At 47.4% G+C, this 129,077-nt stretch overlaps 1 protein-coding gene across 1 annotated transcript; it reads right to left on the reverse strand.

Moving 5' to 3' along the window:
• Positions 1-15,195: 15,195 nt before the first annotated feature.
• On the reverse strand, positions 15,196-84,559 carry PXYLP1 (2-phosphoxylose phosphatase 1). Its single transcript, XM_082839330.1, has 8 exons — positions 84,486-84,559; positions 82,977-83,122; positions 82,154-82,405; positions 47,045-47,176; positions 31,653-31,811; positions 30,173-30,299; positions 22,232-22,371; positions 15,196-17,555 (listed from the first exon to the last, which is right to left on the reverse strand). The coding sequence occupies exons 4-8, from the start codon at positions 47,121-47,123 to the stop codon at positions 16,618-16,620; spliced, it is 1,443 nt and encodes a 480-aa protein (XP_082695456.1). The 5' UTR covers positions 47,124-47,176; positions 82,154-82,405; positions 82,977-83,122; positions 84,486-84,559; the 3' UTR covers positions 15,196-16,617.
• Positions 84,560-129,077: the final 44,518 nt, after the last annotated feature.

Below are 129,077 nucleotides of genomic sequence, written 5' to 3' on the forward strand. Positions count from 1 at the left end.
CCTGGTGTGTCTTTTGTGTGTCCAGATTCACTCTTCTTATATAATAAAACCAGTCAGATTGGATTAGGAACCACTCTAATGGGCTCATTTAACTTAATCACCTTTTTAAAGGCCCCATCTCCAAATATAGTCACATTATAAAGTAACAGGTGTTAGGGTTTTAACATATGAAATTTGGGAGGATATGATTCAGCCCATAACCCCACGCCTCCACCCCCTGAAGATTCTTGCTGTTTGGTTGCCCTGTGATTCACTGTGTGGAAAATAGCATGAACCACAGAGAAAGCCAGTGACCATAGGGCCCTCTACTTGCTAAAAGAACGCATGACTCAAACCAAGAGAGAAGAGAAAGAGATCTGCACGTCCTTATGCATACCTACACTCAATTGCAGAGAGAGCCTTCATTCATGCCCTCCCAGGATCTAAAGCAACTTCCCAAGTTTTAAGAGTGACAGAGGAAGTTTCTGCAGCTGAAATGTCTATTTTGTACCTAGGATCACGTGGGAAAGAGTCACACCTTTGACGGTCAGACAAAGGAGTCTTCAAAGATCTCAGCTGATTTAGAGGCAAACTACAATGTAATAACAGAGCCAAGACAAGAGGAAGTAAAAGAACTCTGCAAGGCACAGTTGGTAGAATTCTGAAAGTTAGTGTTTCCTGTTTGCGTCAAACCTCCTTCTTCCACAGGAGCCTTGCTCAGTGTTAACAGGTCCTGTTTGCCAGTGGCTCTGGGTCAATTCACTGAAAGCCAGTTGTTTCCATTTTACCTTCCTAGTCCCTGCCAGTTTCAGCCGTTCCCCTGAAGAAACTAAAGTTTCTTCAGTTGTTTCTAATACGTCTCAGTCCTCCCACTGCCATTTGTTCTCACTTCCCCCAGTCCCTTCAAGCACCTTTTGGTTCCTCCAAACCCTCGACCCTTTCCCCCTCACCCATCAATCCCAGTCTGGCCAAATCACTCCCAGACCCACAGATCCCTCCCCTTACACTCCAGTCCTTTAGCCCCTCCCACTATGTCGTTCCTTAGCCTTCCCCACTCTGTCCTAGCTCCCCCACTACCTCAAAGGAAACACAAGTGTTTTAATGGTGATTTTTAAAATTTTTAAAAAAATTTTTATTTTATACTGTAGTTGATTAACAATGTTGTGTTAGTTTCAGGTGTACAGCAAAGTGATTCAGTTATACATATACACATATCTATTCTTTTTCAAATTCTCTTCCCATTTAGGTTATTACAGAATATTGTGCTATACAGTTGGTCCCTGTTGGCTATCTATTTTAAACATAGCAGTGTGTACATGTCAGTGCCAAAACTCCCTAACTATCCCTCTCCCCCATCCTTTCCCCTAGTACATAAGTTCGTTCTCTGAGTCTCCTTCTGTTTCATAAGTTCATTTGTATCATTTTCTTTTTTAGATTCCACATATAAGTGATATCATATGATATTTGTCTTTCTCTGTCTGACTTACTTCACTTAGTATGATAATCTCCATGTCCATCCATGTTGCTGCAAATAGTATTATTTAACTCTTTTTAATGGCTGAGTAATATTCCATTGTATATATGTGCTACATCTTCTTTATCCATTCATCTGTCAATGGATATTTAGGTTGCTTCCATGTCTCTGCTACTGTAAACAGTGCTGCCATGAACACTGGGGTGCATGTATCCTTTTGAACCATGTTTTTCTCCAGATATATGCCCAGGAATGGGATTGTTGCATCATATGGTAGCTCTATTTTTAGTTTTTTAAGGAACCTCCATACTGTTCTCCACAGTGGCTGTACCAATTTACATTCCCACCAACAATGCAAGAGGGTTCCCTTTTCTCCACACCCTCTCCAGCCTTTATTGTTTATAGATTTTTTGATGATGTCCATTCTGACTGGTGTGAGGTGATATCCCACTGTAGTTTTGATTTGCATGTCTCTAATGATTAGCGATATTGAGCATCTTTTCATGTGCCTCTTTGCCATCTGTATGTCTTCTTTGGAGAAATGTCTATTTAGGTCTTCTGCCCATTTTTTGATTGGGTTGTTGTTTTTTTTTTTTTTTGATATTGAGCCACATGAGCTGTTTGTAAATTTTGGAGACTAATCCCTTGTCGGTCGCATCATCTGAAAATATTTTCTCCCATTCTGTGGGTTGTCTTTTCATTTTGTTTATGGTTTCCTTTGCTGTGCAAAAGATTTTGAGTTTAATCAGGTCCCACTTGTTTATTTTTGTTTTTATTTCCATTACTCTAGGAGAGGGCTCAAAAAAGTTATTGCTACAATTTATATCAGAGTGTTCTGCCTATGTTTTCCTCTAAGAGTTTTATAGTATCCAGTCTTACATTAGGGTCTTTAATCAATTTTGAGTTTGTGTATGGTGTTAAAGAATGTTCTAATTTCATTTTTTTTACATGCAGCTGTCCAGTTTTCCCAGCACCATTTATTGAAGAGATTGTCTTTCCTCCACTGTATAGTCTTGCCTCCATTGATGTATATTAATTGACCATAGCTGCGTGAGTTTATTTCTGGGCTTTCAATCCTGTTCCATTGATCTATATTTCTGTTTTTGTGCCAGTACCATACTGTTTTGATTACAGCCAAATTGCCTACCAAAAATTCTGTACCAATTTTCACTCACATCAACATTGAACTCTATGAAAATTCTTGATGTCAGAAACACCTTCACCAACCCTATTACTCTTTTTAACCGATATGTTGTAAAATTAAGCATATTCCTGCTGTCATAGCTTGTATTTATCTTGTATTTTCTACTACTAATGTTGAAAACCTTGTCAAATGTATTTCAGTCAACTGTATTTCTGAATCTGTGAATTGCCTGTTTACATTCTTTGTCCATTTTTTAACTAGGTTGCCTTTTTCTTGTTGATTTACATATGTGGGCTATGGCTTTTATCTTTTATATGTCTCATGAATATTTTCTCCTAGACATCTCTTCTCTTCTAACCGGGCTGTGACAGACTGAAGAGCCCTTAAAGTGCTGTTATGCAGATATAATGGAATACTGGCCTACTTAGATTTTGGCCAGTATTCCAAAACCTTAGAAATGTTCAAAGGTTGTTTTAAAAATTCCATCCAGGGCTTCCCTGGTGGCGCAGTGGCTGAGAGTCCGCCTGCCGATGCAGGGAACGTGGGTTCGTGCCCCGGTCCGGGAAGATCCCACATGCCGTGGAGCGGCTGGGCCCGTGAGCCATGGCCGCTGAGCCTGCGCGTCCGGAGCCTGTGCTCCGCAACGGGAGAGGCCACAGCAGTGAGAGGCCCGCGTACCACACACACAAAAAAACAAACAAAATATTCCATCCAGTATGAATTGCTGTAAATTGTATAAACAGGCAAAAGCAGCAAGTGAATATGGTGCATTGATCAGTAAATTGGGTTTCAGCAAATGGGTCTGCTTCCTCTAAGCATATCTGTCTCAATACCTCAAAATGTGGCTGCATTTCTTTGTTTTATTTGTCTATTGCCCCTTCATATTCATTACCTTTATTCATTTTCTTTTTTAGTCACACAGCAATACACTTTATTGTAGAAAGATTTAAAATATACATATATATGTAGACAATTGTAGCAGACATGTTTTGTACCTGGCCAATAGGCATTCCCCCTTCACCCATGATAGCCAAGCCCAGATTTCGTTCAGGTATCCACTCAAACCTAATTGGATTGTTTAATTCTCTAATTTACTACTTGATTCATGAATTTCTGAGAAAGTTACATTAAGAGGAGGGGTAGGAGAAACCCAGAAACCAGAGCTATGGTTTCATAGCTCTAGGTCCTTCAGTGTGACTGCGGGTTGCTGGAACCACATGGGTGGCCACACTGGGAGAGGGTCCACTCACTCAACAACGGTGTAGTGAGCCTGCCTTTGTACCTGTTGTGGGTTCCATTTAGAAGGTGCTCATACAAATTCTAAAAGGGGTCTAAAGTGGATTCAGTGTGTGGTAGTTTGCAGAACTGGTGAGCTGGCAAGCCCAGTTGATACCTACTCTTGTAAGGGCCTTAGGTGAGAGAACTTGGCAAAGATGTGATGCATGACAGACCTTGGTATCCTGTTTGACCTTAAGGGAGAAGAGACTAAACCAGAGCAGGGAAGGTCTTTTTATGAGGGACTTTGTACAACTTGAACTGACAGCCTTGTGAATGTGGTGAGATTGCGTATGTGGCGAGAGGTCTGGGGACTCTCAGGTTACAAGTCAAATATCACAAATATGTTGTTGATACAGGCTCAGAGAGCCATGAAACACACACAAAATTCTTCAGAGCCCAACAGTGCATACTTGGGCCCAATATACCAGATGAATATGCTGCAAAACAGACACAATGCTTACATAGAGGAAGAGGAATCTTCTCTTACATGTGTTCTTTTAATTTTTTGGTTATAAAATATTTCACATACAAAATAATTTAATATGTAAGAGATAAAGAAGGTGAATAAATATCATATATCAATCATCTAGCATAAGAAACAGAATATTACCAATGCCTTTGAAGACCCTATGTATGTTTCCATTTAATACCCTGACCTGAAAACTGAACACAATGCCTACACCTCACTTCATGTGTCATCGGCCAGAACTGCACCGCATGCCCATACTTAAACATGTCATTTCAAGGGTGACCAGGACCACTGTGATTGCTTAGACAGTCGTTTTCAAACTTTTTGGTCTCAGAGCCCCTTTACACTCTAAAAATTATTGAGGATGCCAAAAGGCTTTGGTTTATAAGGATTTTTTTAAAAGATTTTTTTGATGTGGACCATTTTTAAAGTCTTTATTGAATTTGTTACAATACTGCTTCTGTTTTATGTTTTGTTTTTTGGCTGCAAGGCATGTGGTATCTTAGCTCCCTGACCAGGGATCAAACCCGCACCCTCTGCATTGGAAGGCAAGTCTTAACCACTGGACCACCAGGGAAGTCCCCTGTTTATATGGATTACATCTATCAGTAATGACCGTATTAGAAATTGAAACTGAGAAGATTTTAAAATATTTAAGTCATTTAAAAATTACAATAATAAATCCAGTACTTGTTAATGCAAACACACACACACACTCACTTTTTAAGAAAAAAACAAAAATTAATTACTGAGAAGGGCTGTACTGTTTTACATTTTTGCAAATCTGTCTGGCCTAATAGAAGACAGCTGGATTCTCATACTTGCTTCTGCATTCCAGTCTGTTCTATATTGTTTTGGGTGAAGTATATGAAGAAAATTTGGCCTCACAGAGATAAGTAGTTGGAAATGAAGGTAGTATTTTAATAACCTTTTCAGATAATTTTGGATATTCTTATTTGATACTATACCAAAACTCAACAAATGATAGCTTCTTAAAGCTTAGTAGCTACATCAATGAACTTTTCATACTCTGTTACATTAAAAACCAGCTGGGCTATCTTGCAATTGAAATAGATTTTTTTTACCCATGCATCATGGTTTTGTAACATCATGCATTGGACATTTGGAAAATATTGGCTCACTAAATGTAGTGCTATTAAAATATGTCCACGTATTCTTTGGTCCTCCTCCCTTTAGGAGGTGGAGATTAATTTCCCTCTTCTTGAGTATGGGCTTTACACATGACTCACTCCTAATGAATAGAATGTGGTAGAAATTACAGAGTGTGACTTACAAGGGTAGATCATAAAAGACATCAGTGCGTCTGTCTTGCTCCCTCTCTCTTGGATCACTTGCTCTGGGGGAAGCTAGCTGCCATGTTGCGAGGATACTCAAAGCCCTATGGAAAGGTCCACATGGTGACAAACTGAGTCTCCTGCCAACAGTCATGTGAGTGTGCCACCCTGGCAGCAGACAGTCTAGCTCCAGTCACACTTTCGAAAATGCGAAAAGGTGAAATCGGCAGTGGGGCCCAGACAGGCGTTGCTGGGGTCTGAGGGATGAGGCTGGGACTGGAGGGTCTGAAAAAGGAGGCTGACTTTCTCCAGAATCCAAGCAATTAAGGACATGTGCTGGACGGACCCTATATAGTCATAAGGCTGGGGCCACAGGAAAGTTATCCTCTTGGGAACGGGGACAGCAGGTCAGGAACCACAAATTTCCACCCCCCCCCCCAACCCCGCTACTGTCCACACCTGTCCCCACTGCCCACAGCTTCGACTCCTGCAGCTACTGCTGGAAGAAGCAAAACAGCTGTGGGACCCACAGGGAGAGCCCTGTGGGTTATGCCCTTACGGCCAAGGTCTTCACTTCTTCCCAGTGGAAGACAGGCAATGCAGGATTGGGAATAAGGGGTACCTGAGACCATCTAGCCTTCGGCCTCTATCCCCAGAGACGTCCAGAGGTGGGAAGAGAGCACGCAGCGGCGGGAGGGCGACAAAGCCGCAGCGGGCAGAGCGCAAGGCTGCAGCGGGCCTGACCATGCGCGCCAGAGGGAACTGAACAATGCACTGAGGGATCCCGCCAGGTCCTTTCCTTCTGAAGTCCCGGTTTCTCTGACTCACGAACGACCCCTGGAGGTAGACAATACTCAAAACCTCGCACCGTTCTACTCCCTCCGAAACCCATTCCACTGCCGGACTCACCCTAACTTCCGCTTTCAGGAAAAGAGCGCAGTTCCGGGGTGGGCCCCGCGAGGCTTTGTGGGAAATGGAGTGTTGGTCAGGAGGATTCTGGGGGTCGTAGTTCCTGTTGGTCCTTATGCGCACGCGCATTTCCGTCTGCACGTTCCGGCTTCCAATGCTTCGCGGCCCGGGAGAGAGACGTGTGCACTTGTGCGTGGTGGGCTTCTGACCTACGGCGGGCTTCTGACCTACGGCGGCTTAGGCTTTGTCCTGTGGGTAGGGGACCCGAGGTGGGACGTGACAGACAGACTTGGGTTCTCTGTCAATTACAGTTGCCAATTGTAACTGGGCAGTTGCAGCAGCAAGTGATAATCTCCGCGATGTGAGGGTTAGGAGCAGGGCCTAAGGGCCAAAGCTCGGGGTGTGGCATAGGACCAGGCCCAGGGGCGACGCATCTAAAGCCCGGGGCCTGAGAGCGCAGAGTTCCCAGTGAGCAGGGCTACGGCCATGCAGGGACCCTCGAGTCACACGGAGGAGATGGGCGTTATCCCCCGACAGTGTAAATCTGTTGTCGGTTTCGGGTGGGGCGCACTGCCATCCTAACTTCATTTTTTAAGGTCACTGTGGCTGCGGTTCGGAGGAGTGGCGAGGGGAGGGCATTGAAGACCGAATAGTAGTCCAGGGCGAGGTGATGGGAGCCGATGGTGACAGTGGACTGAGGGGATGACGGGGGTTCAAGGATGGGGAGGAGCAGAGGATTCCCAGATTTCTGGTGTGGGCTGCTGGCGTGTCTGTAGATATTCTCACTTAGTGAAATTCTTACCAGAATGTTTCAACCTCCCTTAAAGACTTGAGGGGGTCCACAAGTGAGCACACATGTGTAGATAGTCACAAAACTATTCAGGTGTACACTGACCCAAAGGATATTCACGCACATAGCAACACGGCTCTGTTAGGCCCACCCTTGTGAGCACACTGGTGTGTAAATACACACAGCCACATAGCTCGTAATCACACTCTCCCACATACTCCCTAACCCAGACAAAGGCCCTAGTAAATGTATCCTTTGTCTCAGCTCAAAGAGTCTCTGCCCAGAGCGAAGGGTGCCCAGCATCTTGGGCTAAGGGTAGCCTACAAACCAAAAGGACACACATTGATATCCTTGGGCCTCTCTCTGGAAAATTCACACACAGCTCAGCCTTTATTCTTCCACCCTACTATATCCATGTCCACTATGACTCTCCCAGTCTTCCTAGTTACCTTCTTGCCACCCTGACCCGATGTGAGAGAGAAATGGGGCTTGAATTTAGGTAAGGGCTTTGCCTATCTGAATGTGTTTGCTGAGGATCTTCCCCGAGCAGTAGTTCTGAAGATATCTGTGTATGCTGGATTCTTTTGAGAATCCTGTGAAAGCTGTGAACCCTCTTCCAAGATAGCACACATCTTTATAGCCATGCTATTTGGAAAACAGAATTGAAACCCATCTGTGGAGCCCTGGTTAAGAACCTCACTAGAGGTAGATCAGAAGGTCAGTTTCCTGGTTGCCCCTTCTGCAGTCTTCAGGTGGCTCTGGAAGGGAGAAGAGTAGGCCCCCAAGCCCGAAGAGGAATCAAGGTATGAGGAAGGGGCAGCCTCTCCTCCCAACCAAGTGTTAGCCCTAGTTAGAGCCAGGCTGTCAGTCTTGCCAGTCCTCTGCTGGTTAGTGGGTGAGTCATCCAGGCAGGCAGTTCAAGCTTATCAGGTGTAGGGAATTCTCTGGTGGTCCAGTGGTTAGGACTCTGTGCTTCCACTGCAGGGGGCCCGGGTTTGATTCCCGGTCCGGGAACTAAGATCCCACAAGCTGTGTGACCTAAAAAAAAAAAAAAAAAAAAAAAAAAAAACTTATCAGGTGGTGTTGAGTTATTTAGGCTTAGTAGGTCAGTTAGACTGTAGGTCAATCAAATGATTTGTGATTTAGAAACTTAATCAGCCAACCAGCCAGTCAGGATTAATTTTTCAGATGGACAGTTGTCCATCAGGGAGCCAGTTATGAGACTGCTAAACAGCTGGTTCATCAGTTAGACAAAAGGGCAGTTGGGGTGAGACCATATGGAGACAGTGTGTCTCTACTTACATCTTGAAGACTGTGGACACAGGTGGAGAGAAGAGTTGACTCCTAGGCCACCAGAGGGAGCTTCAGTTTGCTGGGAAAGAGGGAAAACTGCAGAACAGGGCCAGACGGAGTTGCCACTAGAGGGCGTTGTGGCGCCCCTTCACGGGCACAGGGTGCCCCTGACCATTTGTGGAAGCCCCCGTCTCTGGCCAGCTTCTGAAGAAAGGCTCCTGAACATGTGGGGAGTGCCTAGCCAAGACACACTTGGCTCTATGCTAGGAGGAAGCAGCCAGCTGCCCACCAGGAAAAGGACTTGCCGTTCCTGAGCACTGGGGAGGAGGGAGGATGGAGAAGGAGTGCCTCACTGGTGGGCCCCAGGAGCAGGGACGGGTGCAGTTTCCTACAGCGGAGCCACCCAGGGCAGGATCTGTCTTCTGTCGAGGTGCACGTCACTTCCCGGGCTGCTTCTCCTTCAGTGCCTCGAGGGGCCATGGAGGGGCCAGACCAATGGCCTAAAGCCTCCAGACTGCCATTCCTTTGCTGAACGCTGTGCTCAGCTGCTGCTTCTGCAACGGACAGCCACACTAACTAAAGCAGGAGGCTGGAGGTTAGACATAGATGATGACAGAAACATGAGGAAAGGACGAGCAGTGAGCTTCCTTTCCCTTGAGAAATAATGGAGATGTTTATATAAGGTGCCAAGTACGACACTGTCACAAAGGCAGGACTCAGAAGATTCAGGTTCTTTCCTCTCCCAAAGAGAAGTGCATGAGCTCAGGGAGTTGTTATCTCCCAGTTATGCGGAGAGCGTGATGCTGTGCCTCCAGGCGGGCTTCCTGGCTTTAAAAAATGGGAAGGGACAATATTCTGGTGCTAGCTGGTTTCGGTGACTCTGCACAGTTAAAAGGAAGCGTAAGTGGGGGCAGTAATGGAGGCTCCATTGTGGAGGTGACCCACGTGTGCGGGGCTTTACCTGCACTCTCTCGTGGGAGATGCCATCCTGGTTTACAGGTGAGGCACCTGAGGCCTAGAGAGACTAGATACCTTGCCTGAGCCCTCATAGCCGGGAAGTGATACAGAACTGGGTTTGAACTCGGTCTGTGTGGTTCCAAAGTGCTTTCCTTTTTTGGGATCTGGGGAAGAGGACACAGGCGGGGAAGGGGAGGACGGTGAAGGACTGGGGGTTGCTAGGTCCTGAGGGAGAGTTGCTGGGAGTGGCTCTGGACAGGACTGTGCCTTTCAGAGACTCTGCAAACCTGACATCCCACATGGTGATACAAAGACCCTTTTTCTCTCTCCCAGGTGTGCAAAAAAACACATCACAACTACCCTCTGTGGACAAGCCCTTCAGTCATGTACTATTGCATAAAACTGAAGTGCTAAGTGGGAGGCAGACCATGAAGGGCCTGGTGAGTCACCTTAGGGAGCTTGGATTTTCTCTACAAGGCAGTGGAGGGTTTTTAACAAGGAGTGGCATGATTTGATTTGCACTGACACAAAGGTACAATCCATATATGGCAGAAATACTGAGTAGGTATTTAGTTCATATTAGTAAGCACTCACACATACTTCACGTGGGGCTCCAGGAGGCATGTTTAATATAACGGTACAGTGATCCTGAGCGAGGGCTCAGGGGTCAGGCTGGTTTGACTCCCGGTTCTGTCACTTCCTGCCTATGAGGCTTTGGCAAATGACCTCTTCTCTGTTTCTTTCCTCCTCTTGCAAATGAGAGATGAGAACAATGATTTCTAAGCCACAGGGTTGCTGTGAGGATGAAACAAGGTTATGCTTGTGAAACACAGCACAGAGCCTCGCACATTAAAGCGCTCAACGAACGTTGGCTTGTCTCACCCTGTGCATCGCCTGCTCCAGTTCCAATCCTCTTGGCCTCGTGTCTTTTCCCAGCCACTGTGTGACCACCAGGCCCTGCAGGCTTTGATCTGCAGCACTCCTTCTCTTGCTTCCTGCCCGAGGGCATCTCAGATGCTCAGGTGGACCCACTCATGCATGTTCCACCCAGAAGCGAGGGGGAGACAGCTGTGGACAGAGCTGAGGGTGACCAGTGAGGAGGTGCATTTCACAGGGCTTCTGGGAGGTCCCTCGGCTGGATGGCCTATCACCATGGCCAGCTCAGTGTGCATCCTCGCGCTGGCTTTCCCCTCCCTTTTCCCCCTCTCTGTCCTTCACCTTTGCTCCTGGGGACCACATTTCCTATTGAATACCTACACTTAAGGTTTTTTTCTCAGACTCTGCTTTTCAAAGGAACCCAGGCTAAGATAACCAGTATAAGATGATCCTAATTTCTTTGAAATGCTGCATTAGAAACTGCTAGAAACATGAACATCTGGAACAGCGATCATTCCCTGGGGTTGGGTAAACTCTTGCCTACACCCCAAGTTCCCAGTTTTACTTATTCACTTGTGTGAGGGTAGAGGAAGGGGTGAGCTAAGGAAGCTGGGAGAGCTCTGTAGTCCAGCCCAGTCCTGAGTCCGCTACTCACTAGTGGCTACGCCATCCTAGGCAGGTGTCTGCCTCTGAGCCTCTGTTCCTTTCCTGTAAAACGGAGATCATAGATGCCTACTCATACTCGGAGACCGAGACTCTGTCAGTTGAGTGCTTGGCCCAGTGTCCAGCCCCTAATATGTGCTCAATAAACGGTGAGTTTTACTGTAACAGCCCTCTGTCTCCTGTCGCTTCACGTGTGCTTACTTAGCTTCCGCAATGACATGATAAGCCTCTCATAGGCAGCGATAGAAGAAATTTATGATCAATAGCTACATTGTCTCTTTCAGATAAATGACTCCAGCTTTACTGCCCAGACTAGCAGAGCCCTTAGTCCCTAGGATTTGCTTACCTTCCACTGCAGCTCAGTTCCCAGGAAGCAGACTCTGAGACAGATGTAGATGTAGGAAGTTTACTGGGGAGTGTTCTTGGGGTCGACACTGTGAAGGAGGGCAAGGAAGCAGGACGGGGCAGAAGAAATGGGCTGCAGTGCAGTCCCAAGGCCTAAACAAACCCCGTGGGGAGCACCAAAGCTGGGATGGCCCTTCAGGGTTGTCCCCAGGTCTTTCAATCCCTGCCCTGCCCAGTCAGTGGGTGTGGCTGCCTGGGAAAGAGGCACTGCCAGCCTGCACACTCCCAGCCACTGGGGAAAGAAGTCCTGAAGTGGGGAATCTGGGTAGGATATAGCATCCACCACACTTCAGTTCTAAGGGGTGGCTTTGGAGAATGTGACAGTCACTGCTGGTTCTCTAACCAGTATCCACTTTTCCCCTTCTTCCTTATTAAGAAGGCCTGATTTGCTTGAGACAGCAATGTGCCCAATAAAAATACTCCCTTTCCTAGACTTTTCTGCAGTGGCAGTGGCTTACAGGACCCCATTCTGGCCAGTAAGATGTAGATAGCAGCCTGGGTTCCTGATGACATGGTGGAGCCACTGGAGAAATAAAGCCACTGAAGGCTTTATTTGCTTAATCACTGTAGACAGTTTTCTGTTGCATGTGACCAAACAGTCCTGGATGGTTCAGAGATGCGTAATCATATTCTGCTTAAGAACATGGGCCTTTGGGTTAATGGACGACAGCTTTGAGCCTCAGCTCTGCTGCATACAGCTAGCTGTGTGAAACTTCAGAGAATTCACTCCATCACACTTCCCTTTTCCTATAAAAGTGGAAATGACAGTACCACCTAATGCGTGTCTCATGTAACACTAGGGTAGCCAACTTGTCCCTGTTTGCCTGGAACTTGCCCACTTTTAGCACTGAAACTCCCACATCCTGGGAAACTCCTCAGTCCCAGGCAAACCAGGACAGCTGGTCACCCTATTAAAACATTTCCCGAAATACCTACCTCCTTTACAAATGGAAGACTGGGTCACGAAGTCTAACAATTATATTTGATGCTGCCCCCTAGTGGCTGAGTATAATATAACATCACTGCAAAAATGCGTTTGTAAAATTATTCATGTAAGTAGTTTTTTCTTAACAAAAACTGTAACCAGGTTTTGGTCAGAAGCAGAGTTGGAATATTCTCCTAACCATTTAGATTTAAATTTTTAGCTGATGTAATCCCACTATATTTTAGTACTCACTGATACTCGCCAGCAAATATGGTATATTGTAGGGTTATTGGGAGGATTAAATGAGTGTAGGAAAGCCTCTGACACGGTGTGTCACAGTCCATGTGCTGTAAGTTTCACTGATGTCATGTAAACTTGGGTTAGAATCTGCACTTTGACAAGTGACTTCACCCTGATGAGACTGTTTCCTCATTGAATTAGGAGTAATAGGACCTCCCTCGGAGGGTTAGATTGATAGACAGATGCTTGTGGGGTGGCCCTCCCTGAGGGAAGCAGGACCCCCCAAACATTGCCTTTACTACTGAGTTCTCCAGAAGCCAGGCCTCAGGCCACCCCTCCGTGAGGGGCTCTGCAGCCCTGGGAGGAGCTGTCCCGGGGATACCTTCTCATCAACGCCACTCTGAGCTGGCTGTAGGGCTTCACAGGCCCGGAAGGCCTGACCGGACGCTCTGATGAAGTGTCAAGCCTGAGCTGGCCACTGGGCAGGCACTGGTCTCCAGGGTGCAACCCAGCGCTCAGTTCAGGGGCCTCGAGCCATGGGAGCTAACTGGTGCCCGGGCCAGAGCTCTGAGCGAGCCCCGATCAACGCGGCCTGCAGCGTGAACCCCAGCTGTCTTCCGCTCTCTACTTACGTTGTGTTTAAACACGCTTAGACTGCTCCACCTGTCCAGAAGGCTTTCTAAAGATTCAGAGAAACGGAAGCATCCCTGCCTATCCCGTGTCAGTCTCTGTGAGTTCTAGAAAAAAGGAATTACTCAAATCTTTCAAACATCTAATTCTGCTATAGCTACAAAGACCCTCAGATCGGCTTAACAGCAATTAAGGATTGCTGTTCTTCATTTCAGTTCTTCATTTCTATTTCTAAGTGAATTTAGAGAAAAAATATGTACTCTACTCATATTAATCAACACATACAATTGCTGGTCTCTCTACTTTGTTCCGTGTACCTCAAAAGCCTTGTAGTCCTATGTTAGTACCTTGGTGTTACATTTTAATTTCATGCATTTTTAATGAAAATTTAAAAATATGTCTCATCTATATCATGAAATCATGAATTATGCCTATAGCTATAAAAGAGCTGCCCAGAGCTGCCCACCTTTCTTTCTCCTTCCTTCCCTTTCTTCCTTCCTTTCCTTCTTTGTTTTCTCTTTCTTTCTTTTCCTTTTTCTTTCTTTCCCTTTCTTTCATTCTTCCTTCCTTCTTTCTCTCTCTCCTCTCTTTCTCTCTCCCCCCCTCTCTCTTTCTCCCTCTCTCTCCCTCTCGCTCTTTCTCTCTCTCCTCTCTCCCTCTCTCTCCCTCTCTCTCTCTTCCCCCCTCCCCCCCCACCGTCTCTCTCTCTCCCCCTCTCCCTTTCTCTCTCTCTCTCTCTCCTCTGCCCCACCACCCTCTCTCAATGTGGAACTCTCCAAGATATACTGTTATGGGAAGCAGCTTAATGAGAAATATATCTAAAAGACATATTGTTAAAGGAAACCTCAGCTGGGTGATCAGTGTTTGTTTATGGAAATGAAATGTCTCAGAAGTTGATATTGAGGAGGATACTTTAATGCCATGAATACCCAATGTCTTAGGAGGCAAAACCTCTATCTACACTTTTAATGTTGGCTCTTATGCAAAATATCCACCTTTACCAACAGATGTTGCGAACTGACTTTTAAAACATCTTCTGATTCACCTTTATTTTTAAATCTCAAGCTGTGTGTAGCAGTTCTGATTCAGATAGACTGTGAGTGGGAACAACAACAAAAAAACCCTGCTTAGGCTTTAAATACTCGAGAGATAACACACAATTTTCAGCAATAAAAGCAGCTCTGGGGGGCTTCCCTGGTGGCGCAGTGGTCGGGAGTCCGCCTGCCAATGCAGGGGACACGGGTTCGTGCCCCGGTCCGGGAAGATCCCACATGCCAAGGAGCGGCTAGGCCTGCAGCTCTGGGGATAAATTTTCACCCAGTCCAAGGCCACCAGCTGTGACACATCCTCTTGGCCACCGAGCCCTGATGCTGCTGTCAGAGAAGGAAGCTGCAGCCCCTCTGTGGTCCAGTGCAGGACTGCTGTCCCTTCCCATCACCCCTGAGGGCCCAGCTTGGCCTGTGGCTGGCCACACTAGGCTGGGGCCTGGCACTCCCTTACCCACATGTACTGTAGAGCAGCGGTCCCCAACCTTTTTAGCACCAGGGACTGGTTTCGTGGAAGACAGTTTTTCCACGGACAGGGTGGGGGGATGGGGGATGGTGCAGGCGGTCATGTGAGCGATGGGGAGCCATGGGGAGCGGCAGGCGAAGCTTCCCTCGCCTTCCCGCAGCTCACCTCCTGCTGTGCGGCCAGTTCCTAACAGGCTGTGGTCCGTGGCCTGGGGGTTGGGGACCCCTGCTGTAGAGCTTTCTAATTTAAAATGCTTTTGTTTATTAAAAAAAAGATAAATTAAAAAAACATATGAACTCACTTGAAAGGAAATAGAGTGACTTACAGGTACAAACCATGAGTTGTGTGTACGAGTAATCTTCAAAAATTTATTAATAGAAACGGATGTATTCAAATGCAACACTGGACAAAAAACAAACAGAAAAGGCTGGAATACCAGCGACATCGGGGAATCTCACTTTATATTTCTTCGCACAGAACTAGCACCAGTTTAGTCAGAAATCACAGACTTAATTATAATTGCTTCTAATATATAAAATACCTTATAAAGATTATTTATCTAGTAACAAACTTCTTCCAAAAACTTATTTAAAACTCAATTCAATGTACCATTTGAAACACGAAAATGGTTTAAAAATCGATCCAATTCTACTGCTCGTCGAAGGCAATGAGCCATAATTAGTTTTACTGGAAGAAAGTGCCTGAATTCAGCTTCTGGCTCCCTTCTAACCCCCAGGCAGATACAGTAAACTGAATATTTCAGAGGAATCAGAGCACATCTAAAACTCGTCTTAGAAAATATTTCCCTAGACTATAAAAATACTAAATGGAATACAAAAATTTCAGCATGTACAGCAAATAGACTACAGCAGACAAATATTTAAGACATACTCAGAACTATCTTATACCATAATCATCATGAACATCAAGTAATATTCTAATAATTTTTCTATGATTCATTTTGACTCAATGTTTATTTCCCCTCAAGTTGTGTTACAATGTCGGATACAGACCAGATTCTGTGTTTCTAGCAGAAGTTACTGGAGGCACCACTGAATAATTCTGGGTATTCAACTGGTTCTCTCGCAAAGTGCTGAAAGTGCAATTGTAGTAGAGCCTAGCTTTTAGAACAGGGATCAGCAAACTACAGCCCTCGGGCCACACCTGGCCCAGTGCCTGTTCTGTGCGGCCTAGGAACACAGCCATGCTTATTCATTCACATGCTGTCTGTCGCTGCTTTCAAGTTACAAGGGCAGAATCGAGTAGCTGTGACAGATGCTATATGTGGCCTTTGGGTCCACAAGGTCTACAATATTTACTATTTGGCCCTTTACAGAAAAAGTTTGCCTACCCCTATTTGAGATAAATCACTTCAGGAAATTGTTCACTGAACAAGGACAAGGTAAGACTGTCCCAGATGAAGAAGCTTCTGGCTGAGGTTTGCTGGTTCCATCATACAGTACCAAGGCAGATCAGAAGAACACATATGTGGACTGGCAGCTTTGCGTACTGACGCACTGTTCTGGCATCCTAAGCAAAGTCTGGCTATGATAAAGTACCTTCCTTTCTCTGTGAACTGGCCATTGTGTACCAAGTAACTCAAGTACCCAATTACAGCAACATATTCACTGTTCAACCCTAAATCTATGTGGCCCCCAAGCATGATTTCCGGCCTTTAAAAATCACCTTGTACCCTTAGCAACCAAAAGAACTAGAAGTGGACCTTTCCCATCCCTCTGTATTGGCATAGATTCTGTTAGCGCCGCACCACGTACCTTTTAGGATCCTTCCCTGTGACACGCATCAAAATAATTAGTGCTACCACTACCCAGGGCCACGAACATGTCCCTTTTGACAAAGCGGACGAAGTTTTCGAGGGGGCACATGGGCTTGGGAGACCGCTTGTGGTGATCCTGGCAGAACGAGGTGTGGAACGTGACATCGACACCGTCGTAGAGAATCCGGACGGAGTGCTCGCCGGGCTTCTCTCTGTCTTGCCAGAGCTCAAAGATCAACCTGGCCGCGAACCTCGGGAACCTGGCTTCTGTAAGGCCCAAGGCACTGAGAATCGGGGCCAGAGTGACGTCGTGAGCAGAGGAGAGAGCAAAGAGCTCTTCCTTCCGGCCCTCTGCCGCGCGCCGCATGCGGCCCACGGTCTGGTTCAGGATGGGGTGGGCGCCCAGGAGCGCGTACCCCAGATACAGTTTCTTCTCCCGCCTCTCGCTCTCGTCCTCTATCTGATGCCTCTTGATCACCTTGAAGTGCTCCATGTTAACACAGCCATTCCTGGTGCAGGGGAAGCTGACGTTGTGGCAGAAGAGGCAGAGCATGGCGTCTATGGGGTTGGCGGCCCGGAGCTGCTTGGTGGAGGTGTCCACGATCCTGGCCATCTCCTCGTAGGTCCTCTCCAGCTGCCTGTTTTTCAAACGCAACAGGTACTGCCGACGCTGCTCCTTTTCTAGGTACTGGTTCCTCAGCGGGCAGTAGCAGTTCCCAGAGCAGAACAGAGCGCTGGGCTGGTGCCGGAAATAAATCTTCTTCCAGTCAAAATCTGGGAGAAAGCCATAAAGCAGAGCCAGCCCACTCTGCAGCGTCCGGCTTTTGCCAGTGGTCTCTAAGCGAAGCTGCTCTGTGGACCAGTCACTGGGCAGGAGTCTGTGTTTCTTCAGGTAGACGTCCCTCAGCAGCTGGCCATTCTGCAGATGCTGCACAACCCCTGAAACACAAGAGTGCCACACGCTTGCCTTGCTACCAGCTTAGCAGAAGGAACAGCACGGGGAGTCGAGGCCCGTCCAACTCTGGAATGCTTTAGACGGCGAACGATTACGTCCTCGAGCCTGGCCCCCAGTGCGTGGAAGCCCCGAGAACGGGCTCACGTCAGCGTGCCAAGGGAGCCCCTCAGGGTTATCCACAAAGGGACGAGCAGAGCGGGGCCCGGTCCTCTGGACCCACGCCTTTCTGGGAAGCACAAGGACCATTTATCTGCCTTGATTCCTCCCTTCTGACTGGTCCCTCCCCTGGAGGAGGGATGTGACTGGCGGGGCTCAGAGGGTAGGAACCATCGCACTGGTGGACGTCTAGGAGGTAACTGGCAGGGGCCTAAGGAGAGCTTTCTCCCTCCTGCGCTGGGACAAATCATTCCTCAGTGTGCCCGGGGAGTTCATGGAAATCTGTCAGGCAAGGAGAACAAGTCACTTGCTGGCTGCCTAGTCCCCTCACCCTGGGGACGTTCCCTCCTTCACACCATCCTCCCTACTGTCCCAGCTGAAGGCTCTCTGCTCACCTTCTGGGTACATTCTGCCCAATCCTGCTAGGGCTTTACCTGCTCATCAGCAAGGATACTGTCTCTGTATGGATCTGGAATGATCTCCCAGATACTCAGAATATTTGGGGAAAAAAAAAAAGCAAACTGCAGAACAGTATGTTTATTATGCTGCTTTTAAATAAAAATGAGGGGAAAATAAGAACGTGTATTGGCAGCTGTCTGTGTTTTGCATAGAAAAATTTTGCGAGGATGCACAATGGTTACCTGGGGATGATGGGGGCACAGACATGGGGGGGGGAGATGGAACATGGGTAGGAGCGTGAATTTTAAGTTTACCCTTTAGTTGTCATAGTTTCGAACTACACACAGGAACTATACCACAGTATAGTATCTTGAAAAAAAAAAAGGAAAAAACTGCAAAAGTCTTATCTTCAAGCAGGAGAAGGTGGTCCAAGATGAAAGCAAGCTCACCCTGCAGCCAACAGGATGTTGGGATGGAATTTCAGTGCAAGGTCTGCATTCTCCGAGAGTGTCAATCACAGGCAGGCCCTATGACCAGTAATGCCACTTATTCAGATGCCCCACCACAAAGATGAGAAGACCTCAGGCTGAAATGCGTGAGACAGAGGGAACGGTGTTGGCCCAGGAAGGGGAATAGCTCAGGAAAAAAAAAAAAAGAAGGATGTGTAGGTCCTACTTTGAATGAAGAGTATTGACAGCAGAATTCCCTGAGAGATCTGGGCTGGGGTAGGTCTTCGCATTTCCAAATGACCCGCATAAAGGGACCAGCCATGAGTGACAAACATCCAGAATGTGTGTCTGCCCCCGTTCCCCTCTGGGCCTACCCTGTATTCTGAGGCTATGTACGTTAAGGCTGGCGCGCTTACTGTGTGCCAACCTTTCTCCTTTAATCCTCACGAAAACCCAGCAAAGAAGGTATATTATCATTATCCCCCTTTTCCTTATTTTACAGATGAGGAAACTGAGGCCCAAGTCATTCACAGTTAAGACGTGGCCGAGCAGAACTCCAGCCCCTGCCCCGGCCCAACCTTGTGCTCACGTCACCTCCTCCCTACATGTTCCTGCAGAAACACTACCCATTCAGGGCTTCTCCTTCTCTCCAAACACGGCCTGCATCTTCATGCCTCTGTTCACGCCCTTCCCTTTCTCTTCCCAGTGAAATCCTCATCCTGGCTCCAATACTACCTTCTCTGTCTCCCTCCTCCTCCCCCGCTCCCCAGAGGTCCAATTAATCATTCCCTCCTGTTCGCACAGGCCGCTGGACCGCTAAGGCAACAGCTGCATACATTGAGCCTAGCATATGCTAGCACTGTGCTGGGCGCTTTACACATGCTGTCTACTGCAGCTTGCCACCAGCGCTGTCGGGAAGATGTTATGAGCTCCGTTTCACAGGTCTGTCTACTCCTAAACCCGTGTTTACTCTGTAAGAGCCTGCGACTCGCAGCAACACCCTCAGGGGTCTCCATGCGCTGTACCACTGCAGCTGCAGGTTCCTTTAGGACAGCACCTCAGTCATCCAGCCACCGCCCCTCCCCTACATGCGGCAGCTGCCAAAGCATCTGGGGACAGAGTAGGCACTTATGGTCAGTCGCATCTTACACAGCTCCTGTGCGGTGCCCAAAGTGTGCCACTTACAAATGATGATTCTAACAGCGATGTGAAATTTCAAATAGAAGATAAAAGTGACCACCAAAAGAGAACGCGGGAATAGGAGCAAACAACCGCAAAAATGATTTCTAGGGTAATACTAATTTAGAAAACGATGATGATCACAGGTCAATGGGGAAGAAAGGTTAGAAGGAATAGCTGCTCGATGCAGTTACCCTGACTTCCTAGCCAGCTGACGGACACTGACCCTCAAGGACCCCGTCAGGTTCCCTCAGGAACTTGAACGTGTAAATTCATCTCTACACGTGGCTAGGACTGTGTTGACAGACACACAGCAAAACCACAGAGGTAGGGACAGACAGCTTCTTTATTGCTGGTACCAGTCTCTGGAGGTCTGGTCATATTCTTGCCCTTAAGAGTCTGTGAGTCACGCTGAATCTTTATAATAAATGTCCTTTTTCCGCTTGAGTTGGTTTCTATTACTTGCAATCAGTGGTTCTAGACAAGCACGGTTCTGCCCTCAGGGAGGGTTTGGGTTGTCACAATAATATGCGGAAGTACGTTCCCCCGATCCCTCGTGGGTGGGGTCCAAGGGCCAGACAGTCTTCACAAGGAACTGTTTTCTGTTCCACGTAACTTTTGAATGTATAAGACATTCCCTCATGTGAAAACCCTGTTTAAATACTTCAATCTCAAATCTGGTTGTTTGTGTCTATAAACACAAAACCATTTTTGCATAACATTAACATCCACTGAATTTTCCAGAAAGGCAATATAAATTAAGGGACACGTGTCTTTTGTTTTGATCACAACTTGTCAAAAAAATCATGTCCTGACACGGAGTAGTAGTCACCAATACACATCCCTTGATCAGTCTGCATTTGTAGCTGTGACACACTTCAATCTACACTGAAGTGCAAGCAATTGATCATTTCATCCTATTTTCTAACAAAGGTGCGCTCAGGCGTTTATGCTGAGATATACAGAATTATATAATAAATTAGTTTCCTGTTGTTTCTACTTCATATTACAATTAGGGTGCCTGACATAACTGTTTTTTAAAATTATGTATATAGAAAAGTTATACTCGAATTTCACTTCAGGATAGTTCAGGGAGCACCACAAAACACTTGTTAATAAAAGGGGGTGCTGGATCTGGTAGGAGGAGAACTCCTGTTTTAAACTAATGCAGAGCTTGTGCACGTGAACTAATTAGCCAAAGCTTTTGACAAAACTCCTTATTCAAGGCTTGTCCTCCAGAGACTTAAGCTCGCCCCACTCTGTCACTCTGTATCCCCAATAATAATGGCTTTCAAAACATGGCGAAACCAACAGGGCCAAGTACAGGACAGAGACCTTCCTTCCATCAAAGCTGAGGTCCTAAGATGCTGGTGGATCAAGAAACAGAACGTGGCCAATCGGTCGCCTTGATTCCTCCAGAAAGGCTGGTGGCCACACAAAAGTCCTTTAAGGTCCCAGACTGAGGAAGTAGGAAGCTGGAACCTCTTAGGGGACCACCAGTTCCTTCTCGTACCGACAAAGGTGACCCCACTGTTAATCACCAACCTATGCTGACAGTGAACTGGCAGCACAACCGTATGAACAGGGCTGCGGAGGGAGAGATGGGTTTCTGTGAGGCACACACAAGCCAGACAAACGCCATGCTCAGTGGGGCTCTGCCATTTGCGTGTCTCCCTGAGATCTGCTGCATTAAAACCTTTCAGCTGTTTTGTCTGAAGTAGCTAAGAACATGGGACTGGTTACATGAGTCATGGCCCATTCATAGTGGAATAATATGAAGCTGTCAGAAATGACATTGTTGATGAACATTTATTGATAGGGAAAGATGATCTCAACATATTGTTAAGTGAAAAAGTAGGTTACAAAACAGTGTTTAGGAAGATACCACCTGTGAGAATGAGTGTGTGTCTGTGTGTGTGTGCACGCCCACAAGTGCATGCAGATATAAACACAGGAAGAAAGATTATTCATTTCTTTGGTGGGATTATGAGTGCTTTAAATTTTCTTCCTTTTGCTTAATTGTCTTTCCTGCTTTCTCTTCCATGAACACATATAGTTTTTGTAATAAGAAAAAAGGTTTTTTTTTTTTTTTTTTTTTTTCGGTATGTGGGCCTCTCACTGTTGTGGTCTCTCGCGTTGTGGAGCACAGGCTCTGGACACGCAGGCTCAGCGGCCATGGCTCACGGGCCCAGCTCCGCGGCATGTGGGATCTTCCCGGACCGGGGCACGAACCCGTGTCCCCTGCATCGGCAGGCGGACTCTTAACCACTGCACCACCAGGGAAGCCCAAAAGGTTATTTTTAATATTTAGAAATCACATGTTGAATCAGATACCTTGGTGAGCACACAGTTGCTTGAGGTGCTGGCCCTACTCACCCCTGCACCCACAGCGTCTTTCCCAGGAGGCCCCGATACACGCGTCCGCCAAATACAAGAGCGGGTGGGAGACTGAGTCGGGGAGGGGCAGCCCCACATACCTGTCTGTGTGAGCTCTCCCATCTCACACAGCTGGTGGCTGGGATAAAGAGGCAGGGAGTGCAGGGGGCTTTCGAAAGAGGCTCCAGATCCTTTGGACATGTGACTCACGAAAGCCTCCAGTTTAGGGTGATACGGTTTCCTAAAGAGGCAACACAGAGAGAGTTAGTGGTTCGCGTGCTCCAAAACCGTCCGTGGCGATTTCAGCCTCAGCAAGCAGGATCCCAAGTGAGCCAAGACCTTTTTCACCCACAATAGTAGTACAGTCCAGTTTCAAGATTACCTGCCCGCTGCCACCTACACATAAAATCCCCACTCCGAAAGGCCAGCCCGAGACCCCGCCCTCCAGCGAAGTGTCCATCATCCTCAGCACCGTGGGAGTCAGCATTGACCTCACCCACCCGGTTCCCCAGGCCGCCCCACTCCTGTCTCCCCCTCCAGGAGGCCACCAACCCCCGGACCCGAGGCAGCCAAGCGGAGGCTGCGGGTCCTCCTCAATTTCTCCCTCCCCTGCGCCCTGCACATGTGTCCTCCTGGGCTTCTCTGCCCCTCTCTCCTGTATCCCTGCATCCCTGAGCAGGGTCTGCCTCAGTCAGCCTCTGTCTGGATGGCATGGGCCCCTCCTTGGCCTGCCTGCAGTCACATCTTGCCTCCTCCACAGCCAGTGAGGTCGACGTAGAAGGCAACCCCGACTGTCACTGCTCTTCCACGGTGCCACCTTCCCAAGAAGCCACGCACAGCCGTCAGTCTACTCTGGCCCTGCCTCACGTTGAGGCCCAGGGCTCCCTAATGCTGTGCTCTGGCCACGTACAGCATCTGCCTGCAAACCTGTTCTTTCATGCTTCCAAGACTTTCCACATGCTGCCTCTTCCTCCTAGAAAATGCATCCCGACCTTCACTGGGGTAACCCTTAATCCTTAACTTATGTGACCTCTGGAAAATCTCCTGTGAAGAAAATTAACTGATTAAGATAACCCAGATCTCTACAGCTCACTATGCAATTTGCACATATGGTATCTCATGGCATGTGGGGTGGGGATGAATAGTGAAAAAAAAAACAACACAGCAGGTTATTCATGAGATCTGACATTACTTACATTTCTGCCATGAAGTACACATGGTAAATCAAGATTTATTGTTCTAGTCACTAAGACACAATTTCCCTGAATAATGAAATGACCCATGAATATATACACATTTTCTCTGAATAATGAGATGACCTATGGGTACACACACCTTTTCTTTAAATAATGAAATGGCCTATGAACGTTTATACATTTCCAGCTGAACAGAGGTGGACAGATAGAGTAGTTCCCGACTAAACTAAATCAGCACGAAAAGAAGCAAAGGTACATTGTTTAACGGCAGACCCCCGCTGCCTGAGAGCCTAATTAACTCTGGCAGTGTTTCACAATGGCTGCCAAAATGGGTTTATCTTTCAAAAACATAAAGCTAAAAAAAAAAATCCATTCCAGAAATATGTTTTAAAATTAGAGGATGCTAATCCTGACATACAGTATATAGTCTAATAAATCACCCTGGATTGCTAGAGGGCATTATGGCTTTCCATAAAAACAGAGAATGTGTTATTCTCCCTGAGGCTAAAACACATAAATATTTGCAAACTCTGAAATAAAATGTCCAGACTGATGATGAGGCCGCCAAAACAAATCCACATAAACAAAGGCTATCCATCAACAGGAGTCAAATGTTCTGCTCCGGGCCATTATTTCAGGTTGGTGATGTTTGAGGGGCTAAGAAAAGCTTTGCTACCAGTTTTAGAAATGAAATTTCACTACTGAAAGTTTTCAGGGAATCTGACTCCTTAATGGTGCATTAATATCTAACTGTATTCATGGAAACTCGTTTTTGATATGGAAAGATGACTTCACTTACGGAAGAGAATAACAGAAGACTTTTAATCAGGAAGAGGACCAGGTAACCTGAGTCCCTGGGCCTGTCCTGGATCTGAATGACCAGACCCTGAGGCAGGAGACAGACGGGCCCCAGGCTGCGCAGCTGAAGTCTGTCCCCTGTGGACAGATACCCCAAGATAAAGACAATGGCGGGAGCCAGGAGGAGCTGAGTCCTGCTGAGATCAAAGATAAAGAGACCACATATTTCTCATTCTGGAGGTCAAGGAGACCCCCAAGCTACGCATGTGCAGAAAGGATCCTCAGGGGAGGGGGTGCTAGACCATAATGTGTTCTGTCAACTTCTCAGGGAACCTAGCGCCCGAGTCCATCTTGGCTAAAAGATGCACGTGCACCCAGGGTAGGGCCCTGAGCCAGACAAGATATGGACTCAAAGCCAGACAAAGCAAGATGATTGGAAACGCAGAACTGCCTCCATATAAGTGATTTAACCCACCCCAAAAGCCCACGGCTCTCTTTCTCTCTCTCTGAGCCCTCCCGTGCTTTCTCCGCGCGTATCTTCTCTCCTAATAAACACTTTACTTGCCTCACTACTTTTTGTCTCTTTGCTGAATTCTTTCTTCAAAGCAGGCCAGGGCAGCACTGTGGCCTGGGTTCAATCCCCCGTCAGGCAACTGAGATTCCCACTTCAAGCTGACACAGCCAAAACCACCCGAGATTAGTCCCGCCTACTGCATCTACTGCTCCATCCCTGCAGTGGAGAGGGTACCCAGCGCACGGTAAATACCTCAGAAGCACACGGAAATGATTTCGACTGGGAAGTGCCCAACCTTCGATGCTTCAAGAGAAGTCCAAGCCTTCTTAATCTGTAGCAACGAATATGGCAAGTTCCCATAGTGTTTATTAAAGTATCCAGATTTTGATGGAAATATTAAAAATAAAGGCTGTGGTGAGTGAGACTGTTACTTGTAACAGACTCTCTTTGACCAAATTTTCGTCTCCTCTGAACCCTCTTCCCATCCAAGCCTTGACCTCTGGACTTTCATTTTCTTTGGATTTATATCTGTCTTTGCATTGCCCGTTTTCAGCAAAAATCCTGCTAAGTCTGTTTAGCCAGACTCTCCCACTTTTGATATCTGATCACCCTTGATACGTGATCAAACTCCTCACCCCCGGTGGTGTCTGATCACCCTGGTCTGCCTTCAGCAAGAGTCCCGTGGAGTGAGTTTAGCCAGAACCCCCTGACCCCTGATGTCTCCTCATAGTAATTCCCCATCCACTGACCCACACCCTGCTCCTGGGCTATAAAACCCCACTTGTCCATGCTGTATTTGGAACTGAGTCCAGTTCTACCCTTCTGCATTAACTCCTGAATGAGATCTGTTTTTACCACTTTATCTGTTCTCTGGCTCTGTTTTTTCTTTAACAGCTATATACTAAAATCTATCCTCCTCTTCTTGGCAACTTGGTTAGAGCCCATTTCTGAAGTCCTAGTGGTCAGGCAGAGCCACGTGACTAAGTATTCTCCAGTGGAATGGAAGGATGTATGCCAGTCTGTGTTTAGGCTTTCAGATCACGGGCGTGCCCCCTTCACACTCTCTCCCTTCCTTCTGGCCGCTATTCAGGCACTGCAGCAACCCAGGTTCAGTCACGTAGACATGCCTAGGGCACGGTGGGAGCAACAACCTGGAAGGAACCTGGGGCCCTGAATGACCAGGCAAAGCCAAGTTATACAACCTGGAACACTCATCTCAGACCTTCATGCAAGAGATGAACTTCTATTATCTAAGGCAATGCATTCTTGGTTCTCTTTTTTATTTTTTGGGCGCACCACACGGCTTATGGTTCACGGACCAGGGACTGAATCCAGGCCCACAGCAGTGAAAATGCTGAGTCCTAACCACTGGACCACCAGGGAATTCCTCCTTGGTTGTCTTTATTATAACAGCATGCAGCCTAGCCTTACCCTGACCAACACAGAAATGATTATATCTGTGATGATGAATTTTTCTTCAGGAAAAACCCACGTTACTGTATTCTCATTGGAAATCTATTTTCATATTGAAAATGGAAAGAACCAGCAGTGCTACCATCTTAAGCCTTCAAACCATTCACTTCAGAGGTCTTGTTTACATTTTTATATGCATTTTTCACACGTATTTATGCCACAAAGCATACGTGGAACCCCAAGGCTCATCTACACACCTGTAAGAAAACTTATTGTGCTTTAGCCATAATCTGAGCAACTACTGAGCTCTGTACAGATCATTAAGACGAGCAGAGAAGAGGGATAAGACCAGTGACACTGTTACCAGGAAACACAATTCAAAAAAGCTTATATGGCTAGAAACCATAACAAGTTCATAGCATGGATTTTTACAATTTATGCTAATTAAGGAATTTATTATTTTACATTATTAATAAAACGAAATTCTAAAAAGATAAACTTAGTATACCTTTCTCAGTCTTTAGCTTTCTGGACCTTTTCGCTCTGTTTGAGGTGATTACCCACCCCCTCCCCCTTCCTGAAACTCTGCTTCCTCAGCTCTCATAACATCACTCTCCTGCCTCCTTCCTGTTGCAACTTCTCCATCTCCTCCTGGGACCCGCCTTTCTCTCCGCGCTGTAACTGGCTGGTGCTCGTATAGGGCTCTGTTTTTGGCCCTTACCTCACTCCAGAGGCTCTGTATGGGATACCGTTCAAGTCCACAGCTTCGGCTGCCATCTACATGCTAAACTCTCAAGTCAACCTCCACCTCCCGGCCAGACAACGTTCCTGAGCCCCACGACTACTCACGAGGAGGCAGCTTCCACTACAAAGACTCTGAGAGTCGTGGAAGGTGTCCTTAGGAAGGGAAACACTGGGGTGTCCGGCTCCTGCTGGTTCAGCTCACTGCACGCCCGCCGCCAGCCCAGACAGTGTCCTTCACCAGACGGGAGTAATGGGCACAATTCAGGACGCTCCGCCTTTGAGGCGGCCATAAAAATTAATAATTCGTGAAGCCGAACTGGCACCTGGGAAGGCAGCAGGCACAGCTGGTGACCCAGATCCCACAGTCCCAGGGGGTTCAGAGGCCCAGAGTGGGTCCCCTTAGCTGGGGGTCCTGCTCACTCTTACACTAAATGTGCGTTTATAATGACAAGTCAACTTCTATTGTTATAAAAGATGGAATTCATTAAATGCCATTAATTAATTAAACATGCATACTCCACCCACTTTCTATAAACGATTCAAAGTAGCTCCTAAAAATACAGAATGTATTTGTATGAAATAGAACTAGACCAAAAGACCAAGGCCGGGGGGAAATGAGGCAGAGGCAGCAGGGGCAGCTGGTCCCCAGGAACTGCACCTCTCAGCTGGGAGCTCCAGAAGTGGCCCCGTCAGGGCTGTGGCAGAACGAGGGACCCCGGGACCCGACCTGGCCCTGTGACCACGACCACTCAGAGAGGAAAAGAGGCCGGGCCTGGGAGATTCCAGGCTGCTTTGGTAAATGAAACACCATTTCTCAAGCTCTCAGTGGGAACCAGGCTCTCAGCGCTTTACTCCATCACCTTAGTAGACTTCGCGAGGATGTTTTAGGGGAGGTACGGTAAGTCCCCTACATACGAACCTCCAAAGCTTTCAAAGATGTGAACGTACGTTCGCATGTCCGATCACGTAAGTTAGTTCACGTGTCTGGTGTCATCTGTAAAACTTGGGTACCTCGGCTAACTCTGTTGGACTTACGAACAAACTGGACTTACAAACGCGTTCTCAGAATGGAACTTGTTTGTATGCAGGGGACTTACCGTATTACTATCCACATGCTCTCAGACAGAATATTGAGGCTCAGAGAGGTGAAGGGATTTGCCCTACATCAAACCGGTGACAACGGCCTCAGAGGATTTCATGGTCAAGACTCAAATCTCCTATGACAGATACACGATAGGCAATGATGACCTGTGATTCTCACTGGGCTCCTGAATTCATTCTGCAACCAACCCAGTCGAACAACTATTACATGCCAGGCTCGGGCTGGGCACCAGTGATATGGAAGGTATGAGACTCAGTGCCCTGAGGGGCCGGTGGTGCAGGCAGAGCACAGACAACGATGCTGAGAGGACAAGTCATCGAGCACCAGCAGGCCCACTGGAGGCCTGCACGCCGCCCAGCGGCCCTGCCCACTGGGCCCTTCCCTGGGAAGAGCCAGGTGGCCCTCGAGGCCTCGCGGTGCCTCAGGGACCTCTCCAGCAACAGCAGACTGGCCTGGGGGGGCGGACCCATTCTCACGCCTGGGTACCCGAAGCCCAGCCAGAGAAAGGGGAGTAGAAGCTGCGAGCTGCCGGCTGAAGCGTGGTACCTCCCACAAAGCCCTTGAGGCTGCTCTGGGTCCGGCCAGCTCAGCGGCCTAGTGGCCCGCCTGTCCCTGGGCTGTTCAAAGTCCTGTACAACGGCAGGACTGTGCCAGTTGTTAACACGCTGACACTCCGCTGCGCCCGAAGGAGCAAAGCCACTCCCCCCAGCTGCCCTCCCTGTGTCCTCCCGCCACCCTGGATGCTCCAGCCCAGAAACTAAAGGGCTAATACCCAGCACAGCAAGTGGCCTCCACCCTTGCCTAGTCCTAAGCCAGTTAAGGTCTGGTCGTTAAGTATTCTGTTCTGAGATTCTTCCCTACGTCCCCCTTTCTCAGGTTGACTGAGGCAGTGGTGGTGCCTGATACAAGCAGAGAATCCCTGCTGACGCACTGGGAGAGGTCTCCTAGAAGGCGTACCATCTCAGGGGGCCTTGAAGGAGCTTTGGAAGGGGGCCAGCAAGCCAAACGGCAGGTGCAAAGGCCTGAAGGGTGAGGGGCTGGCAGGCAGTGGTTGGCAGGGGCCAAGGGTCCCAGCAGAAAGGCCAGCACAGAGGGCTAGAGACGAGGAAGAAAGCCAGGGACTGCCCGGTGCTCTGACACGGGCTGGACTCCATCCAGGGTGTTTCCCAGCCCATGGGACACAGGGACATGCATCCGTATTTGCTGAACACAGAAAAGAAGACGTAAATCCCCAGGCTGCGAGGCTCGTGGCCTCCAGCAGGAAATGAAAGCCTAGAGTCACGTGGTATTTCGTGATGTTTTTACATAAAGTGGTTCACTTCATCTTCCCCTTGATATTAGACAGCAAGAAGGCTGAGATGCAAAGGGTTAACCTGGAGTTCCCGGGTCCACACTGCAGTCCACTGTGAAGGGACAGCCTGGCTGCAGGGAGGCAATCCATGGTTCCCCCAGGCTGGCGCTGCCGGGGCGGGCTGGCACCCAAGGCATTCCATCAAAGGAACGTCATCCCCACAGAGCACCTCCCCCGCCTCCGCTCCGCATTCAGTAAACTCTGCTTGGGAGGTTATGCGTCCCCTGACACATTTGCTGAGGCCTGGCCCATCACTTTATTGCTAACTGTGCCTCGCATTGTAGAGCCATGCCATGTCCACATGCACAATTTCTACTCTCTTTTCAAGTATTTTTCATCGTAAGGGCTCTCAACCAAGGGCAGGCTGTCCCTACTCCTGTGAAAAATGAAAAGGTTGAAATAAATGTCTTCCGGTTGTGGCTTTGCAACTGGTAATGTGCATCTCCTTATCAACCCACTTATTCCTCACCCCATCCCTGTCCAGTCAGCAGCGTCATCCCCATTTTAGAGACAGAAGGCTGAGGTTCAGAGAGCCTAAGGGACATACCTGCTCCCCTCAATGGAACGGCCACGCCAGGGTCCGAGGACTCCTAACCCAGTGCTCACTGCACCCTGTCCCAGTTGTCTCTCAAACTGAAGACTAGCAGGGTGGGAGACTGCAGATAGCAGGCTGGCCTGGGCTGAAATCTCAGTTTATCTGCTGTGTGGCCTTAGGCAGGTGTTCTCACCTCTCTGGGCCTCTATCCTCTCAACTGTGAAATGGGATTCCCCTGCAGGAGTGTTCTGACGATCTGACTCCTGGCAAGCAGTACTCACTGGACAAGTGTAGGCCACTCCCCGATTCTGTAATTCTCCGGTCAGCCTTTTAATTTCAACAGAGGCAACAGATTCTTGAAAATGACTTTTAGGAAAACTGCAATTTACCTGTTAGCCACCAGAGTGCAGTCAATTTCTGGGCGCTTCGTTTTGGGAATGACATACAGTGGGTACCTGTCCCCGTGTCGAATGAACACATGCACTGAGACCAGCTTAAAATGATGCGGAGCGTGACCTGCGAGAGAGAAGCACACGGTCTGGTTATCACCCAGGAGATGTCCATCCCTTTGACCTCGCAGAGGAGGGGAGGGGTGACGGTGGTGGAAGGGTGCTGTGCTGGGTGGGAGGCCTCTGACCAGCCTCACGGGGCAGGGCACAGGAACGTGAGAGGGCTGCTTATGCCCCAGCCCCCTGGAAGTCATGGGGAGCCTCTGGGGTGTGGTGGGGGTCACCTGACCTCCAGTGAAACGTGGGCAAGACTATTCATGTAATGGATAAAGAAGATGTGGCACATATATACAATGGAATACTACTCAGCCATAAAAAGGAACGAAATTGAGCTATTTGTAGTGAGGTGGATGGACCTGGGGTCTGTCATACAGAGTGAAGTAAGTCAGAAAGAGAAAAACAAATACCGTATGCTAACACATATATATGGAATCTAAAAAAAAAAAGGTCATAAAGAATGTAGGGGCAGGACAGGAATAAAGATGCAGACGTAGAGAATGGACTTGAGGACACGGGGACGGGAAAGGGTAAGCTGGGACGAAGCGAGAGAGTGGCATGGACATATATACACTACCAAATGTAAAACAGATAGCTAGTGGGAAGCAGCCGCATAGCACAGGGAGACCAGCTCGGTGCTTTGTGTCCACCTAGAGGGGTGGGATAGGGAGGGTGGGAGGGAGACGCAAGAGGGAGGGGATATGGGGATATATGTATACGTATAGCTGATTCACTTTGTTATGCAGCAGAAACTAACACAACATTGTAAAGCAAAAAAAAGACTATTCTTGTAGCCTCACACACATCCACAGACTAGGGGAGGCCCCCAGAAGTACTGGAAACAATGACTTCTGCTTTAAATCTCACTCTCGTAAAACACAGCAGGCCACAAACAGATAAATATTCAACATCATTCTTTGATACACTTTCAACAAAGCAAAACTCAACATAGAAATCATATTTTCCTACACCTTCACTTCAAGACACCAGCAGGGCATGCTGTGGAGGTCCTAAGCCTAGAGAGCCCGTCCGGGAAAGGAGTTAGCTGAGGATGACACCCTAGGGCCAGCCAAGGCCACCTTTCCATCTCACTGCTGTCTCACTGATAATCAGGATGATGGCAAACATTTGTGGAGGGCTCATCATGAGCCTCGTGCTGTTCAAAGAGGTCACTTAATCCTCCCAAGCAGCCCTGTGAGGAGGGACGGCAAGTTATGCCCATTTTACAGACAAGGAAACTAAGACCTGGAAACTCATTCAAGGACACAGCCTGGTGGCAACTGCAAGCTTTGGGCCCTAGCCGTCTAGCTCCTTAGATGCTGGTTGAAGATGGTACCACGCTGGGCAGCGCAGCCAGGCCTACCTTCCATGCTGCGCTCGGCCACACGTGGAATGTTGCAGTACAAAAGGGCTTCGTAAACGGGGTCCGTCACGGGGGGCTCCGTCACCGGGTCGGGCATGATCCTCTTTCGATTCTTGCTAGTGACTCCATTCTTAGCTGCCGACACTGGGATCAGGTGGACTGCAGAGAAAACAAAGCAGGTCACGACACACATGGTCCTGGGCGGGGGGCGGGGGGCGGGGATAGGGTGTACAGGCCAGCTAGACAGGCCCAGAGGGCAGGTGGATTTTCACCGTAACTATCGACTCCCTCAGAATTAGGCTGGACTTCAATGTAGCAAAAAGTCAGCTTCAACTGTTTCTTGAGCCCCCTCCAAGCCCTGCCTCTTTCTCTCAATGCCATTATCCTTTCCTTATCAGTAATTATCTACGCAACACCAGGTGGGCCCCCCAGAGAGAGGGGGCCTCACCCATGGTGGTAAAGGAAGAACTTACACACTAACTTCATGCAACCCGATTACTTCGTTCTGGACAGCCTCTGAATTCTGGTAAATACTAAGGAGGAAAACCATCACCTATTGAGTGCCTACAAAGTGCTGGACAGGTGTCTGACGTATCTCATTTAATATCATCTGCTTTGCACTTTGTGGGCCCCTGAGCCCAAGCACAGGCATCCGCTCATTAATCCTCAAGAGACCACTTTACAGAGCAGAGAGCCAGGGATCCAAGGGGAGGCTGAGGCAGCTGCCCAAGGTGTACACGGTGGATGGAAAGCCATCTCAAGCTCACCCCTCTGCCTCCAGACCTGGTTCTCCCCCACTGTCTGCTGGACCTGCAGTCTGTTCTGTTTGTCCATCTACTGCTCTTTCTGTTGGTGAACCACTCCTTCCCTTGCATGTGGTTCGGGTGAACTGTCAATCACATCGTCCTGCCTCCTTGAGAGAGGTACACTACAGACACGGGGAAAGGGGCTCCTTTTCTCCCGGACGCTGATCTCTATGAATGGAAACCTGGGGCTGCCCCAGCCATCTGTCGCTCATGGGCAGCCTCTGCAGTGGAAGAAAATGAGGCTAAGTAGAGATAAGCCAGACCAACAAATGAAGAGAGTTATCAGAAAGAGGAAGGAAGACCTGAGGACATCCACCCTTCGAGCCCCTGGGTCCAGAGGTGGTCAAAGTGTCCATGAGATGTTCCGGTTCTGTAAGTCGAGAAAGTCGTCTTATTTCAGCTGGTTTGAGTTGGGTTTCTGTTACTTTCAACGAAATGAGTCCTGGTTCATACACTTTATCAATTATTTATAAGCAGATGTAAGTCCATCTTCTGGGTCAGTGGTCCCCAGTCTTTCTAAGAGTTCCCAATTTGGAACTCCCTACAAAATAACAGTTGGACTTTTAGCATCGCCAACTGAGGAAATACACAGAAATAGGTGTGCCCATGAATCATTTAACTTCTAAAAGGCTTATTAATCATCATATAATATATATGCATACATTTGAACGACAGCTAAAACAGGGCCCAATCCCCCGTCTAAGTCCACTTAAATTCCCTAGCTACTCCTACAAATTCTTCTGTAAATATTTAAAACTTCCCTTTGGCAAACAGATGTCATAAACAAAAGTAAAAGATAAGCAATCCACTGAGAGGGAAATATTTGCAACATATATTACAAGTTATTCATATCCAAAGTGCACAGATCTACAACTGAAAAATCAATAAAGGATATAAGCAGGCTAATTAAAGAAAAATAAATACCAGTGGCAATAAACACATGAAAAAATGTTCAACATTATACATACTTAAAGAAATACAAAATAAAACAATAGGATATGATTCACCCCCACCTCACCAGACTAAAAATTCACATTTTAACAATAATATCAGTACTGGCAAGGGTGTGAAACCTACATTTCCATATACTGCAAGTGAGAGAGGAAACTGGAAGGACTTTTCGGAAGGAGTACTTGGCGGTCGCCACTAAAATGTTACATGTGCTGTATCCATGACCCCATTATTCTACCTCTCGGAATCTATTCGACAAAGATATCAATTCCCATCACCAAGACGTATGGCCAAAGAGATTCACTGCAGCGCTGTTTATAACAACAACAAAAAAAGGGAAATGCCCTAAGTATCTTTCATCAGCAGAACAGAATGTTACATCCACAGTGGAATATTCTGCCACAGTTAAAAAGAATGGAAAAGCATCAAAGATAAATGCAGTGAATAAGCCAAGTCACTGGATATCTATACAAGCCTTTTTGTGGAAAGAAAAAATTAACCATAAACGTATGAGTCTACAGGCACTCTTATTATGTAAATGAACAGAAAAATGTCTACAAGGACATCCATCACAATGCCTTTGGGGAATGGGTAGAATGGGGTGTGAAGAAGTATTTTCACTTGTTTTTCTATAACTGTCTACATTGTTTTACAAATCCATGCACGTACACATGTAGATATGGGTTAACAATAAGCATATGTTACATATATTCTATAGGTAGAGAAATATATGCATATTTCTATAATGTCTCGATATACTTTTTTTTTCAATAAGCATATTTTCGTTCATTACTTATGATAAAACAACAACCACAGAGCTAGAGTTGGCCCTTCCACAACTCAAATTAGCCCTCTGACTGGTCCTAGAGGCACTTTCTTCCTAACAGCTAGAAGGCCCCAGAACTGCTAATACTAGCTCTGGTGTCCAGAGGTCATTTACCATGGGAGGATTTGTGCCAGATCAAGAGAATGATGAGAAGTAGATGTCCTCAGGCAGTATGTCAATGACCCAGCCCTTCCGGCTGTGTGGCACCCCTCAATCCTTTACTCTGCTCTGTTACAAAGTGGTACCAGGTTCTGGCCCCTTGGCCATGCCTGTGGGCACACTCCCTTTGAGTCTGGGCCAGGGAAAAGCGAAGCTAAGGAGACATGATAATAATATGAGTGACACAGGGACAGAGGGGCATGGGTCCCTGCACATCCCAGAGTCCCCACAGTTTGCTGGCTTATCTGAGAGCACATGGGGTTAGGCTTGTTGGGGCTGCCGCCTGGGAACTGCTATAAGCTGAATGTTTATGTCCCCCCAGATTCACATGTTGAATCCTAACTACCAAGGTGATGGTATTTGGAGGTGAGGCCTTTGGGAGTGATATGGTCAAGAGGGTGGAGCCCTCATGAATGGGATTAGTGCCCTTATAAAAGAGACCCCAAAGATCTCGCCCACCCCCATTTCTGCCATGTGAGGTTACAGCAAAAAGATGCCTTCTAGGAAGTGGGCTCTCACTAGACACCAAATCTGCCAGTGCTTTGACCTTAGGCTACCCAGTCTCGAGAACTGTGAGAAATAAACTTCTGTTGTTTGTAAGCCAGCCAGTTTACGGTATTTTTATTTAGCAGCCCAACAGACTAAGATAGGAACCACCCACAACTCAAGGAAGCAATGGTTTGAAAGCCACAGGTAAAGAAACCTTCCATCCAGAAAGTTTTTATCTGCTGCTTCCTCTGGCATCTGGGCCTGTCAACCTCGCCCACTAGCTGTTGAAATTACCTTCCACTGTTTCGCACCTTCCTGAGTCACCAGGACACAGCGTCAGTCCATGTGGGGTCCTTGGAAGGGTCCTCGAGATGCCAGACAATCAGGGGAAGTTCTGATGCATAGAGGCCATGGGGTGAGACGTCTCCCCAGTTCCATCTCCCTACGTCCCCTCCCCTACCTTGGTTCTCATTGTCCTGAACTGCTCAGAGCTGCCCCCATTCCCACAGGATGCTTTTCAGGATGTTTCCCTCCTCTTGCTTATGCCTCTAACCTCACCCCAACCTCTGTTTCCCAGATCTGGCCAACTCCATAACTCATCCCAGGGGTCACCTCCTCCAGGAAGCCCACCCCGAATCCCCAAGTAGTTTGGACATCCCCCTTCTATGAGCCCAGCTGGTTCTTGCTGCCCTCCTAGCTCACACTACAGTACATGTAAGCAGAGGTGTCCACAGTTTATCAACTCGCCAACCCAAATGTCTAGAGGGCCAGAACTATGTCTCTTTCAAGTTTATATTCCCCCAGCAACCAGCACAGGGAAGGCCCTCCATAAATACTTGTTGAATTAAAGGTCTGCCCTGAGCCAGGCACTGTGCTCCATGCTTCTGGTGAAATACCTTCTTGAATCCTCATGTGGGAACACTAAGGGAAAGCAGACACCTGACCAGCCCGGGGGCTGGGGATCGTCCAAGCAGGTTTCCTCGAGAAGACACCCAAGCTGGGACTGAAAGGCAGAAATGAAGCTGGCAACACGGGGAAGAGGAGAGGAGGCGGAGGGAGGACAAACACAGCAGACAAGAGGCAGCAGGCAGGATCGAGATACCTCTGAAGCCCGGTCCAGTTGGTCCCACCAGGGCTGACGCGCAGGGATCCGGGGAGAGGTCGGCTGCAAAGGAGCAGACCTGGGCTGGAGGCACCTCTGCCCCCGCTGCTGCCTGACTTGCCTATTAGGAGTCCTGGGCTTTCCTTGTTCATCTCAGAGGGGGCTGTGGGGCAGACTCGGGGGCTGGGGAGCAGATTCCACGCCTGGGGCCTGGTGCTGCAGGATACTGCTTCTCCTGGCAGGCCTCCCCAGCTCCCCCGATGCCCTCAGGACAATTAGGAGCTCTGCTGATCCCACGCAGATGACAGCAGCTCAGAAGAAAAAAGGACTGTGGGAGCGTCAGAAGAACAGCGGGCAGGCAAACAGATGGAAGGATAACAAGTTTCATCATGTAGGTGTAAAAAACCCCATGAACCTAGATGAGTGCCCTGGGACCCCAGTATCACTGTGGCCAACATGAATTACAGAATAGGAGACGCCTTTAATTGATAATTAACTCAGCACCAGTGGGCACGCAATTTCTTTGTGGTGCGATTTCCCAGCAGAAGAGAACACTTCATAAGCTACCCCGTGGATACGAGTCTCTCCCGTTTACGTCTGCTTTACCTGCTCATCTCACCTACAGTCATGTTCATCCTGTCTCACATCCATAAACCTTCTTGTATACGAAGATGCCAGCGAGGTCTCAATGTCAAATAATGGCCGAGAACATGACCTCTAAAGCGGTTCCCTGGGCCCCCTCACTCGTAAAGGCAACCAGCAAACTTCTTAGGAGCACAGAGTAAAACCATCAGGTGCTGTTTCACGCAGGCCCTCCCCGTCTCACCCGCACCCTCCCCAACGTGCAGAGGATGGGTCCATGTGCCTCATTAGCAGACATCCCTGTAGCTGTGACTAGAATTCGAGCCAACTGGCCCACGCTGCTGTTTCCAGCCTTGGACTTCATCAAGGAAGAGCAACCATCCACCAGGCAATGGACCTCAGGCAGAGGCAGGTCAAGGGACTGGCCTGGGGTTCCACAGCCTGTAAGCCAGGCCTGCTGACCTGCCAGGCCGGGCGTTTATGCATCTCCCATCCAGCCATCCAGCATTTATGGAGCACCTGCTGGGACGTCTTCAGAGAGTAAAAGGCTACGGTCTCTGCGCTTCTGCAGGAGCTTACAGTCCAGCTGGGGAGGGTGTTAAGAGTGCTCGAGAAGAGCCTCAGGTGAAATACGGCCTACCAGCAAGTCTCTGCCCAGCAGCCAATGCTATGAACGTGTCTGGAGAGAGATGTTTCATCCAATGATGATTTGCTTCTTTTAATTTTTATTTATTCTATTGACGGCCCCACGGAAGAGAGGAAAGGAGAGAAACAAAGAGTCCAGGGTCGGGGTCAGATCATGACTTAATTAGCACAGGCCGCTAGGCAGAGGGCTCCTTCCTGTCTGGCCTCGGGCCTCAGGCCCCCTTAGTTACTTCCAGATGCCCAGCGATGCACACAGTCAGCGGGTCATGTTACAGCCAGGTGTGTGCAGCCAGCTCATTCCCTGGGAGTCACTCTGACTTGCATGAAGACAGGCCAGTGCCTCTCCTCCAGGGCACTAAGCCGGTGCCCACGGCCTCCAGCTCTTCACTCCATATGGGGGCTCTGGCCCAGGGCAGAGAACAAGAATCCACCTGCTTCCTGGCCTTCTCCCAGCAGCTCTAGCCTGAATAACCCGCTGTATGCAGGCCTTTACAGGAAGATTTTGACGGAGCACTGTGGGCCCACGCCTGGATCAGGGCACCACCCCTCCTTCCCTTCAGTGGGTGCCTCCTCTCCCATGCCAATCCTGTGCTGTGGTGGGCGTGGTCATGCCCCTCCTCCAGGACCCTCCCCTTGCTATCCTGATGGCCCCAGGGATGGGACCTGGCAACTAGCCCACTGTGCCAATAAAGGCCCTTTCCAGGAGAGAGAACTTCCCCATGTGGAAGACTCAGTTTTACGGGGAGTCAGGTGACCTCGGAACCGGCACCTCCTGCCATCCCTGCCTTAGTTGTTTAGTTATCCTGCTGTTGTTTAGTTGTCAGCTCTTCCTCTGATTACACAGACACCCTGGCACGTTGCAGACAGGTGTCAGGGATCCACAGGTGTCCCAGGGCAGGTGGGCAAGTGTTGGCTGACCTCTGTCTCCACGGCTGTGCGCTCAGCTGCCCCAGAGGTCTCACCACTGACTGCGCCGGCAAAGAACCTTGTGGGGCCGACGTGTGGCCCCAGCACCTGCTTTTCACCTTCCTAGCTCCACAGCTTGCCTCATGCCTGCTGGGACCTCAGCCCTGGGCTGGTCACCTGCCTAGGTGACTAGAGTCACCTCTTCCTTGTGCCACTCAAGTCTGTCCTCAGTCAGCCCTGGGGCCACAACTCCCTTAAATAATTCTGCTTATCCAAGATGGTGCCTTCTCATAAGTTAAACACCCCTAGTCCTATCACCCGATGTCTCCGATTTCTTCCTATCAATAGTCCAAAAGGCTCTTGAATTCTCTCCTTCACTGGCCTGCCAAAGAAGAATGATTTGCTCTGACAGGTAATTCCCACAATTCCTTTTGTGTTCCTCAATCCACTAAGGCGTCTTTAATGCCCTTTCTGTCTCCAGCCTGCACTGAATATAAAAATGTGTGTAATTCTCAAATAAAAACCAGAACTACACCACCGGAGCCCGCAACAGGGTGGGGCCTCATGCGGCTGAGGACTCAGTTCCTGTCCTAGGCTGTCTGCAAGCTCTTATCTCCTCCCTGCCTGACCTCCTTCTGACAACTGAGACCCAAGTCCACAGGACGGCCAGACTGCAGGGGCAGGAGACCCACTGCGACCTGAGCCTGAGCCCAGCTGCGGACTCCTGGAGGAGCCAGGAAACCTCACACTCCTATGGGACCACTGGTAACTGGCCTTGACCTAACCGGGTCCCCTGGGGTAGACGCTGCGAGCACCAAGGACAAATCATGACAGAGACTAGAAATCAAGAGAGATGTTCAAGACAGGTCCCCAAACAGAGCTACGAAAAGAACCTCAGACCTCCTTACCCAACTCAGGGCCTGGATCCCCTCTACCTCACCTTTGAGAATCTGATAAGAGCTACCGATGATCTTCACCCTTGAAAAAGGACTGCAGACACTTACTTTTAAATTTGATTTCTGGGGGTTCACAGCACCCCTGAAGCCATGTGAGACAATGCAGATATCCATGAACTCAGGCTAAGAACTCAGTGTACCTGGAAGTAGGTTTCCAATGTCAACGCCCTCGAGAAGAGATTTTTCTCTTTTTATAAAATGAAAAGGGATCTTTACAATTCATATAAACCCGTGTTCATCCTAAAATAGCCATCGATACTAAGGTATAAAAAGAAGTGAGTCACGTATATTCTTCCCACCCAGAGAACCCACAGTGAATGGTGCAGTGTGCGTGTGGCTGCATGTCCTGCCAGAGGTGAAACTGTGCTCCTGTCCCTGCTCCGGTGGGAATGGTGACAGGGTCACTATGGCCCAAGGACACTGTTCCCCCTTCCCCAAGAGCAGAAAGTTTTCTGTGTCTCAAAGGTCTGCACCCCACTGAGGCCACCAAACCACCTGCTCAGAAAGGTGGGTCAAGGCTGGTCATTTGCTTCTGTGAAAAGGGTCAAAGGGAAGAGCCGTCAGGTGGGTGGGAGAGCCTTGGGGAGGCCACCTCAGTGAGAGACCACACACTGCGGGGGGCAAGGGGGCCTCAGGTATCTGGACGCTGTGGAGACTGGCCATCTCACTCTCTGCTAGATACCTGAGACCGGGGAGAAGCAGAGCGGGGTTCCAGGTTCTCCAAGAGGTAAAAACCCTGGCCAGTGGAGTCCAGCCCCTCAGATGATACAGAAAAAAGAGGGAGGGAGACAGGGAGGGCAAGAGGTGATGCCGGAGCCCAAAACAGTTAATTCAGAGAGGGCCCTGCATTGTGGCGAACTCCCTGTCCCTCCCACTCTGGGCGGCCTGGCTCTGCCGGGCCCCAGTGAGGCGTCGTGTGCCGGGGCCACGCTGGCAGGAAGGATGGTGAGACTGTTCCAGAGCTCTCTCTGTGTGCATTCCTGACTTCACCTTCTTATTTGGGGTTCAGATTCTGTCCCCCAAGACCTCACTGCTGTTCAGTCTCAAAAACCTCCCCCTCCAACCCCTTCCCCCTGGTGGGATGCTACCAAGATCACACGGCTCTGCCTCTGATGACCACTTACCTCACTTCAAGTTTCTTTTTGTTTAATGTCATCAGCTTGGAGCCCTGTTGCCAAGACAACAGGAGTGGGGCCCAAGCTGATCAGTGCAAACTCTACCTGGGCAGACTCCCACTGCATCCCTGGCTCAGCTCCACTCAGTGGGTACTCCAGTGTCAACATCCTGCAGCTTCCTTTCCTACTTTGTCTCTCTCCTCATACAGTCTTGGCGATTGGCACATGTTCTCCTGAATTCACTGACTCATTTTACTAACACTTCCTAGTTTTACTAACTAGCCTGGATAGTTTCCTCTCCTCTAAAATGGGAGATTCCCCTTCTTATCAATATTGCTGACTACACACACACACACACACACACACACACACACACACACACACACACACACAATACCACATGTCCTTTTAGTAGATATATTATGGACAACCTTCCAAGTCAATATAGACAGGTCTATGTAAACATGGTATAATGGATGCAGCAGTATTTCCTGTTGGACACTTTGGTTGTCTACCCCTTTTTCCTATTATAAGCAGTGATGCAATAAACATCTTTGAGCATACATCTCTGTCCTCTGTCTATTCTTAGGAGAAATTCTCTAAGATCAGAAACAAGGAAGGAGGGAAGGAAAGAAGGAAGAAAGGAAGGGAGGGAGAGAGGGAGGGTGAGGGAGAGAGGGGGAAGCAGTGGGGGAGAAAGAAAAAGAGAGAGACAGAGAGACAGAGACAGAAACAATGTTCCCACCCCGGAAGAAAACTAGAAAGAACCCACGGACATAAATGTGTCCCATTTTTAGTTCGTGGAAGGGCCTGCGTGGTACATGATACTCTCACCTCCTCCAATAATAACCATGACATGAGCTTAAGATGTTATGATAAAAGCTGATTTGTCAGACTTAATTTTGTCATTTACCTGCAGAATTCTTCCTACCCAAAGATATTTAACTCTATGTGGTAGCTGGCCATGAAACATTCAAAGAAAAAGCAACATTAAAACTCTCAGAAATCAAAGAAAATAAATCTCCAAGAAAAGGATCAAGATTAATTAAAAAAATACTAAATAAAGAATTTATTGAGATCCTATGAACCCTTAGGTTAAAAATGCAAGCCCTAAAAATGCAAGAATTTATTGCAAAAATGCAAAGAATTTATTGCAAAAATGCAAAGAATTTATTGAGATCCTATGAACCCTTAGGTTAAAAATGCAAGCCTAAATTTCTCGTTTTTGGGACTTCGACTCACCAAAATAAAAACCCAGCAGGAACCTTATTGTGTTTTTTAAATACACAGTACGTTAGAGCCTTGGCGTCCTAAGGGTTGCATCCCCAAACCTTTGCCACCAAAACATATCAAGATCTTCATGGATCCCCAAATTTACACACGTCACCCGGACACATGCTTTCCTCCATAAAATGTACACGGGACAGAGAAGAGAGAATGACAAGGCCCCGCAGCTCTGCAGGGTGGGACACAGCCCAAGGTGCCCACTCACAGCTGTGATTATGTGCATTTGTGCCTCAGCAAGATCCCCGCCACCACACGCCACGGACCTTCGGGGGGGCCCACGAAGAGCTGGAGCCGCAAATGCCAGCAGCCGAGCTCGAAGGGCAGCAGGCGGAGGCCCCAGCTCTGCGCCCTGCTCCGCTCCCACCCGGCTGCCTGGGCTTGCCCTGCTTCTCCACTTGCTCAGACTGCTCTCCCCGGGCCTCCTCACCCACTGCCAACAGCTCCACGCGGGCTACCTCCCAGAATGTGCGCTGTGTACCGCCTTCGGCCTTCAGCACACTTAAGCCAGGTGGAGGGGCCGTCTGTGTGAGCAGCTGCGCGGATGCGTGAATGAAGGCAGCGCCCGCTGCACCACCTGAGCCCTACACGGCGTGGCAGAGCCTTCCCTTCTCTTTCTTCACCCTGGGCCCGCTGCACCGCCCGACCGTTTAGCTCCAAGTCCACAGAATCACCTGATGCTCTCGGCTTTGCTCCTTCCTTTCGGGGCCAACACCTTCCTCGGAGCCACTCCCAGCCTTTAACTGGAGGAGGAAAGTGGCCCCGAGTGGTCTCTCAGTATCAGCCTCCCACCGGCCTCTGAAAGGGCAGCACGCAAATTCTGTGTGCATTAGAAGCCCCAGGGAGTTCTCCTCCCACAGTTCTGATTCTCTGGGGAGGGGCACAGATGTGCTCTCTTTCTGGTTTTGGAACACGCGTTTTAACAGACGCCCGGGGCTACTGTAATCAAGGGGCCCAGGAGACCGCTCTTCTGCAAACACTGTACCAGACTGTGGTCTTTCCCAGACAAATCTAATGATATGCTGTCTCCCCTGCTTCAGTGGCTCCCCATACTTTCAGGATATAACACGGTGATGGAGGTGGCCTAGGCCTTTGTCCACCTTCACAGCTACCCACCGGTGACTAACCTGGTCCTGCTCTCTCCTGCCCTGCCTTTGCACACCCACCTCCATCTGCCAGGAATGCCCTTCCCAGCTTCCTTTTTGGACGACTCCAACTCATCCCTCAAGGCTGAAGCTCGGATGTCACCTCCTCCGGGAATGAGTCTTCCCTGACCTCCTACGCTGGATCGGCTTCTCGTCCCTCCTCCGCCCGTGTCACCCTGTCATGAGTCATCTCTCCTTCATGTTATTTAACAAACATGCATAGAGGGATTATTATGTGCCAGGAACTGTTCTAGGTATGTTATAAATATCCTTTACCAACCCAATGAAATAGGAACTCTCATTATCCCCATTTTACAGATGAGGAAACCGAGGCACGGAGAGGGTAGGTAACGTGCCTGACCTCACATAGCTGGTAGGTGGCAGGACAGGGACTCGACCCAGGCAGTCTGGCTCTGGAGTCCACGTTCTTTCCCACTTCCTCGTGGGGCTGCCTCTTTCCTGTCCTAGCATATTGTGCACTGTGTTCCAAGTATCTGCTCAGGATTCTCCTCCACCAGACAGAGAGCTCCTATGGCTCCTAGGAGATGAAACGCCCAGCCCTGGCCCAGCACACAGTGGAATGTTTGCTGAAGGACAAAGCTATGCAAACTCATGGCACTGGATCAACAAGGAAAGATAAAATTCCCAAAACCTCGGAGTCTGAAGAGGTTTTCAATGGGATCAGGTCCAGTGACCTGCCTACTGTCCTATTCTTCATAGAGCGATGCTCCAGGGTATGCACACAGCCCGCTCCACCTCCGCCGGACGATGACATTCAGGAAGCTTCGCTTGATGCTTAACTAAAATGTGTCTCCCTGGCCACCAGGCCACACAGAGCTGGTCTCACTCCTCTTGCAGATACTAGATAGAGACAGGGCTCTGCAGATACTGAAGACAGCCTTCACTCTGGCTTTCACTTTGGCAGGTTAACCCTCCCCTCTTCTACCTGGGGATCTGCGTTTCCAGTCCACCTGGGACATCTCCCTTAGAAACGTGCCCTGGTCAACCAGGGCCCTGCCCAAGATACATGTGCCCAGTGTAGACTGACTCCTATCACGGCCAATGAACTCTGATCAAAAAGAAAGAAGTGCATGATACTGTTTCAAAAGCTCTCTCCACAAGTGGCTGAAGCAGCCTTTGGGACACCAAGAGCCCTGGATTCTGGTGATGATATATCATGACAGGACTCTACTGTTCACACTGACTGTGCTTCCCCGAGTCAAGGGTTTTCCCACAAAATCTCCGTTCTCACGCCAAGGTTTCAAAGTAGCAACAATGAACTCCATTTTACAGAAGAAGGAACAGAGGCTCCAGGAGGCCACACCTGCCGAGGGCACACAGCTGCTAAGTGGCAGAGCAGCATTCAAACCCAAGGCTGTGGTTCCAGGGTCTGCGAGCTGAGCTCCTGCCACGCTGCCATTTTGGGAATGGTGGTTGGAACGTGGTGAAATGAGCACAGGATAAGCATGAAGGAAAGGGTGGGTCGTGGCAGGAAAATGGACGATTACAAACGAGCAGAAAAAGCAGCAAAATAACGAATCATCCACAGGTTTTCATAACCCAGTGGTCTCTTCCTGTCGCACTGAAGGAGTCCCTCAATTTTAGAAGTTATTTTTTCACTTGCACACATTTTAACTAGAATAACTAATGATGTATATACCTTACTTGTTCCCTTCTTCGATTTGAATATCAGGAATCTCAGAATCCCTCTATTTCCAAAGTCAAAAACATCAAGGACTTGAAAACACAAAATGAATGATTTTCATTAGTGTCTACTACCATACAAGGAGTCATCACTACCATTTAAAATCAACGTAGTTTGAGAAACTATGAACTGTATTTTAATCTTTTTTGTATCCTTTCCCTACCACCTCTACCCCGACAGTGTAGAAAAATATCTAACACACATAAGCACTTAATAAATATATGTGGGTTCACATACACACTTTCTGTACCGAGAGGAAGAAATGCTTTTTTTTAAACAACCTGATTTTTTTCATTGTAACCTGGGTCATAACTTTCTCATATTCAAAACATCAGAAAAAGAAAACTATCAACAAGACAAAATAAAATATACAATCATTTCAGAAAACAAATAAAACAATATTGTTCATTTAAAACATGAGAAAACCAAGTTCTATTTGATTGTCTCAAATATATCACCTAAGACAATTATATGAGCTAATCCGGTATTCAAAAGTAAGTCAAAAGAAACGGTAAAGAAAAAGTCCATATATTTCAGGGTAAGGATGAAAATATAAGCTTTACTTAAGCAGACACCTTTGTATTACGAATTAGTCCAGTTTCTTACACCATAATAATTAGCAACCAATAAAGCAACTAAAAAATAAAGCAATGTAACTCAATTTTCACACGGAAATAAATTCCAAAGTTACAGTTTACCTAGAAGCAGAAGAGCAGAAAGAATGTTCATATCTTAACGTCTTCCCGAACTCCAATGTATTCAAGAATAAAGACCTCAGACCCAGGCAGGCCAATTTACCCTGCAAAATTTTCCCGAAAAACAGTACGGCTGAAAAGCGGCTCTCCTAAAACAGAAGGTACTTTCAGAAGAGTTATATAAGCGAAACACACAGGCCAATTGAGTGATGCGGAAACCACCTCCAAGAGAAAGCCAGCAAACACAAGTAACCCACGTTCACGTCTCAGAACCTGTCAGGGTCTCAGAATAACAATCAAGGTTGATGGTAACATCCTACCTCCCCAGTGACAGGATGGAAAGTTTTTAATGAAAAGTTATAAACAACTAAATGAATGACAGTCCTAACTTTCTGGAAAAGATTCTTTCTTTTTTTTTAAACAGTTTATTAACCATCTGGAGAACCTTTAAACTTTACACAAGTATCTTCTCTTGACCTCTTTCCCTATTCTGGAAGGACAAAGTGAGTATTTTTAATTCTCTTTACTGCTAGAAGTGCGGGTCATATGCACTAGATGTGTGCATGGAATGTGTCACAGAGTGGAGGGGAAGCGGAGAAACTTGCTCAAAGCCTCTTGCCTTCAAACCACTTATTCCAAATGCCAAGTCTTTCCCACGTCCCCCAGCACACTCGGAACATCCTGCTCTCGCAGCCACTGCCCTTCCTTCCATCAGGCAGACAGTGACGGCAACGCCACCTCCTCCCAGAGATGCCCCAGGCGGTGATGGAGGCCAAGCCCTTGTTTCCCACCCATCGGGGTGAGGGGGGAAGTGGAGGGCAGGTAGGTGGCAGCAAAAACACAATTGCCGGCATTGCCCAGATATTTTCTCGGCTTCAAGTACACAGCACCAGAAGGACAGGGAATTAGGGTCAGCCTGCTTTCCAGAGCAGGTGTAGGTTCATTCATTCACGTAAACATTCCTGAGACACCTCCTGTGTGGTTGGCAATGCTGGTTCCCGTGATAAAGAGGGAAACAGATGTGGGTCCTGCTCTCAAAGAGCAGACAGTCTTGTAGGTGGAAAAGACACAAGAACTGAAAAGTATGATGCCGCAAGGCTAGTGCAGGAGGGGAGCAGGTTCGGGGCACCCCAGAAGTAGAGCCAAGAAGCCCAGACCCAGTTAGGGAGTCACGGGACGTTCCTGAAAAAGAAAGGGCTGAGTGAACCATGTGGAGGAGAAGATGGAAGGGAGGTGAGGAGGACAGTCCAGGCGGAGGGGCCGGCAGGATCTGGGCACAGAGCACAACCTGGATGGGCAGGGAATGCCAAGCCGCTCGACAAGCCTATGGCGTAAAGTTCAAGGTGAGAGAGGGGCCCCAGGAAGGCAAGCGGCCTCCCGGGGACCCACCAGTGAAGGGTTACAACCAACAAGGTACCAGACCAGATCTGTTATTTGAGGACAAACTCCCTCAGGGAGCAGTGTGGCACATAGATTTGGGGCCCAGCCTGAGCACAGGCTCCCAGTGAAGGGCAGAGTGCAGGCGGTGAGGCCCATGGCCTGGCTTCCTCAGCTGTGCTTGCCATGTGGGGTTTCCCATGCACGGTCCCTGCTGCCCAGGGGCTGCATTTGGTACTGGGACCTAATCCCCCTACCCTCCCTAATAACGGACACCCAACCCCCAAAGAACCAACTGGTGGGCCAGGCACCTCTGCTGTGCGACCTGGCACGAGGACACGAGCTGACCACTCACTGTCTTCGCCTTGGGAACCTGAACTAAAGATCCAGGAATAACCAGGAAGTTTAGGAATCCAGGGAGAAGCCAAAAACGCGTCACGAGGCGTAGTGATTGCTCTTGTTCCTCACAGGCACAGAATCACAGCCTCCCACCACTAGGGCCAACGGTAAAAAGACTGGGTTGTTTGAAACCTCACTGTTCACTGAAAGAACAAAGGCTTTGGGACCTACGTGCTTCCTCCCCATGGGGCCTTCTATTTCAGAGAGAAGCACTCCCCCAGCCGGGACCCGCCAGCCCAGCCACACTCACAGAACTGAAGGCTGAGGCTCACGAAGGCCAGCAGCGCAGCCAGGGCCAGCAGCAGCACGAAGCGATTGCGGAAAAGCATTATTATCTGTTTTATCTTCTCTTCATGGTTTCACCTCGAATCAGGAACACATCCTGTGAAGAGAGGAGAGGCAAGAAACATGTGTTCCAAGGCGGAAAACCAAGTTTGTCAACCGGAAATAATCTAATTAGCCCCATCCTCCGGCAGGGAAGCGTGAATCCCCTTCGGAGAACATTCCTGCGCTGTTGCTGATGTCTTCGCCCCCAAACTAGCCCAGCTGAGAAGGTGCCCTTCAAATTAACAAGTGGGAACAGTCTGTGAATGCTTCGTTTATCTGACCTCAAGAGAGAAGGAGATTTTACAGCATGGCCTTTCCAAAGAAACACGGACAGGATGTTTATTGAGCACTTACAGTGCGCCAGACTCAGGAAGTCTTTACAAGGACCAGCAAATGCTCACCCCATTCTGACCCCCGACTTCTAAATCTTCAACCGTTTCTGATGAACACTTCGCTACAATGACCCTGCTTCTTTAACTTCGATCGTTACCCTGAATGTCAATCACTGCCTCATGCCCCACTTTAATGCCTTTAGGGACAGCTGGGCTGTGTCGAGGATCTGTTCCTTCGCCAAGTAGGAACATCTGCTAATTAGAGACCTCCCCCGATCCTGGACCACTGGGCCTATTTCAGCTGCATCCATGGGTCTTCCTGCAGCCCCACTCACCATTCTAATTTTCTCTGACCATGTTAGAACTGTGCAAAAGGACTTTAAAAAAAACGCTGAATGAGGCGCTAAATGTCCCTTCCTGTGAAAAAAGTGAATGGTTGCTATGGGCTTTACCCCATCAGTCTTAGATACCAAATTTATTTCCTGATTCTCATTGGGGCTTAAAATAGAACTTGAAAAGCACAGCCTCTTCACAAAAGGTTCTTAACCACTGCAAGATCATAACAGTTATTTCAAACCTGATTTTAGTGGCAGAATCTTTTTCTCCTTCAAATACAATAGAAAAGCAATCAGATAAAAGCTCACCTGCTAATGTGGTGAGGGCTGCACAACTCTATGAATATATTAAAAACTACTGAATTATACCCTTCAGGTGAGTTGTTTGGTATGTGAATTATACCTCAACAAAGCTGTTTAAAAAAAAAAAAGAGCACATGTGCAGGGAACGACGCAGGAGCCAGAGCCCTGGGGTCTCTTGCTTCCCAGCTGCCCTCCCCCAACTCACCCACCTCCACACCCAGAGCCGTACGAGGGAGTTTGAGAAACCACTCCTTTAAAAGACCTGTCAGACTTTCTATCACAAGGGAACAGTGGCTAAAAGACTGACGAAAATACACTTGCACCTCGCAGTTGAGCCTGTACGTCCAGCGTCCGGCAACTCTGTTAACAAATGGATCCCAATTTATACCTTCAGATGAGCACTGCTTCTGTCCCTTTAGTCACCGCTCCTATCCAGGGGCCAGTACTTCATGTCCCAAGGTGATCTATCCTCCTGGGGACACTCACCTCCCTGCCCTGATGGGGACTCACCAGCCACGCAAGCTCTCTGGTGTTTCTGGCAAAAACAACACACAACCCTGGTTGATCCCACCCAGGATTTAATATAGTTAGGACCCCAAATAAATGTTTTCTGTTTCCCAAACTCAAACTCCCCATGGCCTCCCCCTGGGGGTGTTTGCAAGGACACCCACAAAATCACCAGAATCTACACTCACCAGAATCTACACTTGGTGAGAGGCCAAGGCCAGGACTTCTGCACTGAACCCCCAAGGTGGCTGAGGTCACAGTGAGAGACAGGATGTGGGTCCACCTGACTGTGGCCCTGTAGCTGTTCCCTCTTGAGGCAACAAAGATGGTGAAGCCTTCATGTGGACAAACCCCAATCCCAGACGTAAAGCATCAAGGCTGGGTGGCTCTGGGCCGCTGATCCAGGCTGGCGAGTTCCTTGCCTGGGGTGTCTGGGAGGCGTCATAGTCTACTCTCTCATATCCTTGACCTTGGGGGTGTCCTTGGCAATGCTCATCTGATGGTTCAACAGCAACCGCCCCCCTCCCCGACCAAAGGAAAACAACCTAAGTCAAATCCAAGTCACAGTCTCTCTACCCCTCACCCTGGACAGGTTCTGCTGCCTGGCCAAGCTCCGCAGGGATGAGCATGGAAGGCACCGACATTCAGCTGCAAACACTGGCCAGTATTTCCAAAATATACCCCACCCGGGTGGAATGTCAGCGTTCCCCCGGAGCAGCCTCCCCTGGGCAGCTTCCAACCTTTGCTCCACTCCTCCGGGAACCAGGAACTTCTAACTTCTCAAAACCATCCATTCCCTTAGGATTCCCGTGACATGCCCTGAGGACAGGCTTGGTAATTTCTAACATGCAAGCAGAAAATCGAAGCTCAAGGGCACGAGGTTATTAAGTGGTGATGACAAGATACGGAATGAGATCCGTGCCTCTAAAGCTCTTTCTTATGCCTTACAGTGTCATCCCCACATGTCCACATACTGATTCTAGTTGCAACCCGTGTATCTACGCAGAACAAGTTAACTCTTGGCGTGTGCCAGCTTCTTTGCTACCTGAGGACGGCTGGCTGCTTCTGGCTCACCAGCCTGTGGATTTCAGAACCCTCTCACTAACGCAGTCGTTCCCGATTGGATTTATTCTACTTTACAATGACCTTCTTATGAGGGGATCCTTTTAATTTGGGGAAGGTGAGTGGGGTGTGTGGATGGAGATGAGATCACAGAATGTGGAGAAGGTTCAGAGCAATGTCTCCTTTTGGGTGTCCCTGTTCCCCCCAAAATAAATATCCTGGGGCTTTCCTTCATGCCTTCCTGTCCCTTCTGTTATGCTACCACCTTCTTTTGAGGCTAATACCACCTTTGGAAGGGCTCCATTGCCTTTACAGGAACATCTTCAAGTGCTCCTGCCCAGCAGGTGGCCTTTGGGGCCTTTCAGAGTTCTGTTAGGAGGGTTCTGCTTTTCTTGCTGCCTGAAGATGCTTCTCTGTGGGACCACATCAGCACGTGCAGAGAAAGGGCACACGGCACTCTGGAGGCAGACAGAGCCGGGTCAGAACCTCGAGCTCGGCGACCATGGGCCAAGTTACTTAATCTCTCTGAGACTCAGTTTCCTCATCTGTAAACTGGGACTAATTACCCGGGGATGTTGTGAGGCTAAGTACAATCCTCAGCATATGGTAGATGCTCAAAAGAAAATGATGGTCAGGAACTTCCCTGGTGGTCCAGTGGTAGAGAATCCTCGTTGCAATGCAGGGGTTGCGGGTTCGATCCCTGGTTGGGGAACTAGGATCCCACATGCCGCAGGGCAACTAAGCTTGTGCGCCGCAACTACTGAGCTCGCGCACCTCAACGAAAGAGCCCACGTGCCATCAACTACAGAGCCCACGCGCTCTGGAGCCCGTGGCCATGACTAGAGAGAGAAAAACACGCACAACACAGCTAGAGAGAAACCTGAGCAGACCGCGCACCATAACGAAAAGATCCCTCCTGCCTCCACAAAGATCCCGTGTGCCACAACTAAGACCCAACGCAGCCAAAAAACATAAGGAAAATAAATAAATAAATAAAATAAATATTAAAAGAAAATGTGGGCTTCCCTGGTGGCACAGTGGTTAAGAATCTGCCTGCCAATGCAGGGGACATGGGTTCGAGCCCTGGTCCGGGAAGATCCCACATGCCACGGAGCAACTAAGCCCATGCACCACAACTACTGAGCCTGCAAGCCACAACTACTGAAGCCCGCGCGCCTAGAGCCTGTGCTCTGCAACAAGAGAAGCCACCGCAATGAGAAGCCTGCGCACCGCAAGGAAGAGTAGCCCCCACTCGCCACAACTAGAGAAAGCCCGCGCACAGCAACAAAGCAGCCAAAAAATAAATAAATAAAATAAATAAATTAAAAAAAAAATGAAAATGGCTTCATTACCTACTCATCTTCTGTCAGTTCACTCTGCTGCTTCCTCCCTCCTCCTGGGAAAGAGGAAGAGTTTCTTAACCTGTTTGCTGGTTCCTCCAGCTATGTGAGTGCTAAAATGGTCACCTGTTCTCATCCCCACCCGTCCCTCTGTCACTCTGGCTCAGATGCCATCTTCAGCCTCTCACTGTGGGCCTGGGATGCAGCCTTGCTGCCCGGGGGAAACCACCCACCACTGATTTCTGAGCCTGGTGGTGTCTCTTGCTTTAGCAGCTCGGGAACCAGACTTGCCTCTTGGTTGCCCTGCATTTGGGTGTGGGTGGTGAGAACTGTCTTCTGGTGCTGGGCTGGGTCTGACCTTTAAGCACTTCCTGCCTCCAGGCTCTCGAGAGATTTTCCACCACACTTACTGACAGATGAGGCCACTAGAACTGCCTCTTTCCACGAGGGTGAGTCACAGCCTGGTTCAGAGTCGTCTTCAGGTGGGCATCAGGTGGAAACAACTGTTTTTGCTAAGTTAAATCTCAGGCTTATAGACAGGTTTGATTTGTTGCGGTGACGGCCCCCAGTCTGTTCATGCCTTTCTCTGTCCACGGCCTTGTGTAGATGCCTCCCAAACCGACTCTAAGCTTGGACAAGGTATATATGCTTCGGCCAATGGGACGACAGCAAATGAGCTGCAGACAGAGGCATGAAAAGTACTTATGCATTAGGGCTTGTCCTCCTTGGCTGCTTTGAGAACACCAAGACCACCGTGTGAAGACGCCCAGGCGAGCTGCTGGACGATGAGAGACCACATGGGGCCAAGGCAAGCAGTCCTGGCTGAGGCTCTCTGCCAATCACCACACACGTGACCAAGGTCATCCGCGACCATCCAGCCCAGGCTTACCACCTGCTGATGCAGATCGGGAGAGTCAGCCCAGACTAAAAGAACTGCACAGCCAACCCCCAGATCACAGCAAATATGTCAAGGTTTTAAGCCACTAAGTTTGGGGAGCTGGAGATCTGTAAAGCAAAAGCTAACTGATCCAATAAAGAGAAAATACCTTGGGTTTCTACCAGGAAATTCTAAGCCAGGGTCCAGATCCCTATATCCTCATCTTATACAAAAGCTTCATCTCATCTACATTCTTCAATATGCTGAGGGCTTTTGGGGAAAGGAGCTATATTTAGTTCCAGATTTAAAATACCAAGGATATGTTGGGTTAACCAGATGGCTGGGATCATATGACTGCCATAGTGCTTTTAGTTTTTGGGCTACTGACGTCTCCACGTTATCTGTGGCTTTTCATTTGATGACACAGGCCTCCATCAAAGGACACGCACCGTTTCCCCTTGATATGTTCTGGGTTTCTGGTGCCCCTACCTTCTGACTCTCCCTTGGCAGACTGCAAATGGCAAATAACGGTCAGAATCTCATCACTGCCACTGTGCTAGGACCAGCCTGGTGGCACAAAGCCTAGGGGCCGGGGGGAGGGGGAAGGGGGCAGCACATTAACACCGAACCTGGGATAAACATATACATGCCTTCTCCTGGAGCTAATTTTCCTAGAATACTTGGAAAGGAAGGTCACGCTCTGTTCTTTTTTTTTTTAAACGGCTAAAGAATAACGATATAATTACATGGCTTTGAAGTTTACATTTGCAGCTGGAGCTAGGACCCCAATGTGAGAACCCGGTGCATGGCTCCGCCCTGGGGTGTTTCTTCACTTCTTCAGTGGAAGAGATCCGGGGAGCCCTGATATAGTGGAAAACATGAGGCTTCAGAGACCAGCGTATCTGTGTCAATTCCCTGCTCTGCCGCTATTTTCTTCTGTGTCCTCCTGACAACTTCACTTTGCCAGAGTTTCAGGATCCTGATCTTTAAATAAGATTAGGGATAAGAGCGTTAAAGAGCAGGAGTAGGACTTCCCTGGTGGCGCAGTGGTTGAGAATCCATCTGCCAAGGCAGGAGACATGGGTTTGAGCCCTGGTCTGGGAAGATCCCACATGACGCAGAGCAACTAAGCCCATGCGCCACAACTACCGAGCCTGCGCTCTAGAGCCTGCGAGCCACAACTACTGAGCCCGTGAGCCACAACTACTGAAGCCCGTGCACCTAGAGCCCGTGCTCCACAATAAGAGAAGCCACCGCAATGAGAAGCCCGCGCACCGCAACGAAGAGTAGCTCCCACTCGCCGCAACTAGAGAAAGCCCAAGTGCAGCAACGAAGACCCAATGCAGCCAAAAATAAATAAACAAATAAATACATTTATTAAAAAAATAAAATAAAATAAAGAGCAGGAGTAAATATACTACGCAGAGCACCTGGCACACAGCAGGGATGTGCTGTGTGTGACCCCCAGCTCTGGAGAAGTCACACAGACCTCTGCCCACCAACTAAACACAAAGAGTCAACCTTTCCCGGAGCTGCTGTTCTGCCCCAGGCTGCGGCTCCCCTTCCAAACCCTGGCCACGGGCCACTGCCTTATTCACGAGCCCAGCCCCATCCGTCAGGGCGGGCGGCCACGTTTGCAGCCCGTTCCTGGCCCGCCCCACCATGCCGGCCTTCCTTGGGGCTGACTCAGCTGTGGTGTCCCGCCCTGCCACAGGTTTTCCAGCCTGGAACATCTGTCTCAGCTTCTGTTGGGCGCCATCCTAAGAAGACAGGATCACCAGCCAACGGGCTCTCTCCGTCTCTCTGGCCCAAGCTCCAGCCCCATTCTCCAGAGACCCTTTCTCCTTTCCCATCCCTAGCGAGGAGGCTCTCAGCCACTCAAGACATCAAGCATTCCTTGGGTCTCCTTCCGGTCATATTCCTGCATTTTCCCTCCACAGGAGTTCGGAGCACGCACACCCCTGGGATCTACTGCAGCTCCTCCAGATAATGCATTGAACTTGTCCAAGTCATGCCAAGAGACAGCCAGGACTGGGCCCACAGCAGAAACCCCACAGCCTGCTCACAGCCCAGAAAGCCAAGTCCACAGGAAGAGTCACTGCCACATCGGCAGGGTGAGATGCTGCGGGATGGCGACCTACTTCAGTACAGCTCCCACCTCTCCTAACCGTCAAACATCTCTCAGGTCCCATCACCTTCCATGCAAGATGCTCTCGACTCAATATGACATCATGAGCAAATCCAATCCCTGTAAATACTTCCGTGGAAACCACTGTTTCATGTTGCAGGCTGAACACATTAACAGTTACCAATCATCAAATGTCTACTGGGCCCAGCCTTAGTTCCCACTGCTAAACCCACATGGTGAAAATATCTGATATCCAGAAATAGAATTATTACTCTGAATCCCTGATGAAGCAGTAAGAAAGAAAACAAATAAGCAAACAGAAAACTCAGTTAACTTAATTCAACTTTACAACAGATTTGAATAGTGAAAGAAGATATTTTAGAATGTAATTCTGAAAAAAAAGCACCAGTGAACAGGCAGTTCCCATTATTGTATTATGGGAAATACCATTTCTGAATTAAGAGGAAAAAGGAATATATCAAAGGCATTTTTACAAGCTGCCATTCTACCACCAGAGACTGCCAAAGCCCAAGCCCTGGCCTGATTTTCACCTTGTAAAAGCTGGAAATGCCACGTCTGGTGGCTCCGGTCTCAGAGTCCCCTTCAAAGTGTACAGAATTCGGGGTTTGAAACGTGAGCATGACCATTTGAAAGAAAAATATGCATTCAATTATCTCATATGGGTAGTTAAAATACCATTACCAGGAATAGAAAGACGGTATGAAAGAAAATGCTTTAGATGTATTCTATACTTTGGTATTTTTTTTTCGGTCTTAATCATTTTGGCCTAAGTAAATCCAGCATTATAATGAACAGAAAAGCCCTCGAGTCTGTAATTGTGAACGAAATCTGAACCAAGCAAAGGTAGAAGCTACATCTTCGTAATCCTCCCTCTCCAAGGTCCCCTCAACGTGGAATCGAATTGCAAAATCAAAGATGCTTGGCTAAGAATAAACCAACCTGAAAGTCTGACGAGTGAGAGCCTGACAGATTCCAGACCTCCTGGACAGCACCAAGGGGGCCGTGAGCTCCCGCAGCCATTCACATTCCAGTTATTCAAATTCCAGCCCACCTGCGGGCTGGGGTCTGAAGGCTGAAACCGATTCACCCACCCAGTCAATCCATTGATTCAAAACAACATATTTCGCCAAAGCCAATATGTGTTGAGCACCATCGAAAGTGCTGAGGACACAGGATACAGGACACAGTTTCTGCCATCTTGAAGCTCACAGCTGAAATGTACTTATGAGAGAAAGGATATGAGATCTAGGAATTGCTTTAAAATATTCTGGAAGGGGGAGCGGCGGGGGAAAGTCAAGGAGGAATTACTGAAACAAGATTGGCAAACTGCTGACAATTGCTGAAGCTGGGTGATGAATCCTAAGGGCACATCATATGATCCTCCGTGCTTCTGTGTATGTTTGAGGCTAAAAAAAAATTTAAGTGTTAAGAAAAAAAAAAAGGAAGCTCACGGTCTGGTCAGTGGCGCAATGAGTAAATAAAACATCTGGCCTGTGAAACCAGTACCATGATGGGGGAGCAGAGCGGGGGAGGCGAGGGGACCCACCTAGGCCCAGAGCGGGTGGTACTGTTTCCTGTGGAGAAAGCTGGGCCCGAGCTGAGCTCAATCTTCAAGAGCAGATTGGAGCTGATGGGTTCACAACTGCATTTTAGGAAAACATGTGCGTTTTAGGAACGAACCAAAGAAACTGCACTAAGGAAGACTGTCCTGACTCTAGGAGGGTTTGTATCTCTGTGTGTGAGAGGAGCCAGAGCGGGGAGGCGGATTAGTCCGGGCACCACCCCACAGCTGCACCTGCAGTGAGTCTGCCGCACCCGGGGACAGCCGGCTGCCCAGAGGCCCCACCAGGGCTGGGCCAGGGAGCCCTCACCTCACCTGGGTCTGCTCCTCCACGGGGAGCTTGCCTGTGACCCGGCGCCGACGGGCAGGTGGCTACAAGGGCCTCACTCCCCCCACCTAGGCCAACCCATCAATGGACCCCAAGGAATCCCACCACCGAGGGACTGGACTGCTCACCCACTGATGCCCACTCCCTTCCCGGAGTCCCCTCAGGGCCCAAAGCCACTGACCTCCAGGTTGCAGCAAGGGGAGGGGTCTGATCTCAGGAGCCAGGCCACCAGGCAGTGCCAGCTTGAGGGACAGGCCTACTTCGTGGACTGACCCTCATTTTCTAGGGCTGGGATTCTCTATCTCTTCCCAGCACCAGCCTCTGCTGGGAATACAGGACAGGAGCAGGCCCTGAGGCCTCCCTGCCCCTCTCAGCAGGGGTGACACTTGAAAGGATGCTTGAGAGCCACGCAACGTGCCGCCCCTGGAACATTCTGCGCTGTGCCTCACACCAACCCTCCCGGACGCCTCTCTCACCCACATTGCTCTCCTCCTGAAGGACAGCCTGTCTTCTACCTTGGGCTGGGGAGGGATGGCGTAACCCAAGACAGCGTCATGCCCAGATGTGACACGGCGTGGCAACACCCACCTCCTTGGCTACGGGGTCACCAGTCGGGGGCGGGGGGCAATCAACGCTGCAGATCACGCCCGAAGCTGGCCCTGGATAAGGGCAGCATCAGGCCCAGCGCTCTCTGGCCCTGCTTTCCGGGCTCACTATGACCTGGCCACACCCCACAAATCCCACTGCAGGCCCCAGTCCTCCTTCCCACGACGTGGAGTTAAGTATGTGGGCTCCGGGGTCAGTCGGCCAGGTCTAGAGCCCTGCTCTGACACTTCCTGAGCCACAGTTGCCCCATCTATGAAATGGGAACAATCCATCTCACAGGGTGTGTAAGGCTCACGGGGTTAATCCTTGTAAGGGACACAGCCCAGTTTCGGGCTCCTAATAAGCTCTCAGTAAGTGTCAGCAGTGACTTCTCCTATGGCTTTAATACCCACCACCCACACGTGGGGTCCTCACCCCGCTGCCGCCTTGTCTCCGTGCCCACCCTAGAGATAAATGCCTGCACTGCAGCAAACAGACCAAGTCAGTTTGAAGAGGTTTTAAACACCACCTGGTTCAAGTCCCCTGTTTGACCGGAAGACAGGCCAAGGGCAGGTCACGACCAGCACAAGGCTCCAGGCTGCTGAGGGAGCCTGGCCCTCCCGGCACGCACCCCTGCTTCACAACCAGAGAGTGGCCGCCAGCACTCTGCCTTGGTCACTTCCTTCCTCTTCACCGTAGAGGGCACGTATGTGGCAGACACTCCTAACTGTCGCCCAGTGTCTATTCTCACCTTCTTACTGGCAGAATCCTCTAGGTTTTAGCTGGACACGTGGCCACCCAGCTAGAGACAGCTATTTCCCAGACTCCCTTGCAATTAGCTGTCATCACGTGACCAGGTTCTGGTCAATGAGTTGTGACTGGAGGTAATATGTGCAAGGCTGGGTCAAAAGGAGGCTGCCTACACTACCCGACTCTGCCCTTCCTCCTTCCTCCCACCCTGGCACGGTGGTGAGCCAGCTTTCTCGATGCCCATGGAGACAACATCCTTGTAGATGACAGAGAAGAACACTGGATGACCCCACGGGTCATCCATCTCCTTAACTGCCTACCAGGTCAAACTGTTTGGGGAGAGAAAAATCAATCTGACAATCTTTTAAAGTCATTGTTATTTCTGTAATAACCTATATGGGAAAAGAATGTGAAAAAGAATGGGTACATGGATATGTATAACTGAACCAGGCCGCTGTACACCCAAGACAAACACAACATTGTAAATCAACTATACTCCAATATAAAATAAAAATTAAAAAGAAAAAGAAAGTCATTGTCATTTCTGCTAAAGCAGCCAGAGCAATCCCCTAACTAGAACTCACCACTAGCTCTAAAGAACATGGGTCCTCCCCATGCGGGCTCCCTCTGAGGGGTGTGATGAATAAGCACACACACTCCTGATTAATGGCATTAGGCTCATCACTGACCAGGCTGAACATCACTCTTAGACGTGATATAAATGAGACATGGCTGGGGTAACCTTTGTTCTTTATTTTTTTTTTTGGCGGTACGAGGGCCTCTCACTGTTGCGGCCCCTCCCGTTGCGGAGCACAGGCTCCGGATGCGCAGGCTCAGCGGCCATGGCTCACGGGCCCAGCCGCTCCGCAGCATGTGGGATCTTCCCGGACCGGGGCACAAACCCATGTCCCCTGCATCGGCAGGTGTACTCTCAACCACTGCGCCACCAGGGAAGCCCCCCTTTGTTCTTTTTGAGTTATATTTTTTGTTTTATCTCCAACAATTCATATATCTATGAAGATGGCTCGGCTGCAGGTAATAGAAAACCCTGCTAACGCAAAGGGACCCATCGACATTCTCACATGAGTCACAGTGCTAGGAACTGCTGCAGCAGGGTTGCTTAATTCAGCAACTCAAAGGCATCATCAGGAAGTCAGGATCTTTCCATCTCCGGGCTCTCTGCCATCCTCTGTGTTTGTCGTGTCCCTAGGATGGCTCCACCCAAGGATCACAGATGGTGACCACTCTCCAGGCATCACCCTTGGCAATAGGCAGAGGCAGAAGGGATGATCCTGCACATTTCTACTGGACGCCAGGATGCCTTTCCCAGAAACCCTCCAGTGGACTTCCCCAAACGTCTAACAGCCAGAACTGTGTCACATACCCATGCCCCAAACTGATCACCAGCACCACGAATGGACCGCCGAGACTGGGTGAAACCAATCAGGATTCCCCTCCTGGTGGAGGCCCATGCAGGGAGGGAGATGGTGAACAGAATCGGAGTTCTGTTAGGACTGAGAGAGGGAGGGGATGCCTGTAACAACCAACAGCTGGAGAAGATTTGACAACACACACACACACACACACACACACACACACACACACACACACACACAATGACTCTAAAAAATTATTCTCAAACCCAGTCATCTGATGACAGTACCAGCCCTTTTCAGATCTAGCAATCAAAGCACATGTCGTTATAATTATATGTTTAACGAGCATCAGTTTGCTTGGGTACAACCAGCAGAGCAGCATCCCTCAGACTACTGACTACATGTTCTACTGACAAGACTTTTTTTCCGTATTTCACACGTGCTGAAATATGCAGCATGAAGTATTTAACTATCGTTTCTTTCCAAAAAGGATTCTGAGGCAGATAAATCTGCAGACTTAGTATTTTTAAATCCCTGAAATAATGAAGGGTTTTTTTTGCCCTGCATTTGTGAGCTACACATGCCCACCACTCTTCCCTTTGAGGTTTTTTCCAGCTCGACAAAGGATAAACTTGTCAGGGCTACTGATCGTTTCTCAGGACCAGAAGAGACTGAAATAAATAATTCAGCAAGCCAGGATTTTCACTTTTATGTACTCTTCAGTGATTTTTTTCTTGACATTTGGCGAGAAGTCTGGGTGCCAGCCAACTTGGCTGCTTTGCTCTTTCTTAAGTTTTAGAAGCGTCACATCTGAAACTGGCATTCTTATTTTAGAATGTCAAGAGCAACGATAAGTACCTCAACAAAAAAGGGAGAACACGCAGTTGGCATGCCTTACGCACCACAAAGCCACTTAAAAACTGATTCTTTTTATTTTGCAAGCAAACTGTGTCAATTAAAAGTTTCTTAAAATGTCAAGGAAAGCACAAAAGGATTAAATAGGCAGGGCTGTAAAACTGGAACTATAAGTGATGTACAATTGAAGATTTCAGTGAGGAAGTCAAAATTTTAAAGGAAAAAAAAAACCCAAAAAGCTCACACTGTCCTGAGAATCTCAGCTGTCCAAAGTGAACCAGGCACGCCTGAAAGTGCAGGTTGCCAAGGCCACTTATGCTTTCTGAAAGCTGCCTTTTTTCTATGTTAACAGTGCTACGTGGAAATAGAATTTTTCTCTGGGTGGATACGTGAATGGAGCGCTCACCCATGCAACGGATGAAGGCTTTCCTCCCAGGGAGGCCTTGTTCAGGCTGGGAGCACGCTCACCTACAGAGCTTTGACAAAACCTGTGCTCACTGCTGGCCCATCCCGTGACTCGGTCACGATGAGGCGTGGGGCCCCAGGTCCTCTGTGTGTCAACATCACTGCCAGTGCTGGTGGGCAGGAACTCCACGCCTCTAAAAAATCTTTCAGAAAACTGCTGGGTGAGTCAGTGGGAGGCTGGCAGCAGCAGTGTCAATACAGAATGAGCCCTCCTGCCCAAGGAGGTGGTCAAATGGGCAGTTACCTGCTGGAGGTGCTGTGGAGGGACTGGCATGGGTGACCTGTAGGAGCAGCCATGTGCTGAGATCCAAGGATTCTCTGATTCAGATGTTTTGAGAAACTCTCAAAACTGTTTTTTTTTTTGTTTCCTTTTTTTGGTTTTTTTGGTTTCTTTGCATGTATAAAGAGACAGGTAGAGCAAAAACAGAGCTAAGAACACGGTCACATAGAATCACAGACACTTATCTTGGAAGGAATTTGAACTGTTATTTAGTCCCAGCTCCCTTCCCATAAAGTAGGGAATAACACTGTAATAAGCTCCATTTAGAGTGATTCAGCTTAAAGTTGTAATGAAACACAAGCCTCAAGGTCAATGATACTCATATACATAATGGTGAAAAGCTAAAAACTTTTCCTCTAAGATCAGAAACAAGATGAGGATGTCCATTCTTGCCACTTTTATTCGACACAGTACTAGAAGTCCTAGCCAGAGCAATTAGGCAAGAAAAAGAATTAAAAGGCATCCAAATCAGAATGGAAGAAGTAAAACTGTCTCTATTTGCAGATGATGTAATATTATATACAAAAAACCCTAAAGACTCCACCCAAAAACTTGGAACTAATAAACAATTTCAGTAAAGTTACAGGCTACAAAATCAATATGCAAAAATCAGGTGCCTTTCTATACACTAAAAATGAACTACCAGAAAAAGAAATTAGGGAAATAATCCCATTTACAATTGCATCAAAAAGAATAAAATACCAGGAATAAATTTAGCTAAGGAGGTGAAAGATCTGTACACTGAAAACTATAAGACATTGATGAAAGAAACAGAAGGGAAAATAAATGATATTCCATATTCCATATTCCGTATTCCATGTTCATGGATTAGAAGGACTTAAAATGTCCACCCTAACCAAAGCAATCTACACATTCTATCCAAATTCCAATGGCATTTTTCACAGAAATAGAAAAACAACCCTAAAATTTGTAAGGAACCACAAAAGACCCCAATTAGCCAAAGCAGTCTTGAGAAAGAACAAAGCTGGAGGCATCACACTTCCTGATTTCAAGCTGTATTATAAAACTATAGTAATCAAAACAGTATACTACTGGCATAAAAAGATACATAGATCAATAGAACAGAGAGCCCAGAAATAAACCCATGCATATATGATTAATTAATTTACAACAAAGGAGCCAAGAACATACAATGGGTAAAGGATAGCCTCTTCGATAAATGGTATTGGAAAACTGTACAGCCACATGTGAAAGAATGAAACTGAATCCCTGTCTCATACCATACACAAAAATTGACTCAAAATGGATCAGACTTGAACATAAGACCTGAAACCATAAAACTCCCAGACGAAAACATAGAGGGTAAACTCCTTTGGCTCCTATGGACACCATAAGCAAAGGTAACAAAAGCAAAAATAAACAAGCGGGACTATATCAAACTAAAAATCTTCTGTACAGCAAAGGAAACCATCAACAAAATGAAAAGGCAACCTATGTGATGAGATAAAATATTTGCAAATCACATATCAAATAAGGGATTAATATCTAAACTATATATAAAGAACTCAGCTGCAAAAAAAAAAAAAATCTGATTTAAAAAAGGGAGAGGAACTGAATAGACATTTTTCCAAAGAAGACATACAGGTACCTGAAAAGATGTTCAATACCACCAATAATCAGGGAAATGCAAATCAAAACCATAATGAGACATCACCTCACACCTATTAGAATGGCTATTATTCAAAAAGACAAGAGATGACAAGTGTTGGCGAGGGTGTGGAGAAAAGGGAACCCATATGCACTACTGGTAGGAATGTAAATTGGTGCAGCCACTATAGAAAATAGCATGGAGGATCTGCAAAAAATTAAAAATAGAACTACTATAACTATATGATCCAGTAATTCCACTTCTGGGTGTATGTTTGAAGGAAACAAAGTCACTACCTCAAAGAGATATCTACATCTCATGTTCACTGCGGCATTACTTATAATAACCAAGATATATATCTATATCTACATCTATATACATATATTACATTTTCTTTATCCATTCATCTGTTGATGGACACTTAGGTTCTTTATATATACACACACACATACACAATGGGATGTTATTCAGCCAGGAAAAAGAAGGAAATTCTACCATTTGTGACAACACGCATGGATCTTGGGGGCATTAAGCTTAGTGAAATAAGTCAGACAGAAAAAGACAAATATGGTATGATCTCACTTATATGTGAAATCTTAAAAAAAAAACAAAAAACTGAACTCACAGAAACAGAGAACAGATTGGTGGTTGCCAGAGGTGGAGGGTGGGCATTAGACGAAATGGGTGAAGGTGGTAAAAAGGCACAAACTTCCAGCTATAAGATAAATAAGTTATTGGGATGTTATGTACAGCATGGTGACTATGGCTAACAATACTCTACTGTATATTTGAAAGTTTCTAAGAGAGTAGATCTTCAGAGTTTTCATCACAAGAAAAAAATATTTTATAACTCTGTGAGGTGATGGATATTAACTAGACTTACTGTGGTGATTATTTAGCAATACACACATGTATCAAACCATTATGTTGTACACCTTAAACTAACACAATGTTGTATGTCAGTTATATCAATAAAACTGGAGGAAAAAAGAAGATAGAATATAAATTGATGTTGAGTAAATATGAATGTACAGTGTTAAAAAATAATAAAATAAAATAACCAAAAGAAAAGAGAAAAAGGCAAACTTGAAAGTCACATGCTACAGAAGCAGAGCTTCCACAAGCTTGGGGCCCCAAATCTGTGTGCAACAGAGCTCCCACCACTTTCACACACCACCAACCTTGATACCATTGTCCTGGAACCAAACTGGACCATTTCTGTAAGGGAAAAATAATCTATTGTGTTAAGCCACAGAAATTCAGGGGTTTATTTGTTATAGCAGCTTAACACTAACCCTAACAGTTACTTGTCCACATACATAGGCTTTTTAAAAAAATATTTATTTATTTGGTCTTAGTTGCCGGGTCTTAGTTGCGACATGCGGGCTCCTTACTTGTGGCATGCGAACTCTTAGTTGCAGCACGCACGTGGGACCTAGTTCCCTGACCAGGGATCGAACCCAGGCCCCCCGCATTGGGAGTTTGTAGTCTTATCCACTGTGCCACCAGGGAACTCCCATACACATAGGCTTTTGATAAAGATTAAGCAAAATATTCACGAAACACCTGAGTCACAGTAACTCAGTAACGGTTAATTCCTTTCTGCTCATGGGTCTGCTACCCACTGGAAAATATACCAATAAATTTTTCTTTTTTTTTTTTTTTGCTTTGGAGCAAGCATTTTCTAGGAATATTTAAATGTACAGATTAGGGCTAACCCCCTAAGCTTATTATCAGGCAACATTTTCTGGAGAGTTCTGACTATTTACATCTTTAAATCACTCTGTCATCTGGAATATGACGTTTGCCTTGAACCCTAACTTGGAGCTGAGAGAGGGACAAACCTCGGAACAAAGACAGCCACCTCACTCAGTGGATGGCAGGTCCTTTCAAGTTTTCCAAAGTAAGTCATACTTACTTGTACTTTACTAGGGGTTCTAAAAAGAAAAGTCAGCGATGCTTAATGAGAAACATGAAGGAAGAAGCTGTCGACGCAAGAGCTTTTGAGAATGCCAAGCACAGGGACAGTCACGAACCCGGTTTATTCACCAGTTTCCACAAACTCAGGCTACATGAGCAAATAGCTATTCTGTATTCTCACCATAAAATTGAGTTTCTAAATTGAGCTTCTAAGTATGTCTACTAAACAGGGCAAAGAGCTATCCTGTAATATTTAGAGCCTTAATAGTCATCTTCCAAAATCTGTGGCCTTATTCGTGGGGCACTATTGTGTGTATCACAGGACATCACGGTGGTGGGAGTGTTTGCTGCGGATCGTGTTCAGCAACAGTGCTGTGAACTGTTGGTTATGGAAGACTGGCTTTGCCCACCAACCTTGTGATAACTAACCGCAGACTGCCATATCACTAGTCTTGTTATGACTGATCCAATCAGGATGGAGATCCGTTCCTTTTTCTCAAGTTAGGAACATACCTGATATCTTCCTTTGTAAGAAAAACGAACCATTCTAACAGATTCATTTAAAACCATGTTCAACCAAAATCCTGCTGTCCCCAGAAGGACAGTCTTCTCTCATTTTCCCAGCAGGCGGTCATTAGAACTCTGGCGCTTTAGTGGTTTCCCATAATGCTCTTGGGATGATGACCAAACCCTGCCCGTGGCCTGCAGGCCCAGCCTCACCTCAAGCCCATACATGAGAGCCCTCCAGCCATCCTGGCCATGTCTCAGCCCCACAGAAGAGCCCTGCTCCTTGGACACTTGGGACCTGTGTCCATGCCTGTCCTCTGACAACCCATTAGGAGGTGGGGCAGCTGGGCAGATGCCTGGGGTGCTAGTCCCACAAGGGGCACAACCCCTCACAGGAAAGAACCTGAGGTGGAGAAAACTGTACCTTTCTGAAGCTGCTCGGGCAGAGGAGGGAGGTGGAACCCCCAGGGGCCATTAGGCTGCCTTCTTTTGGGAAGACTCTGGTGAGTTAGCCATGGCAGGGAGGTAAGCTTGAAGCCAAGGCTGAAATGCTCGGGAGAGCAGAGCACGAGAGCGTGGTGGTTTTAATGCACGTCCACAAACTCTCTGTTACATCTCCCACCAGGAGGAGGTTCTATGTCTTGGCAACAGGCGTTGGACTGCCTTGAGGAGTAGAAAGGCATAGAAATGATGTGAGCTGTGTGAGCTCCAACACCAGGTCAGAAAAGTCTATGCAGATTCTACCTAGCTCTCTCTCTCCTGGGTCACTTGCTTCAGAGCTCTGAGGCCACGACGCAGGAGAGACCACATGAGAGGCACCCAGGGGTGGGGATGCCTAACAGCAGACATGTGAGTGGGGGAACGTTCAGATGATTCCAGACCAGCCATTGCCTGAATGACTGTGTGAGAGATCTGAGTGAGAATCACTGTCTGGGCCTGGTTCACCTCCAAACCATGAGAATGAGAGTAAAAGGAGGGTTGTCTTAAGCATCCAGTTTGAGGATGATTTGCTTTGCAGCAACAGTGAGCGGCATGAGGCTAGGAACTTTAGCCTTGCTCCCTGCTCTTGTATCCCCAGTGCTAGGAACGATGCCTGGTCCAGAGCAGGTCCTCAGTCAGATTCATGAACGAATGAACGAACAGAGAATAGGCTCACTCCAGCTACCAGCAATCTATCCTCCCTGCCTTCCTCCGGCCGGCACGCTGCCTCTCCTGTCCCTCCCTCTTTCCTACCTTGCTGACTCCCAATCAGCCCTTGGATCACTTTCTCAGGGCAGCTGTCCTTGAACTCCCCTATCTAGATCAGCACCCTGTCTGATACTGTCAAGTCACCCTGTGCTTCTCCTTCACAACACTTCTCAGCACTGTCATTACATAACCAAGCACGTTGAAATCCCTGGCTGGCCCGCTGTCACCTGCCATTGACCGTAAGCCACCCGACAGCAGGGACGGGGTCTGTCTGTTCACAAGTGTGTCTCCGGAACTGGACAAAGCCTGGCACAGAGCCGGCTGACGGCACGTCAGAACATTTCTGGAGAAGGACGATATTCAGCTCAGCTGTTTTTACTCACAATAGTTGCGACACCAAACATGTGGGGCTTTTTTCTCACACCGACCAATTTTCCAGTTCTCCGGACACCAGCTCTGGGTGTCCCACAATTCAACTCGCTTCTGACACTGACCGCCCAGAGTTAGCTTCAGACTCCACAGGTTGAAGGGCTCAGTCCCAAAGACTGCCCCACTTCAGAGGCCAGTCACAAGTCGTGGTCCCCAGGCTGCCCGCTTCTGTCCTGCTATGGCTACAAAGCCAGGGGGGTTCCTACAACCCCCTACTTCAGGTTTGATCATTTGTTAGGACAGCTCACAAATCTGGAAACAGAATAAGTAACTCTGTTACTTACTATTGATTTATTATGGAGAACTCAGGAGCAGAAAAAGAGAAGAACTGCAAAGGGCAAGGTATGGGGCAAGGGCACAGGACCTCCACGCTCTCTCCAGGCTTGCCACCCTCCCCACATCTTTCTGTTTGTCAACCTGGAAGTTCTCTGAACCCCGCTGTTTAGAGTTTTCTATTGAGGCTTCATGTAGGCAAGAGTGATTAAATCACTGGCCCCTGAATGACTGAATTCAACCTCCAGCTTTCTTCTCTTCCCTACCGGGAAATCCGGGGTGGGGCTAATCATTACAACCCTTTAGTCATTTCTTGGTCTTTTAGACACAGCCCCTCAGCCTGAAGCTATGTAGCCTCCCCACCACAACCTGTCATCTCATTAGCATAGAGACACTCTTGGCACTCCAGATTCCAAGGGTTTTAGGAGCTGTGTGCCAGGAACCTGGGACGAAGACCAACTATTAAGTTTTTTATGATACCACAACAGCCAATCCCATTATTAGAAGCTGAGAATTCTTAGAATTCTCATTAATACTGAGTTAGAATTGGCCTATAACTACTAGCCTATCCGCCACCAGGCTTTCCAAATCTACTCACACCCTGGTCATCCTCACCACACAGATCCCGGGAGACCCAAGAGGTTGAGCGTCTTCTCCAGGTCTACACAGCAGTCAGGGGAAGAGCTGGAACCTGGAACCAGCTCTCTGCCTCACCAGTTCAATGCTATTCCCATTACACTACACTGCCTCCTGGATATTTTCACGGATGTTAAACGCGCTGCAACAACAAACAAAGCTGGGCGCTTTTTATAATGGAACATATGAAACCGGTGAGGCTTCTTACCACTGGACACATGGTATTCGATACCTACATGAAACAAGAGCCCGTGTTGATTCTTTAGGCACCTCCCTGCCAAATGCCGACAGGGTGAGCCCCTGAGCAAACATCGAATTCAGATTTCAATTTGGCTCCAGTTTACTGGACAGACCCTGTGTCAATTCTCTACAGAGGGTTTCTTTTCTCTTCCTTGTCATTCCCAGGGTCTTTGGAGATCGAGGACAGAAATAAACTCCAGGTGATCTGCAATAGTTCAGTTAAGACACCACCCCCGAACAACTGAGCTTTTGAGGACAACGCAATGACTGGGAAAAGAAAATATGAAAATTTTAATGTGACTTAATGTGAAAAAGAAAAAAAGCACACAGAACCATGTACTGCATGACGCTAATATATATGTATATGCTTGGAAAACTAGGATGGAAAGATATACAAACTTTAAAATGACATGGCGGGCTTCCCTGGTGGCGCAGCGGTTGAGAATCTGCCTGCCGATGCAGGGGACACAGGTTTGAGCCCTGGTCTGGGAAGATCCCACGTGCCACAGAGCGGCTAGGCCCATGAGCCATGGCCGCTGAGCCTGCGCGTCCAGAGCCTGTGCTCCGCAACAAGAGAGGCCACGATAGTGAGTGAGAGGCCCGTGCACCGCGATGAAGAGTGGCCCCCGCTCGCTGCACCTAGAGAAAAGCCCTCGCACAGAAACGAAGACCCAACACAGCCAAAAATAAATAAATAAATAATATTAAAAAAAAAATTACATGGCATTTCTCACCCTTCGGATAGGCAAAAAAATAAAAGATTGTTCATCTCCAGTGAATGCTACTCTCGAAAGGGATGAGTTCTTTCACATACTGTTGGTGAGAGGGTTAACTGGAATGGAATCTGTAGAGAACCAGTGGTCTTATTAAAACAATAAACACACATGCCCTTTGCCCTAAGAATTCGTATTCTGGGTATCTAGTTCCCAAAATTGCTCACTTGTGTGTACAAAGCAGCAATAGGAATAACTACAAAAATCTGAAAACAACTGAAATGTTCACGTGTACAGAAATGGCTGGAAAATTAGTTTGTCCATACAATGGAACATGATTCAGCCTTAAAAGGAAGAGGCAGATGTATGTGTGGAGGTGGACAAACCTCCAGGAGACACCGCCCAGAGAAAGATAGATGAGCCGGTGCTGGCAGCAGCATAACAGATACAGGAGCATCTCATGTAGGTAGAATGTACATTTGCATATCTCAACAGACATATGGAAATTTTAAGACAACATGTAAACTTCTAGAAAAAGGTCTGGAAGGAGACAGCCCCCTAAATTAACAGGGGTAGACTTTTAACCTCTATTGTGTACTTTTCGATATCTACTTACATATTTAATGCTTTCTTTTTACAACATGTTGTGTACAAATTTTATAAGATTAGTAATGATAGAAGAAAATGTTATACTGCTAAATGAAAAAAGCAAGCTCTAATACAATTATGTTTGAACTCAATTATGTTATAAAGAAGATATGTTACCAAACTGGACTGAGTGGTTTGAAACAGGGACGGGAGTGGGACTTTTTATTGTTTCCTCTTCAGAACTTTGAACCTATTACTATTTTAAAAAAATAACATAAGTAACAATTTAAAACAAAAATGGAAAGAGGAAAAAAATGCCCTTAATGTTACGAGTGCTTATAGCTGGGATTACAAGTAATCTTAATTTTCTTTAAAACAAACAAATCTTGGGATTTCCCTGGTGGTCCAGTGGTAAAGAATCCACCTTCCATTGCAGGGGATCCGGGTTTGATCCCTGGTTGGGGAACTAAGATCCCACGCACCGCGGGGCAACTAAGCCCGTGCGCCGCAACTACTGAGCTCACGCGCCTCAACGAGAGAACCCGCCTGCCACAAACTACAGAGCCCACACGCTCTGGAGCCCGTGTGCCACAACTAGAGAGAGAAAACCCACAGGTCACAACTAGAGAGAAGCCGGCGCACCACAATGAAGAGCCCGCGCCCCAATGAAAGATCCCACATCCTGCAACTAAGACCTGATGCAGCCAAAATAAATAAATTAATTAATTAAAACAAACAAATGTCAAGACAGAAGACTGGCTTACATTTCTTTAAGCAGGTGGTGGGATCTTAGAAGATTTCTTTTCTCCTTGGTAATATTCTGCATTTTCCAAATTTTCTTAAGTAGACATGTCTTACTTTTAAAATCAGAAAAGAAAGCAAGCTGTAAAATTTATTTACCGTGCAGTTAAGCAAGAAGTCACAAGGTGGGTACAGGATAAATTATAAAGAGACCAGTGGTTTTGAAAGAGTACCCCCTTTGAAAACACAATGCAACATGGAACTTGATGTGTTAGAAAGATAAAGGCAGAGTATGCTAGGAGGGGCCTCATGCCCCACTCAGCAGAAGCCCCATCACACTGCAGAATTCAGGGTTCCGGGAACACCATTAGGAAATGCACTGTACAAACAGACTGGGGCTGCAGGGGGATGGTGGTGGCTTGTGCTAGAATGGCCAGAGAAGGCCTCAGGGAAGCGGCAGAAACTGTGTTAAAACTAAAAGGGCAAGGAGGACATCAGTGGGCGCTCCTGATGTGAGCAGGCATTTGGAGGAGGGCGAAGGTTGTGGGCGGTGGTACAGAGCCGGCGGCAGGGCAGCCAAGTCCTCCCTGAACCGTCGACTGACGACAGGCTTTACGCAGCGACTCATCGGTGAACAGGTGGAGAACGGTTGGGACCAGACTAGGTTCCCGTAGGAGAAGAGAGCCACGGGAGGTTCCCGAACGCATCCATCTGCTGATGGGTACACTCCTGCATATTCAGCCTACCCTCGAGTTACAAGGCACTGGCAGAAGGAAGACAGACCACCTTCTGGGCCACTCAGCTCAAGGTTTTGTCACGGTTGTGCTGCACTTGGGCAGCGCTATCCTAGAAGTAATCCGTATTCCAAGGGCAACAGGGCTGGGAACCCCAAGCCGCAGCTCATGATACCTCCCCTGGGGTTGAGATCCAGGCTGTGGCACCTCAGGCAAGTTGCCTTACCTCTCTGAGCTGCAGATTCCTCACCTGTAAATGGTGATTCAATTATTTATCCAACAAATAGCTACTGAGCATCTGCTGTATGCCAAGTACAGTCATAGAAACTGGGGATGAGTAGTGACCAGATCAGTCCAAACTCCTACCCGCGCAGAGCTTACATTCTAGGGGAATGTAAAATTCCCCATTCCTGGGTTTGTGGAAGGGATTAGATATTTCCTGGAAAGCACTTAGGGTATTAATGATTCTTCATCTAATTCCAGTGTGTGTGGGGTTTTCTTCCCCACAGCACCAAGCATTTCTCCAACACCAGCTGGCTGTTCACCCCACCCCCCAAGGTGCACCCTGAGGAGACTAGGATGAGAGAACACAAGATACTGGCCCTAGAGAGCTGAGGTGCGTATCAAAGGAATGATTTCAACGAGCCCTGACCTTTGCATCTTCCCACACGTAGAAAAGCGCTAAATTCTTTAACTTGTGATGTCTGGTTTTCTTTAATTAACAGTAATCTTCTGATGTTCTGACTGCGTGATCTTTGTAGCAAAACTTCCTACATATCCCGGCTCCTCCCTTACCTCTGCAGAAGCAGTCTCTCAGAGCATCTGAGATGCTGTGTCCTGGACTTAAGTCCTCGGCTTCGTCTGCGAAATAAAACATAATTCTCAAATTTTAGGTTACGCATTCTTTTCAGTCGAGAAACTCAACTCTGACACCGTCTACCTGGAAATAGCCTCAGATCTCGCAAGTTATGGGCTTAATCCCACAAAACTGTCCCCTTACCACTTCAGATGCCAACCACAAATCCAGGTTGTCACCTGTGCTTCTAACTGGCTACAGACTGAAGGTTCCAACGACCCCCCTCCCTTTGGGTTCAATTAATTTGCTAGAGGGGCTCACAGAACTCAGAGAAACAATTTACTTACTAGATTACCAGTGTATTACAAAAGGATCTGACTCAGGAGCGGCCAGATGGAAGAGATGCACATGGCAAGGTATGTGGGAAAGGTGTTACAGCTTTCCCACTCTCTCCCACTCTCCCTACAACTCCACGCGTTCACCAACCTGGAGGCTCTCCAATCTGTGTCCTTTGGGTTTTTATGGAGGCATCACTGAGGGAGGAGATAGATGGGCCCCAGCTGAGCAGCTGGAATTTGTCTCTTGAGGACAGATACTTCAAGATAAAGATAATTCTCTGCAGGAGCTGATCCCTGCTTGGGTGAAAAAGGAAGCCACATATTTCTCATTCCTGGGGTCAAGGAGACCTCCCAAACTACATGTGCACTGAAAGGTTGCCCAGGGGTCAGGGAAGGGAGGAAGTGCCAGCCCATAATATGTCCTGCCAGCCTCCCAGAAACCCTCACACTGGAATCCATCTTGGCTAAAAGATGCGCACACACATTGGGCAGGGCCCTAAAATCAGATCAGATACGGACAACTAGCAAGATGATTGGCCTGGGGAAACCTGGAAAAATGCCCCATATGAGCAATTGAAGTCACCCGAAAAGGGCAACTCTCCCTCTGAGTCCACCCGTGTGTCCTTTTCACACGTACTCTGCTTCTAATAAACACTTTACCTGCTTTACAACCTACATCTCTTTCCAAATTTTTTTTTCAAAGAAGACAAGAACCAAGGTCATCATTACATAGGCATAACTGATTAAATCATTGACCAATGGCAACGGATTCAACTTCCAGCCCCCCACCCCTGCCCAGAGGTCAGGGGTGGGACTGAAAGTTCCAATCCTCTAATCACAAGGTTGGTTCTCCTGGCAACCAGCCCCCATCCTTAGGTTCCCTGGGGTCTTTCCAAAAGTCACCTCATTAACATAATAAAAGACACCTTTCCGGTCTCCTCTAGGAAACATCAAGAGTTGTAGGAGCTCCGTGCCACAAACAGTGACGAAGAACAAATATATATTTCTTTTTATAAATCACAGCATCACAGGTTGTAATGTGATGTCCTTCCCCTCATTTTATTATTATGCACGTTCCCTATAGCACTTGGCTCCAAAAAGGTACCCAATAAACACCATAGGACTGGCCTACAGATTGAGATCCCTCTCTCTGGAAACAAAGTGTCCTTCATTCAGCCCTGAGCTCAGACTAGCATGAAGCTTCCTCTCTCTGCACTCCGCCCCCGGCCCCCAGCACTGTCGATTCCACCTTAATAAACAGGGCTGGGAAGGGAGAAAGAAAGAAACCACGCTTGCCCCCATGCGTCACAGAAAAGGCAGCTGACAGCCCTTCCAAACCCTGGCTCAGCCCTCATTTCCTTGGGGAGATGAGCAAAACCTTTCAGGCTGGTGAGAGCTGGTCCCTTCTCAGGTAGTGCTGACCAGAGTCTTCACCTGGACACGAACCCTGGATGGACTGCCCTGTGGAGAAGACTCAGCCCCTCCGATCAGGCTGGCCCAGGGCAAGGCCAGTCCTCACTTGGTGGATTTCAGCATCAAACGTTCATTTCAATGAGCTCATAGGTGGGGAATCGGCACAACCAGTACATATTCATTCTCAGCCAAGTGGCCAGAAGTGTTGGTATGAGTTGAAAGGAGAAAAATAAATTGTAAGCAAACTTTAGGACGTTATCCTTGGGGCTCCAAGAACGAGCTCCACCAAAAATCTAGCTGGCGGGTATCTTGATACGTAGTGACAGTTTCCAGCTTTCCTCACCAACTACATGCTGGTGTTCTGATGCCAGCGTCTATTTTTATAGCCTGTGTCATGCAAAGGACCAGACGGCAGTTGGAGACAGAGGGACAGGGCACAAGAGGCGAGGGCACAGGCAACGGGGCCCACATCCTACTCGGACTCCAACAGCAAACCCTTCCGAGCAGAGTCTAGGACAGCAGCCAAGCCCACCCTCCTCTGCAGCTTCATCCCCCATTACAGCCCAGACCTCGAGCTCCCTTGGGGCTGGCACTTTATCTGCCTCGTCCACTGCTCTAACCCCAGGGCCTGGAGCACAGGAGTGTGTAATGAGTGAACGACGCACGTCCCGGTGCAGCAGCTCCAGCGCACTGCACTCACCGGTCCCCCCAACCCCAAGAGCCTCTTCCGCTGACTCAGCGTCTGTGCCATTTCACTCTGTCGGCCCAGACGCCTTCTTGACCTTGTTAACTCGCTCATCCTTAAACTCAGCTCAAATCCCACCTCCCCCCAGAAGCCTTCTCTGAACCCAAGGCTGGGTGAGGTCCTCCCACACGGGGCAACCACAGCCCTCCCACAACACTCCTCAATGCCACAGGCTTGTGTCAGCTTCCTCGCCTACCTCCCCTCAGGGCTCGGTGGATGCGGAGCTGAGAAAGCAGCAGGTAGTCATTAGATGTGTGTGGGAAGAAGGAAGGGACGGAGGGAAGAAAGGACACCAAGAAGGATGCTGTGGATGGAGAAGCACCTGCCACTGAAACCTACGGCAAACTGAACAAGAACAAAGCACTGAAACCCAATAGATCAATGAACCACTGACCAACAAGGTAACCGGGAAAAGACAGCAGGAAGTGGTAGCGAAATACTTCTCAGTGGGTTTAAGTGGGAAGCTGAGGTCCCTCTGCTGTGGCCTCTCCTCCTCTCTGGAGGGGGGCTGGATGGTGCATGGAGAGGAGGAGAAACGTTGGGAGGATGGGTGAGTGGGGGCACTTGGAAGGCTCAAGAGCAAGCAGTTCTCACGGGCTCGAGTTCTCAGAGGCTCCTCTGGTCTCGAGGAGGCTGAAGGCCATTTCTTCTGGGGTAACCTCCAACTGCTGAAGGGAATCCACTAGGACTCACTCCCTCGAAGCTGTTAAGAACATGGCCTGAGGGCTTCCCGGGTGGCGCAGTGGTTGAGCGTCCGCCTGCCGATGCAGGGGACACGGGTTCGTGCCCCGGTCCGGGAAGATCCCACATGCCGCGGAGCGGCTGGGCCCGTGAGCCATGGCCGCTGAGCCTGCGCGTCCGGAGCCTGTGCTCCGCCACGGGAGAGGCCACAACGGTGAGAGGCCCGCGTACCGCAAAAAAAAAAAAAAAAAAAAGAACATGGCCTGAGTCAAGAAAGAGGGATAATGAGGACTTTCCATTGTCCTGTTAGTCCGGGTCCCAAAGACGGGAACAGAGGCCAGGATTTAAGACACATGATCTGGGAATAGAGACTATTTTTGGCTGGAGCTTTCTTAGCACAGCATTTCTTTCCAGGACAGACACCTCCAGTTGCCCTCAATATTTATTCCTTCCTTGCCAACAGAATCTTGATTTGGTGGGGGGCGGGGGAGGGAAAGTGTGGCAGAGATGGCCAGCTCACCATGAGACCCATCTCTTCTTCCTCCTAGGCACAGGGCTGGACCACACTTCCCAGCCTCCCTTGCAGGAGGTGTGGTCATCTGACTGAGCCCTGGCCAATGGAATGTCAGTGGAAGTAATTCTCCATCTTCAAGTCTGGCCCATAAAATCTTCCCATACTCCATCCTCCATGTCCCTTCCTCTTCCACTGATTGATGCAAATGAGCATGAGCAGCCTTAAGAGCCCGGGTCTCTGAATGGCCTTTTGGAAAAGAGGCCCTACCTCCCTAATCAGGAACAGCCATTTTGGACTTTGTGTGAGCAAAACGTAAATGTCCACCATATTTGAGTCATTAAATGTACCGCTGACCCTTGAACAACATGGGTCCACTTATAGGCAAATCTTTTTCAATAGTAAATACAGTACTACCTGATCTGAGGCTGGCTGAACTCACAGATGCGGAACTGTGGCTATGGAGGGCCAACTATAAAGTTACCTGCAGATTTTTTACTTGGGGGTTGGGGGAGGTCAGGGCCCCAAACCCACGTGTTGTTGAAGGGTCAGCTGTATGCGGTTTGTTTGTTTCAGCGGGGAGCCTCCCTAACTGCTCTAAGCAGCAATGTGCCCTGCTAAATACTCACATGGCCATTTTAACTGGGAGTGACCGTGTGACACAGTTCTGGCCATGGCACATCAGAGGAGGTCTGCTGGATGTTTGGGGGAAGACGTCTGCTTTCCTAATAAAAGGTACCCATGTGGCTGGTGTCTCCTTCCTGCAGCAGCCATTTTGCCATCATGAAGAAAAGGCCAAGAAAATAACAGAGTGTCAGTCCAGACAGACATCAGCTGTTGAGACCAATGCCAGCAACCCCTACCTTCAAACATCTTGTTACATGAGAAAAATAAACTACTATCAACTTAAGCCACTAAGGTAGGGTTTTCTGTTACTTTGCAGCCAAACACAATCCTAACCGCTTTGCAACCATTCATTCATTCATTCACCCAACCTTTATTGAGGCCTATTTCGTGCCAGTTCTTGGGCTAAGGATGAAGATTCAGGGGTGAGCTGGGTGTAGCCCCTGCCCTCCAGAAGCTCCCAGTCAAGCTGGGGAGAAGGCCTGTGAGCAGACAATCTGCGTGCAGTGGGAACGGATGCTGCAGTGACACGCTATGTCCTGGGGGTGGGGGCAGGGGGGCGAGGTGGGTGGGTGTGCACTGAGGCAAGGAGTTCCCCACTCCCTTTCTGGCACTGGGCACACACAGCAAACACCCCTCAAGCTATAAAGAAGCGAGTAGCGAGAACGTGCTATGCTCAGCGGAGCCAGGCAACTGCAACTACTTGCCGCATGTTGAGTCCCTAAACACCATCAACTGATGCAACAGTTTCAAGATAGTCAGCAGTCACTAGAGCAAGATGCACAAGAGGAGAACATAAAAACTCATACGCCGCTGACTCAGAAACGCTGGAAATTAGGTGAACCGAGGATGAGGCGGGCTGGCCTAGGTCGTCCTGCCTGTTGATATTCGGATCTCCTAAAATATACTCTCTTTCTCAAAGACAGAGTCATGTTTCACCTTGAAGACAGAGCCCAAAGAATCAAACGTCTAAGCCATGACCTTCAACCATAAATGTCCAAGCTCCGACTCTCAGGTCTGTGCTTCCATTAAGAACCGTGATGGAGACAAACTGGTGACAGAAGTCAACCCCATCTGGGAAATCAAGAGGCAACCAAACCAGAGAAGTCAGAGCAGCTAGGGAACAAACCGGAAACTAGAGAAAAGGTTTTCCTCCTTTTAACTCAATGCTGCCTACACACAAATGTTTGTTTTTTTAATGAATGGCATTACTTGCCATTTCTTTACTTTCCAAGAATGGGGAAAGTGTTTTAAGAAAAAAAGACAAAGCCTCACTGACTTCAGACTCCAGAAGTTTAAAAATGAATAAAATAAGGAGGCTCTCCAATAAGAGAAGTGATTATCAGGCTTCCAGTCTGACTGCTGTTTCACGAGTACAAAGAACTCCAGTGCAGAGCAGCGGGTGTGCTAATCACGCAAGGCAGAGGAGCGCTCGAGTTCTGAGGCAGCAATCACAGGTTTCTCTAGTCCTCAGCCCGCCGCTGGGGGCCACCGCAGGATGGCAAGGGCTTGGCTGGGCAGGCTGCCACACTGGAGTTTCTTTGTAGGACACGTGGAGCAAGGAAGGGTGAGGTCTGAGGTGGAAGGACCTCCCTTTCCAGGACCTGTTATTAAACCCAAGCCTATCAACAGTTTCCCAGAGACCTTCAGATGAAGAAGATTCCAGCTATGGCAGACACAGGACCCATGATAGTGTTAAAGAGAAAACCACAGGCCCAAAATGGCATCACTTGTGTTAAAACCCATGATACCAAACCTAGTTTTATTACCTAACCTAATTGCAGCTTCAGCCTTCCCCAGAAATGTAATCTTAATTGGCCAGTCTGGAATTTTCTGGCCAGCACCAATGAAATAATCTGTCACATGGGTCCTCTCTACCCCCCCGCATCCCCCAAAGGAAGTAGAGGTAAACGACATGATAGACCCTTGCCCCTCACCCAGAAGAAGGGGACCTGGCCTGAAGCAACCCTTGACTTTCTTTTACTAATAGCCTCCGTGCCCCTCCCTCCTTCTATTTAGTGCAGCCCCTCAGAGGGGGCTTCTGTTTACAAGATGGGGTGCTGCCCAATTCACGACTCGTTGAATGAAGCCAATTAGATCTTCACGTTCACTCTGTTGGATTTTGTGTGCCAGCGGTAGTCTGGCCTCTGCCTCAGGTTAGTCCCCTGCCCGCCCTCGGGAGCAGCTGTGCCATTCTTCACTCAGAGAACTGGGTCTCTGATAGAATCGTGGGCTTCCAGGGCTGCTAGAGAGCCAGCCCAGAACAGAGGTCAGGGCATCTGGTGCTGTCGACCAGGACCAAGAGTAGCGCTGGCAAACCAGGTGAGGAAACACTGGGTTTACAGTCTCGTATCACGCTTCCCGCTAACAACCTGAGGCCAAGAGTGATAGTTAAAACGTGAACAACCAGCGTGTGTCAGACACAGAGCAGTCAAATGAGTGCCTGTCTTCAAGAGTTGGCAAGGCCACGTCACCACTGTGTACCCGCTGAAGACCATCTGCTAGACCCCTGCCACCACCCCCAGTCATGGTGAACCCTTCATAGGCTACACCCTAGCCTCTCATGGCCATAAAAGGTTGCCTGGAGCCAGGTGAGTGCCTGGGAAATGCCTGCGCTATTATTCCTGTCCTTCGCTGTGAACTTAAGTGTGATATCCTCCGTTCCATGAGGACAGAGGCTATGTGTATCTTACCCGTCATCCTGCACCCACCATCTCAGTGCAGTTGGTTGGTACCAAAAATGTTTTTTGGATGAATATGTTAAGGAATGAATGAATAGTAAAAAACAAAAACAAACAAAAAACAGCTAACATTTAAGCATGCACTATGTGTTCTAAGTCCTTGTCATGCACTATCTCATTTCAGCTTCACAACAATACCATGAAGTAAGTTTTATCATCACCTCCATTTCACAAAAGAGAAGAAACCAAGGCATAGAGAGGTTGAGTAACTTGTCCAAGGGTACAAGTTTAATCATGATAAATCCAGGATTTAAAGCCAATCTGGCTTCAGAGCCTACACGCTGAACCACTACACTGTGCTGAGGACACAAGCACAGGAACTTTTGTATTAGGAAGTCATCAAAAGAGAACCTCTATACAACATTGTAAATCAATTATACTTCGATTAAAAAAAATTAAATTAAAATCAAAAGAGAGAACCTCTGACATCCACAAACCCTGAAAAATCCTTCCAGACAGTTTCTGATGGCGCTAAGCATACACTGTTTTTGTTTGTTCGGCTTACAGAACATTGTAAAGATGTTCTGTAATTTTCAAAGAACTATGTAACCACATTGAGTTATCAAGCAACTGTAGCAGGAAATCCACGTACATAGTATTTCTCCACTCAAGAGACCTGAATTCTAGGGGAGCTCTTATAAAGACTCTGTGGTCCAATGTCCCCATCTCTAAGAAGATCCCAGACTTGCTAGAAGGACTGAACAAGATCATGGACATAGTTGCCTATTTAAATGGTAAGCTACGACATAAGCATAATATAGGACCATAAAATTAATATATTTCAATAAAATGACAGACCAGAATTTCTATTACCTATCAATCTATACTTGTCAGAATTCTGTATTTGCATATACTTCTACCGTAGTTCCTATTTCTATCTCTCCACATTTCAGTAACAATGTTTACAGCTTAATTTATTTCTGTAAGACTGTGTCCCTCTGTTATCACTTCTGAGTTTCCAGACATTTCTACATCCCCTACCTTAATCCAACTGCTCCTTTCATTTTAGAAGCATAGTTAACAAGGCAGTAAATGTCTTATTCTAACTTCAAATTCTCCTATATTAGCAGCCGACACAACTAGCAAACAGAGCTTCATCTGAGCTTTATAGTTAAAAAGCTCAAAATGATACTGCTCTATCTCTGAAGGCCTGAAGTTTGGTGTTAGGTCCAAGAATGAGGTGGGTCTAGGAAAGTAAGCTGTGGTTTCTGTTAGCTGGCAAGACACATGTCTCCATGTAATTGAGGGGTAGCTCAAATAGTATTCCAACTATTCGTAAATTGGGTGTAAATGATGAGTCTGACCACAAACAGGAGAGAAGAGGACAGGAGGGGGCAGGCGGTATCAGAACCCGGTGCAATAATTTTCATCTTAGTCTGTTCTTTAAAGCTCTGGTTTCTATGCTGTTGATTGTGGCTCTCTCTAAGGAAGTTGGTTATACACAGAGACAGAGAGAGTGGGAAGCAGACGACAAAAGGATGCCTCATAATACAGAAACATGAACACATACGCTGGGGAAGTGACTACGCAAATACACACAGAATTTACAAGTTCCTAAGTTGCTACCACTAGATGTTTGAGTTGCCCAACCTCTCCTCCACCCTAGTACCAGTACAGAGGTGGCTCGATCAATGTGTGCAGTGCAGGAGGGTGGGGCAGAGGGACCAGGAGGGAGGGAGGGAGGGCCCGGAATGCAGGGATGAATCCCAGATACTCCTTGCGGAGTAGAGGATATGGGTGAAGGCTGCCTCCTGGCTGCAGGAACCACATAACTAGGCTCCTCCAAGTCCTTTCTCAATGTCTTTATTGTTTCCTTAATAAATTTTATTTATTTACTTATTTATTTTTGGCTGTGTCAGGTCTTCACTGCTGTGTGCGGGCTTTCTCTAGTTGCGGTGAGCGGGGACTACTCTTCATTGCGGTGCGTGGGCTTCTCATTGCGGTAGCTTCTCTTGTGGAGCACAGGCTCTAGGGCACGTGGGCTTCAGCAGTTGTGGCACGAGGGCTCAGTAGTTGTAGCTTGTGGGCTCTAGAGCGCAGGCTCAGTAGTTGTGGCGCACGGGCTCAGTAGTTGTGGCTCGCAAGCTCTAGAGCACAGGCTCAGTAGTTGTGGCGCACAGGATTAGTTGCTCTGCGGCATGTGGGATCTTCCCGGAACAGGGCTCGAACTCGTGTCCCCTGCATTGGCAGGAGGATTCTTAACTACTGTGCCAGCAGGGAAGCCCTCAATGCCTTTTTAATCATTAACATCCTCCATGCTCCTGCAATGTCTCCTCTCTTCATTACTGATAGCCCTGTTTCTTTTCCAAAGCCAGTGGCCTCCCTAACCAAGGCCCAAGAAGATTCGGAGCAGCCTCCTAGTTCTAGGGATGAAGGCTACTTACTATCCTGGAGTCTGCAGCTCAGGCCACCCTGGCCCTCCTGCCTTTTGGACTCAGAGCAGACCTACAGGTCATTCCCGGTTCACGGGTGCCTCCTCGTGGCTGCCTTGCAGGATCTCCAGGTTGAGGGGCCTTAGCAGGCCCTACACCATCCGCAAGGCTGCCCAGCAGGCTCAAGAAGAGTGTGCGGGAGGCTGCTTCTGCCAACAGGCCCACCATCCTACCAGAAGGCAGCTGTTACCTCTTCTCCACCCCCTAAGTGCAGGGGCACAGACCCTCCCAGCTGCATCTCTTTTGGCCACCGGCCTGAACGCTCCCCTCAGCATCTCAGGTGTGAGCTGCCTCCCCCAGGCCAGATCCCAGACCAATGGCATCACTCAAGCCACCTTTTCCAAAGGGGCACAACCGTCATCCAAACCTTCAAATGGCTCAGTGCTCTGCCAGCCCTCAGCTGGCTTTCAAGGCTTTCTAGGAAGCAGAACAGTGGGCCCAGCACACCTTATTCCAGGTAACTGTGGGCCGTTTCTCCAATCACAGTGACTTTGCTCCAAATGGCAACCCCTCCACCTGCATGTGGGCCCACGTCCTCATCCACCAGCCCAGAGCCTCGTCCCGGGGCTGAAGTCTACCTCCGTGAGTTTTCAGGACCTTGGCTATTCTGCTACCCTTTTTCCTACCCCCCTCCATAGAGGAAGTTCTCTCTCTCTCTTCCTCTCTCGCTCCCCCCCTTTCTTTCTCACTCACAAACTGCAGGCATTAATTAAATGTCTTCTAGAAAACAGATCTTCACCAGCTGCAGTTATCCTGGGTATGAGCCAGACCTGGAGACACAGACAGTCCAGGTGAGGAAGATAAGCCCATGACAGCTGTGAACCTGTGGGCAGTGCAGGTTCCCACATCAAAGGGACATTCTGAATTCCAGCCCTTTCCATACTCCTGAGAAAAGGGGACACAGGTTGCTCCCACCCCTTTAGCCTCTGGCCGTTCTCTCCAGAGCTGGCCTTTGACAGAGGCCGAAGAGCTAGACTTTGATCTACCTGCCAGTGGGTCACGGCCACTTCCCACAGACAGAAACATCTTGCCCAAACACCAGCCTCCCTCCCCCGCAACAGCACAGCAAATCAGATTGCCCAAAAAGTGCAAGAAGAGGCGCTCCCAGCTCTCCCTGGTGTGGGCAGCAGCCACTGGAGGGAAGATGCTGTGGTCTGAAGCAGCCAGCAGGGCTCCGCAAGTGGCTTCCCCCACCATGCGCAGGGATGAGGGACGCTGAAGGGGGCCGCGGCCACAGCTCAGGGCCCTAGAGGGGCCCTAGAGGCCCTCAGCAGGAAGCCTTAGCTGCCCACAGTGCCCCTCACCTCACCCTAGCTGTGGCATGAGGACAACTGCTTTGCTTCACGGAAATTCTGGAGTACCCTCTGAGGTCAGAGACCCAGCTGTCAAAGCCTGACCCATAAATTGAGCTCTCTGCCCCCAATATACACAGAAATGAATGTCTCTGTTGAGATAAGGTATTTCTTTAAAATCTGATCAATCGAAGGATGATGTTTTGGAAACAGTGCAGCACAATGGAAAACCATGGGTAATGGACTCAGCCTGGATTCAGGAAAGACACCCACTTCTTTACTAGACAAACACTGAGTACCTGTCACTTAGAGGGTGCCAGGCTGGGTCTGGGGCCACAAAGATGGTTCCACCCCACAGCTGAAGGTTATCCTGGGCAGTGGGGCATCTGACATTCAACAACTCATCACACAGCAACCTGGCGGGGGTTGAGGGGATACCCACAGGAGTGTGTAGGCACTCAGAGGGAGCCTACCCAGCCCCAGTGTGACCTTGGGCTAATTACTTACTAATTCACTACTCAACAGTGAACGAATATTGAGCTAATTACTCTTCGAGCCAATCACTAAAAAGAAAGAGTTGCAGATATCGCAGTTCCGCAAATGCTCCAAATGCAGTGCTCCAAAGGTCAGGTGGCCCATCTAGGCCCTGGTGCCCAAAAGTAGCATCCCAAGCATCATCAGTGAGGGTGGGCTGGTCAGGAGCTAATCTGTAGAAGAGACACAACTCCTACAAGCCCCTTCTCTAAAATAGGCAATTAACTTAACCCAAGACTTACTGAAAGCCAGGAGAAGGGATGGGGCAGGTTCATGCACTGGCTTTCTGGCTGTCACCCTGCATCTCCACCTCTCTCCAGGGAACACGAGGCTTTTCAAACCACCTGCTTTAGATCCTCTTCGCACAGATGTCCTGACGGGGCACCAACACCTCCGAGGAGGAGTTGTTGCCAAGCTCCGTCCGCAGTCACGTCACGTCTGTGAGGCTGGCTGGGCACTGCCTGCTCCACACTCAGGGTTCACCCGCGGGCCTTCTGCAAACAGCAACAGATGTTCCCAAGTTGTGGAGCCTTCTTGAGGCTCCCTTGGCCGTCCACCCCACACTTGCCCATTCGCACGCGATCTGATTCCACATCTCTCCTGATTTTACTTTTCGAATGCTTACAAAGCACCCTTGTGTTCCCACGAAGGCACTGGCCACCCAGGCGGGGATGTCCTCCCTCCCCTCGAAACGCCCCGCCGAAGCGGGAATATATGGCTCCACATCCTCCGGAACTGCTAATCCTTTAACCACCCACACTTAACACCTTGAAAGACCGCTGCAGCCGCCAAGAAGGCCACCAGCTCGAAGCACAACCAATTTCGTGTGTGTAACAAAGCCGGCTTCTTTAAAAGACTGCGACCTAAGCAATTTCACGAGCAAAAGCAACGCCGGGGGTGTAAACCACGCAGTCCTAACCTGAGCATCCTGTAATGTTAACCTGCGCACGCAGCGGCCCCCTCCGCTGGGCCCCGGGACTACCGGGCGCAGGTAGCTGCCGGCAGGAGACGGCCCCACCCCCGAGGAAGACGGCAGAGAACTTGCCGTCACCGCAGCCTCCTTACCTGGAGACCAGCTGGCTCGCCACGGCCGGGGAAGGGGGATCCTGCGAGCTCCAGTTCCGGCAGGAATCAGGCGGCAGGAGTGCGGGGACCGGGCAGGAGCGGGCTGGAGGGGCGGGACCGCGGATGGAGGCAGGCGAGGTGCGGGGCTGGAGGTGGAGAAGCAGGACGCAGCGCGGGTGAAGGGAGGCACCCACCGGAGGCTGCGGGGCAAAGGCCTGGGGAAAGGGCGGCGGAATCGTAGGCCGGGTTAGGGGGCGCTCGGGCTAGGAGAGGGGGCGGTGGATGAGAAGGCGGGGACTGGGATCCGGGCGCGTGGGCGTGGGGGAGTGGAAGCGAGTCGGGGGCTGGGGTTTAGGGAAGGGGCGGGGATGGAGGAGGGAGCTCAGTAACGGGGGTTCAGACCCGGAGCTCGCAAGCGCGCCCCCGACCCCCCACCCCTCTCCCACCGGAGTCACTGCCCGGTCGTCCCGGCCTTGGCGCGTCCAGAGGACCCCTTCGGCCTCCGAGACCTGCACCCCGGGACACCCGCCCGCCTCGAGCCTCCGCGGGAGGCTCCGCTCAGCCTCAAAGGTAACCACCCCGACCGCGGCCCGCGCCGCGCTCACCGCCCATGGTCCCGGCCCGGCCCCGGCTCCGCCACAGCGCGCCCGGCTCCGCGCTCGCCGCCCGCTCCGCCCGGCGCAGGGGGAGGCGAGGGCGGCGCGCAACGACTTCGGGGCAGCGCGACGGTGCGCAGCGTCCCCTAGTGGCCTTGCCGCCCTCGAGCTCCGCCCCGGAGGCGGCGGTGCGGTGCGGCCCGGCCGGCCGGAAGGGAGCAGAGGGACTACGGAGGGGACACTTGATTGGAGGAGGTCAAACACAGGCCCCAGAGACGGGCCAGTCTTCAGAGATCCCAGCGTGCGAAAGTCACGGTCACGGGCACCCTGAGTGCGCGGGGACCGCGGCCACCTGAGCGCAGGGCCTCTGCGCGCGTAACAACGCGGGACTCGGGATCAGGGATGCATGGACGCACGCCTAGGCCGGGTACACAGTAACGGCCCGGAGCCCTAGTGTGGGTGCCTGTGGACCGTGTGCCTGACCCGGCGCCACCCGGGGGCCGGTGCTGAGCTGGACGCGAGTGTTTGGGGTCCACCATTGCCGGTGACTGATCCAAACTGTCACGATTCTCGCCACCTTGCCCCCCCCACCCCCCCGCAGGCTACTCCACGTTTCCCTTCCGGCTCCCACCACATCCGGCCCTGTGTGTCAACTCTAGACCGTCACCCTGCTGTCTCTGGATGGCCTGCAGGCGCCCTGGCGAGGTCGCGGCCCGGGCAACGTCTCTCCCCACCCCTTCCCCGTCCCGTGGTTCTCAGCGTTCTCGGAGCTACTGGAGAGCCACAGAGCACTTGACTGATTTCTGTAACTCCCTGTTAAGACACCCGAGAGACGTGCAGTTGAACTTGATATGATACCGTATTGGGGGTCATTTCTTTCAAATGTTGGGTCCCAGCTGGTGGTGATTCCTACCTGATTTCTCTGCGTGAGATGATCTGACCAACTGCGACTGTCAGACAGGACTTTGGTGTCAATTCAGGAACTGCAGTGACCCCTACGTGCCCTAGAGCAACTGGTCTTGCGGAAAACAGGCTCCTAAGTATATTTACTATTGACCTCCCGGGCGCACTTTCTGGAGGAGTTTCTCACTTGGCCTCTGCTTTCACTCCTGTATTGATGGCTCCCTAATCCACACTCGACATGGAGATGCTTTACCCATATTTCTACCTACTCTCTGGTTTTCTGCTTAGAACTTTCCATCTCAGTTCAGCACTCCCAGCACCAAATTCCATCTCTTGCCAGCTCCCAATTGCATCTGCTCTATGGTCTCACCATTTACGCAGCCCCCTGGTTTGCCTTCCTCAGCTGAAGGCTCAATGTCCAGGGAGGCTTTGCTTCTAAATCCTGATAACCTGCTTTTCTCTCCCCATTTCTGGGATGTCACACTGTGCTCAGCTCCTTCCTGCCCTGACCACTGACACAACCCCTTCCCAGTCATGAACCGCACCTCCCAGCACAAAATCCTTTCACTGTCCACCTCAGCATAGCCCCAGACTCTCCCACCTGTTTCTCAGTCCACCGCACCCCACCCCCACCCAACACCTCTCCTCCTTCCCTCCACGATCCCGCTGGCTGTCCTCTCACTAATTCCAGGCTCTACCCCTTCCCCGGTGCTGCCTCCCTCTTCCCTACATGAGTTAGGGCACTTCCTGCTCTAAATGACAGGCAACCCAATTCACACTCGCTTAAACAGAAAGGAATTGATTGACTTACGTAAATTAAAAGCTCAGGGCACTGTCTGCTTCAGGCCCTGGAAACCAAAGCCTTCAAGGACTCTCCATCTCCCAGCTTTGCTTCCTTCCACGTGAGCTATACTCTCGGGCTCCATGCGAGACCCCAGCAGATCCAGGCTCACAACCTCGCAGCAGCAAGGCCAGCAGAAAAACGGCTTCTCTTTGCCCACCCTTCCCGCAAGCCTGTGTCCCGACTCTGCTTGGCACGACTGGGTCACCTGTCCATCCTGTTCTCCCAGCCACTGTGAGCCCCCGCTCTCTGCTACCTTCTCATCCTCCACAGGGAACCAGTGCCTGCTCCTGGATCCCTTCTCTGTCACAGTGGGACTGAAGGTGACACGGGACACCATGGCTAACCATTTCCCCACAAAGTATACCACAATACGCTTCACCTAGCTGCAGCCCTCCTGTGTTGGCACGGGGTGTTTTGTTCCAAACAAGAAGTGGGGCACAGGCCCTCTCTCTTTACAGCTTCCTCCTCAGCCTATCTGGGATTTCTGTCTTTGTATCATACCCCCTCCGTAAGTCAAGACTTGGTACGGAGATGGCCTCAGGCCCCTCAGGGAACCAGACGTCATATTCTTCCTAGACTCACTCTCTCAATCTCTTTCCTCACTTTCCCTATTCTCTGATGGCTTAATCCCCCCTTCCGTTCTGAAGGAGGTGTCCTCTCCCTCCTCCCTGTGGATTTTGGGTTCGGAGCGGTACCCACCCTTCCCTGCCCCTGGGGCAGTAACACTTCTTGGCTGAAACTTAAAGGAGGAAGGGGCTATAGGAAAGAAAAAGATTTCCACAGGGAAAATATATATCGGGCAGCATCTCAAAACCATTCCCCCCATTAAACCTCTTTCCTCTGTTGTTGTTGAGGTGAGATGGGGCCTGAAGCAGCTGGTGGCCTTCTGACCAGCACCAGGGGATGCCATGCCAGAGCCGACACAGGAAAACAGAGTCCAGAGACAGGCAGCTTTCTGTTGCTCCTAAAACCAGGACCTGGAGTTTTCAAGTACATGTCCAGTACATCCCTGCTTTTCCCTAAGCAAACTGGAGTTGGTTCTACTATCACTTGCAACCAAGAGTCCTGAGTAGCACAAACCCATAGCACAGCTCCTGGCACGTTGGTCCCTGCAAAAGAGTAACCATCAGCATCTTTGTTCATCGGATACAGGAGCAAGCTATGCCCATCGATGATGATAAAACAGAGTAGAAAGGAAAAAGGGCAGTGCCGTTGGTTCCAAACCTTAGTCTCCCCTTCTATTCCCAGCATTTGTCCTTCCCACACACACATTTTGGCCCCCCAGGGAAACTCAAACTTTGTTCAAAGTCGAACCCTCCCATCTTATAAAAATAGTCCCAGGGGCTTCCCTGGTGGCGCAGTGGTTGAGAGTCCGCCTGCCGATGCAGGGGACACGGGTTCGTGCCCTGGTCCGGGAAGATCCCACATGCCGCGGAGCGGCTGGGCCCGTGAGCCATGGCCGCTGAGCCTGCGCGTCCGGAGCCTGTGCTCCGGAACGGGAGAGGCCGCAACAGTGAGAGGCCCGCGTACCGCAAAAAAAAAAAAAAAAAAAAAAGTCCCAGACTCAGCCAAGTCATGAATATTCTGACAGGCAGCACTTGCTGTCCTTTGATGCAAGCAGTCCCTGCCTGAGCTGCTGGGAGCAGATGCCATCTTCAATTCAGTTTCAACCCATTGAGCAAAAAAAAGCTGAACAAATATTTGTACAGCCTCCTTTGTCCTGCACTGTAGACTTGGAGGAACAATGGGCTACTGCTTCCACCCTGAAAGGGTTGACTGGGGGAAGACAGTCCCGGACAGAGTCTGAGGTCACTTAACAATACCAGGGAGGCCCCTAGGGGCCCAGGTGAAGTGGTGTATTAGCACCAGGTTCTAAGTTCCAAAGGTCTGTGCTGCCCACAGCCCTGCCTTCCGACAGAGTTATACATCTGTACAAAACATTTCTTTTGTGACCACCGCAATATCTAGATGACAAATGTTATTCTTAAGTTCCAGGTCCCATGGGTTTTGTTTCTCTGATTATAAAAGTTCCCATTCATTGTGAAAACTTGGGAAAAAACTAAGTACACATAAAGATGAAAATTTTAATTATCTGCAATAAATTGGTGTCAAATAATACAGTAAACATCAAACTAAGATTTAAAGTGAGAAGACTAATCCATACATGTTTCCGTTTCACCACTGGCGACCCCAGGGCCTCAGGGATATAAATATCCTGCAAAAGGTTAGGGGTCATTTCTTAGGTTCTTTCAAAAATCCTGCACTCTCGCTACCACACGTATACTTTTCAAAACTGCAATCCTGGCCTCCCAGCTCCGGGGTGGTCTGTGCTCTATTATTTATGTGTGCATGATTCATTGTACTTGCTACCAGCTGCAACCTCTTTCCCCCACCCCAGCAGGCTTATTATACAAGCCCCTGCCCCTCCTAAGAGCAGCCAGAGAGCGCAAACTCCTTTTACCATCTATCTGGGTGAAATCTAATTAGAAAGGCAAATCTGGAAGAACAGAACACAAAATAACCACGTTAAATAAAAATAAGAGATGGCTTCAAACCTGACCTTGAGCCAAAAAATTCACAAAGAGGGGCTTCCCTGGTGGCACAGTGGTTGAGAATCTGCCTGCTAATGCAGGGGACACGGGTTCGAGCCCTGGTCTGGGAGGATCCCACATGCCGCGGCGCAACTAGGCCCGTGAGCCACAACTACTGAGCCTGCGCGTCTGGAGCCTGTGCTCCGCAACAGGAGAGGCCGCGATAGCGAGAGGCCCGCGCACCGCGATGAAGAGCGGCCCCCACTTGCCACAACTAGATAAAGCCCTCGCACAGAAACGGAGACCCAACACAGCCAAAATAAAAAAATAAAATAAAATTTAAAAATCACAAAGAACTGAAGTCATCTGCTGATTCATAGGTCTAAATATTCATTTTTGTCCTCTCACCTCTGAGCCCAACCAAAAGATGTTTCTAAGGAGAAAAGAAACAACCAAGCGCTAGATGAACTCACACAGGTCTTATTTAGAAATCATAAAAGGACAACAAGGATTTCGGCTGTCTATTTCATCTCCAACAGTGCCCAAAGTGCCAAAAACTGGCGCATAAAAATTGGATGCGTGGATGAATGGGCCAGGAGCCCATCCCTCTCATTTTACAATTAGAAGCCAAGCAGAAAGGAGACAGGAGGAGAGTGGGAATCTGGTGGAGCCTTCTGCGATCTCATGGCCGCTTGGGAGACCAAAAACGGGAGGTCAGTGTCCATGAGAGAAGTGAGGCCCAGCTGACACCCCAGACTTCCTGTTAGGACCCAAAACAGAAAAGATGGAAGCTAGGAAACAGCCTTAGAATGCTGAAAGGAAGTCATTGCCAATGTCGAATTCTATGTTCAGAGAAAACGAGAGACAGAGGGTAATCGATTTGCCCCAAATCAATCACAGTAATGGAAAAGGATGTACATTCTGCTATTATTGGGTGGAATGTCATACAAAGGCAAATTAATTCAGTAGTGTTTTTCAACTCTTCCAGAGCCTCACTAATTTTTTTTTCTATCAGTTATTGAGTGAGAGACTTCCCTGGTGGTACAGTGGTTAACAATCCGCCTGCCAATGCAGGGGACACGGGTTCGAGCTCTGGTCCGGGAAGATCCCACATGCTGCAGAGCAACTGAGCCCGTGCACCACAACTACTGAGCCTGCGCTCTAGAGCCCGCGAGCCACAGCTACTGAAGCCCACGTGCCTAGAGCCCGTGCTCCGCAACAAGAGAAGCCACCGCAATGAGAAGCCTGTGCGCTGCAACGAAGAGTAGCCCCCGCTCTCTGCAACTAGAGGAAGCCCACGTGCAGCAACGAAGACCCAATGCAGCCAAAAGTAAAATTAATTAATTAATTTTTAAAAATTATTGAGTGAGTAGTTGATGTCTACTATAATTACTATAACTAATTTATTTCTCCTTTCAGACCTATTAAGTTTTGCTTCATGTGTTTTTAAGCTTTTATTAGGTGCAGAAATGTTTTGGATTTTTATGTACACTTGATGAATTGCCCCTTTATCTCTTTATCCCTTTTAATATTCTTTGATGTGAAATCTACTTCATCTGATGTTAACATAGCCACTCTAATTTTGTTTTGGTTAGTATGGTACATCCTTTTCCTTCCCTCTTCCCTTTAATCTATTTGTGTCTTTATATTTAAAGTAGTTTTTTGGTAAGCATCAAAAAGTTGTACATTGCTTTTTTATTCAATCCGACAATCTCTGCCTTTTATTTGAGGTGTTTAAACTATTTTTATTTAATGAGATTAATAATTTGGTTGGGTTTAATGGTATCACTTTACTATTTGTTTTCTGTTTGTCCCATTCTATATATTTTTTTGCTTCTTTTTTGTTGAGTATATTTTATTATTTCTTTTTACCTTCTCTGCTTATTTGTTACATCTCTTTGGTTTTCTATTTCCAATGGTTGTATTAGGGTTATAGTATACATTTTTAGCTTATCACAGTCATGCTAGTTTTGTTGTACCACTTGATGGTCAGTATCAGAAACCTATTAAAATATGCTTCGGTTTCCCCCTCCTGCTCTTTGCAATATTGTTTTCATACATTTTACATCTACATTTGTTACAAACTCCATAATACATTGTTATCATTCTTGCTTTAAAACATCAACAATCTTTTAAGGTGGTTTTTGAAATAAGAAAGAGGCATTTTATGCTTACATACGTATTCACCATTTCCGGCGCTCTCCATTTCTTTGGGTAGACCCACATTTCCGTCTAATATCATTTTCCTTTTGCCTAAAGGACTCTCTTTAACATTTCTTGTACTATACGTCTTATGGTGATAAATTCTTCCAGCTTTTCTATGTTTGAATAATATCTCGACTTCACCTTTGTTTCTGAAAGATATTTTCTCTGGGTATAGAATCCTAGGTTGACCGTCTGTTTCTTTCAGTCCTTTAAAGATGTTGCACCACTGTCTTCTGATCTGTATTGTTTCCGACAAGAATCTACTGTCATTCTTCTCTCTCCTCCTCTTTATGTAATGTGTCTTTTTTGCTCCTGCTTGCTTTTATAATTTTCACTCTATCACTGCTTTTAAGCAATTAGATGATGATTTGCTTTGATGTAGTTTTCCTTTCTTTTCTCCTGCTTGGGGCTTAGTGAAAAACCTCTCCACCTGACTTTGATGAGGGCTCAGAAGAGTCCTTCCACTCCTTAGTTTCCCAAGGAACTAAAGCACTTATTAGATCTAGCTGCTCCCTCAATACCAGAGCACCCAGTATATTCTCATACATCTTACCGGGAGCAAGGAGCCACACAGCCCTCACCCTCCCTCCTCTGCCCCTCTCTCTATCCATCCTACCTGCCTCCAACACCCTATCCCACGCCCTTGGAGCCTCCCTGGGTTGCAAAATGGTCCAAAGCAGAGAAGCTGAGTTGAACCATATCTGGGGTGGAGTGGAAAGCAGGCCTGGGACAACTGGGGTGCTCCCTGCTGTTCTGGGGAACCAAAGGGGGGATGGACCCAAGTCCCTTTGGAAGAGTGAGAGGCCAGCATAAGGGCAGTGTGGAGGAGTGGGCCAAGAATGGAGAGGTTGCAAGAAGCCTCCACTCCCCATTCATTCATTTATTGAGTGCCTAGGACATGCCCAGTACTGTGCTGGGGGCCTCGAAGACAACAGTGAATCGTCACTGCCGGAACAGCCTCCGAGGCTTGTCTGGGGAGACATCTGGCCAAACAAGCAACAGATCACAATGTGATCACTGTGGGTTCAGCAGGAAAAAATGTAATCCCATTTTAGGTAAGGGATAAAAGTAATGGCTAGAGAGGTTAAAGGGCATGCCTGGGTGACCCAGCAATCTGCTGGTTGAGTTTGTATAACATCAAGGCCCAGGGTAGGTTTCCCCACCCCTCGCATCACTGCAGCCCTCCCCCACAGATCAAGACGCGCCTCGCAGGGCAGAACTGTCCAGCGTGCATGTCACAACATCATGGTTCTTCACCAGGGTCCTTTGTGCAGGTCCCAGGTCCTTCAGCAGGGTCTGTACAACCCAGAGGCGGGCCCCATGCAGCTCCTGATGCCTCGCGTGGCTGTGCCTCGTCACTGCAGTAGGCCTGTGAGCTTCTCAGATGGTCATGGCGCTGAATCCCCCAGAGTTTCTCGCGATCAATAAACGTCTGCTGATCAAGTTCCTGTTCATGTTCCTGTTCCTGTTCATGAATGGCAACGACTTCATCAGTAAATATTGATGGATTTGAGGCTCCTGCTCACTCTGGACAACAAGCCAGGGCTTTGGCCAAAGGAGGCAGAAAAGAATTTCCAATAAGCTGGATGTGTTCCAGTCTCTTACATGGACAAATCTGTAATTGATTCAAAGGGGTGTAGAAGGTGGGGGGGGAGGTCTCTCTGTTGTCATGGTGACTCTGAAAAATTTTTTTTCTTTAACGGCATCCCAGACATCAAGACTCTGAAGCAATGGCCCTTTTAAAATTGAATCATATTAATAAGATCTACCCAACTGAAAGATGTTTCTTTCTTTCTTTTTTTTATTAGATGCATTATTAACTTGGCTAGCAACAAGACCTCATAAATGCAAAGTGCCCATTCAAGAACACCGCTTCCAGCACAGAATAAATAAGATACAACTCATTAATTCCAGAGATCCTGTCATATAAAGAATGAGCTCTGTGAATGGTGATCTTCGGGTTGTAGATTGTGGAAGGGCCTGGGTTGTGTGTGGGTCACTTCCCTTGAGTGAATCCTCAAAACCTGGGGCAGCCCACACAGGCTAGCAGACCAGCCCGGTGACAAAGTATCAGAAGGAAGGTGGGGGGAGAAAAACAAGTAAATTTCACAGAAGTTCTACATTGTGCAAGAGAGGAACTGCAAGAATATTGACTCTTATAGCTCTCCTGCCCAGCGCCATCGTTTAACGTTGGATTTAGTAATATTTGGCATTTATTGAGCAAGTAATGTGGCAGATAGACGCTAAAACGTCCCCCAGTGATGCCCACCTCCTGAGATTCACACCCTTGTGTCACCCCCTCACCTTGAGTGATGGCAGGACCTGTGACTTGCTTCTAAACAATAGAATAGGGCAAAGGGGATGAGATGACACTTCTGCGATTATGTTACATAAGACGTAACTTCTGTCTTGTTAGCTGACTCTCTCCCTCACTGGCTTTGATGAAGCAAGATGCCATATAGTGAACTGCACTATGGAGAGACCCCCCCTCTGGCAAGCAACTGAGGGCAGACTCTGACCAACATCCAGATAGGAACTGAGGCCCTCATTCCAACAACCCGGAAGGAACTGCATCCAGCCAACAACCACGTGAGCTTGGAAGTAGATTCTTTCCCAATCATGCCTTCAAATGAGACTCCAGCCCTGGCCAACGCCTTGACTGCAGCCTCATGAGATATCCTGGAGCAGAAGACTCAGCTAAGCCATGCCTGGATTCTCGACCCGCACAAACACAGAGATAATAAATACGTGTTGTTGTAAGCCACTAGCTTTGTGACGAGTTGTTGCATAGTAGTAGATAACTAATGCAAGCCCCTACCGATGTTCTAAGTGACATGGACACACTGGTAGACAAGGCAGAGAGTTTGCTGTCTTCATGAACATTCCCTTCTAGTTGTAAATAAGTAAATTAATAAATTATTAATAAGTAAATTAGTAAATTATTGCCATGAAGAAAAGGAAAGGTCCGAGTAGAGGTGACCTCAGGGTGGCAGATACTGACTGAGAAAGGGCACAGAAAAACCTTCTGGAGGCTGGACATATACTTTATCATGATCTGGCTGGTGGCGACATGAATGTATTCATATGTGAAAATTCATTGGCTGTACATTGAAAAATAGTGCACTCTTGGCAATTTACTTCAAGTCACCCTTTTTCAACGTCACAAAAGAAAACAAGATAGGGAAAAATAGGGAAAATGTTAAAGAATGCAGTTAGTCCTGAGCAGGGTATTCCTCGAATCCAGGAAGAACAAGTGTATTTAATCTCTCATTCAGGCTGTAATCAAGCTACATTTTTCTTAAGAGGCAAATAGTAAATATTTTCGGCTTTCTGGGCTATACCAGCTCTGTCACAATGACTCACCCTTGCCCTTGCCCCAGGAAAGCAGTCACAGACAATAAATAAATGAGCTGGTGTGGTTGTGTGCCAATAAAACTTTATTTACAGAAACAGGCAGTGGGTCAGATTTGTCTGCAGACTGTAGTTTGCTGACCCTTGATCCAATCCATTGGTGGTGACTTTCTGGGAAAACTAGGTTGAGACCGCTTCAGGATTCACCAGAGAAGAGTGCAATGATCCATTAGTCATGTCTGTCAAAAGAATGAAGATATATATATATATATATATATATATATATATATATATATATATATATATGTATAACTGAATCACTTTGCTGTATGCCTGAAACTTAACAAACATTGTAAATCAACTATACCCCAACAAAATTAAAATTTTAAAAATAAATTAAAGGGCTTCCCTGGTGGCGCAGTGGTTGAGAGTCCGCCTGCCGATGCAGGGGACACGGGTTCGTGCTCCGGTCCGGGAAGATCCCACATGCTGCGGAGCGGCTGGGCCCGTGAGCCATGGCCGCTGAGCCTGTGCGTCCGGAGCCTGTGCTCCGCAACGGGAGAGGCCACAGCAGTGAGAGGCCCTTGTACCGCAAATAAATAAATAAATAAATAAATAAGTTAAAAAACCCCAAAACGACAGAGCAGTCAGGCAATCACGTGGCAGTGGGGACCAGCCAGTTCCTCAAACTGAGCCCCCGGGAACACTTGCTTCACAGAAAACAACCCCTCGTCCTTCTCCTCTAACCCAAGTCCTCCTCCAGCATCTGCCTTCACTGTCTAGCCCCTGGGCCACTGCTCCCATGCAGGTTTCCTCGCTGCAGGTAACTCACCTCCTTCGTGCCTCATAACCCCAGGTCTTCCTACTCCTCCTGGCACTCCCAAACCAGCTGGCATGAAATCCCCTCTCCTTGGGGTTCTGCCATACAACCACATCGCCCTCTACCCCTGCTTAGGGCTGACTTGTGTTACCCTCCGGGCTGCCTTCTTCCAGGTACCGTCACTAGCCCGGGGGCTCCAGTGCCTACAGGGCTGACCCTCCCAATATCTTAGCCTCTCAGGTCCTAGACGGCTATGTTTCCCAGGACCTTCACCTTCTCCTACCTGAGCCACCCATTCCCATAGCCACACTGCACACCTCCCGTCACGTAGCCTTAGCTGCTCTCCACGATGAGCACCCTGAATCCCCGTTACACGTTCTAAACCCAGCCCATCTTCAGCTCTCCCTCCCTCCTCCCCCCTACCTGCCCCTCACCTCCGCGAGATCTGCAAGCATTTAGTAGACTCCCGCCAGGCTCCACAGCTCTTCACGCAAGCTTTCCTCCCTCTCACGGTATCCTCCACCTCCTTGCCCCTCTGTAATCTTATCCAACCCCCCAAATCCCCAGTTCTGAAGGAATGCAAGTGCCTGCTCCACTGTGCCCACCTCCCCGTGGCTGAGAGTTTCTGGGGGAACGTCCCACAATCTCTGGCTGGCAGCATATAACCCCATGGATGCAACTCAGCTGGGTCCTCAATGCCGCAGGAATTCTGCCCCCAAAGTGCCACAGCAGGTCTTTGTAAACCTCTCCAAGCTCCAGCCCCGCCCCTCCCCTCACACTCTCAGCAGGTGACTTCGCCCCCACTTCTAAGGAGGGGTGGTCTTTCAGCATCCTGCCGGCACACCATCAAATGTTAACCCCCTTCCCACATTCACCCAAAAATTGTCTGCATATACCTGGGGGCTCATATCCCCCCATCCCTTCTGGTCCTGAGTGCCTGCCTCAGTGGGCCCCTCAGCCTTACTCCCATCCCTCCGGCTGACTGCCCCCTCCTCCCTACTCCATACCTCCCCTTTTTTAATGCCCACATAAAACCACTGTTGGGAAGAAGACTTTTCCTCTTCCAACTTGTGTCCTATGATTGGGGGCCTGCAAATTAACTGAGAAAAGCCAGACCAACAGGAGAAAAGACAAGGTTTATTTTCACACGTGAAAGCAGGAGATTCTAGTAAAGGAAAAACTCACAAAATAGTTCAAACTAAAAAATATATATACTTAACAAAAGTGGGAGTTAGTGCTTCAGTGGGAAAGTATGGTGGGAAATTCTACTGGGCTTTTTTTTTTTTTTTGCCGTGCCGAGCAGCATGCAGGATCTTAATTCCCTGACCAGGGATCGAAACTGTGCCCCTTGCAGTGGAAGCACAGAGTCTTAACCATTGGACCTCCAGGGAAGTCCCTCTACCGGGCTTTTTGATGCTATGGGGAATGGGCAGTTGGTCTTCTAGGCAGCTGTATATTCGCAAGAAACTCCCTGGGAGGGGATTCAGCAGCTGTGTTTTGGGGCGGCTCTACTTTAGTCAGATAAGGTTTCTTTCCACATCTTCTGTTGCTCAAATGCTTTCAATTTAAAATAATCTTTATACCAACTCTGGGGATCTGAGAGGGAAGTCATACCGCTCATACAAAGCATCATGGGTATGGTAGATTTTACTGATCATTTTGGCCACCAATGGAGTTTAGATCATAGAAGTACAAACAACCTAAAATTGAACGTTAGAATTTCCTGTTTGTAAAATTCCCTCAGTCTAGCTGACTTGTGCCAATTCGAGTACGTCTTCGGGGCGCCACTCTCCCTTGCCCTCTGCTTCGCTTTTGTTCACAGCCCAGCAATGGCAACACTCCTCCCCCACTTCTTTTTCAGAGCACTGTCGCCCTCCCCAGCCTCTACACTTAAATCACCCCAGACCTCCTTTTACGTGGCCAAAGACCACATGTTCAGCCAAGCAATGGGCACCTCCTGTGATTCTCTGCAGTACCCCAGTCTCTGCCAGGCTCAGGAGAAGGAGAGAAATTCCTTCCCCCTCTGACCCTCCGGTATAAGAGAGTGGTGGTGGGGAAAAAGCCACAGCCAGTTTTGACTTTATTTATTATTTATTTATTTATTTATTAACATCTTTATTGGAGTATAATTGCTTTACAATGGTGTGTTAGTTGCTGCTGTATAACGAAGTGAATCAGCTATACATATACATATATCCCCATTTCCCCTCCTTCTTGCATCTCCCTCCCACCCTCCCTATCCCACCCCTCTAGGTGGTCACAAAGCACCGAGCTGATCTCCCTGTGCTGTGCAGCTGCTTCCCACTAGCTATCTATTTCACATTTGGTGGTGTATATATGTCAGTGCCACTCTCTCACTTCATCCCAGCTTACCCTTCCCCCTTCCTGTGTCCTCAGGTCCACTCTCTACATCTGCGTTTTTATTCCTGTCCTGCCCCTAGGTTCTTCAGAACCCTTTTTTTTTTTTTTTTTAGATTCCATATAGATGTGTTAGCATACAGTATTTGTTTTTCTCTTTCTGACTCACTTCACTCTGTATGACAGACACTAGGTCCATCCACCTCACTACAAATAATTCAATTTCGTTTCTTTTTATGGCTGAGTAATATTCCATTGTATATATGTACTATATCTTCTTTATCCATTAGTCTGTTGATGGACACTTAGGTTGCTTCCATGTCCTGGCTATTGTAAATAGTGTTGCAGTGAACACTGTGGTACATGTCTCTTTTTGAATTATGGTTTTCTCAGGGTATATGCCCAGTAGTGGGATCGCTGGGTCATATGGTAGTTCTATTTTTAGTTTTTTAAGGAACCTCCATAGTGTTCTCCATAGTGGCTGTATCAATTTACATTCCCACCAGCAGTGCAAGAGTGTTCCCTTTTCTCCCCACCCTCTCCAGCATTTATTGTTTCTAGATTTTTTGATGGTGGCCATTCTGACCAGTATGAGGTGATACCTTATTGTAGTTTTGATTTGCATTTCTCTGATGATTAGTGATGTTCTGCATCCTTTCATTAGTTTGTTAGCAATCTGTATATCTTCTTTGGAGAAATGTCTATTTAGATCTTCTGCTTATTTTTGGATTGGGTTGTTTGTTTTTTTGATATTGAGCTGCATGGGCTGCTTATATATTTTGGAGATTAATCCCTTACCAGTTGCTTTGTTTACAAATATTTTCTCTCATTGTGTGGGCTGCTTCTTCATCTGTTTATGGTTTCCTTTGCTGTGCAAAAGCTTTTAAGTTTCATTAGGTCCCATTTGTTTATTTTTGTTTTTATTTCCATTTCTCTAGGAGGTGGGTCAAAAAGGATCTTGCTGTGATGTATGTCATAGAGTGTTCTGCCTATGTTTTCCTCTAAGAGTTTTATAGTGTCTGGGCTTACATTTAGGTCTTTAATCCATTCTGAGTTTATTTTTGTGTATGGTGTTAGGGAGCATTCTAATTTCATCCTTTTACATGTAGTTGTCAAGTTTTCCCAGCACAACTTACCGAAGAGGCTGTCATTTCTTCATTGTATATTCTTGCCTCCTTTACCAAAGATAAGGTGACCATGTGTGTGTGGGTTTATATCTGGGATTTCTATCCTGTTCCATTGAGCTATATTTCTGTTTTTATGCCAGTACCATACTGTCTTGATTACTGTAGCTTTGTAGTATAGTCTGAAGTCAGGGAGCCTGATTCCTCCAGCTCCGTTTTTCTTTCTCAAGATTGCTTTGGCTATTCGGGGTCTTTTGTGTTTCCATACAGATTGTGAAATTTTTTGTTCTAGTTCTGTGAAAAATGCCACTGGTAGTTTGATAGGGATTGCATTGAATCTGTAGATTGGTTTGGGTAGTATAGTCATTTTCACAATGTTGACTCTTCCAATCCAAGAACATGGTATATCTCTCCATCTGTTTGTATTGTTTTTAATTTCTTTCATCAGTGTCTTTTAGTTTTCTGCATACAGGTCTTTTGTCCCCTTAAGTAGGTTTATTCCTAGGTATTTTATTCTTTATGTTGCAGTGGTAAATGTGAGTGTTTCCTTTATTTCTTTCAGCTTTTTCATCATTAGTGTATAGGAGTGCAAGAGATTTCTGTGCATTAACTTTGTATCCTGCTACTTTACCAAATTCATTGATTAGCTCTAGTAGTTTTCTGGTAGCATCTTTAGGATTCTCTATGTATAGTATCCTGTCATCTGCAAACAGTGACAGTTTTACTTCTTCTTTTTCTATTTAGATTCCCTTTATTTCTTTTTCTTCGCTGATTGCCATGGCTAAAGCTTCCAAAACTATGTTGAATAATAGCGGTGAGAATAGGCAACCTTGTCTTGTTCCTGATCTTAGAGGAAATGGTTTCAGTTTTTCACCATTGAGAATGATGCTGGCTGTGGGTTTGTCATATATGACCTTTATTATGTTGAGGTAAGTTCCTTCTATACCTACCTTCTGGAGAGTTTTTATCATAAATGGGTGTTGAATTTTGTCAAAAGCTTTTTCTGCATCTATTGAGATTATCATATGGTTTTTATCCTTCAATTTGTTAATATGGTGTATCATATTGATTCATTAGCATATATTGAAGAATCCTTACATTCCTGGGATAAATGCCACTTGAACATGATGTTTGATCCTTTTAATGGGCTGTTGGATTCTGTTTGCTAGTATTTTGTTGAGGATTTTTGCATCTATGTTCATCAGTGATATTGGCCTGTAGTTTTCTTTTTTTGTGACATCTTTGTCTGGTTTTGGTATCAGGATGATGGTGGCCTCGTAGAATGAGTTTAGGAGTTTTCCTCTCTCTGCTATATTTTGGAAGAGTTTGAGAAGGATAGGTGTTAGCTCTTCTCTAAATGTTTGATAGAATTCACCCGTGAAGCCATCTGGTCCTGAGCTTTTGTTTCTTGGAAGATTTTTTTTTTCTTTTTTTTTTTTTTTTGCGGTACACGGGCCTCTCACTGTTGTGGCCTTTCCCATTGTGGAGCACAGGCTCCGGACTCACAGGCTCAGTGGCCATGGCTCACGGGCCCAGCCGCTCTGCGGCATGTGGGATCTTCCTGGACTGGGGCATGAACCCGTGTCCCCTGCATCAGAGGGCGGACTCTCAACCACTACACCACCAGGGAAGCCTAGTTTCATGGAAGATTTTTCATCACAGTTTCAATTTCAGTGCTTGTGATTGGTCTGTTCATATTTTCTATTTCTTCCTGGTTCAGTCTCGGAAGGTTGTGCTTTTCTAAGAATTTGTCCATTTCTTCCAGGTTGTCCATTTTATTGGCATATAGTTGTCTGTAGTAATCCCTCATGATCCTTTGTATTTCTGCAGTGTCACTTGTTCCTTCTCCATTTTCATTTCTAATTCTGTTGATTTGAATCTTCTCCTTTTTTTCTTGATGAATCTGGCTAACGGTTTATCAATTTTGTTTATCTTCTCAAAGAACCAGCTTTTACTTTTATTGATCTTTGCTATTGTTTCCTTCATTTCTTTTTCACTGATTTCTGATCTGATCTTTATGATTTCTTTCCTTCTACTAACTTTTAGGGGTTTTTTGTTCTTCTTTTTCTAATTGCTTTAGGTGTAAAGTTAGGTTGTTTATTTGAGATTTTTCTTGTTTCTTGAGGTAGGATTGTATTGCTATAAACTTCCCTCTTAGAACTACTTTTGCTGCATCCCATAGGTTTTGGGTCGTCGTGTTTTCATTGTCATTTGTTTCTAAGTATTTTTTGATTTCCTCTTTGATTTCTTCAGTAATCTCTTGGTTATTTAGTAGTGTATTGTTTAGCCTTAATGTGTTTGTATTTTTTACAGGTTTTTTTTTTAGTCTCCTAGTGTTGTTGTCAGGAAAGATACTTGATATGATTTCTATTTTCTTAAATTTACCAAGGCTTGATTTTGACCCAAGATACGATCTATCCTGGAGAATGTTCCATGAGAGCTTGAGAAGAAAGTGTATTCTGTTGTTTTTGGTTGGAATGTCATATAAATATCAATTAAGTCCATCTTGTTTAATGTGTCATTTAAAGCTTGTGTTTTCTTATTTATTTTCATTCTGGATGATCTGTCTATTGGTGAAAGTGGGGTGTTGAAGTCCCCTAATATTATTGTGTCACTGTCAGCTTCCCCTTTTATGGCTGTTAGCATTTGCCTTATGTATCGAGGTGTTCCTATGTTGGGTGCATAAATATTTACAATTGTTATATCTTCTTCTTGGATCGATCCCTTGATCATTATGTAGTGTCCTTCTTTGTCTCTTGAAATAGTCTATTTTAAAGTCTATTTTGTCTGATATGAGAATTGCTACTCCAACTTTCTTTTGATTTCCATTTGCATGGAATATCTTTTTTCCAACCCCTCACTTTCAGTCTGTATGTGTCCCTAAGTCTGAAGTGTGTCTCTTGTAGACAGCATATATTCGGGTCTTGTTTTTGTAACCATTCAGCCAGTCTATGTCTTTTGGTTGGAGCATTTTATCCATTTACGTTTAAGGTAGTTATCGATATGTATGTTCCTCTTATCATTTTCTTAATTGTTTTGGGTTTGTTATTGCAGGTCTTATCCTTCGCTTGTGTTTCCTGCCTAGAGAAATTGCTTTAGCATTTGTTGTAAAGCTGGTTTGGTGGTGCTGAATTCTCTTAACTTTTGCTTGTCTGTAAAGGTTTTAATTTCTCCATCAAATCTGAATGAGATCCTTGCTAGGCAGAGTAATCCTGGTTGTAGGTTTTTCCATTTCATCACTTTAAATATGTCCTGCCACTCCCTTCTGGCTTGCAGAGTTTCTACTGAAAGATCAGCTGTTAACCTTATGGGGATTCCCTTGTATGTTATTTGTTGTTTTTCCCTTGCTGCTTTTAATATTTTTTCTTTGTATTTAATTTTTGATAGTTTGATTAATATGTGTCTTGGAGTGTTTCTCCTTGGGTTTATCCTGTATGGGACTCTCTGTGCTTCCTGGAATTGATTGACTATTTCCTTTCCCATGTTAGGGAAGTTTTCAACTATAATTTCTTCAAATATTTTCTCAGACCCTTTCTTTTTCTCTTCTTCTTCTGGTACTCCTATAATTTGAATGTTGGTGCGTTTAATGTTGTCCCAGAGGTCTCTGAGACTGTCCTTAATTCTTTTCATTCTTTTTTCTTTATTCTGCTCTGTGGTAGTTATTTCCACTATTTTATCTTCCAGGTCACTTATCCGTTATTCTGCCTCAGTTATTCTGCTATTGATTCCTTCTAGAGAATTTTAAATTCCATTTATTGTGTTGTTTATCATTGTTTGTTTGCTCTTTAGTTCTTCTAGGTCCTTATTAAATGTTTCTTGTATTTTCTCCATTCTATTTCCAAGATTTTGGATCAAAATATTTACTATCATTACTCTGAATTCTTTTTCAGGTAGACTGCCTATTTCCTCTTCACTTGTTTGGTCTGGTGGGTTTTTACCTTGCTCCTTCATCTGCTGTGTATTTCTCTGTCTTCTCATTTTGCTTAACTTACTGTGTTTGGGGTCTCCTTTTCACAGGCTGCAGGTTCGTAGTTCCCGTTGTTTTTGGTGTCTGCCCCCAGTGGGTGAGGTTGGTTCAGTGGGTTGCATAGGCTTCCTGGTGGAGGGGACTAGTGCCTGTGTTCTGGTGGATGAGGCTGGATCTTGTCTTTCTGGTGGGCAGGACCACATCCGGTGGTTTGTTTGGGGGTGTCTGTGAACTTAGTATGATTTTAGGCAGCCTCTCTGCTAATGGGTGGGGTTGTGTTCCTGTCTTGCTAGTTGACTGGCATGGGGCATCCAGCACTGGAGCTTGCCAGCCATTGGGTGGAGCTGGGTCTTACCGTTGAGACAGCGATCTCTGGGAGAGCTCTCGCTGATTGATGTTACATGGGGCCGGGAGGTCTCTGGTGGTCCAATGTCCTGAACTTGGCTCTCCCACCTCAGAGGCTCAGGCCTGTCACCAGGCGGGAGCACCAAGACCCTGTCAGCCACATGGCTCAACAAAGCCAATCTGAATCTTTCTCAGGGATGGATAAGGCTGCTGAAGAAGAGATGTTTTTCTCTCTTTCTGTGAGATCATATTGTTTGAGGACCAGCTTATTCTACAGCTTCCAGGAGCCACTGACACCACCTGGAGATAGTCAGAGAATTGCACTTGCAGAAGAATTTTCATTAGCAAAAAATAAATGCTAGGAAAAACTGACATGACATCTTCAGAGAGCTGAAGGAATTCTATACTAGTTCAACCATCCTCCAAGACTAAGTGTGAGGGTTCTCCATCTGGCAGTGTGGCAGTCTCCAGTTTTGATTTTAGAAAACCACTCTTTTCCCTGGGACACAGGTCTCCCATGTCCCACTCCCCCAACATGCCCGTCCCTTCCCCCAGTCAGTCCCCCTTAATGGAAGAGATGCTCATCTCCCTAGAATCAAACTGCCTGAGTCTTCTCTTCTCACCCCTCCTGCCTGCTCCCTCCTCCCTCATCTATTTTCTCCTCTTTGTCTGCGTTTGAACTACTATCTCCATTGGCTTCTTTCCATGTGGATTTAAAGACTCTCAATTCTCTTTCAGTCTTTGGGGCAGGAAAAAAAAAAAGAAAAAACCCAAACCCTTTTTCTCCTTTTTTTTTTTTGCAGTACGCGAGCCTCTCACTGTTGTGGCCTCTCCCATTGCAGAGCACAGGCTCCGGACGCGCAGGCTCAGCAGCCATGGCTCACGGGCCCAGCCAGTCCGTGGCATGTGGGATCTTCCCGGACCGGGGCACGAACCCGTGTCCCCTGCATCGGCAGGCGGACTCTCAACCACTGCGCCACCAGGTAAGCCCCAAGCCCACCCGAACCCTCTTTAAATCTCGTCTTCCATCTCCAGCTGCTGCCCTAGTTCTCAGCCAAGATCTGGAAAAGTCGCCTCTGCTCACGGTCCAGGCATCCCCAGTCCCAGGTCTCCCATCGGGGTGCCGCTCTCTCCACTCCACAGAAACCTGTTCTGTTTACACCACGGGCGACTTCTCTGCTGCGAAATCCAGTGCCCACCCCGCAGCCCCGCTCCTCTCTCTCCGCTGCGTTCCATGCTGGAAACATGCCCTGCGCTCCAGACCCGGGTCCTCGGGCTCTGGGACCTTACCCTCGCCCCGCTGGCTTCCCTCCTGCGTCTCAGCTCCGGCTGCCCCTCCACGTGGTCCTTCCCCTAACCCCCCGGCCCGCCCCTGAAAGGGTAGTTCTGCCCGGCTTCGTCTTCAGGCACCTTCCCACTCTGGGTGCTCTCGCTGAGCAAGGTTGATGTCATAACCATCATTTGTCACACCACGCCTCTCCCTGGAAAGTGCTGGCATCTTGGGGATGATGACTATAGCAGGACTGCGGGTTGCATCTATTCTCCCCTTTTTACCTAGTAACGGATCCCCGATATTTACCTGGGTACGTGGTGGTCCGCAATAAAGACGGCATTTCCCAGCCTCCCCTGCCTGAGGTTGTGGCCATGTGACTCGGTCCAGCTGATGCGAACGTGTTATGCGGGATTTCTAAGAAGACTACTTCAGAAAAGCTCACTTCACGCGGGGTCACCTCCCGCCTACCTTTCCCACTTCCTCCTTTTCACAGACTGGAAGGAGATGTCATGCCTGACTCCACTGCCATCTTGGATCATGAGGCGATTTTAAGGATGGCAGCCCCAAGTGGTAGATTAAAAAGACGGGAGCAGTCTGGATAACTTGGTAGAGCCTCGACACCTGCCCTGCATGCCCACCGGGACTTCTTTTATGGGAGAGGAAAACAAACACAGAGAACAGAACACTTGTGCAGTGTGTTTAAGTCCCTGTTGAATCTGTGGAGATAGGGAGTCAGCAGGCATCCTGATACATCTCTCTTCCTCTTGCCCATTAAGTTGATGACCTTCTCCCATCCCAAACTTGCTGCTCGTCTTGTGTGCCGTACCACCCCTCCCTCCCAGCTCCCTTCCTGGCTCACCCTTTGTCCAGACTAGAAACCGTGGTGTCACGTTCAATTCCCTCCTATCTCCTTAGACCCACCCAGTGATCAAATCCTCTCATACCTGCCTTGCCACTGCATCTCAGGATGTAGCCTGCTTCTAGGTCCTGTTTCAGGCCACCCTAAACCACTGCTCCATGACCACCTACAGCTCTCGGGGTCCTGGGATGCTGGGAAACTGCTGGACGCAGGCAGTGATCCTGGGAGCTAAGCTTGAGACGAAAGGGGAGACGGGGAGGTGAGAGTGCCTGCGAGCTACGACGGTAGAATATGTTAAAAATTACAAAAATTTGTATAGGCAAACCACTTCCTTAAGTTGATGGCCAAATGTGAAAATGTTATTTTTCATATCATTTATAATCCTGTCACAGTCCACTTAACAAAGTTTGGTTAGATTTCAGTGAATTTATCTTCCAGAGTAGCTTTCCCCTCCCCGGGAGGTGGGGTGGTAACTTTACTATGATTAGCGTACGTGGTGCAGAATTTCATGCAAATGAGATGTGGCAGCAGTGTGATCATTTAAATGTATTTAAACAAAAACAAAAAAAGGACGAATGCACAAACTTGCATGGGTGAAGGTGCCTGGGAGCTAGGCCTGGCCCGCCTGAGACAAAAGGGAGGAGGAACCCCTGAAGGGACGTGAGGCCCCAGGGACAAGCCCCATCTGCCCCACCATTTCTTCCGGCGCCAGCCAGCTGGGATGGTGTCACAGGCAAAGGAAGAGCCAGGCCAAATCTCAGCATTGGCATTTTAGCTCGGCGGCAGCAGGCCCTTCCTGGGGACTTCCCTCTTTCACCCCAAAGTCACTTCCAGCCACTTCTTCTTCGGGAGGCTTACTATCAATTCACAGGCTGTGTGTGTGGAGTAGGTAATGGCAATCAAGGCCCCCGGCATTCTCAGGTTTAATCTTCCATCTGCTAAGTACCTGCTGTGAGCCTGGTACCATGCTGACAACCTCCACCATCCTCTGGGAGAGTTTTTTATGCCTATTTTGTAGGTGGGACCCTGGGACTCAGAGTGATGAAGTGACTTGCCCAGGGCAGCCAGGGCAGCACAGCTCAAAAAGAATGGGCCTGAGATTGGCCCCTGGGTCTGTCTGACTCCAAACCACTCCTTTTCTCCTGTTCACCAATTACCCTAAGCCGGGATAAGGATCTCCATCACCTGCAGAGCTATTAAGAATTCGGATTCTGGAGCCAAACCCCAGAGATTCTGCTTCAGCTGTTTTAGGCTAGAGCTGGGGAGTCTGTGTTTTCTCAAGGGCACCGTGTCTCCCAGGTGATCCTGACACTCAGCAGGCCCAGGACTGGCCCTGCTTCAGGTCCCGCTGCCTCTAGGTGGTAGAAGCTGCCGCTTCCCCAGTGCAGCAGGGAGGGAAAGCCACTTGGTTGGCCTTGACGAGGCAGCTGCTGCCCTGCACAGGGGTCTGGCCAAGTAGGAAAGAAGTGTACTCAGCAGTAGGCCCAGAAGAGCCTGCTGAAAAGGGCAGGTGCCAGGAGACAGCTGTGTCCCTTTGTTATTCCTCCCCAGTACCGGGCTCAGGGATTGTTGCTTTGAATTCTTTGTGCACTTGACCAAATCTGTCTCTCTTCTTTCTATCCCTCCTACACGGAGGTGACAGGTTAAGCTGCTGGGCACAGCACTGCCCGTGTCAGCCCATTTGAACATTTTCATGGGCTCCTCTGCAGCCAGAGGGTCCAGGTGAAGCTCCTGGCCCCCGGGTGGTCTGACCTGACCTCCTGCTCCTGCCTTCTCTCTGGCTGGTCTCCTTCAGGAAGATGCTGGACCCTTTGCTCTGCTTCCCCCTTCTCCCCCTCCCTGGCCTGGAATACCCCCCTAGAGCCCTTCTTCACTCCCCAGATCCCCCTCCAGCTTGAATAACCCCTCCTCCAGGGAGCCCTTCATGACTGCCCTGGCCCATATTCCTTCCCGGAAGACTTGCTGTCATTTATGCCTCGGATTCTGCTGTGTCCTGTGATCTCTACATATTTGTGTCCTAACAACACAAGCAGAGGTCACTTATCAAGGTCACTGGCTGGGTCTTGAATGTCTTCTTGACTCTGCACCTGCACTCCCCAGCTGTGCCCCAAGCCTTGGATTTTCCTAACAATCTCCTTTTCCCTCCTTCCCCTGTCCTCAAAACTGACCTTCCCTGTGGCCCTTTACTCTGTCATAAAATCAATAAGCCAGCTTGTGATAACTCAATCATATATTTAATTTTTTCATTTTATTAGAAGAGCTAAATTTTACAGCACATCTGCCTTTTTCTAGGTTTTTGGCCTCAGTTATTTCTTCATCACAAAAACTCCCTGAGGTAGGTGTAGTACCCATTTTATTGATGCGGAAACTAACGTTCGGGAAAGCTAAGCGATGTGCCCAAGGTCTCACAGCGAGTGAGAGATGGAGCCCGGGAGTGAGGTCCAGGCAAGGCCTGTTCAATCATTTCCGTAACAGCACAAACTCCTTTACCGCTCTGCAGTGTTAACAAAAGCCGCTAGGTGGCGTCAGAAGGCAGTCTCGAGTTTGGCTGGCCTGCATGGCACGTTGGTGGCATGCCGAACCTGTGGTGCCCACATTTACCACTAGGGGGCAGGAGGGGGGGAAAGAAATGGCACATAGGGCCACACAAGGGGCGGCTCAGCCCCTAGACTATAGAACCCCCTTATCAAATGACTAGTGAACCCCATTACCTTAGGACTGGGGAAGGCCACGGAAGCTCATTGATTATTTTAGCTTTTACAAACATTACAAGTTTAAAAATGTGTTAACTGAAATCTTCCTTACATATAATTGAAGCACCATAGCCTAAGCAGACCTGTAATCTTTTTTGTTGACTTAAAGGCATCAGCATGGTTGGTAGAAAGAACAGAATTCCATCTCTGCAACTTCCTGGCTTGGCCAACAAAGAGAACCACCATTAATTGTCTCCTGTGGGCCGGGCGCTTTACATGCTTTATCTCATTTCATCTTTACATCTTTGAGGGGTTCTGAGAGGTGAGGTAACTCGCCCAAGTTTACACAGCAGAGCCAGTGGATCCAAGTTCAAAGTTTCTTAACCTCTCTGAGCCTCAGTCACCTCATCTGTTAAAGGGGCATAATTATAATACCTAGCCCAGTGTTGAATAAGGTAATGTATGTGAAGTGCTTCGGACAGGACAAAGATGTGGAGTGCTGACATGGGTGAAGTAAAAGATGCTGATACCTGAGTGAGGTCTGTCACATAGTGAATTCTAAAATAGGTACCCAAGCACAGTCTCCCTTCTCTAGCACCAATAGCATTAGAAATTCCGGTGGCAGGTGTTTTCATATCTGATTTACATAGGAAACTGAGGCCAAAAGGGGGATGAGATCTGGCTGAACCCTGTGAACTGGCTGGTGTTCGTTCATTCTCATTGATTCACATACTTGACAAACATTTATTGAATACTTAACACGTATCAGGCCTGTGCTAGGTATGAAGATATTGCCCCAAACTTCAGGTATTCACATTCTAGGGAAATCGGGACTGTGCTCTCATCCCCACTGCATTCTGTGAAGTCAACTCACCCATACATTCACTCATAGACCCACCCACCAATTCACCCATTCAGTCACTCACCCATCCACCAAACTAGCCATCCATCCATCCACCTATCTGCCCACATATTCATCCACCGATCTATCCACCCACCTATCAATTCATCCACTCACCCATCCACCCATCCAAACATCCAACCATGAATGTACCCATTTATCTGTACATCCATCTAAACAACTGTTTAGATGTTCCTTCCTCTGGGTGAAGGAACACCCACTTTAGTGCTCCTACAGTCATTTGTGTTCCCTTTATCACATCACTGATCACTCTGTTGTAATGGTCTATTCTCTTGCCTGTATTCCCTTCTAAACAGTGAGTTCCCTGACAACAGGAAACTGGAGAAGGGAAACTAAGACATTCAGTAAATGCTTGTTAATAAAGCAGTGATGCCCAAAGCAGGAGCTGGGCACTCAAGATTTGTCTAAGATGATCCACTGGAATGCAGGAAGACCATTTTAAAACTTCTGTTTGCATTTTAATTTTTAATTAAATAGCAAGAACATAATTAATCCTCTCCTGATATTTGATATCCAGATTGACAGTGCTGTCACTGATGTACTGGGTAGTCCTGCCTCACTCCTAGTAGGTGAGACATCCTGAGAGGAGGATGGGAGTTTCCACCTGTGGGTGGACTACTGGGAAGCCCTCTCTCTTGTTCGCTAGTTTTCAGGCAATTGCAAATACAGTCATTCTTCAACTGTGGTGTCACTGATGTTCATCTATATAAGCGAGATCTTCAAGTATCAAAATCTTTGTGTGACTTTGTACAAGGTATTGAGTGACTAAAATTTTTGAATTAGTTGGTGGTTAAATATGTTTAATATCATCCCCTGAATTGGATATCAAATGGCAAAACTGGGCTTTATGGTTAGCAAAACAAGGGGGTCAACCAAGAAAGGAGACATGGGATTTGGGACACGGGGGATCCCCCATAGCACAGCAGGGCAGGGGATGTCAGAATAGCTGCTGGGCATCAGGCCCAGAAATCAGCCAGCTCAGATGGAGCTGATGGCTGGAGGACTCTGGGGAAAACGACTTGCTGGCAGGCCTCGTGTTCAGCCAGGATGTGCTCGTTTAAGTACTTCTGAACTGGTTGTTAAATAGTAGCTAACAGGAGCCACCCTTCTTCCACCGCCCAGCCTCTTTCCAGCAGCTGGACCTCACCACGATCCAGACCCAGACCCCAGGAGTATGCCTGGCACAACAGGGGGCTTCTAGCGTCTGCCCCAGGCTTTGGTGGCTAGCGCTTTGTCCACTCTGGTTGCTACCTGCTGTGAGTGATCCCCATATACTGAATTAAATCGGCTTCGTTGGTGACTGAATCTTTTCAGCATAATTCTCTGCTCGTTAGAATATCTGATATGAAGGAAAGTTTGGAAACAAAAGTGAGGATATTATATAGACAAACAGTACAAAGAAAAGAAAGGCAAGTAGAAACTCCAGGACAAACCAAAGGCTTACCAGGAAGATAGTTTGCTCATAGTATATTACAGTAGCTGGCTGAGCCTCTGTCAATATTTGCCTTCTCATAATCACGTAAACATTGCTTCCCGATTTTCAGTTTTTAGACTCGGCCTGTAAACAAAGAACAGAAACCTTATTTGTAGTTGTGGAACAGAACAGTAATCGTGAAGAAATAAAGTAAAGCTTACCAGCGCAGGGAGGAAGGAATAGAGAGGGAAATTGATATTTTCATCTCACCAAGGGAAAGTCAAAAGACACTGGGGAAGGATGGTGGGCTTAGGAGTAGAAATATAAAGGTAGTATTTATACTGACAAAGTCATCCAAACAAGGAATGCATATGAGTATCTGAACTCAGATTAATCAGGTAGCTAATAGATAACACCTAAAATTAATAATTCTAGAAAGCATGTTAAAATCACGTTATCTTGAGACACAGAGTGAACCACCAGCAAAGCAGCTGGAAGAATTCAGGGTGGCCCCACTGGGAGCCCGGGAGGGTGACTGGGGCCTTTCCTTACAAGCTCCTCTGTGCTTCTTGACTTTTTAACCAACCCTGTGCATGTGCTAAAAACTCCAAAGCAATAAATGGAGGTTTTTTGTGATTAAAATGTACGAGGTGAGGACTGTTTGACAATACTCCATTCCATGGCAGGTCGTGAGATCTAAAATTTATTGACAGAGAGCTTTGATGAGACATCTGTTGCCATTCAGGCTCTCCCCAAAGAAACTGGGCTTCTCTCCTCTGTTGGACCTCATTGAAGGAGGCCCGAGAGAGGTGACCAGGTGGGGTCCCAGGGCCGGAAGGCTGCCGATGGGCTCAGAAGGGGACTGAGGGCTCTTCAGGTGGGGATCCCAGGTGGGGTGTGGCAGGGAAGGAACCAGACCAGATCCCAGACAGCAGGAGCTTGGCCATCCAGGGCCCCCATGCCTCCTGCACATCCCTGACTGGGATGGTGGGGGAGGGGTCATTCCTGCCTGATGAACTGGGTCTCAGGGCCACTTGCCTGCTGGGCCAGCTGTCCCCAGCCCCTGGGCCATTCTGCATTCCTCCCCGAGGACAGATGGAGGCAGAGTTGGCCGCCAGACACATGCACAGGTGGGAGGGCGGGTCCCAGGAAAGGTGGCCTGTCCTTCTCATTCCCCTCCTCCCCCTCTGCCCCAATCTGAAGAGCTGAGAATACCGGTCGTCAGGGTACCCTCCTGTCCCTCCTACCACTCCGCTTTCTGCCCACCCCAGACCCCGCCTGGACCCCCAGATTCCTCCCACCTTGCACAGGGCCCTTGATTCCATAACAATGCACCACTCCTCTCCATCAGCCCCCGACTCTCAAGGTCCTGCTCCTCACTGACCCGGATCCTTGCTACTCAAAGCGAGGTTCTTGGACCAGCAGCACGGGCATCACCCGGAAGCTTATTGGAAATGCAGAGTCTTGGGGCTCCACTTCAGACCTCCTGCTTCGGGAGGCGCATTTTAAGAAAACTCCCAAGGAATTCACATGTGCTTTAAAGTCTGAGAGGCAGTGAGTAGATTACACCATCTGACAAATCAATTTATCCAATACTACTAGTTGACATTAAAAAAAAAATCCTTCCTATGATCCACGCTGTGTGCTAAGACTTTGCATGTCTTGTCTTTCTTTTTTTTTTTTTGCGGTACGTGGGCCTCTCACTGTTGTGGCCTCTCCCGTTGCGGAGTACAGGCTCCGGACGCGCAGGCTCAGCGGCCATGGCTCACGGGCCCAGCCGCTCCGCGGCATGTGGGATCTTCCCGGACCGGGGCACGAACCCGCGTCCCCTGCATCGGCAGGCGGACTCTCAACCACTGCGCCACCAGGGAAGCCCGCATATCTTGTCTTATTTAACTTTCACGCAACTTTACAAAGTACGGACTCTGCTGAATCCATTTTCCAGATGAAGAAGCTAAAGTTTGGAGAGATCAAGCTGTTTGCTTACGGTCACACAGCAAAGAGCCGAACTGGGATTTGAAGCCAGGCAATCTGCCTCCAAAGAACTCTGAGGTCTCAAGACAGAGGTCAGCAACTCTGTTATCCATCTTGGGAGGCTTTGTGTTTATTTTAAAAAAGAAAAGCAGGGGAGGGTGTCCAGGAGCGGGGAGGAGCTAGGGGCAAAGTGGGAGGGAACTTGGGTTCAAGAACCACTTTTGAAGAGGGTGACTTTGGGCCAGTCACTTAGCCTCCTCTTTGGAGTGAGAATGATAATGACAGTTTCTGCTCCAAGGCGGCTGGCTGGAGGGTGGGGGGGTGAGGGGGCGGTATTTGATTATTCAGTGAGAAGGTATGCAAATCCCTTTATAAACAATCTTCCGGGCCAGTGCCAGATGCGGGGGATGTAGAGATGGGCGATGACACCCTGCCCTCTGAGAGTTCAGAGCCCGGGGATGGGAGGGGTCGGGGGACTGATGGATCCGCCCATATTCAATTTCCAACAACGCGGGGAGTGTTTGTTACTACATAGACGCGCGGGGGACTGTGGGGACCAGGGGAGAGATGTGGGATCTGCTATGAGCAAGAGGAAATGCTGCCCTCCTTGAGGTGCCCCCAGGATTGAGTTCGGAAGCAGTCAGGCTGGTGGAGGGAGGGGCACAGGGCCAGGGCTGGGATTCGCGCAGGGCACTGCCCAGCAGCTAGAGGGCAGGAGGGTCTGGGGAAGGCAGTGTCCGCAGCACAGAGCAGGGCGTGAGAGGGCCGGGGATGGGTCTGAGAGCCAATGGGCAGTTTCCCTGCCCGACCCGGACAGATTGCCCCAAGCCCCTCCCCCACTGCCAGCCTCATCTGACTTCATGTCTCTTGGCTTCCAGGCTCTTTCTGGCTTCTGACGAAGGCTTCTGATCTTTTCACTGGCAGGAAATTGCTCTCCCCTCTCCCTGCTGCTGGGTTGGGAGACTGTGTTTTGGGCTAGCACCTCAGACCCCCACTGTTCTGCTGCCCAGCTTCCTCCTCAGCTCTCACTCAGGTCTTGGGAAAACCGTCCCCTGAGTGTTGTCACTAGCCCACAGTGTGGTTTTGTGCCTCTTCCTCCAGGCAGACACAGCCCTGAGCCAGGGTTCACAGTAAAGCAAAAGGAGTGCGGACTGGACTTCAGTCCCACTTGCCTTTCATTTGGACCCTTTGTGCAGTGCTCAACCTGCACAACCGTACGTGGTGATCCTGATGCTTAAGAAACTGCCCAGCTTTCTGCTCAGACTGGTTTTGGCGGGGGCGGCGGTGGCGCACCGTGGGAACAAAGACACTATTGTACTCATCTCTGACAGCCCAGTGTCCAGGTACAGGGCCTGGTGGGATGAGTGAGTGGCCTCACACCCATGTCCTCCAGCTCAACTGTCAAAGTAAGGGCAAGGGAAGCCAGGAGCCGCACTGCACAGCTGCATTGCACAGCCTGCATGATGGGGCCAGGGCTACACCTTCTGTCTCTACTTCTCCTCAGCTTGGGGTCAGGGCACCCTCTTTCTGCCCTCCAGTGGGACTCAGTCTAGGCAAAGTATCTGAGGCTAGAGGTGGGAGTAGTCTCTGAAATTTTTACCCAAAGGAAGATCTGCTCCCCAAGGAGGGATAAGGGACAGGCCCTGCCATGAGGGAGTTATAACCAGGGTGGGGAGATATCACATTTATCACGAGAACAAATAATGAATAATTCAAAGCCACGTTTCAGGGCCACACTCTGTGGTTCAGGCTTCCCAGACTCCACTAGTGAGCGGATCCACTGAGCTCCTGCTGGGGCCCCTGGGAGTCTGGGGTGAGCCTGTACTGCCTGCTACAAGCTCGAGGGCTCTTTGAAAATTACCTGTTTCATCTTAAAAATTCATGAGGATTTTGCACTCAACTTCTGGGCTTGTTTTAACGTAACGTTTTGTGCTAAACTGCTTTCCAGGAGTAAAACAGAAACTGCAGAAAGATGCCCGCGTTTCCCTGTGACTTCACATCCTGCCAGCACAGTCTCGGAGTGGAGACAGCTGTTGTTTATCCTGCCCTGTCTCCGTCCCTTTCTGGTACTGATGGCTCAGTTTCCCTTAGGGAGAACCATCCCTCTGCATTCTCTGTCCACAGTCAGACTCTGCCCTCTGTCCCTGGGGTTGGACCCCTAAATCAGGTTACATTCCTCTGAGCCCAGTGTTTGCTCGGGGGGGTGAACACATGGCCCAAGTTGAACCAATAAGCATTAGCCTTAGGACTTCAGCTGCTACTACTGGGATGAGAAGGCTTATTCCTGCTAGGATGGCTAAACTGCTGCGAGATAGCCTGGAAGTTTTGGGGCTGCCTAGTAGAAAAAGCTGCCTGGAAATGAATCAATCCAAAGGATAGCAGAGCTGAAACATGGAAAGAGGCAAAGTCCCAATGGGTCATGTAAATCTCTGGATCTAGCTATACCTGAAGCCACTTAATTTGGGGGTTAAACTGGTTTGCCTTAAGTTTCTTTCACTTGTAACCAACAGAGTTCTGACTAATTCAACCAGTGGACACATGCCCCAGTTTAGCGGCCCAGTCTTACTGGAAAGAATTTCAGAGCTTTGGCATGGGAACCAGAAGACTGGATTTGGGTCCCAGCTTTCCCACAAACTTGCTGTGATTTTAAGGGTTGGATTAGGTCATCTCCAGGGTTGCTTCCAACTCTAAGATCTTCTGCCTAAAAATCTTGTACAAATTTAATGAAAGGCAAATTTACCCTGGACTTGGGGTGGGATTCCCGGACTGCAAATCTGGAGATCCTCACTGTGTCTGGGTGGGGCTTAGAAATCTGTATTTGTAACGCAATGTCCAGGTGGTTTTGATATGTAACCAGGTTTGGAAACCACTCAGATTCTTAAATTCTTCTTCCTAAAGCAGCAGTTTAAAGGCGTATCAGATAGGAATTTACTGAGCACCTACTATATGTCAGGGGCACCTTTTTCTGACAATGGCCTTCTTGCTGAGCGGGGAGGGTACCTCCATCCTCATGCTGGACTTGGTATAAAATCCTAAAGCTGGCTCTGAGAATGAACAATACATCACTGGTGACACACTTCCTCAGTCATTCAATTGCTTCATAAATGGCATTTAAAACTTTTATTGATGAATAAGCTATTCACTCTCCACTTGGTTCGTTTATAAACAGCAAGAGGTGAACGCATGTATTTATGTCGCTGTTGCTGTTGACGTCTTGTGTAAAACCTTAACAAGACCCGGCCATGACAACCGTTAACTCCCACACTACTTGAATTCAAATGGCTTATTATCAAGATAAACATTTATTCTATGAAGGTATGCAATATGAATGTCATATTTTATACATGGTTACTTGTAACATAGTTCAGCTTGGGGCCAACACCATATTGAATTATTTAAAACCATTTCTCCATGGGTTATTAAAAAGTTCAGTAAAATATATATTAGTATATAAAATTTTAATGCATAGTTCTCATTGCAGGATTTGCAAGCTCTTGGTCTTTAGAAGAGGAGAGCCAGGGAAGGCGCATCCACACAGACTGTGTCTTTGAGAAGTTGCTCGACCAAACACAGCCTGCGCTTTGTCTCAGCAGAGACTTTCAGCCCCGTCAGGCTCTTATACAAGTTACGGGTGAGGAGTCCACAATAAGTGGACAGCCATCAACAGTGGCCCCGAGAGGACTTTGGGTCCCCAATTTCAGTGACTTTGACCCTTGCTGACTTGGCTACAGAGAAGTGTCCAGCAATTCTGTTACGTGTGACCCCTATAGCCCCTGGGTCGCTTAGGTGGGCAATGAATCGGGTGTTCCCCGCACTATTGCTGACCTGTTTCGTGAGTGGTCATTTTATCATTTATCTAGAAGGGTTAGGTGGGCCTGGAGGACATGATTTTAAAACGTTCTGCCAAGTCAGAGAAGCTGGCCTCAGTCATGTCAAATGTGGGACCTGCTATGGCCAACGTCCCTTCCTTGTGGCCCAGAGCCCCCATATCAGGGCAGTAGACTCTGCTGGCCAATGTCTGGTCACATCAAGGTGGGACAGGGTGACCTTCAGCTTGAGAAAGTCACTGCATTCCTCCACCCCCAATTTCTCTAATAAATACCAGGGGCGGTGAGTGTAACACACAAGGCGCTCCCCAAGTGTTTATTCCCACCCACAAAAGTTAATGTTCTTCTCCTGATGTCTGCGTCATCCATGCCTTCTCATTTTTCTTCTTTTTTTAAAATTAAAAAAAAATTATTAGAGTATAATTGCTTTACAACGTTGTGTTAGCTTCTGCTAGACAACAAAATGAATCAACTATATGTACACATATATACCCCTTCCCTCTCATTTTTTTTCTTTATCCCCCCATGGATGGCCATGGATCAGGCTGGACGTGAACTAGATGTTCAGTAAGTAATTGTTCTATGGCAAGGAAATGTGTTGGTTGTTCATTTCTTATATCCTTTTTGCAGCAGGTGACTCTCCAAAGGTGGAGAAGGTAATTTTCCTCTCTTCTCTTGCCTCTCTGAACAGATAAGGGAAGAGTGGGTCTGGACTTGTTTACCTCTGGAGATGTTGATGCTTTGGGGTTTCAGAGCCCAGAACAGAAACTGTCAGGAGTCTTAGGTCAGGGTCCCCAGAAGCAGACCCCAAGACAAGGATTTGGGACAATATGGGAAGTGATCCCTGGAGTCACAGGTAAGGGAGTGAAACGGGAGCAGGAAGGAAACCACTTGCCACCCCTGTTCCTCACTGGCCGCCTGGGGGATCATGGGAAACACAGCTCTGCTTTGTCCGCCCCAGGGGCCACGGGCTGGCGGACTTATCCTCCAAGTGCTATTCGTCATTGGTTGAAGTTGCTCCCAGGGCATTGGCATCTGGGCACTTCTGGCCTGCACCCTGGGCCCTGCACACTTCTGCAGCTAGAGAAGTCCTCAGGCAGAGTGTCAGGGGCTTTGTAGGAAGATGCCGTCAGCTTCCCCAGAAAGGTGAGTTCTAGGGTGACGAGTAGAGCACCTCCAGTGACCCAGCACCCAGAAGACAGTGCCATGTGGAGGGGGTTAAGCTCGGCTCTCTCTGAGGGGGACAAGTAGAGGCTGGAGCCTGGGGTGTGACGTTAGGGGGTGAAGGGGAAGCTGGCGGCGGTGAGTGCATGCAAGGTGAGGATGATGCTTCACTTTCATGGCAGGTCCTCTGAGCAAAGGCACAGATGCTGGGGACGGGACCCTAGGGTGTGTGACATTGGGGACCAGCAGTGAACAAATGCTGTGCCCAAGCTAGGCAGGAGGAGGTGACATCACCCATTTTAAATGGACCACATGGACGATGAGAATCTCAGTGGTGGTTGTGATGACCTGAAGACCAGAGATATTTCCTCAAGTTTTCAGGACTGTGCAAATCCCACTGGCTTCTTGGGTAACCCTGGGGAAGAGAGGGTATCCCCAATCATGAGTTATGTTGGGCGTCTCACTGTCCCGCTAAGTCGGGGCTGAGAGCCAGATTGAACTTGAATTAAGAGAAAAGAAATCACAGTTGTCCCTCAGTATCTGAGGTGAGTGGGGGGATTATTTCCAGGGTCCTCTGCAGATACCAAGATCTGGGGATTCTCAAGTCCCTTATATAAAATGGTGTAGCATTTGCATATACCCTACTGCACATCCTCCTGTGTACTTGAAATCATCTCTAGATTACTTATACTACCTAATACAATGTAAATGCTATGTAAATAGTTGCTAGCATGTGGCAAATTCAAGTGTTGCTTTTTGGAACTTTCTGGATTTTTTTTTTTTATCTGAATGTTTGCTATCCGTGGTTGGTTGAATCTTCGGATCCGTGGATACCAAGGGCTGACTGTCACGTGGGCTTTGTTGCCCTTGAGTGTTGTGGAGCAAATGCAAACCTATTTCAGTGGTTGGAGTGAATAAAGGTTTGAAATCAGACAGGAGAGACGCCTGAAAGGTGAGCCCTTGTACTGAAATCCTGTGTGTCCAGCACAAACACAGGGAGAAGCGTCTTTCCTACAGCAAGTGAAAATAGCGTCAAGAATCTGGAACACGGAGCAGAGAATGATTTTTAAGAGACTGAGACCCCCCAAAATGCCTCTTCATCTTTAAAGACTCACAGAGTGTGTTGAGTCATGGAGAAGATGAAGAATAGGACTTGGGTCTTGACAAAGTCTAGACATTCAGGACTTTAAAACAGAGCAGGGGACTTCCCTGGTGGCGCAGTGGTTAAGAATCCTCCTGCCAACGCAGGGGACACGGGTTCGAGCCCTGGTCCGGGAAGATCCCACATGCCACGGAGCAACTAAGCCCACGCGCCACAACTACAGAGCCTGCGCTCTAGAGCCCACGAGCCACAACTACTGAAGCCCGCGCACCTAGACCCCGTGCTCTGCAACAAGAGAAGCCACCGCAATGAGAAGCCTGTGCACCGCAACGGAGAGCAGCCCCTGCTCGCTGCAACTAGAGAAAGTCTGCGTGCAGCAACGAAGACCCAACACAGCCAAAAATAAATAAATAAAATAAATTTATAAAAATAAAAAGAAAGAGCAGGACATCCTGTTCCCCAAAGGCAGCCTGTCACTTTGAGAGATGGCACAGGTGGCAAATGGAGACGGGTTCAAGAAAGGCTTGGAGGGAGTCACACCTGACTCAGGCAGGTGTGTTACTTGGGGAATTCAAAGACTGGGGCAACTGTGCCTGATGAAAGGACTCTCCTGACCTTCCCAAAACCACCATAGCCAGCGAAGTCATAGGGATGGGCAGGCCAGAGTGTGTGGGGTAGCAAACCATTGAGCTATCATTCTACATCCACGACGAAGATATCAGTGAATACATCGAAAACAAGGTACCAGTAACTCAGACGTCCGCACCTGACAGAATGTACTGTTGTCCCACTTCTGTGGAAGCACACGGCACACTGGAGGGGAAATTAAAAACACCCAGAGTGCATCCACCTAATACACATGGAACAAACATTGTTAAACTATCGAAGGGACGCCACATTTATTTATAGGCTGTGTGAGACACTCACATGCCTCAGGCCAGCCCTAAGGTAATAATTCTAACCTTTGAGTGATGGAGGAGGTGTCTTTATGAAATCAGGGTCTGAAAGGCATCCATGATTCCACCAGAAGCACAGGGGCCTCAGCTGCAGGGGGAGGTGAGAAGCAGTAGAGTCGGCAGGGGAGGCCGGGGAACACAGGCAGTTCTGTGTGGCAGGAGGTGCAAGTTGGAAGTTTCAGGACAGGAGTTGGAGACAGAAACAAATATCAGATCACGGTGGTTCCCTATAATTATAATGACCATATATTATTCTTTAAATTGGGACACTTAAAAAAAATTAAACATTTTGTTTTGAGATAATTATAGATTCACATGCAGTTGTAAGAAATAATACAGAGAGGTCCTGAGTACCCTTTACCCAGTTTCCCCCAATGGTCATGTTTTGCAAAACTATAGTACAATGTCACAGACAGGAGATGGACATTGATACAGTGAAGATACAGAACCTCACCACCAGGGTCTCTGCAGCTGCGCCTTTTAGCAACACCCAGTTCTCTCCCACCTACTGCCTCTTTAACCCCTGGTAACCATTTTTCTATTTCTATAATTTGGTCATTTCAAGAGTGCTATATAAATGAAATCATACAGTACGTAACCTTTGGAATGGTTTTTTTCACTCAGCATCATTCTCTGGAGATTCATCCAGGTCGTCACACGTATCAATAGTTCATCCCTTTTTATGGCTGAGTAGTATTCCATGGTGTGGATGTGACACAGATTGTTTAACCACTCACCTGTTGAAGGACATTTGGATTGTTTCCAGGTTTTAATTTTTTGAAGACCCTCCATACTGTTCTCCACAGTGGCTGTACCAATTTACATTCCACTAACGGTGCACAAGCATTCCTTTTCTCCACATCCTTGCCAGGGGCGTTGTCCCTAATTTTTACTATATCCATTCTGATAGGTGTGCAGTGATATTTTATTTTGGTTTCAATTTGTACTTCCCTAATGGCTAATGATGCTGAACACCTTTTCATGTGCTTGTTTGCCATTTGTATATCAGTAAAGCGTCTGTTCATGTCTTTTGCCCATTTTCTAACTGCATTGTGGTTTTTTCTTTTAACTTTTGAGTTTGAGTGTTCTTTATATATTCTAAATACTACCAGTCTTGCTGAATATGTGGTTTGCACATATCTCTCTCACCCTGTAGCTTGTCCTTCTATCTTCCTTACCGAGTCTTTCATGGAGCAAAAGTTTTCAATTTTACTTAAATCCAATTTATCATTTTTCCCTTTTATGGATCGTGCTTTTGGTGTCAGGTCTAAGAACGTTTTGCCTAGCCTTAGATCCGAATGAGACACATTGGGAGCAGATAGAAATAACAGGAATAAACCACAACTGCACAGGGCAAATCAGGGTGTCTGGTTACACTGTGTACATGTCGTGATAAATAGCTGTACTTAATCTTGTAGGTAAAGGAAAGTAACAAGATAAGATTTAGGTAGAAATGGATTGGCAGGGCTGAAACTGGAGGAGTGAACCCCTTAAGGAGGGGCTTTTAAAATTCAAAGAACCCAGAAGGTCAGGATGGGAAGAAGCCTCAGAAATCAATCCAATCTTCTCAATACATGGATGAAGACACTGGGGCACCAGTGACGTGTACCCTCATCAGCAGATTCTTAATCACAAATCATGGAAACCTTCAGTGGAGGAGTTGAGAATTCAGGCCGCTGGGGATCTTGTTAAAAGGCACATTTTGATTCAGTAGGTCTGGGGTGGGGTCTGAGAGTCTGCATTTCTAATGCTTTCTCAGGTGATGCCTGTCCTGCTGGTCCACGTAGCAAAGTTTAGAGAACATTAAATAGCTCTCAGAATTACCGGGTGAGCCAGAAAACTAGGGAAAGTGGCTTCAGGTCAGGAATAATGCTCGGATCACACGGGGAAGTAGGAACGGGCACTGCGGGGCCCTGCTGGCACTGAGACCCACACTGCTGCCACCCTTGCTGAGTGGATCCCATGGGGACCTGTTTCTTCACATCATGAACTTCAGAATCACAGGCTGGCATGGGGCATCTGACTGGCAGAGTGGGGTTCAGGCTGGTCTCTTCCTGCAAGGGAAGCTGGGAAAGGGAGCTCCCCTAGTCCAGCTGGCCTAACCCATACAGTGGGGTATCCTCAAGCTCAGTTCAAAGGGGATAGACAGCCAGAAAGAATGACAGCTGTCCACTACATCCCTCTCTTGGGGACAAAGTCTACAGTCTCCTAACAACCAATAAGGTTTAAAGTGATGAAATCTGGGAGGGAGAACACATTCACTCAAGTGTGTGAGGACCAATAATAACTTTTTATTCCTCTACCTATTAAAGAAATGAGTGGGTATTTGTTGTCTGCTATGAGCAAAGCACTGAGGGGAAAACATCCTGTGTTCATATTTCCATCTCGTCAGGAACTAGGTTCCAGATATCTCTGCAAATTTCTTCAGGCTTATGACTTTACTCTGACCTGCAGAAATCACGGAACGGCCTCTCCTCAGGAAAGAGAAGTTTCCCTGGCAACCATGATGCCTTCGAACCTCCGTTCAGATTTCAATTCATTTGCACTAAATTGTTAAACTCCATTTACTTATTTTACCAGCAGGCTCACAGCACATTCTTCTTCATACAGAGGGGAGAATGGGCTGTCTTTCTGGAACATTCCAAGGCATAGTCGAATGATGACGATCTTATAACAATCAGAGCGAGATATGACACACCACAGATGGAAAAAGCGTCAAGATGTTCAAAGCTCGCAAAGTAACAAACAACGGAAAGGAAGGAAGATAGAAGTTGTATTTGCTAACAGATGGTCAGTATGACAATCTGCAACCCTAATTCAAATATGCAGATACGTACATTTATAAAGAAAACTGGAAATGGTAACTGAAAGGGTAAGCCTGTAAGATTTTTTCTTCTTATTTAAATCTCATTGAAAAGATAATTGTCTAAACAACAAAAACAAACCACAATGGCTTTGGGGGGTTATAATATACATATATATAAATAAAATATATGACAACAAAATCAAGAAGGCTAGGATGGGTGAAATGAAAGCATAGATTGTAAGGTTCTTATACAATATGAATAGTGAATAAAACATCTCTTGGAAGTATAACATGATAAGTTAAAGAGGTATAAACCTTAAAGCAAACTACTAACATAACAAAACAAAGAGCTATAGCTTATAAGTCAACAAAGGCAATAAAATGAAGCATAAACAATACTCAGTTCATCCAAAAGAAGGCAGAAAAGGAATCAAAAGGGAACACAGAACAGATGGGACATGAACTCCCGTTTTTTAAAAAATGTATTTCTTTTAGGCAGTATAAAGTTAGGTCTTGCTTTTTTATCCATGTAGAAAAATCCAGGCACAGATGACTTCACTGATGAATTCTACGAAAAATTTAAGGAAGAAATAATAGCATTTCTACACAAACTTTTCTAGAAAATTGAAACGGAGGGAATCCTTTCCAACTCATTCTATGAGGTCAATATTACTCTGACACCAAAACCAGACAAAAGACATTACAAGAAAAGAAAACCACAGACTATATCCACCACTAGATTGATGCAAAAATTCAAAACAAAATGTTAGCTAATCAAATCCAACAATGTGTTAAAAGGGATTATACATCACTGGTGAGTTTATTCCAGGAGCAGGGTTGGTTTAACATGTGTCAGCTGATCAATACAATTTATCATATTAATGAACTAAAAAAGAAAAACCCTACAATCATCTCAAATATGGAGAAAAACACTTGACAAAATCCAACATCCACTCCAGATAAAAACTCACAGCAAATAGCAGTTCTTCTAAAGGAAACTTCTTCAAATTGTTGAACCACATTTATGAAAAACCTAGAGGTAACATCTTAGTTAAAGGAGAAAGACTGACTACTTAAGGTCAGGAGCAAAACAAGAATGTCTGCTCTCACTACTTCTCTTCAACATTGTACTGGTGGGTCTAGCCAATGAAAATAAGGCAAGGAAAAGAAATAAAAGACATTCAGGGCTTCCCTGGTGGCGCAGTGGTTGAGCGTCTGCCTGCCGATGCAGGGGACGCGGGTTCGTGCCCCGGTCCGGGAAGATCCCACATGCCACGGAGCGGCTGGGCCCGTGAGCCATGGCCGCTGAGCCTGCGCGTCCGGAGCCTGTGCTCTGCAACGTGAGAGGCCACAACAGTGAGAGGCCCGTGTACCGCAAAAAAAAAAAAAAAAAAAAAAAGACATTCAGATTGCTAATAAAGAAGAAAAGCCATCCTTATTTGCAGGCAGCATGATCTCTTATGTAAAAAATCTGATGAAATCTACAAAAAAGACACTGGAACTAATAAATGAGTGTAGCAATATTGCAGGATACAAGAACACACACACACACACAAATCAACTGTATTTCTATATACTAGCAACCAATGGTCCAAAGTAGGAAATATTGTTTAAAATGTACAACTGCAAAAACAAATAATACTTAGAGGTGAATCTCACAAAATTTGTACAAGACTTATCCACTAAAACTGCTAATCAGTTTTGAGAGAATTTAAAGAAGACCTAAGTAAATAAAGAAATATATGTTTTTCACGAATTGGAAGACTCAATATTGTTGATGTCAATTCTTCCCAAATTGATCTATAGATTCAATGCAATCCCTATTGAAATCCAAGCAAATTTTCTTTTGGAGAGAAATTGACAAGCGGATTCTAAAAGGTATGTGGAAGTACAGAAGACTGAGAATAGCCAAAATAAATTTCACGAAGGATGAAGTTGGATGACTGATGCTAACTGATTTCATGACTTATTATAAAGCTGCAGTAGTCAAGACTATATTATTGGCATCAAGACAGACAAATAGATCAATAGAACAGAGTAAAGAGTCCAGAAAAAGTCCACACATATATAGACAACTGAGTTTTTACAAACGTGCAAAAGCAGTTAGGTGGAGACATGCTAGTCTTTTCAATAAATGGTGCTGGGACATTTGGGTATCTCTATGCAATAGCATGACTTTCATCAATGTCTTACAGAAAACACAAAAATTAACTCAAAGTGGATCAAAATCTCAAAGTAAAACCTAAAACTATAAAACTTCTAGAAGAAAACATAGGAGAATATCTTTGTGAGCTTGGGTAAAGCAAAGATTTCTTGAATAAGACACCAAAACACAGTCTATAACAGAACAAATGAATGATTTGGACTTCACTGAAATTAAAGATACCCGCTCTTAAAGGACCCTGCTAAGAGAATGAAAAGACAAGCTACACACTGGGAGAAAATAAAGCCTACATCCGAAAAAGGATATCAGATGCAGAATATGTAAAGAAGTCTCAAAATTTAATAATATAAAACAAACATGCCACTTAAAAATGGATAAAAGATTTAACAGATATTTTAGCAAAGAAGATATATCGGTGGTAAATAAGCATATGAAAATATACTTAACAGCATTAGTCATTAGGATCTGGAAATTAAAACCTCAGTGAAATACCACTTCACACCTAAACTTATAAAAAAGCTGATCCTATCAAATGTTGGCAAGGATGTGAAGGAACTAGAACTCTTACATACTGGGAAAGTAAAATGACACAACTTTGGAAACAATATGGAAATTTCTTAAAAAGTTAAACATACACCTACCATATGATCCAGCATTCTACTCCTAGGTATTTACCCAAGAGAAAAGAAAGCACACGGCCACACATGAATATTCATAGCAGCTTTATCTGTAATAACCCCAATCTAGAAGCGACTCAAATGTCCATCAGTGGTGAATGGATAAACAAATTGTGGTGTATCTATCCCATGGAACGCTACTCAGCAGTCAAAAGGAATGAACTATGGCAGCACATAAAGATATGGATGTTTCGTAAAATAATTATCTTAAATGAAAGAATCTAGATTAAAAAAAGAGCACATAAAAATCAAATATGTTCATTAGTGATCAAAAAATGAAAATAACAAGCTATTAAACTCCAAGTTTAGACTCCAGTCAGTGAAGAAAACACTGATGATAGGAAATGATTCGTGACCTGGAGATCAAATGAGGGGATTTTATTTTCATTTTCAAATGTTGATGAGAAATGGCAAGTTGATTTCAACAATCAGAATCTCCCTGATTATTAACTCATGTGATCAGATGTAAATGTCCATCCTTCCAAATCAGTTCACCTGCAGAGAATCCGTTCTTTTTATTATTATGGGCAATTTTAAACAATGAATAGAATGAACAGTATAATAAAGTCTCATGTTCCCATTACTCAGCTTCAAAAATTTTCAACTCATCACCTATCTTGTTTCATCTGTATGTCCCCACCTGCTCCCTGTGCCTGCAGCCCCCAACATCATGCTGTTTCATCTGGAAATATTTGTTTGTGTTCCTACAAGAAGAGGATTATTTTCAGTCTCTGTTTCAGATTTCTAGTAATTCAGAACGAGTGCTGGCAACTTCATCTGAAAATCTTGGAGGGGTTGGGGAGGAATAGTAATCACATTGATTAACCTGCCAAGAGATTTTTCTTTTCTTTTTTTTAAAAATAAATTTATTTATGTATTTATTTATTTATGGCTGCGTTGGGTCTTCGTTGCTGCGTGCAGGTTTTCTTTAGTTGCGTCGAGCAGGGGTTACTCTTCGTTGCTGTGTGCGGGCTTCTCATTGCGGCGCATCTCTTGTTGCAGAGCATGGGCTCTAGGCATGCGGGCTCAGTAGTTGTGGCTCGTGGGCTCTAGAGCGCAGGCTCTGTGGTTGTGGCGCACGGGCTTAGTTGCTCCGCGGCATGTGGGATCATCCCGGACCAGGGGTCGAACCCCTGTCCCCTGCATTGGCAGGCGGATTCTTAACCACTGCGCTTCCAGGGAAGCCCAAGATTTTTCTTAAGAAAATTAAAAAATAAAAGATTTATCTTCTCTGTTTACAAAAAAAAGAAAAAAAAAGTTGCCTTTTCTGTAGCTAGCAGGCAGTGATATCCTATTAGAATCTATGTGAAAATCCTAGGAGCTGTGTGTAATGTGACCATTATCCAGGAAAGGAGTGTGCATTTTTAGATGGAAATGTGAAATTCTAGAATATATTCCCTGTGGTCAGTAAGGCTTCTAAGGGCATCCACACTTGCTTTACAGGAGGCTACTTGATATGGGAAATCACCGAACAGATGTTGTGCTCCTGTGAGTTCTTCTGAGACATCAGCTCCCTGGAGATGATTTCAAAAGATAGTGAGATTCTTTGTTCTTCAAAACCTTCAAATCTCTCAGTCCCCTTTTCTTTTTTCTTTTTCTCTTTTTTTATTTTTCTGCTGTGGAACCATCTCCCTTCTCAGATGCAATAGCTCTCCTAGTTGTTGCCAAGGGAAATACTGCATTGAATCCAAAGTATTTCTAGTGGAAAGGAAATAACTTTGAAAACAGAAATATTAGGGATACAGCTTCTTCCCTTTTTTTTTTTTTTTTTGCATTTAGGTATGTTATTCATAAAAGAAGTGCACGAATCCTTAGCACATAGCTTGACGGGTTTTTACATATGTATGTATTCATGTAACCGTCACCTGGATACAAATGTGGAACTTTTCTAGGACCCCAGCAAGCTTCCTCATGTATATTACCAAGATCAATAACACACCCCCTGCCCCCTCCAAAGTAACACTCTTCTGACTTTTACAATCAGAACTCGGTTTTGTCTGTTCTTGAACTCACCTAAATGGGGTTATGTATTCTCTTATGTCTAGCTTGTTATGGTCAACATTGTCATGAGATTCCTCCATACTGTGTGTAGCAGTAGTTCATTCCTCTTCAAAAAAAATTATTAGGTACTATTCCATTGTATGACTATTGCCCCAATGTACTTATCTATTCTCCTGTTGATGGGTATTTGGGTTGTTTCCAGTTTGGGCCTGTTAGGAATAGTAATGCACACCCTGGTCAGTTATGTGTATGGTAACCATCTTCCCCCAGACTATGCCCTTGCCTTTTCACTTTCTGATATGTCTTTTGATGAAGAAGTTATTAATTTTAATGAAGTTCAATATATTTAGCTTTTTCTTTATGGTTACTGCATTGTGTGTGCTGCTAAAGAAGTCTTGCTTACCCCAAGGACATGAAGATTTTTTCCTATGTTTCCTTCTAGAGGATTTTTGTTGTTGTTTTACATTTCATGTTTAGGTCTATAATCACTTTCAATTTAATTTTTGTCTGTAACATGAGATGGGGGAAGATTTGTATTTTTCCACCTGGATATACAATTGACACAGCAATACTCGTTGAAAAGACCATCTTTCTCCCACTGAATTCCAGTAACACAATTCATCGACAATGTAAGCGTGATCTATTCTATTCTATTAGTCTAGTCTAGTCTAGTCTGTTCATTCATCTATTTGTTTATCCATACGCAAATCAAACTATCTTAATTATTATATCTTTATAGTAAGTCTCAATATCTGGTAATAATAATTTCTCCTACTTTACTTTTCTTTTTTTAGATTGTTTATAATTATTTTAAGTCCTTTATGTTTCCAAATGAATTTAGAATCAACTTGTCAATTTCCACAACACAACTCAGAAAAATTTTATTGTTATTGTATTGACTCTATAGATATTTGGGGGAGAAGTGACATCTTAACAATATTGAGCCTTTCAATGGACATGGTATATCTCTCCATTTATTTAGACCTTCTTCAGTGTCTCTTGACAATGTTTTGTAGTTTTCAGTGTAGAGGTCCTGCACATCCTTCATTAGATTTTCTTATTTTTGTTACTATACATGGCACTGTTTTATACTTCATTTTCTAATTGTTGCTAGCACGTAGGCATACAATTCTTAAAAATTGACCTTGCATCCAGTGACCTTTCTAAATTCTTTTATTAATTCTCAAATCTTCTGTAGATTCATTTCTATGTATACAATGATGTCATCTGCAAATAATGTTGGTTTCATTTCTTCTCTTCCAATTTCTAATACCTTGTAATTTCTTGTTCTTGTCTTATTGAACTGCCTAGATTTCCAATATAATGTTGCATAGAAATAGTGAGAGTGGGCAATCTTTCTTGTTTGTCAGCTAAGAGGAAAGCATTCAATAATTTATCATTAAATGTGATATTAGCTACAGGTGTTTTGTAGATTTCCTTTACTAGATTAAGAATGTTCCCCTCTTCCTAGTTTTCTGAAAGTTTTTTTAAAAATCATAAAGAAGTGTTGCATTTTAGCAAATGCTTTTACCACGTCTGAGATGATAATGTTTTTTCTCTTTTACTTGGTCACTATGATGAATTGCATCACTTTTTGATTTTTAAATCAACTCGTGAAACAAACTGACTTTGATCATGATAAACCTCTCTACATACCCCTGGATTTGCTTTGCATTTTCTTTAAGATCTTGCATTTCCATTTTGAGTAGTACCTGGAAACGTTACGTGCATCGTGTGTGCTCAGGAGTGGCATAAACTTCTGATTGTGCCTGGGTCAGACCCTGGGTCATTGCTGGGAGGGCTTCATCCAGGCGTGGTTTCCTCACTCCTGTATACTCAAACCTCGTCACTCTGCAAGGGGCACTTCAGGAAAAAGACCATTTTAATCTTAGGCCAGTCAAAATGTGCTCACTTTTGGTGGATCAGAATGGCACTGGGGTAATGCCAATCCCAGCAGGCTGGTGGCGTCCTGGAGCTGGCTCGCAACAGCTGATGGTTAAAATTTCAGGAATTTTGAAAGCTTGCTATTGATGACAACAATGATTAAAAATAAATTATATAAACTTGCAATTAAGTAAGTCATATTTTGAAAAGGTAAGAAATACCCTAAACTCATCACTTTTAATTATATTGCTATCATCTTTGTCTTATGGGTAACTTACATTTATTGTATACATATGGTAGAAATACTACAAAGGATTGGCCACTGATCATCTCTTCCCAGCTCTGTATTTAGTGCCATCACGTGGGAGCTTGAAATCAGCCGTGGTGCGAGTATCTACACTATGGAAAACAGCAAACACTACAAATCAGGGTTTTTACTTTTTCCCCAGAGAGCTGGTTGTTAAACTTTTGCAAGCCCACCACTGTAGCAACTTCCCCATCTGCTCCCTACGTCTTTTCCCTGTTTGGCAACGTCCAGCGTACTCTATATTTACCAGCTTACTTGGTTGTGTACTTTTCCTACTAGAAGATAAATTCCATGAGGGTGGAGAGTTTTGTTTGTTTTCTTCACTATAGTATCCTTAGCACCACCCACAGTGCCCGGCACATGGCAGGCCTCAATACACAGCTGTTGAATGAATGAACGAATGGATGAGTGAATGAATGGATGGCGAGTGTCCTCCCATCTACCCCTGCCTAACTCCTGCAGGCGCCCAGTCATCAAGCCCCAAGGATGTGGGTCTTCTGCGCTGGCTCTCTCTTCCCCAGCCCCTACTCCCAAGGGCCCCTGAGACCCACAGCCTTGCCCTGGATTTCCCCACCTCTACTTTCACCTGCGTGCTAAGTCCCCTTCCACAGACCCTCCAGGAAGGCTGTACAAAGACACAAACTAACCCTCATCATTCCTGCCTCAAGGCTGCTGTGATTCCTGCAACAGCATTTAAGAAGTCTAGTCCAGGCCCTGCACCTGCTGCTTCTTGTTACTCAGAAGGATCTCATTTTGACGGTAGCCTAAGGCTCCTTGGGGATGCTTCAGCTGTTTGTCCTCTGATGTTCAAGTGGGAGAGGCAGAGGGGTGGGCTTCAAAAGCACCCCCAACGCACACATCTGGAACACATTGGCTTTTATCTATGTCACTAAAGTTTCGGATCTTTGCAACTGTGTTTGAAAAAAGAATTTCGCAGATCTCTAGGATAAAGTCTATGGGCTGTTCTCTTGACACCCATAGATCCACATTCTTCCTTCTCTGCCCTGCTCTGTAGGACTTCTAAGGACAATGCC

This window comes from Leucopleurus acutus (genome assembly GCF_964270905.1).
Source record: "Leucopleurus acutus genome assembly, chromosome: 5".
Taxonomy (NCBI): Eukaryota; Metazoa; Chordata; class Mammalia; order Artiodactyla; family Delphinidae; genus Leucopleurus; species Leucopleurus acutus.

What these genes read in the sequence shown, in the direction of transcription:
- PXYLP1 (XM_082839330.1), bottom strand. Translation starts at nt 47,123, where the DNA reads ATGCTTTTCCGCAATCGCTTCGTGCTGCTGCTGGCCCTGGCTGCGCTG. An exon ending in TGCACTCTGGTGGCTAACAG is followed by an intron (nt 22,372 to 30,172) that starts GTAAATTGCAGT and finishes TTGCCTCTTTAG; the next exon opens with GAAACCGTATCACCCTAAAC. An exon ending in GGGAGAGCTCACACAGACAG is followed by an intron (nt 17,556 to 22,231) that starts GTATGTGGGGCT and finishes CTTGTGTTTCAG; the next exon opens with GGGTTGTGCAGCATCTGCAG.